The sequence below is a fragment of the Sciurus vulgaris genome (assembly GCF_902686455.1).
Source record: "Sciurus vulgaris genome assembly, chromosome: 7".
NCBI classification, from domain to species: Eukaryota; Metazoa; Chordata; class Mammalia; order Rodentia; family Sciuridae; genus Sciurus; species Sciurus vulgaris.
Window position 1 is genome coordinate 38,078,377 of NC_136467.1, and position 144,179 is coordinate 38,222,555.

At 36.6% G+C, this 144,179-nt stretch overlaps 2 protein-coding genes and 1 pseudogene across 6 annotated transcripts; all 3 read left to right on the forward strand.

The window, feature by feature from the left end:
• Nucleotides 1-11,852: 11,852 nt before the first annotated feature.
• Nucleotides 11,853-52,139, forward strand: MTCL3 (MTCL family member 3). 3 transcript variants are annotated; one of them, XM_079146250.1, is made up of 6 exons: nt 11,853-12,971; nt 13,427-13,651; nt 15,363-15,521; nt 43,391-43,462; nt 49,075-50,250; nt 51,822-52,139. In XM_079146250.1, the coding sequence occupies exons 1-6, from the start codon at nt 11,868-11,870 to the stop codon at nt 51,969-51,971; spliced, it is 2,886 nt and encodes a 961-aa protein (XP_079002376.1). In that variant the 5' UTR covers nt 11,853-11,867; the 3' UTR covers nt 51,972-52,139. The 3 variants fall into 3 exon arrangements, with proteins under 3 accessions (XP_079002376.1, XP_079002377.1, XP_079002378.1); XM_079146251.1 differs by lacking the exon at nt 51,822-52,139 and adding an exon at nt 51,647-51,782; XM_079146252.1 differs by lacking the exon at nt 51,822-52,139 and adding an exon at nt 50,985-51,650.
• KIAA0408 lies at nt 51,824-83,372 on the forward strand. Of its 2 annotated transcripts, none has more exons than XM_079146253.1 (6): nt 51,824-51,959; nt 68,480-68,730; nt 72,687-73,046; nt 73,135-73,214; nt 75,487-76,822; nt 78,947-83,372. In XM_079146253.1, the coding sequence occupies exons 2-6, from the start codon at nt 68,596-68,598 to the stop codon at nt 79,118-79,120; spliced, it is 2,085 nt and encodes a 694-aa protein (XP_079002379.1). In that variant the 5' UTR covers nt 51,824-51,959; nt 68,480-68,595; the 3' UTR covers nt 79,121-83,372. The 2 variants fall into 2 exon arrangements, with proteins under 2 accessions (XP_079002379.1, XP_079002380.1); XM_079146254.1 differs by lacking the exon at nt 51,824-51,959 and adding an exon at nt 62,681-63,222.
• Nucleotides 83,373-99,287: 15,915 nt separating this feature from the next.
• On the forward strand, nt 99,288-121,790 carry LOC306665705 (inhibitor of nuclear factor kappa-B kinase subunit alpha-like; annotated as a pseudogene). The gene is made up of 4 exons: nt 99,288-99,481; nt 101,547-101,592; nt 102,710-102,799; nt 118,224-121,790. The product of its transcript is annotated as an inhibitor of nuclear factor kappa-B kinase subunit alpha-like (transcript).
• Nucleotides 121,791-144,179: the final 22,389 nt, after the last annotated feature.

The following is a 144,179-nucleotide window of genomic DNA, read 5'->3' on the forward strand; positions in this document are numbered from 1 at the left end:
TAAAAAATCTAGTTTTGTCAAAAAGATTAAAAGAAATCCTCTCATGCATTATCAGTAATAAAATTAATTAATGGCACTTTGGAGATTGTAAGCTCATGGCCCACAAATGACAGAGGCATGAGACAGGAAGCAAATCTCAGATCAGCAAGCTTTCCTTTATTCTGTAGCAAAGTCCATCAGTCACCCATGGAAGGGTCCATTTTCTGGGTATGGAGCTGGCCCCTGAGTTACAGAAGGAGTTTGGGTTTTATAGATTCATTGGAGACTGTGGACATGCAGTTTTGACAATCGGGGCTAGTTACACAGGTTAAAGCTTTAACTTAGGAGGGTAATTGTAAAAAGGCTGAGATTCATTATTTGGGGAGATAGGAGTCCAGAACCCGAGGGACGAGTATTCAAATCTTGCCCATTGTTTTACTTTCTTTGGGATCCATTGTTTCCCAGAGTTTCAGCATCTGCTGTGCTTTTAGTTAGGACTAATTTGTGATGGGCAAAGGTCAAAGTTCAGGGCCCAGCATTCAGTATTTGCCTCCTTCCTTCAAGATGCATTGGGATTAGGAAGGGGTAAATGTTTGCATTTGGTGGAGATGCTGGGGATGAAAGTTTGCTTTATCCCCTCAGGGCCCATTGTTATTGGGAAAGGATACGCTGGGAGAGGCTTAATGTTTGGTCAATTACCCCTCCCTCCTTCCAAGCCACACAGTCCCTCCATTTTTCTTGGGGAGCTATCTTGTAGGAATATTATTTTCCATAATCTTCCAAAGCGTATAAAAGCATATCTTCACAAAATTAAAGGAGGATGTATTTCAATAAGTAATTCACTTTTAAATATTGATTTCACAGAACAGAGGTGCACAGGGTTTATGTACAAATTGGAGTTTTTTATATTATTATTTGTAATAATAAGTCATAAAAAATAAATATTTACAACTTTTTGGTATATTCAACAGTATGTGTATTAAGCAGCAATTGAAAAATAAGGCATATCTGTATGATTTATAGGGAAAAGTACCTAACTCCTATTGTTAAGTTAAAATAAAGTATGTTTTAGGAGTATCACAACATAATCACATTTTGCTTTCAAACCATGTATTTGTAATACAAATTCACAAGCAAGATCCTCAAGCACATACAATAAACTCTCAACAATGAACTCTTTTGTGTTAGCAAATGAAATGAGGGAAAGATGTGACGGTAAACTTTAAGATTTTAGTCTAAATACTTCCACATTTTAAAGTTATTTCATAATAACATATATAGTCAGCACTTACATAAATAGATGAATAAATAATATCTGGTAGATATTTCTATTCTGCAAGACTTCTTTTCAGCTATTTATATAATGATTTGCATCCCTACAAAATGTTCAGTATCGCTGATTTCTCCAAGATTTTCCACCAACAAGGAACTTTAACTTTCCCTCTAGTGCCCCTGAGACCCAGCCTCTTATTCTGAAAGTCTTAATTCAGATTGCTCCTCATCAGCAGTGTGCCTTATCTACTATATGGGCTTATGCCTATCAGGAATTCAACTTGTAGTGGCTATATCAACTCCAGCTTTTTCTCTCAATTACTACCTCGAGTCTATCTGTATAATTGTGTGTTTCCTGAGAGCATTCAATTGTGTCTCCTTTCTGACCATAGTAAAATCTTCATCAGTAGTAAGGACCCTGGGGGTTCTTGGATCTTTCATGAAGCCTGATTTTCCTCAGTAATGATTTTAGTATGAACTGTTCCCATAAGTTGCTACAACTGAATCAGATTGTTCAAAGTGCCATGCTACAGTGTCATGGTATCTTGTCATAAGTAGATAGTGGTCTTTTCTCCCACCTGCTAATTTCTACTAGGCATCCTCATGACTCTGCATATTAACCAGGACCATTTGAAGGTCATTTTGCCCCTGGTTCAGAGTCAAAGTCATTGTTTGCTTTGAGAATGAAGTACATGTCCATTGGGCATCTCAGCATCACTATCTAGTTTGATTTCTATACATTCCTCCCTAGTAATATATTGCTTAGTTTCACATTTTACTTTCACATGTGTAAGTTAGTCATATTTTGTTACTTGCTTCTTTTCCTTAGCTACATTCCTGAGAACCATCTGTTTTGTTTATAACTATAGTCCATTCATTTCCAGCATTCTACAGGAATACATTGAATGAATATATTACAATTTTACTATTCATGTACTTTTGAGGTTTTTGATGTTGCAAATGTCTCTATGAATGCATATCCTGGTAAGCATCTGAGACTTTCTATCACTGTGATTAGAAGTATCAAATTGTAGAAACTTGTGCCTTCCCAATTTCTGCATAACATCGCAGTTTCTCAAAGTGACTGCATTCATTTATACTCATACCAGTCATACAAACCTTCCTGTTGTTCCAAATCCATTGCAGCATTTAGTTTTACCAGAATTTTCTATAACATTTTAAAAGTATGATTGAAGTATAAGGAAAATGCATTTTCCTGATATTTCAATAATTTTAAAATTCTGCCTTTCACATTAATACACAAATCCATTGTCAAATCATGTTTATGATATTATAGAGTGTCCAAGTTTCTTTCATCTTTAGAGGCAACCATTTGTTTAGCACCATTTATTAAATATCTCATTATTTTCTGGTGATTTTAATGCTACTCTTGTAACGTACCAAGTCTCTTTCTCTAGTTTCTCTATCACTGAGTCAATAGCTAATTAAATTTTCTATTATAAATATCAATATTTGTTAGGGCATGTCAACTCACTTTGTAACACGATTATGCTTGGACCCAGACACTTAAGAATAAAATACTAAATTTTACAAAATAAATCTATGGTATTTTGATTGATATTATTTGAATCTACCAATCAATTAGGAAAAATTTGACATAATTAAGACAGAGTCCTATCAACATCTATTAACATCAATCTCTTAATTGACTTAGATCTTATTTAATTTTTCTGAAAGAAGTTGTTTTAGTCAGCTTTTTTGCTGCTGTGACTAAATGATCTGACCAGTACAATTATAGAGGGGGAAAGGTTTATTCAAGGGCTCTTGGTTTCAGAGGTCTTAGTCCATAGAAGGCCAGCTCCATTCCTCAGGCTTGAAGTGAGGCAGAACATCATGGCAGAAGATTGTGGCAGAGGGAAGCAGCTTGCATCATCAGGAAGCAGAGAGAAAGGCTCCACCTTTCAGATACAAATATATAACCAAGTGCCACACCCAAAATCCAATCTCCTACAGTCACACCCTACCACTCCAATTAATTCCATCAAGGAATAATTGACTAATTGGGTTAAGACTCTTACAACACAATCATTTCTCCTCTGAACCTTCCCACATTTTCTCACTTGTGAGCTTTTGGGGGACACCTCACATCCAAACCATAATAGAAGTTTATCACCTTTGCCAAAAAGATACATTTCTTGTGACTTTTATTAATAAACACACTATATATTTTGAGGCTATGATAGTATCCATCTTTTAAAATATTTTGTTTGTTTCTGGTGCAATGACATGCATTGTAATTGATGCCTTTATTACACAACAATATTTCCTAACAAGCGTCAATCATTTATAGATTCTTTAAAGTTTTTGGCAGATATGCTATCAATATAGAACATAAAGTTATGACCAATTGTGCCTCCATTCCAATCCTTTAAATTAGTTTTTCTTTCATTGTTTCCCTGTAGAAACTTTAGCACAGTATTACATAAAAGTAATGATAGTAGGTCTCCATGTCTGGGTTCTAATTTTAAATTGAATTTTTCTAATCAATCATCAAGTGTGCTACTTGCTATGGATAATTTTTGTCAATATATAATATCAACATAATTTTTATTTATTCCTAATTTCATAATTTTTAATTATCACTATTTTTAATTCAGTATTACACAAATGGGTCTTAGACCTAAAATAAATTTAAAACCAAAAGATTGGAAATCAGGAAATTAATATCATTTTCATATGATGTAATTATCTACTTAAGAAACAAATTATTCTCCAGAAAAAAATTTTTATAAAGAATAAAGGAATAAGACAAAATGTGTAAATATAAAGTAATTACATATATATAAATGCACACATTTGACCCCTTTAGATCTATTTCTCAAACCAGAGACTGGCCCAGATTGGCTTTGCCAGATGGCCCCATAGCTCTATGAATTTCATTTAACCAGCCAATGGAGAGTGCAAGCAGGAGACCAGAGGCAGGAAGGCAGCTGAAGTATTCAGTGAATATGCATGAACATTTACCTCAAACCCCTCACAGTGAGATCACCTTGAGCTGGTTGTCATTCAATAGGAAACTACTGTTCTTTTCAAGGTAGCGTGCTCCAAACATACATTTTTCTAGGTTGCAGTGACTGCTCTGTCTCCTCATCCTTTTAATGTGATGATCAATGGTGCCATTTTTTCTTACCAAGTATGGTGATAGCATTTCACTCTTATTCAACCACAGTTTACTGAAACATCCATTATGATTTTTCCTACATTTTTTTTCTATAACTGGATCAACTGAATGTTAGAATATTATCTTTGCAGTTTCCTTAATATTAAGTATATAATATGAAAGTTTGCCATATTCATATACAACTTGTACTAAAATATACAATGAAATATAGAGTAACTTAGGATATTTATTATTCCTATTGCTTTGGCATAATGAGAAATGATCTATTGTGCTCATCTTAAGGCATAATAATTATCAATGAATGCTGAGAATTGCAGGAAGATACAAGATAGGTGAGATAAAGGTTATTAAAATGCTTATATAGAAAATTTGATGATTTTGAGTTATTAAGCTAGTGATATTAGAGGAAAATTTAATGATGATTCTGAAAGCATATAGCATTTATATAATAAATATCAGACTTGTTAAAAATCTCCACTAAGATTAAGATAAGATTGAAAATGAGGCCAACCTGAAATCAGTCATTGAAAAATATAATGGCTACACATTGGGTTGAATTATGAAAACTGAATATTCATGAGCATTTGCAGTAGTAATGTAATAGAAGTTTGACTATCAAGTCTCAACTGCAAATGTAACAACAGCAGAGACATGGATAACTAAACCACACATGGCAAAGGCAATTTCTCTCATTCCAAATAATTTATCTGATAGAAAAATTAAACTAAAAGGTTTTGGTCATAATGTTAAACAGTAATGTTAAACTCTCACACGTATGCATTAACTTTGAGTTATTATAGAATAACCTTTATTTTGATGCCTAAAATTAGACTAAACCCAAAGTATAATATGGTTTTGGTAGGCTGCTTAGATCTAAAAGGATGAATCACAGTGTTTACAACCCCAAAAGTCTATGATTCATTATAATCAAAAGTAATCTAGACAACAAATGTGGTATGTGACATATGCCAGTAAAGGTCAAAGCAATGGCACATCTTCAAGCTAAATTACTCTAAAAATTAAAGGATGGATCAAGAAACATCAGCTATTTTTTTCTGTTAGGACTTTACCAGTCAATTTGTACATATTTATCAGCTTCAATATGTCCAACTCTTCCTAGAGTTATCAAGAGAAACAGGAGTATTATCTTAAGATATTTACCATTTAGATGAATGATTATAAAATAATCCAAGATGACCACATTTTTCTATCAGTGTGACATTTTTTGTGTGCTACTAGGGACTAAACACAGGAGTGTTCTGCCTCTGTGCTACTTTTCCAATCCTTTTTAAAATCTTATTTTGAAACAGGGTCTTGATAAGCCCCTTGAACTTGAGATCCTCTTGCTTCAGCCAGCAGAGTAGCTGGGTTTATTAGGCATAAAACACCATGGCCAAATGACATTAATTAACTTTATAGAAATTTGGGGATTATATAATTTGATTAATTAATGTAGTTATATTTATAAAATATTAATAGTAAGAATCATAGCTAATATTTATTGCCAGTTTATACTGCCAGACACATTGTAATCATTTACCATTGGTTATGATTACCACTTTCCATGCACATGATAAAGGACTACCTTCATCATTTTGTAATAATAACCACTCAAGTTAGATACTATTATAACATGAATTCAGTAATATGTATTGCATATATGAGTACACAAATGAATAAATAAGCTTTAAAGACTGATGCCAGAAAATTTAACTAACTGACCTAGTTTACATTATGGAAAGATTTGAAACTTAGGCTGAACTTTAAAATATGGGCAGATTTTGGACAGAAGAGGAAGAACATGTGAAATAGAAGGAATAGCAAGAGAAGAGGAAGACAAGCAGAATGAACCTGTATGTTTATGAGTATAAGAGACAAAAAAAAAAATCTAAGTAGGTCAGGGAGGTGGATAGTGAAGTAGTAGGGAGAGCATTTTAGTACAGGATGGAAATGGTGCATTTCCTTGATGTCTAGGAAGAAGAGTTTGGACTATCGGCAGAGTGACATGAGAAAAGTATCATTTAAGAAAGGTGTAAAAAAAAAAAAAAAAAAAGAAATGTGTAAACTGGCAGCATTAGCACTGTGGATTTGGCAAAAAGAATCTAGCATTTAATATAAGAAGCATTTGCAGCAGTCTAACAGAAATTTGCAACAGGCTAAACAGAATTGTAAAGTTCTGGATTTTGATAATTGTTGCAAAGGAAATAAAGAAGAAGAGATAATATAAAAGTTTTTGAAAGAGGGGCTGAAAGTTTAGCTCAGTGGCAGAGTACTTGCCTAGCACGCACAGAGCCCTGGATTTGATTCCCTGCACACCTTACCCTCCCCCACACACCACAATTATAAAAAAAAAAAAAAAATGGAAATAGATGTAAAAGAGAAAATAAAGTAATAAAGGTCAGTGTTTAATGGGAAAATATATCAAATGATGATTTCTTAAAAGAAACTTAGGTATGAAATATATTGAGTTTTCAAAAGGAAAGTAGAATAGATTTAAATAGAGACCAGTTGGAGGAAAGAGAAAAAATGTGCATGGAAAATAAAGTTATAATATTACCTTCAACTGGAGATGTTCTATGCATAGGTGAAAAGATTGACTAGGATACAAATGCAAAATCAGGCTTATACATATAGATTTGTAAATTGTGGTATTTTAAAAAGGCACTGAAGACAAATAAGAAGCAGGCTTGATAGAGGAAAGAACTAAGTTTAAGTTCACGGTAAAAGTGAACTTGAATAAATCACTTAACATCTCTGAAATTCAAGTATCTGTGTTTTAAGTGAGGAAGATGATATTTACTTCATAGGTTTTTTTGTTGTTGTTGTACAGAGTGAAAGTTACTTAAAAACTATAGTCAAATAGATTTCAAATGCTGCATTATGGTTAAAGTCATTATAACTGAAGGGCAGACATTTTAAGCTATGTATTTCCTAAGGGATTCAGAGTTGAGCCTTCTTCTCTTGATTGAAGATCCATATCTTGCTGCGCCTGCAGAGTAGATGATTCATTACTCCGCAAACAGATATTAAAAGGTCAGTTGATGATCCTGCTTCTGAAACAGCAAAAATAATGCCAATGTCTTTCTATACTCTGGAAAAATCTTTGAATAATCATCTTTGGGGTTTGCTTAAATGAAGAAGTATACTTTGAACCAGTAAATAAGGGAATAAAGTAGACAAATTTTTAGTTCAAAAGTTCATGTTCTTATGTTATATTTATATAGGTAAAGAAATATCTTACTTAAATATTGCTTTATAGTCATCCTATATTATTATAGTTTTCAACCTTAAAATTGTATACTACTAAATTATAAAGTAAAACATTTTGCTACACTGACCATTTAATTTAAGCAGGTATGATAACCCATTCTTGATTCTTATTAGACTTTTTAAAGTTACTAATTGCATTGAAATAAGTATTTATACCTCAGGAAAAAAAACTAAAACAGAGCTGCCTGAAGAGAGTAACAAGTCAGGAGAAGAACTGACTGTTTTGTGTCCCTAGACTATGTTTACAATGTCAATATTTTATTAGAAGAGATTAGAGAAATGTTTTAGGCACTTTGTATCTACTTTGGTTAAAATAAACCTGTAAATTTGATATTTCTTAAGTATATTACAACTCAAATTTGGGTACATAACAAGATTACCTAACAAATTCAAAATAACTTGTAATTACAGTTTCACTGTGCTAACCCCCTTATTTGGGTGATATGCTAGTCAATGTTTGAGCTTTTCATTATAGATGTCACAGATGTCATATTTTTCCCCTTCAAAAAATACTTGAAGAAGAATAAGAAAATTATCTCAATTTTCATCAATAAGCTTGAGCCTCCCCAGCACAATTCTTGAGTTTTCTTTGTATACCCAGTACCTTGGACAGTGCCAGGAGCACACCATCTCAACATCTATTTTAAGACAAGAAATGATTTTGTTATAATACCATATTTATCTCCTATGTCACTGGGGATATTAATCTCTGGTGCTTGAACATGTTTTTTATTTTGCTGTAGTAATTGCTTGTATGCAAACGACTCCCAAATTGTTTTTATTTTATATTTAAGGCAAAATATGCACTAGGAAAATAAAATCTTTTAGACTAAAGTTCATGTTAGCCTAAATAATTTGTTATTTCAAATATTTATAATTTACCTGCAAAACCACCATACTAATGTAATAGGAATATAATTTTGAAAAATTCCCTTTCTCAAACAGTGTTTTATTCTCATCTTCAAGTTCACAAAGCAATTTTTATAGGTAGGAGGGAGGTTCCCATGTCTTCCCCAACAAAACCATCCCCACAAAAATAAGTAATAAATAGTCAACTGGGGAGGAAAAAGAATTTTCTACTCCAATTTTTAAAGCACTGTTACTGTGTAACAGTGTGGATAAATGTAAAAGCATAAATTCTTAGTTCTTTTTTAAGCTGATATCCTATAACTTCATTCTTCCTGACTCCTGTTCCTGTGCACTACAATAAACACTGTGGATCCCAGCAATTGATCCTTGTTTTCACAGAAGAAGCTGGCATTCAACAAAGGAGACAGGCAAACGTATGCAGGGCGAACTGGTCTGCAAATGATCTCCGTAAGCCGATGCTTATTCGGCTTGTATTAAATTGGTGGTGGCTTCCCAAGAACCCTTTGTCTGGAACGGTGGGTCTGGCAACCATTATCTCTTCGCGGAAACGACATCCGAAGACTCCGCCCGCGCTGGGGGTGGGGAGGGAGAACCTCGTGGGGAGCTCGACTGAGAATTAAAGTGAGTGAACAAAGAGAACTCCCAGCAGCCGCCCGCCAGCGCCTCGCAGCTGCATCTGGAGAAACCAGTCACGCCAGGAAGGCTGTTCGAACCCGCCTCCCTGGGAAAATAACTCAAATAAATAATTGATGGAGATTGATCGGACCCGAAACAAAGCTTTGCAGAAAACCAATGCATCCGATTTTAAACGGTTTTGGAATCCTCTGCCAAGTACGGGATATAAGAGTGGAGCCACGACTTTGAGGGCAGCAGCAGATCTTCCATCTCGGGCGTGGCTCTGGCCTTTTTGTCTTCCTGTCTCCCTCCTCCAACCCCCACCCCCCACCCCCGTCCCTGTTTTCTCCTTCCTCTTGAAAGTAATCTCTCTTTCATTACTTCTACCCTGTCCTTCTTTGCAATCCCGCCCTCTCCCCTGCCCAGTCCGGTGAGGTCAGCTCATGAATACCACTGCACTTCCTGGGGAGCGTCTGGCACTGCTTGGTACCTCCAGCGTTCGCGTACTGGAGCTGCAGCTCAAACCCTGCGGTCGACAGCCGAGAAGTAACCCGCTCAGAGGGCAAGTGAGTCTTGTGGTTACCGCCATTGTTTGGAGAAATCCAGTGGGTGTGAAACTGGGAAGAGTGGGCCCAAAGTCTTGCTCAGCCAGAAGTCGCATATAATACCATGAAGATGAATTTTCCTGGTCTCTGAAAGACAGTGGAATAGACCCTGAGGTTTCCGGAATGTCAGAAGGAAAGCTCTGTTGATTTGCAGCAACTTCTTTCAAACATCGCCTCTGCTGAGAAGTGAGCAGTTCCTCTGGATTTCTAAAGGGATGGGGATGAGAGATGGGGTGGGTCATAGGGCAGAAAAAAAACTCGATATTAAAAGTGTTATTAATATAGGCCTTGTCAGGTGACTTGGGTGGCAATTTCTACAGGGGAAAACTTGAAGAAATGCAGCATCTTGTTACTTTATGGGAGTCAAGTGACAGCAGTCAGATGCCTTTGATTGTGGAGTCCAGTTATTGGAACCAGAGATTTCTTCTGTGGTAAAGCTGTCTGGGGCCAAGTGTAAGCTTATCTGATGGCCTCTCAGCTCAAGAGTGGTTCTGTTAACTAAAAATGAGTTTGCATTGGCAATATAACTTTGTTGGTGGCCCACGTTAGGCTGACCCATGCTGATTAAGTAGGCCAGATAGTCTAATAGCACTGTGGCTCCAGGAGAAGATGTAGAAAGAAAGTTGATGGAACCCTCATCCCCACCACCAGTCATCTTTGTTCACCTTTATATTCCAAAGTGAGTTGGAAGGAAACAGAAAGAGAGGTGGAAAAGCTGGCTTTCAGTAATGTTTTTTTTTTTTTATAAAATGAGTGATTAATACATGCTAAGTTGTAATACTTAAAATAGACAATAACAGGAATAATTCAAGTAAAATGACTGGAAGGTAATCTTCTCTTCTAAAAGGAGGAGTTTTATTTTGTTTTGTTTTTTAAGAAGAGCTTTATGCTTAGTAATGCCCTTTCAGTGCTTTAGAGAGAAATAATATATCCAAGGAAAAAGAACCAAACTGATTAGTGAACTAGCTGTCTCTCTAGCAAGAACCCATGAGGCTGTAGCTTGCTTGCTGTTTTCCAGATTACAGAAGGCAATGATGGATATATCTTGCAAAGATACACAATGGAAATTGATTTTACTATCATGAGGAAAATTGCAACAGCCTTCTGGGTGCTGGGTCATTCTGTCTTCAAATCTGGCTTTATAGGAGGGAGTGGGCACTTAAACTTTCTTAAAACTTAGCCTATTATATACCATCTATGACAATCCTTAGGAATGAAAATAGATTCTATTTTACAATTACACTTAAAACTAAAATGATTCACAAGAACCACAAAACTGGTAAGTGTAGGAAAATTCATCTCCTGAAACAAGAAACTGCAGACCTGCCTATCAACTTTTCCAAAAGTATTTTTTAATATAAAAATAATCCCTTTAAGGCTAAAAATCACTAAGCCTAATGCCACTTTTTTCTTGAAACAGAGGTTTTGTCATTCATTATTTATATTTTTAATCCTACTCTAAATCAAATTGGTTACATTTCTATTTCTGTAAAGACAATATTGGGACTTGGTGCTGCCTGAGAAGTGTCATTAATCCATTTCTGGCAAATTTTCTCCAGGAATCTACATCATAACCTTTTTCCTCTAATCTATACTTAGGAATACTAATTAAATGAAACCTTTTCCATTAAACCAGGGTGTTAAATACAGATTCAATGGTGAGGTAGCCAAAGTTGAAAAAGCAGAGGTTTGACAACTCTGAAGCCTCTTTCCACCGTAACCTGTCCCCATTGATTCTTTTCTCATCCCATATGTTCTCCTTTCCAAAATTTGCTACCTTGAGAGTGCAAGGTTAGGTGTTTCAAATCTGTCATTTTACTGACAGACTGAGATGGAGACAGCGCCACCTTGGGCAAAATGAGAATTGACAACTCTACATCCTATTTCTAAAGTCAATGCTTCTTCCAGTAAGTGTCTCCCAAAGCTCATAATTTTCTGGGTCTTCTCTTGTACAGCAAAACACCCTTTGCTCTGTAACAATGCAGACATGTTGTACGTTGCTCCTCCTTTGTTTCTGTCACAGCTTCGAAGGGAAGGTTGGTGGCGGTGAGGAAGATGATGAACTAGTGATGGACGATTCCAAATCTCTTCCGGTAGGGTCTTCCTAAGCGGCCATGAGTCAGCCACCGACCGGGGGCGCTGCCCCTGCCGCAACCGCAGCTTCTGCCGCCGCAGCAGCCACCGAGGCTCGTCTGCACCCGGAGGGTAGCAGTAGAAAGCAGCAGCGAGCTCAGTCACCCGCTAGACCGAGGGAAAATTCTCTCCGACAGACAGCCGGGGCCAACCGGTCCCCAGTGGGGGCCGGCACCAAACTCAATTCTGTTCGGCAGCAGCAGCTGCAGCAGCAGCAGCAACAGCAGGGTAACAAGACTACCAGCCGCGCGGCGCCTCCGGCCTGCGCCCGAGGAGGCGGAGGCGGGGCGGAGAAGGCGGCGCCGCTGGCGCCCAAAGGGGCTGCTCCCGGAGCTGTCCAGCCCGCGGCTGGTGCTGAAGCGGCCCCCTTGGCGACCCTGGCCGCTGTGGGCGGCAGGAGGCCGGGGCTGCCGGAGGAGCCATCCCGGGAGCTAGAATCCGTGCCCTCGAAACTCGGGGAACCCCCTCCTCCCAGGGAAGGAGGAGGAGGGGACGGGGAAGGAGGAGGAGCCGGCGGCGGCTCCGGGGAAAGGGAGGGGGGCGCTCCGCAGCCGCCGCCGCCCAGGGGCTGGCGAGGGAAAGGCGTACGCGCTCAGCAGAGGGGAGGCAGCGGCGGGGAGGGGGTCTCCCCTTCGCCGTCCACTTCTTCTGCGGGTAAAACCCCAGGCCCCAGCAGCAGGAACTCCGGAAGCGGCGTTGCGGGGGGCGGCAGCGGCGGCGGAGGGAGCTACTGGAAGGAAGGATGTCTGCAGTCTGAGCTCATCCAGTTCCACCTCAAGAAGGAGCGGGCGGCAGCCGCCGCCGCCGCGGCTCAGATGCACACTAAGAACGGCGGGGGCAGCAGCAGCCGCAGCTCCCCGGTCTCTGGCGCCCCTGCCATCTGTGAGCCCCTGGTCCTCCCTTCCACCTCCCCAATGGCGGCGGCGGCGGAGGGCCCCCAGCAGAGTGCAGAGAGCAGTGCTAGCGGCGGGGGCATGCAGGCGGCGGCGCCCCCTTCGTCGCAGCCGCACCCGCAGCAGCTCCAGGAGCAGGAGGAAATGCAGGAGGAGATGGAGAAGCTGCGAGAAGAGAACGAGACTCTCAAGGTGAGGAGGATGGGGGAACTGAGTGGAGGAGGGGAAGCGTGGGCCTCGTAGGATTAGGGCGTGTCCCGGCGCGGGTTGCGAGGCTACTAACCTGTTAGGGAGCCTTAAAGAGGGAGGACAGCAATAAATTAGTGGATTTCGTAGGCCCTGTCCAGATTCGAAACAGAACCTGACACAGTCTGCATTAGGTTTTTCACTTAAATTCAAATCTGGACCGTCATCTCTCTGATTATTATGGTCTGTCCCACTTCCTGGAGACAGCTAGAGTAAGAGCTAGAAAAGACCTTAAGTGGGCCCTTTTAAAAAAGTTTCTTCTTTATTCAGCTCCTTGTCACTACTGCCTCTTGAAAAGGGCAAAAAGTTAAGAATCTGAAGCTAGGATGGGGTGTGTACGGTGTATGTCAGCGGGGCTGGAGGCTAGGCTGATTTTGACCCGCGGTCTGTCGCCGCCTCAGAACGAGATCGATGAGCTGAGAACCGAGATGGACGAGATGAGGGACACTTTCTTCGAGGAGGATGCCTGTCAACTGCAGGAAATGCGCCACGAGTTGGAGAGAGCCAACAAAAACTGCCGGATCCTGCAGTACCGCCTCCGCAAAGCCGAGCGCAAAAGGCTCCGCTACGCTCAGACTGGGGAGATCGATGGGGAGCTGCTGCGCAGCCTGGAGCAGGACCTCAAGGTCTGCAACGCGGGGGCTTGATGGCAGGTGCCAGGGGCGGAGGGTGGCAACTTTGGTTGAGGGCAGTGTGCGCTGAAGGCCTTTGATTGTGAGGGACAAAAGCTTTAGGGACACGAAATGACGCTCGTTGAACACAAAATCTTAGGGTCCCAGAAGAGGAAGAACAAACAGGTGGGTCTAAAGAGTTCACTATTGTGGAAAGAACACTATTGCAGAGATCAAGCTTGTGGGGGGGCTCTACTGGTTTTAACCCTGACTTTTCCAGAACTGGTGGGAAGAGCCCTCATTCCTAGTAGGTTGAAACATGGGCGTGGCACAGCGCAGACTGTGGCCTTCATCTGGAATCCAGTGTTTGTCTTCCAAATGAAGGTTAAGGGCAATAAGGCACTGGGGAGCATCGCGATTGACACCCAGGACAGGAGCAGTTGGGAACCTAGGGGAGTTAAGATTTCTTTCTCCAAGTTCCCACACCTCACCTTCCAGTATGCCTTCCTTTCTGTCGGTATCCCTTAAGTAACTCCTGGAAAGGAAAACGTCCAAATCATATCCCATGTGGAAAAGGGAGAGTGAAGCAAATGAAATTTGTTCCTTCAGAAACTCCCAGGGGAGAAATCCTAACCTTGAAATGCATATTTTTAAGACGGTCATGGTCTTTTCTCTTGGGTTCAGTTGGACTTTAAAAGAATTGACAATGCAAACCAGATATTAAATTTATCAAGTCAAACAAATATAATTTTAATTGCATTTTCACTAAAATATGAAAATAAAATGTAATTACAGTACATTTGTTTTAAAAAAAGCTACGAGTGAAATTTTACGAAAATCACTGTTGTATTAAAATTTTTTTTCTTTTCCTAAAATTTGTCAAATGCTCAGTATGCACCAGGCACTGTGACAAGCATTATTACATTCGTTACTATTTCACAGGGTTTTAAAAAAGAAACCCTAAAAGGTAGAGTAATTAAGGTAAACATCTCACAAGTGCAGAGGCTACACCTTTAACAGAGGTTAAATGCTCAGTCCTGGAACATATCTAGGAAGTAGCTGGGCACGCTCCCCACCTCCTTACAGCCACAGTGTGTGTTCTAAGCCTCTACATCAGATTATAGCCACTTTTCTTTCAACCCCTAAAATTTTCCAAATAATTTCAAAACTTGGGATAAAAAATTCATAGTTAATAAAAAAACTAATGTCAGGGACTAAACATTTCCCTAAATTTAAGTACATGGAATTCTAGGTATAAAATCAAAGTGCAAGCCCCTCCCCCACTTGTAGAAACTCCTCTTTTTCATTCTTTTATGTAGGCAATAATGGAAGCATCACCTCATAGTTTTGTTAGAGGAGATATGTGCAATTTTTTTCTACATGTGACTAAACACAGTAGAACATTTATTACCATGGTGTAGTATAGAAGTTAGGGAACAAAGTCTAGAGCCAGATTGCCTGGCTACTTGTTAGCTGTGTGACCTTGAACATTATCACCTCAACTCTCTAAGATCCTTAATATAGGAATAAGTTTCTTTATTTATAAAATAGGAATAATAATAGTATTATTGATCTCATGGGATTAAATGGATGATATGTGTGAATGGTTTGTACATTAAGCATTTGGAATGCTGGCTGGCACATGAGAACCACTGTATAGGTATTAGCTCCTAATACTTTAATATGAATAAAATTTTATTTTATTATTATGAAAACTTTATTTTAGGTTGCCAAGGATGTATCTGTGAGACTTCACCATGAATTAGAAAATGTGGAAGAAAAGAGAACAACAACAGAAGATGAAAATGAGAAACTGAGGCAACAGCTTATAGAAGTTGAAATTGCAAAGCAAGCTTTACAGAATGAACTGGAAAAAATGAAAGAGGTCAGTATTTGCTTATTTCATGATGTATGTCTATTTTTTTGTTCTTTAGAAAAGAATTCCAAAGACCAATATGACTACTAAAGTACTTGTATTTTTAAATGATCTTAAGATAGTTTGCTGTTCTTATCCAATGTAGGAACAAGTACCTGATTTCATACCAACAAATGAGTACAAAAGAAAAAATTCTAACTTGAGCCTGGCCTCTAGCTTGACATACCATGAGTGGCAACTGATGTTTCATTCCTATGTCATCTAAATGTTTGTTAATTAAATAAATTACATAGCAAACCATATATAAAGGGTATCAAGAGTATGAAGGAATGACCCTTGTGCTAATTGAAGGTTAGAGTTTTGTGAAATTACTATTCAGTTTATAGAAATGTAAACCTCTTGAATGAACAGGGCTGTAAAGGCCATTCCGTCTGCACTAATCATTGCTTGAATTTTCTCTCTAACAAGTCCCCCTACTCCATAGTCTTTTAATACTTAGAATATCACTAGTGACTAACTCTGAATATCTTCTATACCAGCCAGTTCTATCACACCATAGTTCTGCCTAAAAGTTTCCTGAAATCATTTAATTTTAACTTGAACCTATCCATCTTAGTTCTATACTTTAGGGTAGAAGAGTCAAAGTTCTCTCTTCAGTGTTAACAATTTGAAGATTCCTACCTTATTTACCTCAAGTCTTCTCAAAGAACAAAATAAATATCACAGAAAATAATTGGAGAAGCAGAAAAGTTCAATAAATAATTAGCTCCATGATAGATATTTATTTAATTTGAACTAAAATAATATTTTCTTTGAAAACTACCTGAGTATATAAACAAGTACAACTTTGAAAACTAATATTATAGAGAATTAAAATTATTTCAGAGACTAGCAGAAGCACAAGTGACCTACTGAATAAGTTCCTCTGCTTGGTTATACACAATTCTAAAGAAAATCCTGATTATTTTTTGGACTGAGATACTGAGCCACCTGTAATTTCTTTGCTTACCTCAGAATGGTACAAAAATATATTCACCATGTAACAGTGAAAATATCAATAGTTTGGTTAAGAATATGAAAGTGTAAGGACTTTATAGGATTCTTTTTAGTGGAGTAAACTATTTTTTGTGGTCTTATTGTCTGTTTATATTATCCTGACATAGTGACTTTAAGCATCTTTTTAACATGACAAAACAGGGAAAATCATTTTGATTGATATGTGTTCCTTGGCTATTAGCTACGAGTGGTTGTGTGCTATAGTAGAAAAATATTGAGACTAAGAGCCATATCACCTATCTTCACCAGTGGGTAACTGGGTAACCTTAAAGGACCTCTAACTTCTATTTACCTCTGTTCATTTAATTATAAACTATAAAGATTGTTTTAGATGATTCTCAACATTTGCCACTGCATACTTCTATCATGAAATTTAGGACATTGCCATTTAAAGAGCCACATAGATTGTTTTTTCTAAAGTTAAGAAAACAAACATGAAATTAATATAGATATAAATATATATTATTTTCAGCAGTAATGTACAATTAAGAGTGTCATTAAAAGTTTCATTTCCAAGGATAAAAAAAATGAAGTAGCTAGCTGTATTAGTTTGATAGGGCTGCTGTAATAAAGTATCAAAAACTCAGCGACTTAAATTACAATTTACTTTCTCCCAGGAGAGAAACCCTAAATCAAAGTTTCAACAACAGAGTGGGTTCCTTTTCAGGGCTGTGAGAGAAGACTCTTTCAGGCCTGTTCCCTTTGCTTATAGATGGCCATTTTCATGTTCACATGACATTTCCCTGTAGTTATTTCCAAATTCCCCCTTATAAGAACACCAGTCATTAGATTAGGGCCACACTAATGACTTCAGTTTAACTTGATTAACTAACTTCTGTAAAAATCCTATCTTTGAATAAGGACCCAATCTGAGGTACTACAAGTTAGTGTGTTAAAGTCAGACTTTGAAGAGGAGGATGGAACAAAAAGAACACTTTTCAACACACATAAGTAGCCATTTTATAGCTTCCTGTGGACAAAGAAAAAATCCACTGTCAGTCTCATTAATTTCCATTTCCTGTTCATACATCACTTGAGTTCTCTCATATTCTTTATATAATTATAAACGTTCAAGTAAAAGCAATCATCACTTGATTACTAGAGATAAAAGAGAAACACCTTGTAATCTGGCCTCATGTGAACATTCTTCCAGTGAATATATGCAAAGTTGTATTTGAGAATAGTGTAAGAATTTTCTGATTTTCATTTTGGAAGCTTTTCTGGTTTTCTGGGAAAGGGTAAGTTGTTCAGATATCACCTGTCCATTAGAAAGATGGAGACCTTGCCCATATTAAAATAAAAATTAATAATATGACTTCCCCAAGGAAGGAAGGCTTGGAACCTGGGAATGTCCTCAGGACAGTCATTGTGAAGACACATTTCCTTGATTCTGTTCCCACACACTTCCCGGTAACTTTTCCTTCTTCAGAGCCTCAGTTCTGGGCTGGGAAAATGCTGCAGTGCCAGGCAGTGTAGGCATATATGTTAAAGTCAAAGAGACAATTACCATTCTCCTTGGAGTTGTAAAAGCTGAACTCCAATCCCTGATTAGCAAACACAACCATAAAACATAGGAAATTTAGGAGTAGTTATTCAAGACAGCAACTGTTAAAGTAACCTTTTATTAAGAAAAATAGTACTGGAAAATAGGCAGTGATGGGAAGAAGAACAGAAATAGAAAAGGAGAGAGTGGCATGTAAGGATTTGAGGAGTACCAAGTGTAATAAAGGATAAATGAAAGATATTCTGGCAGGAATGTTTCGTAATCGTTCATTTTTTGAGATGTGCCTTCATAGTGTCTAGGAAAGTATAAGAAGTTGAAAAGGCATTTTAAAATGTTTATAAATCAGAAATGTTTTAATATTTTTGTAAAGTTAACTCAGTTATCCTCTAAGAAGATAAATATTAAAACTGAGATGCACTAGTAACTTGCTTACTTTGCAGAGTAGGTATTATTAACTCTGTTTCCTTGGTTATAAAGTAAACACATATTCAAATGTTTTCGAGTATTGTCCACATGGACTTTGTGTCATTCTACCAGTGGAGAATAACAATATCAGCCAAGTTCGCCATTATGAAGAAAAGACACTGGTTATGGAGTAAAGTCATAAAATGTTTAACAGAACATTCTAAAGAGAAGCGGTCTTCTAGGTTTTAGTTCCTAATATGGAGTCACATAGATATTGAACAGCACCACTGGGATCAAATAAACCATCTGCTAGATTCTGGAACCATTTACTAAGGCTTTAACTAGATTCTAGGGTATTGACCAATTGCTCTCAGGGCTAGTGGTTGCACTAAGTCCAGTGCACCTGCTCATATCCATCTGCTTATCTCCCACCCCTGAGAACATGTAGTAGACAAATGGGAGCAAAGAGAACTGAGTAGTGGCAGGATGGAGGTAATTAGTTTAGTCTTCTGCAATGTGTTGCTGGTATGGAAGCAGCTGATATTCTGCCAACTGCAAACAAGAGGGACCTCTTAGAATGCTGTCTTAAATCTTAATAGCATTCTAATTCTGATTATAAAACACCAATTGCTACTAGCAGTATGCTTTCTTGCTGAAAAAAAAAAAAAATGCCTTTACCTTCTATGACCTGGGGAAAATTATAGCCTGTTTTTCAGCATCACAAATGATCAGAGACAGAGGTTTCTGTAAAACTTATATTGTGAAAACAGCACCTAGCTCTATGACTGCCAGAAGGGGTTTATGCACAAACAGGATGAAGTGAGGATCTGAAGGAGCCGCCATACAACACATTCTCTGTGTTGGGTGAATTTTTGCTTCATTAGGTCAAGGATCATTGCCCTTCATAATTCTGCTGCTGTGGAAGGGAAATCTAGTTTTAAAACTTTAAAATTTCCTATACTCTTTAGGAGGGAGGGCTCTTCTAATGTCACTTTCAAGGTCTGGCACTTAAAGAAGCAATGATGGCAGACTTTTGAGCAAAGAAATCAGCAGAGGACAACAGAGAAGAAACAATGAGATGGTGATGAGAACTATTTGCTAGATCTTTTTCATTTTAGAATCTGTGTACTTTGTGTTTTCTCATTCTTCACCCTTGCATAAGAGTCTTAAAAGCAAATAATTTTTTTAACTTTCTCCAGTTTTTGCTGTAGAGGGCTATTAACTGGCCAACTGCAGTAACATTGTTTATCTTGGGACTTTATTTTCTGCACACTTGGTTAATATGTCCTATCTATTACAATACACTTTCATTCTGGAACACCAAAGTAATTAGCACTATAAATTTTAACAGTCTCTCTTTTCTTTCTTCTTCTTCTTTTTTTAATACATTGAGCGTAAGTCTATATACTCAGATTCTTTTTACACTTTAATAGACAAATAAATAATTGATCATAAGTATACCTGATTTTGATAGGGCACATTAATCAAAGTTATAAAGTACAAAAAAAAGAGAAAGACTAAGTGATTAATCAATGAAGCTACTCGAGATTATTTTAATGGGGAATTTCTTTGGCATGCAAATATTTCCCCCTTATTCTAGTAGTTTATTAAAGTTTGATAATGGAACAGTAATCACTGATATTTTTTAATAAAATGACCATAAATATTTTAACTGCCTCAATTAAACCATATTATTTTAGACCTATCTTGTAAAACCAATAGGTTGTTGAATAATGTAGATAGGAATAATAGAGACTAGATTTAACATACAGTGTACCAGGTAAACATTGAAAAGTTTGTCTTCTAGAAAGTGATCATGTGTTTTGAGTGCATTTTAAAGCATTAACCTATTTAATAATTATGAACTTTGTTGAATTTTTTAAATGAAATTATATGTGCAGTTACTTGAACTCTGAACTGATTCCCAAGATTCAGTGTTGGGTAAATGGCTGATTTACCCAGACACCAAGCCTCCAGCAGAATTAAAGTACTATACAGATCAGAAACTGGTGGATTATTTTGTGAAATATTTTGAACTTTTATTATAAACTTCAAATTTCTGATTATTTACATAAAAATACAGGTCAGCGCTGTGTACCTCTACATATGTAATGAGATTCCAGTTCTTTTTCAGTCTGAAATTTTAAACTTTATACTCTTGAAACTGTAAAGCACCATACAAGTATAGTTTTTACCTGATTAGTTATCTCTTAGTACATTTCCAGTACCCATCTAAAAAAGTCTATTGATTTTGGTGTTTATAATATAATGAGCTTCATCATTCAATACATGTATATTTAAATGTGTTACATTTTCTGATGAACTGTGTTCATGGGGGCTAAGTCTCTACCTTTGTACTCTCCTTAGAGTCTAGGTTAACATGGTCCAAGGGCTCTGGGCTGAACTTTCAGTGACCTACCCTGAAAGGTTAGCGGTTTACCTGTACTAAATGTATTCATGCAGTGATGTATAGAGTTATTGAAGGATTGTTTGCATCTTTGACTTCTGTATTGACCTACCTAAAGATCTGACTTAAAATGTTTCACAATAAAAGCATAAAACTATTGAAACAAAGTTTTAAACTTAGGTCATGTAAATTCTCTGAGAAGGTAAAGGAAAATGTAATGGAAAGGTTGTACATTGTTACGAAACATCTCTGAGTTTAGTAGCAACCAAGACAGGGAAAGAAATATTGAGAGAATTTCTTTCCTCTTTCTTAGCTATGATCAGAAATGGAGGCAAAACTGAGTTTCACATTAAGCCTCTGAAGCAACTATGAAGAAAATCAATTATAGTACAGCAAAATTTTGGCAATTATAAACAGATTTTACAGGAAAAAAATGGATAAGCCATCCTAGAGTCTAGAAACTGATTTTGATGCCTTATCAGTCATTCCTTGTGACCTTGAGCAAGTAACCTGAAATTTATAAGCATCAGTTTCCTTATTTGTAAATGCAAAAACTAAGCTGAATGTTCTCAAAGGTCCTTAGAAATGTCATTTTGTACCTTGTCAGTATTCCATTTCTGTTCTCTCGGAAAGTTTCACAGTCAGGTATGAAATTCAATTCTGTTACTATTATTTAATTATGAAAATTAAATTTTATATGTTTAGTTAACATAATTTTTTGGTACTATATGTTATAGTTAACAGATATTCAATGAACAGTAATTTAATACCTGCTATAGTGTACAGTGTGGCTATATAGAAGATATAAAGATATAGATGAGAAAATATTGTATTAAATTCCTAAGTTTTCTCTCACTGAAGAGCCCTACTTAAGGGCTTTTAGCACAGAGTGTGAGGCATACAGTGACCTCTCTGAGGGTTGCTATTCAACATTCAGAGCCTGGTTTCATGCTGTAGAAATCAGAACGAAAGACTGATTGTGGGACTGAGGACAAGGGGAACCTACCCCATAATCTGGGAACTATCTGATATAGCCTTAACTTTCTACCCTAGGAAGACACAAAGACCAAGTAAACAAAGTGTTCACTGTCTTTTTCAATAAATAAACCAGTATATCAAATGATGGCACCTAGACACTCGAACTTGTGCAGAAAGTCTCCAAAGTTGGGTTCCTATGTAATTACACAGTTGTCTGGGGTGAAATCTGCCACCTCGAAGGTTGCCAGGCTCTCACCACTGAGTTTGGTGCATAAGGTAATGAGCATAAGGCCCCAGTTAAACATCCAAACATTTGTATTTTTTTTATTATTGACATTTAATTTATTGTCACTCCCTATAACTTTGATGGGTTTTGAAGTTACAAGTCTTTATGTTTCCAAAAGCCTAATAAAGTTCTGTTTGAAGTTGCTTGACTTTTGTATGTGTGACAGATTCATGCAGAAACAGCCCCTGTTAAAAAACTTTACTCTCTTTCTTAAGGGACTCTGGGGCTGTAGCTGTGGCCTAAATGCTCCATGCAGTGCCCTTAGGCTTTGGGATAGTAAAGAACAACACTGTTCTCTACCACGGCCACCCTTTGATGCCCAAGAAGGACCTTGCCCCTGGCAATGGATGGAAATAGCCTCTATCTCTGTCTCAGCCTTTTATATGAAGTTGAAAACCTATATACTTCAATCTAACTTTAATTTAGCACACATTTACTAAGCATATGTATGAATATATAAGAGACAGCAGATAATGTCACCTTGAGGGTAGTCCCTGTCTTCAAGTTAATTATTTTTTGCTGGAAAGACAGCCTTGTAGGTGTTGTTCTTTGACAACAGCTACACACATTCATTACTGTACCAAATGCTTTGATGTCCACTATCTCAACAAGTCCTTTACAAACTAAACTCTAGATCTGGTCAGTATAGCACCCTCCACATCGAGTTCAGTGCCTAGCATGTAGGCAATTAGACCCTTTTTTCTGCAGTATGATAATAACTTATTTCATACTCAATTTATATATATATATAGGTATATATATATATAGGTATATATATAGAGAGAAAAGATCTCTTTTTGATCAAAAGTATTTATGTTCAATTACATATATATACATATATAGAATATGTATATATGTATTTTATATATATGTGTGTGTATATATATATATATATATAATTTTTCCTATGCTAGACTATAAAATCCCTCAGCCTAAGGACTGGATCTATCATATTGATTGTTGTATCCACACATGCACTTAAAAAAAAAAAAAAAAAAAGAATCTGACAGAAAACTCATAAATAATAAGTAATTTTGAATAGAGATTGTATGGTTATTAAGCAAGGTGTTGTGCCTGAAAATAATAGAGAAAAGTGACTCAGAACTAGGATTTTTTCCACTGTGCTTAGTGCAATACAGACAAAATGAAAAGTGAGCAGATGGAGCCTCACCTGACTTCCAGGAGTGAAGGTCTCTTGAACCTTGCTACCTTCTAGAAACTTCTAATTCTCTACTTTGCTTCTTTCAATTCCAGTCATCCCCTAGAAGCAGCAAGTGGTCCAGGAAACAGGGTCCCATAGGGGTTCTTGGGAAGGACAATGAAAGCAGGAACTCAAGGGCAAGAGGACAGCTCTGACACCCTGGGCATCAGCTCTTAGTTTAACTTGTGTGTGCTTTGCTGACAAAATGTGAAATGCAGATCCTGTTACCTCTAAAGACTATCCAATTAAATTTGCATTAACATTTTGGATAGTTAACAATAAGCAGTTAATTTGACTGGAGAAATATAAGCAATTACTCCAGGGCTGCAGTTACTCAGTAGCCACCAGTGCGGAGGACTAGTTAGATGCCCATGACTGTACCAGATAATTTATATTTAATTATGTGGATAATAGTTTCCTTTTAGAGATGAAGACCTCAAGGCTCAGAGAGGTCAATATCACCAGTATGCAGGCTAAGTCCACAGCCAGATCAGTCTGTCTTTACTAGCCAGTGGCTTTGCTACAGACACTCGTTGCTCTTCCATAACCACTTCAGGGTTCTTCCAGACCTGTAAAAGACGTGTCTTCCTTAGGAACCTTAAGACTCTAGTAGCTCCAAGCATTGCATCACTAGGGCCTATTAAGAGATAGGCAAGCACAGGGAAAAATTTATTTTTTCTCACAGAAAGGGAATCTTTGGAGGAGAAAAAAAAGAAACATAGATTCTGCCTTCTTTTTTTACAGACATAATAGTTATGATATTTCAGATACATCACTTAATAACTTACTAGTTTAATCACCTCCTAAAGGAAAATATTTTCTCTATTCAGTCTGCTCATAAGTATAACAAGAGACAATGTGAACGTGCTTTGTAAACATTGAGGTACTGTATTAGGTGTTGTTGTTTTATTGTCACACAGCCTTAGTTTAGCTGATTAAGACTCAATTCTAGAAACAGCTTTTGAATCCATAAGAATGAATCCTTGGATCCATCTAGGACTGCAGATACTTTACACAGGCCTTTGAAATGTTTTTGCCTTCTTTTTTTATGAGTATCTGTAGCTCTCTGAAGTGCCTTTTACTAGCTTGCCTCACATAAAGTCATTCTAAATTCTTTCAGTTGTTCCTATGCTTCCTTCACTGTGCTTGTCCTGAAGTCCTTGCTGCTTCACCATCCCTTAGCTCATGTTTGCAGATGTTTTGGGGGACAGGCAGACAATCCAGCTACACTGTCTGCCACTACATGGCTTATGATCCGATGGGTCCCATTTGTCTGTCTCCTTCTCTTCTGCCCTATGAATCTTCTTCCTAAAGAGAAACACCTCAGAAGACAGATGAGGTCTCTTTTTTGATCAAAAGTATTTAAGTTCAAGATCCTTTAGGTTGCTTTGTAGCTTTTATTAACTCCACAGCTAAATCCTATGCTCTCCGAATTTAAGAACTATAATTCTGTTTAATTCCATACACACTATTATACATGAAAAACTAGTAATAAATGCTGAGGCAAAATAAAGAAGTTTTTAAGAAGATAAGCTTGCTGTCAAAGAAGCACATCATTAGTTCCCTAAATTAGAATTTACTTGGTTCCTTTGTTTTTTCAATGCTTGTGTTATTTTTGAGTAAATACAGCAGGCAAGTTTCACTGCATGTTGGGAGGTATTTTCCAAGTTGAGAATTCAATTATGTCTTGATGATTTTAGGCTCAACTGAATTTTAATAGAAAATAATTATTTATCTGCTATTTCTGTTCTAATTATGCTTTTACATTTCAAGGTCAGTTAAACTGATCTTTATCCAGATGGCAAATGACATTTTCAGATGACATTTGAAGATGTCATTTAGCTTCTCTTCTGACATTTTCCATTTTACACTTACTTATTTCACTTAATGGGACCATTTGTATTCAGTATGATTCAACTTAGAAGTGCTTAAAATTAAAAATTCAAAGTATTCTATGTTCATCTTCTGTCTACCTCAGTTATTTCCAATTTGTCCAGCCAATTTATCATAGGCAGAAGTGCTTAATAACATTAACTATGTTATTTTTTCCCTCCCTTTCTTACCATTTCATTAGCCAAGAACCTTGACTAATAGTAGAAATAATTGGGCAACCCAGTTCTTTTTTGTATTCAGGTATATAATGAGCAACTGTTATGCTGGTATGTAGTTATAGCCTTTGTGTCCTTGCACATGGAAGAATTTTAACAAGTTAATCCATCTATGTATGCTTAGGAGAATCTTGTATATGGAAAGAATTGTCTTTCAAGGAAAAAATATAACTATTGTATTCACTTATTTAAAGATACGACTAAAATTAGAATAATTATGTCTGAAATGATTCTGAATGGAGTTATCCTGTTTTCAATTGTACTCTTGTTAACTTTGAAGAAGTTTTTGGGTGGGAATACATATATGTTTTTTTCAGTTTTCCTAATTACTAAAATAAAAAATGAAAGAAGGAATTTAAAATGCTTCCTTTACTTCAGCCCCTTAGACTTTAGCCTGGTCTTTGTCAATTTAATGTAAACATATAGACTTAAGATTGTGAGTATTAAGTTATTCACTGTTATAGTAATAGTTTCAGTTTTAAAGCTAGCTTTCATGTACACATAGTCATAAACAATTCTATATATTCAAGCAATTTCAGTACTTAATTGACTTTAAACCACAACTTCTACATTTCTGAACTATGTTTAAATAATCTTTAATCAATTAGCTAATGTTCCTGACTTGGTTTTTCAGAAAAAGTTTATATTTTATAAGCTGATTTCCTTTTAACAATAGCCTTTGGTTGACTTAACACAGGAATGGCATTGTGAAATTATTGAGTCAAAAAAATTTCCTCATATATTATGTATTCTATTCTATTAACGTTGGCTGTTTTATAGTGGACAAGTATGAGATGTCTGACTTTGTAGACTAAATTATCTTCTCTCTCAATATTTCTGGATATTTATCTTTACCCTTTCTATCAGAATCCCCCAGTGGGAAAGAGAATCCACCCTACATGGTTGAAATGAATGGGAATCTCTCACAATGGTGTCTGTAGGATTAAGGGAATGAAGCAGAGCTGCTGAAACATTCAGAGACCAGAAGCACTTAGAAACCACCATCACCTCTAGAGACACAGTGCTACAGAGACCAGTGAAAACTGGAACTATGGAGTAGGGTCTACAGAGTGGGATCATTGTCCAAAGGGTAGCCTTACAGTGGTGTTGGAAAAGTGAGGAAACTGAAGAAACACTCTGACCCGTATCTCCACCTTCCATCCTTCACCCTTCCTGGAAGTGCTGCTTGTTGGCCAAAACCAATCAGGTGTCAGGTGAGGGGGAACTTGGGTAAAGCAGGATGTGGAACTCAAATTCCTGGAGCACGAGATGGGCAGAGAAGGGAAAGAAACCTTAGTAGCTAAAGGACAATAACCAGTTCAAAATATTGCCCGGCTATATCGAGGTGATGGTCTTTGTTTATAAGAAGCCCAAAGCATGTAAATCCTTTAATATGAAAATGAACATTTATTTATTCATCTCAGAAAACTTTTCTTATATTATGGACTGGATACTCACATGTGCTCTACTTTTTTCTTCTTAGCATTTCCTACTTTGTATTCCTTGTTCCTGGCTTCTCATCCTTTCTTTGACTTTTTTCATTCTTTATCTCTATGTCTTTGGACAATTTCTCAGGTTCTCAATATTTTTGAATCAGTATTCTGCCATGTCAATTCTGCTTTGTAAAGACAGTGCAAAATTTAATTCTTGCTTTGAATTTTAGTGTCCTTTGAGTTTTCTTATTCATGGCAGTTGTCTAGTTTTCAGAGCTTAATCTCTTCTTGTGACCTTGTTAGTTCATAGAGGCCATTTTTGTGGTCTTATTAAGAATACAGCATTCTCTAGAGCTGTCTTTCGTTTACCATAGTAAATAGCGTTCACAGGTAGATTTTTGTTTTTGCTGTTTTCTTTCCTTTTAGTTGATTTGAAAAAAATGAACCTAATGTATTTTAATAGCTTTATTGAGGTATAATTTACATAACATAGCTTCACTTGTTTTAAGTGTACAATTTGATGGTTTTTAAAGTATGCACAATTGTGCAACCATTATCTTACCCCAATTTTAGAACATGTCTCACTCCATATGATCCTTTGTGCCCATTTGCACTCACCTTCTGTCTCAACCCTAACCTCAATCAACCATTAGCCTGTTTTCTATATCTATAGTGTTTAATTTCCTGAACATTTCATATAATTTTAATCATACAATATTTGGCCTTATTTGCATCTGGCTTCTTTCACTTAGACCAAAGTTTTTGAGGTTCATCCTTACAGCATATATGAGCACTTCATTTCTTTTTATTTACAAATAATTTTCAATTGTATGTATCTGCCACATTTTATTAACATTCATCAGTTGATGACCATTATATATCTTCCAAGTCTGTGGTTATACTACTGTGAACACTCATATGCATATTTTTGTGTGGATGTGTTTTCATTTTTCTTGGGTGGACACCTTTAAGAAGAATTTCTGGGTCATACAGTGAATTTATTTTAACTTTTTAAAATAACTACAAACTGTTTCCAGAATGGCTGCACCATTTCACATTCCCACCAGCAATGGATGAGGGTTCCAGTTTATCCGTATTCTAGACAATACTATCTCTCTTTGTTGTAATAGCTATTCTGTTACATAATAAGTAATATCATACTGATTTTTGCATTTTCCTAATGATGTTGAACCTTTTTCATGTGCTTATTGCCCATCTGGGTATTTTATTTTGTGCAATGTTCATTCAGTTGTTTTACCCAGTTTTAGTTAGATTTTTGTCTACATGCTTTCTAGTTCTGATTTAGGTTCTTTTTATATTCTGATACATGTACATGCATATAATGTATAGTGATCAAGTCAGAATAATTAGTGTTTTCATCTAGCTATCAGTTCTGTGTTGGAAACCTTCAAATTCTTTAATTATTCTGAAATGTATTGAAGTCTAGATTATAGTAAGGCTGTAGAATATTAGGACTAATCCCCTCATCTAACTGTATTTTGGTACATGTTATTCACACTCTCTCTGTTCTTTCTCCCCATTACCTTTCCTAGTCTCTAGTAACTGCTGTTGTACTCTATCTGTGATGAATGTTTTAGTTTCCACAAATGAGTGGGAGCATGTGATGTTTGTCTTTCTGATTTCTGATAATGTCCTCCAGTTCCATGCATGCTTTCACAAGTGACAAAATTTGTGGCTGAATAATAGTCCATTGGGTATATATACCACATTTTTTTAATCCATTCATTTATGGTTGGATATCTCACTGATGAGTATCTTGGTTATTGTGGGTTGTGCTGCAGTAAACATGGATACAGGTGTCTCTTTGATGTTCATAATTTCATTTTCCTTGGATATATATTCAGCAGTGGTAGTGCTGAATCATATGGTAGTTTTATTTTTAAATTTTTTGAGGACCTTCCATAGTGTCTTACATAATAGCTGTACAAATCTAAATTCCCACCAACTGTGTTTAAGAGTTCTCCTTTCTCTTCATCCTTGCCAGCATTTTTTCATATTGTGGTTTTAATTATCTTTTCATTTTCTTATTGATGTCTTTTGAAGTGAAAGGGATTTAAGTTCAATTTGTGCACACTTTCGTTTTATTGCTTGTGCTATTGGTGTCTAAGAATTTTTTTGCTTAATTTATAGGAATATTTGCCCAATGTTTTACTGTAAGAGTTTTATGGTTTTAACTCATATATTCAGATTTAGGATCCATTTTGGGGCAAATAATATATATGGCATGAGTTAGGAGTCTAAATTTATCTTTTTGAATGTGAATCTCTGGTGGCCACAGAAACATTTGTCAAAAAGACTTCTCTTTTCCCTATTGCCTTCACCAAATGCACTTTAATATCTTTATTTTCATTTATTTTTAATTATTTTTTATTTGTACAGATTGCATTTTGATTCATTGTACACAAATGGAGTACACCTTTTTGTTTCTATGGCTGTGCATGATGTAGATTCATACCAAACGCATTTTTATCTCCTTTTCCCATTTTTCTTTCTAGTTAAAGATATCATATTTGGATGTCAAAATGTTTTCATTGATTCAATGTTGGCTCAGTAAAATTACTGTGCAGATCTCTCCTTGGTCCCTGTCATTGTATGCTTGTTATCAGTTGCTCCTCTCAGATCCAAAGATGCACAGTGACTTGCTCTGCACATCATCTTCCAGTTCCTGATGGCTGCATTCACCTAGCACTATACACTGAAGCTCTCAGGTACACTGACTTTGAGGAAGACATGAATCCTAGAACAATCAGAAGTATCTTATAGTTGCTCTTTGCCTAACTTTAGTATATGCAAAACATAAAACTCGACCTGGATGCTCCTGAGGCTTTTCTGCCTATGCATCTACCCATGAAGTTCTGGATAAGGAAAGCTGTATCTCATGATTCATTGTGGAGTTAACCATCTAGCTCCTTCCCTGCACAGTTCCAACTTGTATTGAAATTGTGTTGACCAGAAAGTTGCTGATTGTGAATGGGCTAGGATACTTCTCCAGATACATGAAGTGGTGTCTATGCAATATATATGCATGTACTGGGGAAAATAAAGATGCAGAAATGTTGGCTTCCTGGTTATTTCTTTTAATAACTCTTTTGAGTTGTGTTTTACATGTAACATATTTAATCCATTTCAACCATACAATTCAGTGATTTTGGAAGTAAATTTTTCAAGTTGTACAACTATGACCATGTCAGTTTTAGCACATTTATCACCCAAAAAAAGATTTCTCATGCTAATTATTCTTGAACTCTATTTAATATTTGGTGGGCTGCCAGGGGTCAGAGACAGTGTGGCAAGTCCGCAGCTGCCCACTGTGGTGCTCTGTCCGTGTGAACCCGTTGAGTGTCAGCTGGCCGGCAGGCAGCAGGTAGACGCTAGGTTTGCCCTGAAGTCTGGCTCTCACCTTGGGCCTGGGGCTGCCTACGACCAACGCACCCTCTGACCTCTTGTGGCTCCTTCCTGGGTGTTCAGGCGCAGGACATGCCTGCAGGGTAAGATAAGGGGGAATGAAAGCATCCCCAGCTGTCAGTCTGCCATCCTGGCCAGCCATTGGTCCACTTGTCAGCCTGTGCTCGGCAGCCATTGGCTTAATCCCTAGCCGGAAATTTAACTGCTCAGCTATTGGCCTGATGCTTATTAGCCCGGGAAATTCAACTACTTAAGAGAAACTCGCCCGCCATGCTTTGTGTGTCTCTCTCTCTCCTCTCTCTCCTCCCTCTCTCTCTCTCTCTCTCTCTCTCTCTCTCTCTCCTCTCTCTCTCTCTCTCTCTCTCTCTCTCTCTCACTCTCTCTCTCTCTCTCTCTCTCTCTCTCTCTCTCCTTTCTATATTCATAGATTTGACTTTTCTAGATATTTCACATAAATCAAAATCATACCATATGTGATCTTTTATGCCTGACTTCTTTCATGTAGCATATTTTTGAGGTTGATTTGTTATATCACTTATCCATAGTTAATTTTTTAATTGACTCATAATATTTCATTGTATGAAGATCATATTTTACTTATCCATTTGCCAGTAGATGGATATTGGGTTGTTTCCAATTTTTTACTCTTCTGAATAATGTTTCTAATAATATTCTTCTGTGACTCCTTCATAGATTATGTGTTTATTTCTCTTGGGTACATGCCTGAGAGTAGAACTGCTGGGTCATGTGACAAATTTATGTTTAACCTTTCAAAAAACAGGGATGGTCTGCATGTCCATTTTGTTCTGTTTAAGACAGTAAGGGCTATACATTAAATGAATTATGTTTCTTGTTTGAATTTCACAGATGCTGTTGTTAAAGGAAAATTTTTTCAGATTGTGACAGACTAGATAATTAACCTTAACTTCCGGTATTCCTGAGTTTTCATTTTTGTCTTTGCTTTCTAGTCTATTTTAACAATAAGTAAATGATAGCTTCATGTTTATTAACCCAGAATTCTGTCAGTTTGAGTAACAATGTGAACAGGGTTAATTTTCTTTACCATTCAAGACTTTGAGAAACAAATCTGACTCACCTGTGATTAATTTCTATATACTTCTTAGCATTAGAGAATATTTTGTTGCTATTCCAGTGATGCCTCATCCTCTTGTCTTTGTGCACATATTCCTCAGGTATATGAGTTATTATTTATGATTTCTTTATGCACTACTCTATGTGGAGCTGTTAAGTTGCTCTCATGTCTAAAGTTGTATGTTCCTAGGTGTAGATTATTTAGCATTTTATCAATAGGTTAAATGAATCACTTAATCTAGAATATGGTAGTTGCTTTTCTATAACTTAAATTATCAGAAATTTTACTGATGCCTGCTTTTTCCATAATAATTTTGAAATGAGCTGACTGGATCAAATACAATACATTTCTAATGGTTATCAAGATGCCTTTTAATAGTAAGTAAAACCAAATGATAACATTTTCAATGGACTTGTGTTATCACGTATAATACAGATCAACATTACCTTTTTGTTATGTGGAAAGAAGTTGCAGGGATTTTGATTATCCTTGTGTTTTAGAATTCACTGAGAAATTCTTAAGGTGTGCTGAAATTCTTTCCGACCTTGCATGCATACATAGGTACACATTCACATGCACATTTGCTCTGAGTGTGAACATACACAAAAGAATATACGTCACAGGTGTGATACTTGATTTTTAAAAATTGATTTGACTCTTTGTCCTTTTAAATATACTCTTAATTTTTTAATGAACCCAGTTACTTATACCTTTATTTTCCATTTTTTATAAGATGAGAAAAAGGCTGATTCTCTAGGATTAGTTGATTATCTTTGAACCAATCCATGGAGACAAAATTTTCTCAATCCACTTCAGATTTGCAGAGAAAACATTCTATAAGTAGACTCTATTCAAGACTTTTACTTACTTGGAACATAGGAAGAAGTTGTAGAGACTGTGATTGTCCTGCTTTATTATAATGTGTTCATAGATTCATTACCAGTAGTTAGCTCAGTCTTTCTTCTCACGTCTTTTATTCTCCAGTTACTCCAGTTACACCTCTAGTTAATACCTGTTCTAATCCATTAAGAATATTTAGGCATAATGCCCCTTATTAGGAATAAAAATAATCAGGCAAGGACAAAACAAAAAATCAGAATGGTATCAGCAAACTAGAGAATAAACTCAAATAAATCAGGTGAAATTTAATATGAACAAATATGTCCTATAATCTGATTTTTATTTTTTAAACACAAAATGAAAAAAGGAAAAATGTATTTTAGCTGTAAGAAAAAAGGCTTAGGAAGTTCAGTTGATCACAACTGGTTATGAAACATGTCATATGAGGAATGCTGTAAAGAACTGGGAGGTTTATATAGCCAGGAGAAGATATACTTGAGATGTGATCAGTCTCTTTCAATGTCTGCTATACTGCATATAGAAGAGAATGGAAATTTATTTTTAAATCCCTTTCATTTTTAACTTTCAGTAGACTTTCATCCATTAGGGCCATCTGTAAACAGGAATCCATTGCCTGTCTCTTGTGAAAGCACACTTCTGGTCACTTGAACACAGGTGGGACTAGGGATGTAGGAAGGATTTGTGTAAGGAATTGAATGGAAGGTTGGTTTTTTTTGTTCTTCCCATCTAGGTGACCCTAGCAATCCATGGCAGAGTTTGAAAATTTCAGTGTCACCAGGGGTCAAGTAGAATCATAAATGAGCGCAGCTGTCAGTGTTGAGCACTGGGATAAATTGAAGAGCATATGTCTCACTATTACATTTCAACCCAGGTTTGCTACACAGTAATCTGGACCCAACTTTATCAGGTCTTCCAATTTTTCAAACGAAACTGAAAATCTGAAATTTTCAAATGTAACCTATTCACATTTTAAAATTTGGCTGCTAACTCCAAAATTTTTTTAATTTAATTTTTTTGATTTTTTTAAAAAATTACTTTTTAACCTGTTTCAGGAATTACCTCCTGAAACTCATTCCTAAATCCTTTTCAGTGCATTTTTGTGAATTATTGAATACACTGACTTATAAAATTGTATTATTAAATATCTTCAATTATGTAATTATGTGAAAGATAACTTAAAAACACTAATGAAGTACCCATTCGCTAGTGTTCTACCATTTTGTAATGGCAGCTTCAAGCATATTTCTTATCAGATTTTGAACCTGACACAACAGTGGTGTTAAGATTACTGTATTCATGAGTTAGAAGTTGGTTGAGGCACAATGTACACTAGACAACTCATCCTTTCAACTTATAAATGCTGGCCACAGGGTTTTTTTCTCTGACTCATTATAGTGAAAGGTCATAAGGAACTACTGTTACTGCCCACTAATAATTTTCTAAATGCGTTTTAATTGTTTAAAAGCAATGATACTTAGAATCCACTTTATTAACAAGAGCAAATTAGTAGGGAATATAAATCTCTGCATTTGTTGATGTCAATCATAGCTTAATAAGCATTCATTTACTGTGGATGGAATAGCTGAAGCATAAATTAATTTTTAATTATTATTATTTCAAATGTCATTAACCAGTTTCCCAAATTAAAAAACAAAATAATCTCAGCTGAGAAACCTTTCAGCATTAAATCCATTTTCTTGAGTAGAGTTTTCTGAGCTTTTGCATCATACCCATCCATCCAACTGTAATATGGGCTGTGAATGTCAAAGAAGGACTTAACCATAATGTCTTTGCTTTTTTATGGCAATGTCGTCTTGCTGTGAGATCAGTTTTTTATTGGTATTTTGTCAGACCTTCTAACAATCTATACCCTGCTCTAAAAGAAGTTTCTACAGAAATGAAGTAGTTACTTGTTTTAAAAAAACTATCTCAGGGCATAGGCTATAACTCAGTGGCAGAGCGCTTGCCTAGCATGTGTGAGACACTGAGTTTGATCCCCAGCACTGCATAAAATAAATGAGTAAAATAAAGGCATTCCGTCCATCTACAACTACAAAAATTTTTTTTTTAATTTTTTTAAATCCATCTCACATCTTAGAGCTTTGAGATCCCAAAGACGCTTAAGAGAGTAAAGAGAAAGTTCTATCCAAGGACCCAGGAAATGTGTTGATCTTGTGGTTTGAACCACATAGTAGAAGAAGGCACTTATTGGGTTCAAACTTGACTTTTAAGGGAGATAGTTTCACAAAAATTTTATAAGCCTCAACTGTTAAAGTTTCCTTTCAGTTCTACCCCCTCTGGTCCTATAGCAACCGTGTCCCATTAACAAGTGAAGCCTCTACTTCTTTTTTTCTCTGTGATAGTTCACCGTCCTTAAGACTTCTTACATCTTCTGAAGTTAAGTTCAACATTTACTTTCCAAGGTTTACCTAAATTTCACTATACTAGTCATGGAGAGTGGGTTCCAGTCTAAAGACGTTTAAGCAGTATTGGTAGGTGATACACTAGGAAAAATGATTAGTTCTAAAGTAATTATTGGCACCAAAATTTGACCTTTGAAAATAAAGGACACTATGTATAAGCCATTTGGTTTTGAGGAACAACCCTGATTTCCACACAGAAAAGAATTAGAAAGTTTTCTTTCATTGGTGACCTGGAAAGTTCACTCATAAATGTTCCTCAGTAATACAAAATCATATGACGGCAGTCAGTCTGACCTCCTCTGCAGTGATCTACTTTAGAACAATGGAAAAAAGGATGGAGGAACCAAGGAAAGGGAAATTCACTGGATACTTTTATTTAAAACATTACATTAAAAGCTAAACTAATAAAGAACTTGATTCTGGTGATTTTAATTTGGCCTTGGATCAAAGATTTTAGAACAGAAAAAATAGTTTTCCAGCTTTTAAAAGTTGCTTTTATTTAGGCATTTCATTGGAAATAAGAAAAAGTAAGTTTGGCAGCCTCATAACTCAGAAGATAGGAATGGGGCCTGGGCTTATGAGACAGGAGAAAGGACACGGTGGAAGGAGGCTGATTTGTTGATTGTAGATTTGGGTCTCCATCTTCATGATATAGGCACCTACATGCCACATACACTTCTCCATCTCTGACATTTTCCTTTGCAGCCCTGCCCAGAAGGGCATTACCATCTTCAGTGACAATGAAGAGTCCGTAGCTTTTTCATTTATTCTTACCTTCTAGGGACAAATCCCAGGTTTAAATTGTCAATCAACTTCCTTATTTTCACTGTTGATTCCTGGAGTAGATGAATTAAGGATATCTTTCTTTTCCTACCATCAACCTGCTGTTCTTTTCTAAATCCTGTCCTTCTTAACTACCAATAGAAGCTTGGAAACATGATCCTTAATTTACATTTGAGAATTTTCAGGATATAGCTCTTTCTGCATTTGTCATTATGTTTCAGCTCTGACTTAGAGAGTCTCGTGAAAATTTAAGTTATTTTTCTTCCCCTACATAGGAGAATTAGAGAAATAGACAAATAAAATTTGCTGAAACTGAGGTTGGAATTGACAGATTAAAATTAGAAACTGAGATCAGGGAAGCACTGTGACGATGTACACCTTCTTTTCTCGAAAATAAAGAGTAAAAGCCGAGTTCAAACAGAAGGAAATACTTCAAAAAGGTGCTGATCCAGACCCAGTAATAAGCTTAAATGTTAGATGAACTTTATTAGCTTTTAACTCATATCACACCTATGGTACTAATTGAACACCTACTTTTATTAAAAGAAGAATCTGCAATTTAGAACTGAAAAGTGAACTTTTAAAACAACTTCTAGTGCTTAGTTCCATTGAAAAACCTTTTTTGGAATCAAAGCATTGGCAAAGGCAAAGAAAAGATACAAGGAAAATACAGTGATCTTCATTTATCCTATATTTGATAACCCCTTTCCACTTTCTTCTGAAGTTTTACTTTTTGTTCTTTTCCTAGGATTTGAAAAAGGAATATTTTTTGTAAATATGTACAAATCTCATTAACCTAGTGTCTTTTTCAATTCCAGTGGTGAAATATGTGTGGTAAAGGTATCATTTAGCTTTTGCTGTATAACAAACCATCCTAAAACAGCAATCCCTTATTTATCTCTTAATAATTATGTGGTCCATTGTTTAGAGTATTCTGACCTCAGCTGAATCCATGCGTGTATTTGTGACCAGCTGATAATCACCTAGAAGGTTGATTGGCCATTGACTCAGGCAATGGGAATAATGGGGCCACATGACTCATTTTATCAAGCAGGCTGGTCCAGACCTAATAGTTGGGGCAGTCGGTTTCTGAGAGAAAGGGTCTAAAGGTTTATAAGGAATCATGAGAGTAAACTCACAGGTAGCATGCCATCTCTCTCATGACATTTTATTGCTCAAAGCAAGTGACAAAGGCAACCCAGTTTAAAGAGGGACAGAATTCGATGGTGCCTTTTTGTGGGGTACATTACAAATGGACCTATCTGGAGTGGAAAGATAAAGCCAGTTTTTGTAAACAATTTACTATGGAAAGCCTTCATCACTAATACATAATAGACACTGATTGAAGCCAAAGGTTAGATATCTTTATATTTATAATTTCTAGATTATTTTTTTGTAACCCCCAGTGAATTACATGGCATGGAAAATAATTTATCTCATCAGAATGATCACATTTCTGGATGAAAAAGGAAAGAGAAAGAATCAAAAGAACCACTGACCTGACTCCTACCCAAACACCTCTTAAGCCATGACCAAAAGCAAAGAAGAGAGAATGTAGAACAGCTTAGAGAAGAGTCCCCGGACTTGACCTTCAGGGCAGGAAAATAGAGGCAGAGGTATACAGGGGCTTGGAAGGCCAGTGACAGGAGAGAAATCATGAGAGGGACTGATGAGTAGAAGCCACAAATGCAACAAGGCCATCAAAGAATGTGTGTACTAGGTGTCCATTACAAAATGATTTTGAGACCGAGAGTCTTAATTGGTGACATTGGCAAAAATGTAATGGTAGAAAAATCAAACAAAATAGTAAAGTAGGATGACATAGTTTTATGTCCTGTTTTAATACATTTTGGCTCAAACATTTTTGTTCTTTAGGTTTTTTGGGTTGAAAAGGTTGAATGAGACATTTATACTTTCTGAGCTTTAAATGGAAGTTTTAAAGTGAACCTTTTTGTTTTGGGGCTTTTCTGTGTTTTAGTCATTTGTCAACTTCTTGCAATGCCTCCAAAACAAATCTATGTACAAAATAAGGCTAAAGGAGTTGATATTGAATAAATACCCACTTTGTGCCACATATACCTCCAAGAGCAAAGGTGATGACAGAGATCAGTGCCAGGAACCTGCTTTTGTGGAGCCTGTATTTCAGAGCGGGGAGGAAAACATGAAACAGACACAGGTCAGATGGGGAGAAGAACTGTGGAGGAAAACAGCAGGATTAGGGAGACAAAGGACTTGCAGTGGAAGGGGATGGAGGAGGTGTGTGTTGTTTCATGTGAAGTGGTCTGACATGGTCTCCCTTTTAGGTCCCCGAAGCAACAATGCAAATGGGTCCTGAGAGTGTATGAGGGAAGAGTGTTGCAGGCAGAGGTAACTGTAGCCTACAGGCCCCAAATCTGGAGCGTGCTTGACATATTTGAGGAACTACAAGGATGACCATGACACTAGAGGAAAAAGCCAGGAGGAGAGTGAGGGCGATGAGGTTGAAGTGCTTGCTTGAAATTCAGGTGGGTTTGCTGCAGAGCAGAGTGGTGGTCCACTGCAGAGCAGAGTGGTGGTCCACTGAAGCAATCACACAGTATACTCTCTCACCCTGGGAGCTTTGGAATTGCCTGTGCCCAGCCTAGAATATGTTTTGAAAAGCCTAATCAAGCCTGTATAAAATGTTACTAGGATAAATGCAGTGTGGAATTAAGATCTGGTGCTCTAGTAAAGCACAGCTCTGACCAGCAAAGTGGAAAGCCACTGGGAGATTTTGTGGAAGAGAATGGCATGACCTGATTACCCAGGCATCAGCCTCCCTTTCACCTGCGTTCCCCACTGGCCCTCTGAGGCATGGCCTCCTATTAAGTTTGGAATCTTGTCTCACTCTTCTAGAATGAGAGTGGACAGTGTGTTCCTGAGCAGGGTCTCTAGGCACCCTCACCTGTTCTGCCTCTGCCATTCTCTCTGGGTTAAGTGTCAAGGATGTAATTGAAGGAAAGGAGGAAGATAGCAGGGACGAGAGCACCTCTTGGGCCTGCTGGAGGCAGAGTCCTGTGTCTTTGAGTTTTCTTCCAACCTTCAGTCAGATAGCCCCAGACCTTCCTCTTACTGTTACCTTGAAGTCAAAAGTATTTACAGATTGACCGTGAGAACCCGTAAGTTTGTATGTCACCTCTGCTGGCTCCTGTGTTGAAAATACAAAGACAAGTTGTACATGTGTAGAATATGTGAAATTAATGTCCCAAGCCTATGTGACCATGCTCAGAGAGTATAGAAAAGGATATGCTCAGAAATAATAAAGCCCTGTTTGCTATATTGCGGTGATCTTCCCTTGGAATAATCTACATTACACAGTGTAATGTAGCTGTCAGAGCCAGAGCTCTGAAACTGGTTTCCTGGTTCACCCACTTACTAGCTGGGTGATTTCTCCTTTGTCCTTCAGATAATGATATCTAACTTGTAAAGCCATTTTCAGATTAAATGAGTAGAGGCAGGTAAAGTACTTAGGAAAGTTCATGGCACATATTTAAGTCCTAGATATTAATGTAGCTATTATTCTTGATTTAATCACCATACAAATGGATCACTGATTTTATGCACATATACATGTCATACATGTCCATATTTGCATATATACATACCTTTTGGTAGCATTTTAGGCAGGTTCTTTGTTGTTTAATTGCTAAAAACATAAAGATGCTACCTATTAAGAAGTGGATCAGATTTCAAATGAGAAAGAAAGGCAATCTGAAAACATTTTTAGAACACAAACCATCCATTTTACATAACTGCTGTGCAAACATAATTATTGGCAAAACTCTCTCATTCCTGCCCTTCATATGTACAAAAAGAACAGCATTCTTTTTTGGACAAGCTGAGGCTGGGAATGCAAAGAATTAAGACATTGACAAGAGACGTTTTCAACAGATTTTTCTGGAGATTTGTGCTAGCCTTCCATGCCACTCCCCTTGTAGAGGTCACTAGATTGTAGCTGTTGAAGACCAGTTGGGATGACCACAGCAGAGATGACAGTTTTTTCCTTATGGGAAAGAGATTGTTCAGACTGACTATTTCTCTAACTTTCTCTAACCTTATAAATCTCACATCTCAGAAAGTCAATAAAAACTTATTGAAATAATAAAAGATGGTTAAATGTTTATTAGAAATTTGAATGTGACACTTAGAGGTCTTAATAGTCCTTCAGGCACCTTAAGATGATCTGCCTTTATTCAAGATAAACCTCTTTTTAGAGCTTCATTCAAGTTTAACAACCCACTTGAGTGGTATTAAAATAAAAGTAAAATAGAAAATGCCTCTTAGGAAAGAATGCCCTGGTTTCAGCATGCCTCCTGTATTAATTCAGAGATCTCATTTTAACATTGCCTACAGGGTCAAATCTAAATTTCTCAGCCCCCCAAACTGACATCAGTCTTTCCAGCTGCTTCTTCTACCCCATCTTTACAGTGGCTGTATCTCCGTTACTTCTCTTCAGAAGTTAGTGCTTCTTTTGGACACACTCACTCCTCATCTTTCCTGCTGATATTTTCTCAGTATTTGTCTTTTGAAATTTTATACGTCTTTCCAAGAGCATCCCTCTTGAATAATTTTCTCTGACTTCCTGGATCTGGAAGCATAGCTTCTTCCATTATTCTCTCAGTCTTTTGTTTGTTGTTCATTTATTTCTCTGAGTTAATTCTGCCTCCTCCTGTTTCAACAAATGACATCCTTTTTAGTCATCATGTATAGTTAACTCTGTAGGGAGAGAATAAGATATTTCTTGGTCACATTTGTGTACCTTCCAGTACATATTTATGCCAGAAACTCAACATGTCTGTGGAGTGGATGAAACACAAAGACCAAAGATGAAGTTTTCAGAAATTGATCATACTTTCCCTCATAATCCTCACATGTCATCCCTTTATCTCATGGTCTTCTGGACTTCTACCTGCATCTTTGGGTTTTTTGGTTTGTTGTTGTTTTTGGTACTGGAGATTGAACCAGGGCTGCTTTGCCACTGAGCTACATCCTCAATCCTTTTTATTTTGAGACACTGTCTCACTGAGTTACTCAAGGTCTTACAAATCTGCTGAGGCTGGCCTTGAATTTGTGATCCTACTACCTCAGCCTCTTGAGTGGCTGGAATTATAGGTGTGCATCACCACCTCTGGCCATCTTTGTATTCCTTAACAGTGACAGTCCTTGTTTAAAACCCATCACTTCTGCGAGATAGAATGCAGCTTTTTTTTGATGTCCTCAAAATTTGACCTTTGACACCAGCAAGTCTCATGTCATTCTACTGTGTTATACTGAATTTTCTTCGTGTGCTAGGTTTTCTTTCCCCTCTTCCTTCTCTTTCTCCTCCTCCTCCTCCTCCCCTCTCTTTTACATAAAGTGTTTTTTCTCTTTCTTTTCTCTGTGTTTGCCATTGGCTGACCATTCATTTACCAAACTTGAGATGAAGCTGTTTCTTCATTCTGGAAATCATGACGAGTTACCCACGTGTCTCCAGCCCCAGACTGGATTAAGCCTTTCTCCTTTGAAATCTAATAGATACCAGAGATCAGAAGGACTTAGGTGAAGATCTGATTCTGCTATTCTGCAAGCACTAACTTTAGACGGTGCAAACATTGGCATCAGAATCACTGACAAGGTTTAAGTCACAGATTGCTGGGATAAGCCTTTTCCAACAGCTTTGCAGGTGACATTGATGATGCTTTCTGATGATCATATTTTGAGAACCACTGCATTAGATAACTTATCTATCTTTCTTAGGTTTAGGTTCACCATCTGCAAAGGGAGGGTAAAAGGATTGTTTTAAAAATTAGTCAAGATAATGTATGTAAAGTGTTTGACATGAACTTAATGCTCAATCAGTGCCAGTTAATATCATTTTTATGTTATCATTACTTTCATCCCACAGTAGTGAGTTGCAGACTGAACAGAACATGTCAAGGAGTCTGGGAACCCCATAGAGAATGGAGATCACCTCATTTTATTATTATTGTGGAATAGGCACCTTATGAAGTATATTAATAATTACTAAATAAGCATATAATGAAATGAGCTCAATATAAAAGCCCTTAAAAATATTTAGTAAGATGACTTTAGTGCTTCTTATAAGTAGACTACCTAGAATGTTCCAGGTTCCCTATTCAGCTCAATATATTCTTAGTATTTTGGGGATTGTTTTTGCTAACTGATTCCTAAATCACTTTTAGATATGGTAAGTCAGTTCCCATAACTTCCATTTCTAAAAAAAGATTATACAAGCAACATAGAGAACTTCTTTCTGTAAAAAACTAGAAATGAATAACCATATGGACCACTTACCTCTGTGTACTTTCAACTATATACTGAATAAAAGCAATTGCAACAACATATTCCCCCGCTGTCTGTGCCTTAACATGTGTTATGGTTTCGATGTTAGATGTTCCCCAAAAACTCATGTGTGAGACAATGCAAGAAGATTTAGAGGTGAAATGATTGGGTTGTGAGAGCCCTAACCCAATCAGTAAATTGATCCCCTGAAAGGAATTAACTGAGTGATAACTAAAGGCAGGTAAGGTGTAGCTGGAGGAGGTAGGTCTTTGGGATTGTGCCTTTGGGATAGATACTTTTTCCCTGGTGAGTGAGAGACTGTTTCCCTCTTCTTCCTGGGTGCCATGTTCCCAGCTGCTTTCCTCAGCCACACTCTTCCACCATGATGTTTTGCCTCTCCTCAGGCCCCAAGAAATGGAACCAGCCATCTGAGACCTCTGAAACTGGGAGCCCCCAAATAAACTTTTCCTCCTCTAAATTTGTTCTTGTTGGACCTTTTGCTCACAGCAGCAAAAACGTTGATTAAAACAATATTCCTTCACTTAATGCTGGATATGGGTTAGAAATTGACATGTGAAGAATTAAAATTTCAGTTGTTTACAAATTCACTAACTCTCCTATTCTGAGAAGCCATTCCTGCTTTTATGGTCAGTCTCCACTTCCGTCATCCTTCTTTTTGACTTCAGAACTTCATAATTTATGTTTACTCATTAGTTCAACAAGTATTTTTCTACCATCTTCCAAGTGGTGAGCATTATTATCATGGAGGTGATGCCACACTAAGGAAAAGTGTGCTTCACAGACCCTAAAGCATGGCATTTACAGCATGTGCTGTATTGGTGTGAGAAACAGAACTGAGCATCAAGGATTATTTGTTGCTGGTCCAGGAAACAATTTGGGACTAGTTAGTATCCTAATTATGAGGTGCTTATTTGAATTTTAATTAGTATCTGATAGTAAAATGTGGGAGATTTTACATAGCAATCAAGACTCCCAGCTTTTCCTGGAAAAGTCCACATTCCTGTATCATGGAACTGTTCCCAGTCCACCTGCTCCTTGAGATGGAGCAGACCCTCTTCTTTCACTATACCATACCACTCCTTATCCCTTTACATGTTTATGTGTTTCATGCTTGTTTGCATAGATATGTTGAGAGAAGAATGTGACTCTTTAAATTCTACATAAATGCACTGAAAATTTGTCTTTACAAGCTTATTTCAACCTAACTCCAACACTGGAAATGATAACTTAATCTTTAATTTTCTTTAGTGATGTGTAGTGTTAACAAGCATTTACCTTCATTAGAACTATATAGCATATTGATTCATTGAACTAAATTTTGACTTGCATTTTTACAGTAAGCTTCCTGTATTTATCAAATTAATAAGATAATTTCCAGGTACATTCTACTGTCATATTTATCTCAGTTTAATGTAAAAATATATCTTAATCTATCTGGTTTGGGTACTTTTTCTCCTTGTATAGTTATTGATCAAATTTTTGTCTGGGTTTTGTCGTATGAGGTTAGAACATTTAAATATAAAATTGAATTAAGATTATAGTTTAACTAAAATTATAGTTTACCAAACTGAACATATTCATGCTTTGTTTCAGTTATCCTTAAAAAGAAGAGGAAGCAAAGATTTGCCAAAATCTGAAAAAAAGGCTCAACAGACTCCCACAGAGGTATGTGGAAATAAAATTTCAGCTTGCATATAAAGCAACTGTAAGTGTGTATTATAATAAGCTACATTTATAAATAAGCATAATGGCGAAATAGACTTATGCAAAACATAGTCACATTATGCATATCAATTATGTAGCTATGGACACAGGAGGCATAAAGTATTCAGTACATTTGCTCAGAAAACAGTACTAACAGCCCCATTATAATTGCTTTCACATTGTAAGCACACGGCAGCATATCATTAGTCTTTTATGTGCCACTGTATTTGAGAACTCCACACAGGATGCTAATCTCATTCTTTCATAATTAATAAGGTCAATTGAATGGCTGTTCCTATAGTAACAGGAGAGTAAAAATGCAATGCTGTAGAAAGGGATGGTAGAAGGGAGAGAGAGGAGAGAGAGGCTTATGATGTCTTTAGAGAATCTAAGAAGGAAATAATTCTATAAGCCAATGATAGGAGAAGCAAAAGAAAAGGAAATAAAGGCATAAAAATAAAATGAAAAACTTGTACTCACTATGGGCTTGGTAAGAACATTAGAAACAGTCACAGTAAAGACTAGATGTGCTTCCAAGGTGAGCAGAAGGTGGTGATGATTGTAATTAAGAAGATTTTAAAACAGAATAGGAAATATTTGGGACAGAAGTGACATTATGGTCTCCAAAAACACTTAGCTAGATATTGACTTTAAATGCATAAGTTGGGATTTGTAGTACTAAAGTATGCATTTTTTAAAAAAATTATTACAAGATTTTTTCTCATTAGATATCTTTAAAGTGGTATTTAAATATTTAATATATAAAAAAGTTGATCTGATCCATTTTTAAAGCATAACTATTACATATATTATTTTTCCTTTTTCTCTCTTCCTCTTCTATTCTCTCTCTCTTTCTCTCCCTCTCTCCCTTCTCCCCTCCCCCATCTCTTTCTTTCCATTTTCCTCCAAGTTCATTTACCACTGAACTACATCCCCCACCCTTTTTATTTTTTATTTTGAGATAGGTCCTCACTAAGTTGCTTGAGATCTTCCTGCCTCAGCCTCTTGAGTCTCTGGGATTACAGGTGTGCCCCACTAAGTCACATCCCCAGCCCTATTTTGTATTTTAGAGACAGGGTCTCACTGAGTTGCTTAGTGCATTGCTTTTGCTGAGACTGGCTTTGAACTCACCATCCTCCTGCCTCAGCCTCCCAGGCTGCTGGGATTATAGGCATGCACCACCAGCCCAGCTCATCCTCTCTTCTTGATTAATTTTTTTCTAGTACTTAAAACAAGAACATTTCTAAAGCCTCAGTATTTCTAGAATCCCAGAGAGTCTCATACCAAGGTCTTAATGCCTTTTTTTGTACCTTTCTGCCAGTTGCCTTAATAAATCCAAATCTATCACTAAACCTTCCTGCCCTGTCTTTGCCATAACTTTGCCCAACTCACTCTATATATTTTGCTGTGGATCACTACATGTGTTACCCTGGATCTTCTTCCCCACCTTATTTAGGGACTCAATGCCATATTCTTCCTGTTCTAAAATCTCATCGACTTTAATGAGCAGTTTACTTTTTTAAAACCTATGTTTGACCTGTTGCACTTACTGTGTTACAGTTTGTATATTTCCTCAGCAATATTCTCTAATGTAGGAATTCTAAACTTTGTTCCTGACTCTATACCACCACTCCATGTGCATGTGAGCACCTTTCCGCCAAAGACAGCCACAGCTTCCAGTACTTCCTGAGTGCGTCTTGGAACTTTATGAAAGTCAAGATGCCTTGCAAGCCATCAGTTTTTATTTCATGGGCATGGACTTCACCTGGGAAATTTATAAGTAGGCAGTTGTGGCATTTGCAGTCTTTACTTTCATTTCCAAAACATTTATTTTCAGAATTGTGAATTACATTTTTCAAAAACTCCCCTCCTCTCCCAGATTGATTTGGATTGCCTTGGATGGGAGATCTCAGTTTTGAAATGATTCATTTTTTATAAAATTACAAAAGGATTCTGTCACTCGTTCAAGGTCGAAGACCATTGATCCACATTCTTAGATTACTGAAAGCCTTCATTGTTGTTATTCTTGTTATGAATTGATATTCTCCTGTTTAGGGTATTTGGTAGACAGGGACCACCTATTCAGCTTTGAATCATATGTGTGTAGTGTCTGCACACTGTGCATGCTTAATACATACTTCTGAACGTTTCCATGTTCCTCTTTTTTATGTTGAACCACAGGAAATTGTCAACATGCTATTGATTTGGATGTACAGTAATCACAATTTTATATGGTCTAAGCTACTGTTATTCATATCACTTAATATTTCATTTTGTTAACTTGCTTCAACCTTTTTGATATATTCCTTACTTATTCCTCTAGAAGCAGGGTGACTTTATTTATGGAGAAATGACATTGAAAAGCAATTCAGAAAAGCAGATTTAGGGACAGGTTTCTGGGATTGAAGTCCCCCAACTGTGTAGTCTAGATAAACCACTTTTTCTTCCTATGCCACTGTTTCCTCATCTATAAAAATGGAGATTATAATAGAGAGTTGTTGAATAAACTAAATGATTTAATATATACAATTTATTATATTGTAATTTAGCTTCTAGCAGTGGCTTTTCAAGTCAGTGCCAGACTCGGCTCACATCTTATTGGCCATTCATCATTTTTACATTTCCTCCTCATGTATCATTTGTGTCTTCTTAGGAGTGAGTCTTTAACATATACAAAAATAACAACTTGTTCAGAATGTTTAATTTTTCTCGCAGAAAATAGGAGCAATATTTTCTGCTCAGTTACTTTGGACCAGGCACTTTCCACAAATCTGTTTTTTTCAACAATTATATATGGTATTTTATGCCCAGTTTCAAATACATCCAATAATAGGTTATGAGTTAAGGATTCAAGGCATCTTTGTGTACAGGGTTCTTAAACTCTTAGTATTGCAGAAGCTATTCTATTCATACTTTCTATTCTGAAAAGATTTAGTTTTAAATAAGTAAAATAATTAGCATATCCATCATACTTTTGAAGCATCTCCTTCTCTCACAGTGACTTTGTTACAGGCTTAATATCTCCAAGTCTTAAAATAATTTTTATGTTTTCATTCTTTTGGATAAGAGAACTTACATACAAAACAACCAGATATTTTTCTCTTTTATTTGCTTAGCATAGCCCAGTAAAGTGTTAGTTTGCTCCAATCTATGGCTCTTACCATGCCCATTGATGTTTTACTTGGATTCAAACTTCAGCATATGTCAACATGCCAACATTTTTTTTTGTAATAGAAGATTAAAGGATTCCCATCAGGCATGTGGCCCAACAACAGCTACCCAGTCTCATCTACTCTTGCTTTCCAATGAAACTTGGCTTGCATAAAAGTATATGGCTGTCAGTCATCTTTCTATTCAAACATTGTTTCTGATAATTGTCATTTGTGACTTTACACTCCCCCACCCAAACTTTTGATCGTTCCTTATCTGTTTCTCCCTTCTTTTTTCTTCTTTAGTCACCTCTATCACCATTGAAATAACTTCAAGCATCACCTCTGCCCACCTCAGTCTCATGTCCTACCTTCAGGTCCCAAAATGCGATGTTTGTAATCTTGAGCCCAAGGTGCCTCTTGCCAGTTGCTAGATGTTTCTACTCAGTATCTGTGCACCGCAGCATCTCAAAGACAGCATTTAAAACCTAAACCCATATTCTCCACATAAAACCTGTTCCTCTTTGTTTATTCATATCCTCTCTCACTCTCTTTCTCTCTGTTGTTGACAGTACAATCCAACAGGATACCAAGCTCAGAACTTCAGAGCTACCCTTGATTCCTCTGCTGATGTGGTTTTAAACTTGATTACGTGTCCTTGATCTCACGGTAGTCTCATAGAGTTTCTCTCCCCTTTGAAATGAATTTTCTTTTCAAAGTTCTATGTGGCATACTCCTTTTTCCTCCTCTATGCCCTGGTGAAGTTCTTTCATCACCTCTTCTCTCTGTGCATCCCTCCTTTCCCCTATGCCCCTTCTAGAAGAAAGTTTACAAACAACACATGTGGTTTCTTTAATTTTGCCCATCTTATCCTATTTTTCTTTTGTGCTTTTCAAGAGGCAGCCTGTGCAGGGCAAGGAATATATGTTTTTCAATCAGCCTGAATACAGATTATGCTCATACCCACTAACCTGTGCTCTGCTGGATTAAAGACTTCTACACAAGGTGCAGACATGGAGATTTAGTGATAGAAGGAATGTGATGTTCAGGCTCTTACATCAACAGCTCTCTACCCCTTCACACTCCCATGAACAGACCTGTGCCCTGTTCACCATCCCTTCCATCTCAGAGACTCTGGGCCATACTTACTGAGCACCTCTGAATCAAGCTCATTTTTCTCCTCACTCCCCTACTTCTTTACCAGAATGCAGCTCAAACACAGGTGACCCTGAGTGCTGGGTAAAGAAGGCGTTTTTATTCCCACTTTAAAATGAGGAGAGCCAGGGGATGATAGCTCAGTGGCAGAGAGTTTACCTAGCATGCACCAGGTCTTGGGTTTGATCTCCAACATTGCAAAAAATAATAAAATGTATAAAAATGAGGAAACCAAAGTCTACAGAAGTTACACAGCCCAGGCTACATATTTAGAAGACAATTTTGAGAAACTGACCTTGAGAAGTACATTCTATTCATAATAATGTGCTTCTGTAAAATCTCCCAGAGAAAAAGTGGATTCCCATTTCTACTTTAGTACTTTTCAATTTACTTAATGATTAGGCTTTCATAGTTGTCATAATAATGTGTGAAAGGACTTTATATAGGGTCTACTGCATTCGGCTTTCACCAGGCAGAACAAACTCTATCCATCTCAGTCTGGTGGTAGTGCATCCTATATTTTAAATGATGTAAATGGTCATCACTCTTCTCCTTGGAGGGACCCTTTAGGAGTCAGACTTTCCCCTTAATTGACTTTAAAACAATTCTTCTTTAAATAATGGTGGAGTAAAGATTGTGTTCTGGATGGCAGAGTGATCATGACCCCTAATTGCAAACAACTGAACTCAAATTTCACCTTTCTTCTTTCCCACTTGTTAACTGTTTAATCTTGAACAAGTCCCTGAACATCTTTAAACCAGGAATCTTAACACCTACCTTTAAGTTTATTTTGAATATTAAAATTGATCTTATTTGTAAAGAACTTTGCAGCATCTGAATCAAAGTAGTTGCCTGATAAGTGCCAGTGAGTAGGTGCATACTAACCATGTTCTTTAGAATGGATAGTTTTCATATTTATTATAGTTTGGGGAATTCAACCATATTTAAAAAACAAAAAGAACGTTCTTGAAATGACCACCAGACAATTGTGTACAATTACAACATATGATGATCTCTGAATAGTGATGACCAGTTCTTTTCTTTTTTTCTTTTTATATTCCTTTCCTTGTGTTTCTTGGATCTAATAGTGTCCTACTCTTTACATGGCCAAAGAATATAAATGGTTGGAGAAAACACACAGCATCTACTTCAATGTGCCATTAAATTTTACTTACAAGAAAAAGAAATTATTTTTGCAGGTGTCCTTTCTGGATTGTTTTCTTTGTTTACATAAAAATGATTTCCTGTTTCCCTCTTTCCCTAAATGAGGAGGACAATGAAGATCTGAAATGCCAGCTGCAGTTTGTTAAAGAAGAAGCTGCTTTGATGAGAAAGAAAATGGCCAAGATTGATAAAGAAAAGGACAGATTTGAACACGAGCTGCAGAAGTACAGATCGTTTTATGGAGATCTGGACAGTCCCTTACCCAAAGGAGAAGCTGGGGGACCTCCTAGCACCAGGGAGGCGGAGCTCAAGCTTAGGCTGAGGCTGGTGGAGGAAGAGGCCAACATCCTGGGCAGGAAAATCGTTGAACTGGAGGTGGAGAACAGAGGCCTGAAGGCTGAACTGGATGACCTCAGGGGCGATGACTTCAATGGGTCCTCCAACCCTCTCATGAGGGAGCAGAGTGAATCCCTTTCTGAGCTGCGGCAGCACCTGCAGCTGGTGGAGGACGAAACCGAGCTGCTGCGAAGGAACGTGGCAGACCTGGAGGAGCAGAACAAGCGCATAACCGCGGAACTCAATAAGTACAAGTACAAGTCTGGAAGCCACGACAGTGCCCGGCACCATGACAGCGCCAAGACGGAGGCCCTGCAGGAGGAGCTGAAGGCTGCTCGCCTACAGATCAACGAGCTCAGCGGCAAGGTCATGCAGCTGCAGTATGAGAACCGCGTGCTCATGTCCAACATGCAGCGCTACGATCTGGCCTCGCACTTGGGCATCCGTGGCAGCCCACGCGACAGCGACGCTGAGAGTGACGCGGGCAAAAAAGAGAGCGACGATGACTCGCGGCCACCACACCGCAAGCGGGAAGGGCCCATTGGTGGCGAGAGCGATTCCGAGGAGGTGCGGAACATCCGCTGCCTCACGCCCACCCGCTCCTTCTACCCTGCGCCTGGTCCCTGGCCCAAGAGCTTCTCCGATAGGCAGCAGATGAAGGACATCCGCTCGGAGGCCGAGCGCCTGGGCAAGACCATCGACCGGCTCATAGCCGACACAAGCACCATCATCACCGAGGCGCGCATCTATGTGACCAACGGGGACCTGTTCGGACTGATGGATGAGGAGGACGACGGCAGCCGCATCCGGGAGCACGAGCTGCTCTACCGCATCAACGCGCAGATGAAGGCCTTCCGCAAGGAGTTGCAGACTTTCATCGACCGCCTGGAAGTGCCCAAGTCTGCGGACGACCGTGGCGCCGAGGAGCCCATATCCGTGAGTCAGGTACAGTTCTGCCTATTGCGAGCCATGGCGATGGCGAGGCTGGCCCGTGGAGCTGTGGTCCCTCGTGGGTGGTCTCCGCGGCCTGAACACCAGACCTGTCTTAGGGAAGTCCCAGTTCAGAACCTAATGGGTTTGAAGGCCCATAGGGCTCCTGATTCAGGCCTGAGATTTCTGTATCCCAATCACTTAGTAACTCTTTCCCCCGTTTCACTTGAAGGGCAAATTTAACACCATCACACTCAAATTTTTTAATAAAGATTCAAAGATTTTTAATATACATTATTTAATATACATTATTTTTAATATACATTAATATTGAGCATTTTTCAATATTACTTTACTGAGCCACAAGAAGATTCTCAATAGGAATCTTCAAATGTCAATTTCAGATTTTGGAAACAAGGTTCAAATTGAGTTTAAGATTTTTTTTTTTTTAAGTTACTAAACAAAAGCAATTGATGGAGAACTTCTGATACAGGTAGAAACCAGTGGTAAAGAGAACAATCTTGTGCTTAGAGACTTACCAAAAGGGACAAATAGACACCACCTTGTACTATAAGCTGACCTTACATGATGATTTCTAGAGACAATCATTGCCAGTTCTATAATGGAGAATCCCAGGACGAATAAGGTAATATTACACCATAGCTTTAAGGCAAAACTAATTCAGAAAAATAGTAACAACTATTCCAGAACAGGGAAAACCAGTATTTTTCCTCCATCCTGATTTGTAGAGGCACACCGGATGAATTGGACTGACCTGCTTTGGCCAGGTATGGTGGCCACTGAAAGACCAATGCATTTTGTCAAAGTTAACCACATAAAAGAAAATTTATGAAACAAAAAAGGTAGTGCTGTCCCCTGTGGCAAGCCCAGTGACCTGTATCCACTGGAGAACCCATGGAAGAACAACAGCGTGCATGGCTTTTTAGACCGCAAGATATTTTATGTTTAAAAATCAGTTTATGCACATAAGCATGACATAGATTAACTGCCTGTTAGTTGCAGCTAGCTAATTTCAACCCCTTTGCTTATTTATCTTGCATGTAGCTGTGCTTTGCCTTGAAAAAAAAATGTTTTATGATGAAATTTGTTGGATTTTGAAATGTTAAAGCTTACTTTTTTTCTATTTCTTTTATCAAATACTTGGTTTTTAGTTTCCTTGTTGTAGTTTTTTTAATATTATGAGCATGTGGTTTTTTTCATTATATTTAAAAAAAGAAATAAATGAGAGAAAAAGCACTGTGTATAAGTATAGACTTTAAGATTTTGTAAATATAGGCTTATGGAAGAATTCCTTAAGTTGAATGAATACCTTAATTAGTTGATATGAATGGAAGTTTTAAAAATTATTATTAATTAACTCTTCTCTTTGTCTTTGCATTTACCTTCCCAGATGTTCCAGCCTATCATTTTACTTATTCTCATTCTTGTATTATTTTCATCACTGTCTTACACAACAATATTTAAACTTGTCTTCCTTTTTACGCTGTTTTTTGTACTGTAAATCTTTCATCATTTACCATTCATTGTAGTATTTTCAGTTTGTTTTATTTTGTTCACCCTTCAAGAAAAGAAGTAAAAGGAGTCTAGTTTCTGTAGTAACCAATGCTGTAAAAACACTGAAGACTGCTTATTTCTGTAAAAAGACACAGCTCATCTTACCTCTACCCAATTCAACAAGAAGGCCAAACATAAAAATATTTCAGGTAAGAAAGTAAATTTGACTTTTTTGGGGGTGAATCATCTTAGTTTTTGCTTCTTTCTTTTATATATTGATTTGTAATCTATATTTGTACACATAATTATTGACAATTTATAATTTCTTAGTAGTTGACTATTATAATTCAAAGCTGAACATTCATAAGTTGGTTTCTTTTCCAAAAATCATATAGTCTCTACTATAAACTATAGATTTTTAAAATACATTATTAGTTGCATCAGACTGACAAGATAATTTGACCTGCAATAAATATCTGTGAAAAATATGGTGAATAAATAAAATGCGACCCTCATGGAAATTAAGTAATGCATTGTAAGGTTGACTTGTTCTGTCTGCAGAGATGTATTTGGAAGCATGAAGGTGGATTAGGCCTTAGTTCATCAAGAGAATAAGTTTTCCCATCCTCTTGTATTTGATCAACTTCCCACCAAATCAGTTATTTCTGCATTTTCTTATTATACCTGAAGCTATGAATTACTAATTGAGCTTATTGCCTGGAGTCCTAGCCTCCATAATATATTGCCACATAGAACTGCCTTCAGAGTAGGAAATGTGGTAGAAATATGGTATGTGAAATATTTCAAGCATGAAAAAAAATATTTTCTCTAGAATTCCATTAAATCACAATTCAAGACCAGAAGCACAGTTCCAGGGGGAGTTGCTCTCTAGATATAAACTTCCTTTGGGAAACCTGAGTATCCCCCTGTCTCCTCATACCTAAAGTAGACTGGAACACACTGTGTACCCTAAGTTTCCTGTTTGGTCCATCTTGTTGGTAGCTTACCCAGTGGAAATCTGGAATGCACCAGTGCCACTTAAGATTCAGAAATCCCAGCACTAGTTGAAGTCATGTACATGTAAATACTCATGGGGTGACTAGTGGATGTGAAAATCTATGATAAAGTAAGAATCTTGGCATCCACAAAGAGAATAATATGTAGAAAAGCTTTGCTCTGCCACAGGAGTTGGGTACTGTTAATGACCATTTGAATCCCAGGAATTGAATTTGTAAAAGACTGTGATTCATTTATAGCCTCATCCTCCTAGAGATCCATTTCCCTTTCAATATTAATATTTTAAAAATTAACACCAGTTCAAATGTTCAATTTAAAATAACTCTTCTTACTTTCCAGACCAGTTACCTTGGTTTGGGGGATTTTTGTTTGTTTGTTTGTTTGCTTTGTTTCGTTTTTAGTTTTGGTTTGGTTTGGTTTTTTGGGTATGAAGAAGAAAAACTGGGATTGAGAAGTGGTTAACCAACAGTTGGATCCTGACAATACATACATCTGGCTTTCCATCCTAGAGATTCAAAGAGCTAAGAGTTTAAAAAGAAATTAAGTGAGATAAGTTCTGTTTAAGTTGACACTTAATATTCAAGTATTTACTTTTTACAGTTGCATCTCAAGGATAACAACCACCTGAATAACCAAAATTATATATATTATAAGTCTCCAGGTCTCTATCTTAAAGGAACAGAAAGTAAACATTAGGAGGTTAAAATTTTTCTGGAATGTTTATGGCATTCAGAGTCAGACACCCCTAGGCAGGTAGTGGTTCTCAGCTACCTATGGAGAATTTGGAAATGGATGAAAATGTGGCAGGTATTCCAATGACTTGGAAGTTCTCTGGAATTTAGAGGGAAGGAGTTAACACTTCAGGTTTCCTGCAATTCCATATCACAAGTAATTCTCTTGCCCTTATTGCTTATATTGACTCTATGGGTAAATGATGTGCCATGCCTTATTCACTTCAGAAGCATCTTGCCAATTCACTACTCTCTGCGGCTTTAAGAAATTGACTTTGAGATTTTATGTTCCTTTATCAAATAAACAAGAATTAAATATCTAGATAATAGTTTTTCAATCCTAGCTGTACAACAGAGTTCTTTGGATGCATTTAGAATTGGAGACCAGCCCCATGCTAATTAACAATGAATATATGGATCTAGGCATTTGTATTTTTTTAATTCCCTAGAATCACTGCTTTAGATATTTGAGTTATCTAAAATATGTATTCACATTCTATATAGCCCTAGCTAAGGTTACAGTAATGTGTTACTAAGATGGAGGATTATCAGTTGTCTGGGTTGGAGTAGATCTTAAAGATCCAGTCGTTCAGTGGAGTCTGAATCCAACAAAATCAAAGGAGACAAATAGTAAAAATATCTACAGAAAGGAGAGTCAAGATGAAGAGTGTATGAGTGCAGGGTCATGTACATTCAGAGGTATAGGCATATGTGCATCCTGAATGAAGTCCTCATGGTGCCCCATGATGATCTAATGTTCCATTATCATAAACTCCTAGGCATTCCTAAAGGACACTGAAAATATGTATGGGGGTGGTACAAATACCTCAGTAATAATTTGTGACCCGAATAAAGAAGAAGAGGTGTCTGGGCTTATGAAAAGCACCAGTCCCATCTTTGGATTTTTTTTTTTTAGTAACTATGATCATCTTGACAAGAAGAGTGTTCATCTTACTTATGAATTCCTCAGGCATTGATTTTATAGAAGAATTTCATATGAATGTCGAACTCCATCCATGCCCTGAATGTATGGAGCGCTCAGAAGATATTAGTGAGGAGAAAGTAGTCTGAAACAGAACTGGCTAGACTGCTATTCACAAATTCTGGTTTTGAAATCCCTTTGAAATGTCCTCTGATTTAAGTGAGGCAGCTTTACTGTCCTGTTGAATTCTAGAAAAGATCTTTCCAGCTCTGCCCCACCCACTACACAACCAGCTTCCCAGTTGTGCTTAAGTGTACACACATACATCCATCAGACTAAATGTGTCCAGGATCAGGACATTCAGACCTACCTGTGTGTCTCAAGGAACATGCTGGGGCCAGTGACCTTTTCTGTGGCTGTCTTCTCCCTATAGTTGTGGGCTCTTCTGTGACACCCAGTATCTAGGGTGTATCTCTCTTACACCACAGAAGTTAGACTTTGGTAGTTAACAAAGATCTATAAAAGAGAGTCCCCAGCATCTCCTTCTCCTCCCCTCTGAGCCTGTAGCTTGCCTTTTTTTTCTTGTACTAAGCAAGAACACCCAGGCTTCTTTGTGCATCAAGAAAATAGCCTCCCCCAATTATTGAGAAAAGGGATTTTTTTATTTACACATTTGAAGCTGAAATAGTTAAGCATGACACTGAAAATAAACTCAAGTAAGCAAACTTATTGTAGAAAATTCCCTTGCCTGGCACATTCTTAGGCCTAGGAAGGAGTGTCTTTGTTAATTTGGCCTAGATTTAAGAAAAAAGGAATTCAGTTGGCTATTTTTAAGCATAAAATGACTTAAAACTCACAAAACAATGGAAAATTCAGTGCTGAGTCTGGAATGTGTATTGGCCTGGGTTCCCCAATCTTCACTTTGATTTGTATGGTAGGATGAGAAATGGTTATTTAATCAGCTGCCAGCAAAGTTTGGAATATCAACTTGGTAACTTAGCCTTAAGTCTAAATATCCATGCAGTATTCATAGCTACATTCTTAACTGCTGACAGCCCAGTTTTTTCTGGTAGAGTCGTGCTTTGGATCAGATGCTTTAATTGAATGTAGAGGTTAAACAGAAAGTTGTGGTGGATTATATTAGAATGTGAGAAAATTTAACTATTTTTAATTTTAATTAGCTATTACCTATTAAACTAATGGGGTTTGGTACCATTCAAAAACAGTATGCATGAAGAGATAACTGCTTAAATCCTAGTTGTAAACCACTTAGGTTTAATGAAAACTAGTTTTGATTCTGTTTGCAATTTTTATTTGGTTTTGGTAGACTAAGTGATTGCACCTACATTCTGATGAAACTTAACGTTTCATGGATGTGTCCTGATATTCTCAGCAACATAAAAGTGAAATTTCAGGGGGAACTCCTTAAGAATGCTTTATGATCTGGACATGGTAGAAAAACCTTTGTAGTTATAGCAAAAAGTGTGGAACATCCCAAGTACTTCTAAAACCATACTTCTGTACTGCTGTATTGGAAGAGGGAGAAGTAATGGTGCTCATTTTTCATGTTGGCCATTCTGAAAGTGCAAAAATCAGTCTCTAAACCTTCTTTCCATTAACTTAATGATACATTTTGCCCACTCCTTCTCTGCTTGAAGGTATGGATGATTTTGTAGAAGCTTCAAGGAATACCTTTTGAGTAAAGTACTGCTGTAGCTCACTTGAACAAAGACTATGAGCAACAAATGTAACCCCTCTTTACAAATAAGGAGATGCCCCAGAAAACCCCACCTCCCACAGCTCACTCTTCAACCAGATTGTGTTTTCCTGAAGAACACCCACTATTTTATACAGTGGTAAAGCACTCCAAATTATTCAGAAATGTTACAATTTCTTGACTATTTGAAGAGTTTAAATATCCTGAATTCTTCAGAGACAGAGCTGGAAATTATTGATTCAAAACAATTGTGCTTTTTGTGTTTATTTTCTGTACCTGCCTGTGAATATTTAGAGCTGAGTTGCCTATATTGTCTGTGTTGACAAATGAGATGCATAAGTGATATCAAAGACTGGGAAACAACTTTCCTTTGTAAGGTATCCAACATGTTGTACCTTTAAATTCAACTAACTTAAGTCAAAAGTGCTTACCTTAAGTGCTCAAACATAAAAAGAACATAAGGGGAAGACAGACGCCCTTCTAGTTACCTGCCTGCCTCAGATGATTTAAAAAGCAAAGAGAATTTAAGAGCTTTTTAAAAAATAAAAGTAGCTTATATTTCCTAAAAGTCAGAAAATTCAGTTTAGTGTATGATTTATAATTCCCTTCCTTTCATGAAGTCTACAGGTTTTTTTTCTACATTCCTTTTCTTTCATTTCTTTATCATTAACTCCTAGACAAACAAAATAGAGTTAGACATTTTAAATAGAAAATGTGTTAGCCCAGATCCATCATTTAGAACTTCAGAGGGGGAGTCTCAAGATGAAAAATTACCAAAATTAATTTATTCCAAAGTTGGGGTGGCTCCTAGGAATCCTAACACCTTTACCTAAAATGGAATGCAGATCTACCAAGACTCCTAGTAGAACAGGCCACAGGGAAGCAACTCAAAGGAAGCAGTTGAAGGAAAATGAGTATCCCCCAGCCTTGGACTTCATGAATCTAGAGGTGTGAAAACCCTCCAAGAGAGGAAACTAATGTCTCTGATCATACTTACTTTAGAAGGAATACACTTGATCCAGAAGTAGCTGTTTGTTTGAAGTTACTGATATTTTTAGAAAGTGAAGGGATTCAAAATAGTCGCATAAGAAAAAGCAAATTTATAGGAATATTAGTATGCCAATTTATTGATGACATCAACAACAGAATATAGTGTAAGAGCCAGGTACCACCAATTTGGGGGCTATGCTAAGTACCTATGTTTGCTTCCTGCCCTTTAATATCTGTCCCATTGCTTGATACCACCATTTTACACTATGTTCTGTTCCCTTGTCCTTTATGGATTTTTGTGATGCTCATGGGCAGACTTCCCACCAAAGTATTATGATTGCAGTCTCATGTGGACTTACTGAGAGACTTTGGCCATGATTGGCCATGAAGTAATGGGTCTGGCTTACTTTGCAGAAACCCTTTGATTAGAGGAGGAATTTTAGTCTGCACTGGAGTATGACTCTGGGCCTCCCTTTCTGTACCTTGCCTCCTAATCCTTTTTTGTAGTCTTCTCACAAGTGATGCCACAGTTCTTTTCCCCTGAGCTCAAAATCTAGCACCACTCATGCTGTTCCCCCATTTGGATCTTTCTTCCCTTTCCCAACTCCATGTTCCATAAATGAAACAGATAACCTAACCAAGCTCCAGTCAAAGTTTACTTATATTTGCTCATTTCTTCCAGTCCTTTTGTGTGCTAGCCGTTCTTTTCTGTGCTGGGGTGTGACTAGTCAACAGTTCCTTCCTCTGTCACCGGCATTTTAGTAGACAATTACAGGAAATGTAATGTTATCACCCAGTAGTAATAACTGTAACATTTTCAATAGAAGATGTAGGTGGGCTAATAACTCCCTATAGATTAATTTCTATGCTTTTCAAATCACACTCACTAAATGGCTTCTCTTAAGCACTGCTGGAACTTTCTAGCAGAGAGAAGTGACTCAGGGTGGCCCTCTTGTGGTTGAGAGGCATTCCCAAGGTTCTTTTCTGGTCACTAAATAAGAGATAACCCTAGAAGAATCCCTTTATTATTTTGATTTTATTGTCATTAACGTCTCCCAAGTCATGAATCTGTAAATAATTTAATGAGAGGTTAAAAAAATAAATTTTAAAAATGTAAGCGAGGTCTGCTCTAGTTTTAAATAGCCCACATTTCTCAAATATGTTATTGTTTTGTTCAGAATTTGGACAAGTACTTAAAAAGAACAGATAGTTCAGAACTGTTTCTTTTGAATTTTTCTGTCATCTGGAAATGCCTATACATAAGCCCCATGACCGATCTTCTTGGCTAAAATATCTGTTGACATGTCACCAACCCTCAGAATAGAAGGAGCCAGCATCCCATGATTCTTGGGGAAAACATCCAGTAATGGGAAAATAGAGCATTAGCTGAAACACAATAATCTAAATATGCAACTTCCAAGGGTAATAAATACTCTGGGTGTTACCCTCATAATTTTATACCCAAAAACAGAGACTTGGAAGTATCAAAATTACACTTATTAACACACTGTTGAAACTGCCATTCTGGAACTCAAGTAACATAGACCAGATTTGAAAGAAAAAAATTGGACCTTGCCACTGTATGGTTTGGTTCAAAATGTTCACAGTGGGGGAAGTTCCAACTTGAGTATTTCTTTAAATATAAATCTCTGAGGGAGTACAGGATGCAGCTGTGGCTCAGAAGAAAACTAAACTGTTATCCCCTTGGTGGAGAGATATAGGAACCACTGGGAGAAGCTCTCCAAATTTGTAATTCTAGGTGGTAGGCTGCTCATGATGCAGTCATGTTGCAGGTCACATTTTAGGTCACCTTTAGAGTCTTATTCCTCAAATTCTCATGGTCTAACCTGGCACAGAGTTGGTGCTCACAAATATTTGTTAAGGGAAGTACCCAAGACTCTCCTTAGGAATTGAAGATTGTTTAAGATTCAAGAGTTCTGCTAAGCAACTGAAATCCTGTATCTTCAAGTGCTGTTAAGGTTTAAATAGGAGGTATCCCACAAAAACTCATGTGTGAAACAATGCAAGAAAGCTTAGAGGTGTAGTGACTGGGTTATGAGAGCTTTAACCTAATCAGTTAATTAATCCACTGATAGGGATTAACTGGGTGGTAACTGTAGGAAGGTAGGGTGTAGTTAGAGGAGGTGGGTCACTGAGGGTGTGACTTTGGGGTTTATATTTCATTGCTAGTAGGCAGGGTACCCTCTGCTTTCTGTTGCCATGTCCTGAGCTGCTTTCCTCCACCATGTCCTTCCATGTTCTGTCTTCCCTGGGTCCCAAAGCTATATGGAGTCACCTGTTTATGGACTGAGAGTGAGTCCCAAACTGAAACAGCGAAATCCAAATAAACTTTCCTCCTCTTTTGTTCTTGTTTGGTCTTTTGGTCACAGTGGAGAAAAAGCTCACTAAAACAAGTACTTTTAAAAATCACAAAAGATAGATATTATTCTAGAAGGATTAATTACTTAAAATATGTCATCTAATAGTCTCTAATCTTAAAATGAGTAAGAACTAGTTTTGTTTTTAAAAAGGAATTTTAATATATTATTTTTCTCCTCCTTAATGAAAATATAAATACCACACCATTTAACTTAAATCCTTAAATATGTTTAAGAAGAAAGGATTAAGGATAAAGGGAAAAGCAACTAAAAAACTTATGTAAGAAGTCAAAATCTACCCAGTTTCAGAACAACCAGGTTTGTAGCATAAAGAGGTTAAATAATTACTCTACAATGCTTCAGAATCGGCCTATGAACATAAAACTATAGGTTAAATATGTACTGGCATGCTTAAGGCCATGCTGCTTTGATTATCCCCAGATTTCTTTTTTCAATGACTAAGTTGAAATAATTTAGTAATCAACTTAGTAAAACACTTCTGTCTTTGTATTTGGGTGCAATATTTTATTAGCTAAGGACCCAAGTTTCTTTAAATAGTTATCAAAATAAATACTCTGTTTTATGATTCTTGTGCCATACTTGAAAGATAGAATATCATGTCTCTTGTCCGGAAATAAAAGAAAACTGAATTTAAAATTTGACAAAACCAAAATTAAACCTCTCACTCTCCTCTCATGCCAACACTCTTTACCCCTGGGTTGGATTCACTTCTCTGGAACTGCTTGGAATTCTAAACTTCAAGGCCCTCCACCAAGAATGAGAAGACCTGGATTCTATTCTTGGCATCCCTAGTGAATGGCTTTGTGACCTTGAGCAAATGACTTAACATCAGGGCCTCTTCCCTTAGCTGTAAAATGAGAAGGTTAGCTAGATGATTTCAGAGGCTTTTTCTGGCTCTAAATTCTATAAGTCTGAAATTACCTGCTAGTGACACTTATGTAGTCAGTACCCTCTTTTACCTTCTCCAAAGTGCTCATTTGTGACTTAACACTATTATTAATATAGATCTTTTTAAACCCTGTTTAGAATTTTCCTTATGGTTTCTCAATAGCAGCTGGATTTTCTACATTTATTTTTTCATTAAGCATTTTTATATACATTTCTTTGCATATCTGTTATACATTGAAATCAGACCAGTATGTCAACAGGTGTAACTGTTATCATTCTTTCCAAAACATAGAGCAGTAGTTTATGTGAATTTTATGTTTGAAGATTCAAATATTCAAATGACTAAGGAGTAACCTGGATTATGCAACAAATTCCTTTTTCCTATGGAAAAGTTTTCAGCCATTCTGACTCCTGCGTGGAAATGTCAGGCAACTTGAGATATCTGAAAATCAGTCAGTCTTTTAAATCCATTGATTTTATACATGTAACTGTAGGATCTTTTCTTAAACCAAGTTTTCTTAAACATTTTTAGGGAAATGTTTGAAAATAGTTGTTGTCTTTGTATCCAACCATGTATTTTGGTATGAAACAGCATGGAAATTTGTGTGTGTGTGTGTGTGTGTGTGTGTATACATATACATATATATTCAACAGAAAGATTTATTAAATCCTACAAAAAGTAGTAAACATGGATTGAAAGCTTTGTCACAATCTTTCACTGGTTTTTAATTTTATGTACAATTTAAGATCAACTTTCCCAATGAGAAGCTGATAAGTAGTTACTGGGATACCCAGTAAAAGTGTCATTGAAACAGGTACTTTTGAGTGACAGTCTGAAGTATGGTCCAGTATAATTTCTCCTGTAGTTTTCTGATAGGACTTAGGAAAGAGTTTTAATTTGATTTACAAAACAACACATAGAAATTAAAAGATTCGAAATGAAAGAGAATGGAGAAACAATGTCACATGATCGTTCTGTAATGATGCTTTAGAGCAGCTCCTTCTTCACCCTTCTGTCCAGAATCTTCTGTTTTCATAAGAAGGCAGGAAGACAATAGCTAACATTTATTGTGTGCCTACCACTATATGTATCCCCTAATAGTCTCATAGTCTCATAAAGTAAATGTAATGATTCATTTAAAGAATAGAGGCTCCGTGATGAAGTGATGATAGTAAAATTGAAACCTAGACCTCTGTGACAAAATTCCAGTGTCTTCAATTCGAAAAACCAGTCCCAAGCCCTTCACTTGGAGTGTTTCTGTGAACTTATTACCTCTCTAAGCCATGGTTGTACAATTAGATTAATAATATCTACATAGTGGGGCATGCCTATAATCCCAGTGGCTCAGGAGGCTGAGACCTGAGGATAGTGAGTTCAAAGTCAGCCTCAGCAAGGATGAGGTGCTAAGCAACTCAGTGAGCCCCTGTCTCTAAATAAAAAATATAAAATAGGGCTGGGGATGTGGCTCAGCAGTGTTTGAGTGCCCCTGAGTTCAATTCCCAGTTACCCCCACAAAAAAGAGGGTGAACTAAGATTAGGATTTATTTGAAGTACTCAGTGCAGAGAGCTGCCCCTCAGTGAATAATTACTATTATACTTATTATAGTTGATGTTTTTGCTATCAAGATTAGGAAACCAGGGTTTCTTGTAGTTGTCCTATGTATTAAAATCCCACGAAGAACAAGTTACTATTATTAAATGCTTTATTATCTATGAAATAGAACCTAGAAGGAGTCAAAAATAACGTCACATACCAACACACCCTAGAAATATTACCGAAGGACAGAAAGTTTCCTAGCACTTCCACAATAAGCCAATTTTATGTTTAGGGAGCTTTTCCATACACACGGGCTACCTTTTGTCCCCATTTGGTCTGCAGTGCGCCTCAACTGAAACTGGGTACATGGGTACATGGGTACTTAACTGTTGTTTTTCTTTCACTCCTGTTACGAGTATTCTTTCCCACGGACTCTAAATTCCTAAAATGTAAAGACATCATTATCATTGTAACTATAGGCAGCATACTACCAAGGAGCTATGAGGTTAGTCTTTATATATGCCCTATTTATCAAAAGAATTTTTTTAAGTTTTTACAAACTTTGAGATTATATATGCACACCCCACACACACACTCACCACACATTATTTCATGTGTTTGTGTTTGTGTGTGGGTGTGTGGGGGGGTATGTGTAATGGAATATATAATCACTACACATTCTGCCACATCTGGGCACAAACTTTATAATGGCTCTAAAGAGTACATCCTGACTTTAGCTGAGAAGGAGAAAGAAGCAAGGAGAGAGATAGTTCTTACCCATAAGAAATGAGTTTACTTTCCTAATAAAACAAATCTAAAATTGGCTGTTGTCATCGTGTGATGTTAACAACCAGTTTTTCTGGCAAGTTTGAAAATGCTGGGCTCCATTATAAAAGTTAAAAATGTCCTGGACCTGGAGTTGTTTACCCAGAGTACGAGCTGCTCTAAAGTTACAGAGCTCTGGTTGGAAGCAGTGGTTTGAAGGCCGCCTCCAAGTAACTGACGTCACAGTAGTCTCAGCTGCTGCTGTGACAGTGGGCTGAGCAGCTCTTTGACTTGTGAAAGTGCTGAAGGATTCAAAGGGACTTGTCAGTACTGCTCTGCAGAATGGTTGGACTTACCCTGCATGCTCTTTTCTTGTAAAGAATCAAGACTCACTGAGCTGAGACTTTGCTCTTTAGACAACTAGCCCTCCACTCTACTCTCTTCCAATACTAGATTGACCAGTGGCCCAGCTGCTGTAGGATTGCCCCCCCCCCAGGGCAAAAAGGTATGTTTCTTTCTGGCAAATTTGAAAGCAAGTGACTGATTATGCAAAACACAGAAAGGCTGTTGCTGACACGTTTTAAGCTATGGCTCTTGTTTAAGTGATTTCAGTGTGATTTCAACATCTGCCTGTGCTGGTGTCTGTGTCTGGGCTAAAGAACAGTGGGCGGGGTGCATAATGGATCATACTGACTCCGGGAAAGAAGCCGCTCAGCTGCTGTGGTGGATTTCCGAAGTCTGGACTGACAGTGCCATCCGCTTTCTGAGGCTGTGTTTCTCAAACACTGCTTCTCAGTTGTGCAAAAAGCACTTTGCCCACCATGGGAGTTTCATTAGCTATCCTTATTAGGGTGCAATTATTATTAGAATGAAGGTTTTTCAAATTAATTTGCAAATTAAAGTTCATGAACCTTGAGATTGCTAGTATTTGAAAGTTGCAATGAAAAAGAAATAAATGTTTTATCCAAAACAATGGTTCACATACTGCAGGATGTGTTTCTGTAATTGGAGCTGAAATCTGAGACTTTCCTAGTGGCTTAACCTATGTTAGGAGGAAATTTCACCACAGTATCTTCTGTTTGAGGTGATTTATTTCAGACATTTGTCTATCTACACCAGAAGTTTTTATTAAAGCTTTTAAGTTAAGAAAAGTAAAACTGGTGTGCCTATAACTTGGATGTTTTCTAAATGAGTAAATAACTGGAAAGATAGTAAGGAAGAAGATGATAATTAAATAAAAAAGCAAAAATGATTTGTTTGGAATTGCATGTGATTGTCTTTGACCTTGTTGGAACATGAAGAATGTGCTGAAAGAGCAATAAATGGTATTAATTTTTTTTTTTTTTTTTTTGCCATCTAACAAAATCAAATCAGGGTGGTCTCTAGATAGATGCATTTACTAATGAACAGTATGGGAAGAATTCAATCAATTAATTAGTTGAAATGATACAAGTGATTGATAACAGCCCAGGAAGAGGGCTAGAGAATTTTAGAGGCCGTGGTGCTTTTCTGATAGATATACGCTTGGGAATTCTTAATCCCTCAACGTTAATCAGATGCAAAGCATTTGAGACCAAATGACGACTTCTAGGAATTGTGAGATTGACAGTACCAGCTGTGTATAGCATTCTTGTTGAAATATGCGACCTCTTAAAACTGGAAAACTTTCAACTATATGAAAAGCAATGTTTAGAAACAGGAAATAAAAGAGCAAGAAAAACTACAATCTCCAAAGAGAAAAGCCATGGAGTAACCACTATCATGGCTCACTTTGTTTTGCTAACATCTAGTTTTCAGTGGGCAGGATGGAGGTTGAGATGGTAGCGACCAAGCTTAGTAAGAATAGAGGACCTTTCAGATGGAGAAGTGTCGTCATGACCCAACTGAGGCTACTGTGGGGTATGAAAATCATCTTGTGAGACCCCTGTGCTGGCCTCACAATTTTGCTTACTGGTGGGGCTGAAAGGTTAGCAAAACCATTTGCCTCCCATCACCACACTTACGCAACCCACTCACAAGCCCTTACAATCCTGGACTCCAGCCTGGGAGAGGGGAAGTAGGTTAAAACGGATTATGTAATGCTAGCTTAGAGTTGTTAGGGGAAGAACGTGTGCATGACTAAGTAATGCAGCTCACTCTGTCCTTTTTACATTTGCTCCAATAAATTGTTATTCTGAATGAAATTCTGGAAGGAGTGAAATGAAATGGAGAGCAAAGAGTCATGAAGAAGGGGGTGCAGCACAGAAATCCTCCCTCTTCTCCCACTAAGATGCCAAGATCTGTGGGAGGAAAAGAGTGACAACTGAAAACAAAGAGAACTTTTATATTTGCCTTAGTGGAAAGCACTAAAAATGAGTTTTTGAATCTGTTGAACCTCTTTACCCCATAACTTCTTATCACAGAACATTCTGTCCCTACAAAGTTACTGCTTTGGATTTTTAAATATTTAATTTAGAACATTAACAAATGCAGTTTTCTATAGATGTATTCATTTTTTTACTAACAATGAAAAAAATTTCCTAAATATTGAACTTGACATGTGTCTTTATAAAACTACCTGAAAAATAGTGAAGGCAAAGGAAAATCATGGAGAATCTGGGCATTTACACAAGCAAGTTAGATTTTTTCTATCAATTTTCTAATTAAATAAAGGTCAAAATAATCAGTTTCATTTCAAACAAAGAAAGAGGGATAGTTGAAGGAAAAGAGGGAAGACGAGAGGGAGGGAAGGGACAGCAGGAAGAAACCAGGAAACAGTCATTTATCAAGTGTTCTTTATGGCCAAAAGGAGCATTTGAGCACTTTTATTAAGGAGTCTCTCTTGCTCACTTAATCCTCAGAACAATTCCATGGTCTCCCACTTTACATTTAGGGGTGGAAGCAATATATTCATCCGTATAGCACTTGATGTTTATGTTTATAAGACTTAGATGCTAGAAAGACGAATTAAATCCTCCCACAAGAATTGGCACAGACTTTGCTGTATAGAAATGTTCTTGCAAAGGCTTCTTTTTGATCCATAACTGTTATGTTTCCTGGCACTATATGTTGCTCTGGCTCTGGAAAGGGGGAAGCTCTGTAGATTGGCCTTTCTCCATGTTAAGTGATGAGTCTGGCCCTTTGCAGATAAGCACAGGATTCAGGCTGCTTCAGGAGCATGACCTGGCCTCACATACAGCCCTATTACCAGGAGCAAGACTGATTTAGAATATCTTAGGGTGATCTTCTAGTATGTAAAAAAGAGGAGCCTGTGGTACTTTTTTAACCCTGATTTGGAAATTATTGAAGAAAAGTTAGGACTAGAAAGAAAAATTAGAACCATTTGCTGCAAAATTGTGGGAAAACTTTACGATGATGCATTCTGAACATTTCCAGTGTTCAAGACAATTGGGATAAAGATGAACTGTCATAGCACTTCTTTTCCAAGTTTCTTAAAATTAGTCTGCTTCCTTTTTATAACTTCTTTGGTTAATTCTTCAACTGTCCTTTAGAATTTCAAACCATTCCACCATTCCTAAGCAATACCAGTGGCAAATAACTTCTAGTCAGCAAGACGGTTTCAGTTCACAGTTAATTACATATAGTTTTAAAGCAGTCTGCCAGTCTCAAAATAAGCACTGTCTGCATTTCCTATGAATAGTTGCTAGATGAACCTAAAAGATAACTAGGTAAGGGAGATCAGTGAATGTTAAGTTAATCTAAACAAAACCCCAAATTCTGTAAATTATTTACTATGTTCATTTTGTTAGATTTCATTGACATTAAGGATAAATACTTGCTCCTACTGGCTTGTAAGTATGGAGGGTGGTAATAAAAAGATGGCATGACGGAGGGAATGGAAAATGAGGTTAGAACTAGTCGGATTGTGTGAATAAAATGAGACATGATGGCATCTTTATATCTAAACTTGAGATTATTTTCTTGGCTGAATTAATCATGATATTGTAAGTACCAAAGAAATAGATAAAATTCACCGAAGTGTCTTTAGCAAATAGTTTGGGAGAAGAATAAGAATATATCTCCCAATATTATTAGGGTGCTTTTGAACTAACATATAGAACTAACATTTTTTATCCTCATTAGTGTGTTATGATTCATTGATTATAGTCCAACATACATATATATATATATATATATAAATGCATATGTATATAGACATATATTCAAAACCATTTACCACTCAGATATGTAGATGCAGAACAATCTGACAAATAAAATTTAGCCTTTGATATTTAGCTAATATTTGGGATATGAAATGTGCATGTATTTCCTGTGAATATAAACTTGTGCCTGCTGCTTGGTTATGTAGGCTTAATTCTGCAGTGCCTGCACGCATCAAATATTGACTTTTGAGAACTTTGTCCATAATTAACATAAGTGGCTTTTGGTAAGTTATGGCATTTTGGTAATGGCTTGGGTAAATTGACAAATTAGATTTCGTGTGTGTGTGTGTGTGTGTGTGTGTGTTTTGGTGCTGGGGATTGAAGTCAGAGTTTCACACATGCTAAACACACGTTCTACCACTGAGCTATACCCCCAACCCTAGATCTCTTATAGGCTTATTTATTTAATTATTCTAAACAGATTCATGTATTTTAAACATACTTTTCTACCCATTAAAAGTGAGTTTGTTAATAAAATTATTTTCAGTTGAAATCAAAGTAAGATTTGTAAGGCAAAAAATTGAGAAAATTTGAGTTTTTTTTTTTTTTTGTTTTTTTTTTTTTTTTTTGCGGTGCTGGGGATTGAACCCAGGGCCTTGTGCTTACAAGGCAAGCACTACCAACTGAGCTATCTCCCCAGCCTGAGAATTTTTTAACATTACCTTGTATTCAGTATGTCAGATAGTGTTTATAACAATTCTGTGATTATCCCCATTTTGATGCAAATAAACTAAATATCAGACATTTTAGATGACTTATAACAAACTATATATCTGGTACTTTAAACTGTATCTTCAAACCCTAAATGTTTCTACCCTGAATTTTAAAAAAATCTAAGTATTTCAATCACTACTTAATGAACTAAAAGATTCTCTGCAAACTGAGCGAACGTTTTTCTTCAGTTCTCTTTATGCAGTATTCTAAACATATATAGCCTATTAGAAGAAATTTTGAATAAGTTTTAACATACATCTCACAGGAGGATAGTTTTAATGCTTTATGATCTTAATGAGGTAAAAGAATGATATTTTTATGATTTAAGTTGATTTTCTTCTTTATACTTCTGTCTCCCAAATCAATAACTAACTTTGGAGTCTCGGTGCAGTAAGCACATTTGGCATGGCTCAGTCTAAATACAGAATTGAATTGAGACTGTAGTTCAGCACTGGCTCAGGACTCTAAGTCACAAGTATATAATCAGATTGCATCAGAACAGAGTCATTCTGTTGTAGCAGAATCTGCCATAGTTTGTGTAGATGTGATCATAGAGCTGAATTTCATACCTAAACTCTTAGATATTCACAAAATATTGTATTTTTAGATTAGGTGGTTAGTTAAGGGACTGTTTATATCTTAGATGTGCACTTAACCATCTGTCCACTATAATTTTGAAGTCTGGTCCCCAAAAGGGAAAAAAATCTTTGGACAATAGTTATTATTTTATTGACTATGTTAGTTTCTTCTTAAGCAGATGCTGTTACTTCTTTTGAGTCCAGTTTTCCTATAGCTTGTTTACATCAATGGCCTTTGATAAAATGATAAAATGTATTTCCAGAAAGCAAATGAATTTGGAACTCTCCCTTGTTATGTTTATATTAGGCTTTATTTTAAAGGCAAGTGAGACTGCTTCAAATAAAACAACTCCCAGCTTCCAAGAAACAGTTAAGAGAAGGTGGAGACGAGCAGAAACACTTCTTCGCTGACACCCGGTTGCCATGGACCTACATAAGCAGTGGGAGAACACAGAAACTAGCTGGCATAAGGAAAAGATGGAATTACTGGACCAGTTTGACAATGAGAGAAAGGAATGGGAGAGTCAATGGAAGATCATGCAGAAGAAGATAGAAGAGGTACAAGTTGATTTGTTTTAAATGTACTATAAACTTCAAGTTCAGGATGAAAATTGAAGTTTATTTTATATTGGAAACAATTTTTATTTTCCTTATTCAAAGAGATTGCATGTCTCACTGACATTTACCATACCAAAAATAGCATAAGCTTACTTAATAGTATCTTAGGAAATATGCTTATTTTATAGTCTTGCATGAAAAGTAAGACCTTGAAATATCACTCTAAAATTTATTAACCTACCATAATCTGGCAAGAGAGGTTTGATGTCCAAAATGATATATGTATTCTACATGAGTTTTCAAATATTATGGCCTTGGAAGAAAATGCAAGAAATACATAATTAGTAGAACATATATTAGCAAAATTATAATTGAGCATTAGAATATATATCTTTCCTCGAATGATTTATAAGTAATGCCTACTAAAGGAAATTACATGTCAGATAACTCTGTATAATAAAAAGGAGTGTCATATATCAGACAGGAAATGGTAGTAGACATGAGATTTTTTTCTGGCAAGGTACGCTATATTTATTAGGAAAGGAATTATGAAAAATGACATAGCATGACTCTAACACAGTCATTTTATTTCCCATTAACCATGTCTTAGCCTGTTGGGCCTGGATATTTCCTTCAAGCATTTGCACTGGTATAGATTCCAGCTTGTTCTAACTGGAAGTTATTTATACTTATCATGCTTTATTCTGATAAAATCCACAGTATTGACTTACATGGCTTTATGCACCGGACCAAAAAAGTTATTTTAACAGATTCTTGGACCTTTATTTATAAGCAAAGTGCCTATGTGTGAATAGTGTAAAATTGTTCTTAATAACAGCTAACAATTTATAAACAAAGTGCAAACCATCAAATTAGTATGCCATAAACAAAAAACAAAAAAAAAGAAATGAAGAGAAAAGATAGTCACGAAGTATCTGACTAGAGATTAGAGGACAAATTTACTTCTTCTTCCTTTATATTTTGGAAAATTTGTTCTACATGCTCTCTTATCCTCTCTCTCTTTCCAGAGACTGATATTAGAGCAACAAGGAGATGACTAAGTCAAATAAGAGTCTAAAATGCTAATTCAATCAGAAACTGACACAGTCATGGGCCACTTGCTCCCAAAGATTTGGGAGGTCCAGTTGGTAACAATCTCAGACAGTTCTAGCATCCAAGCAAAATGATTAAGGGATACAATCAATTTTTTAAGCCATGTTGTTAAAGCAGTCTGCTGTCTGGTCAAATTTGTTATTGTTCAATAATTATTCTGACAAGAGTACAGATTCCACATATGGTAAACATTAGCTCTATCAACCAACAGGCAGTAAACATGCCAGAAGCAGAATTATATCTACCAGAGATACTCTTCTTTTCTGCATTAGGAAGACAGAAGGGCTACTACATTTTTTCCTCATCTTAGAGTAGCCACATGCTATTGGATATCTGGCTATTTGTGATATATAGCTACACAGTTGGGAATATGTTTAAATAATGTGCTTCTCAACAATACCCAGGGATACTTTTAGATACCTGAAACTAATGCTTGCTCTCCCTTACTTTATACACACACACACACACACCACCTTATAGGCTACAAAACTGGGGTAAAAAGATTAAGAAGAAGAGGAACAGCTTGATGTGATAGCACATGCCTATAATCCCAGTGGCTGGAGGTGGAGGCAGGAGGATTCCAATTTCAAAGTTAGCTTCAGCAAATTAACAAGGTCCTGAGCAACTTAGTGAGACCCCCATATCAAAATGAAAAATTAGAGCTGGGGATATAGCTCAGTTGGTAGAGCGCCTGCCTTGCATGCACAAGGCCCTGTGTTCAACCCCCAGCACCACAAAAAAAAGAAAAAAAGAAAAAAGAAAAGAAAAATTTAAAAAAAAATGACTGGGATGTGGCTCAGTGGCTAAGCCCCCTTGGGTTCAATCCCTGGTACAAAAAAAGAAAAATAGGAAAGTATTTTCACCTATCACAAAGAATCAAGACCGTTTTTTCAAACTGAAATTTAGAAATCAGGACTTGGAAATATTTCAGCATGTTCCAAGCATTATAGACAGAATTTGTTTAACATTTCACCAAGTTCTGTGTACAAAATCAGATGCAAATTATTGAATCATTCTAGAGAATTGTAAACTCCCAGGCATGTACGTATAACTTCAGAGATTTCAAGTGATTCATCAACCAATGAGAGCATTGAGCATTGGGCATTAAGATGCTCATGAATCTCTGTTCAGCTACTATCCATAATCATTGCATTTGCTGTTGGAAAGTCAAGAGACATGCATGCTTGAATTATTTGAAACTTGAATTAATTCAGAAAGAAACTCTGAATTATTTAGATACCATTTTTTTAAAAAATCTTTTTTTTTTTCACATTACAATCTTTATGGTTTGTTTTCTTTGGTAGAAAAATCAGAACACTATTGACAAGCACTGAGTGCCAGATAAGATAGAGTTGTTTATGCAAAGCAAATGGTTTTCCATTAATTACAGCAAATTATTTGTGTATTCTTTTCTCAGCTAAGTACCCAAGAGAATATATGATGTCATAAAATTACATAGATGGTCAAGTATGCAAAAACAAAAATAATTAAGATGAAGACAGAAGGAAGAATCATGTAAAATGCAGAAGTAAATCTGTCTTTCTAGTAACCAATACAAATACTACCTGTTGCATGTTTCTCAATATTCAGATGACAAAAAAACTAACCTGTTTCCTAGGAATAGTACTTTTCCCCCTGGTTTTGAAACTATAGGAATATTGCTTTCACTTATGACGACTCAAAAGGAAGGTAACATCGCCAACAGCATCCTTAGATTTAACATGGCACTTTTCAGTTTCTTCTTATTCCTTTTTTTAGTAAACGTTTCTCATTGTGACTAAAATACATGACCAGAACAACTTTGAGAAATTTATTTGGGGCTCACAGGTTCAGAGGTCTTAGTTCATATGTGGCTGACTCCATTGGTCTGGGTCCAGGGTGAGATAGCACATCTTGATGGAAGGGCCCACCAGAGGAAAGCTGGGGTCAGAAAGCAGGGTCTGGGGGTCAGGGAAAATGAACCCTTTCAGGGCATGCCCCTAGTGACACACCTAACCTAGCCACACCCCACCTTCCTACAGTTACCAGTCAGTCCATTCAAACTAGAATTGACTGATGAGGTCACAACTCTTACAATCAATCACTTTACCTCTGAACATTCCTGTATTAACACAAGAGCTTTTGGGCGACACATCATATCTAAACCATAACAGTCCTCATGGTGAACTCAATCATAAAGCCATCAGCAGCTCAGTATAGGTAATTTTTATAGGTACCAAAACAATTGAGTCACAAAGCTATTTGATGCTATGCTGCTTTATACAATAAATGCTTATAAATTTATAATCATTAGGGAAGTAAACGTACCATTTATCTTTCAGGGATCAACTCTTTGTAGTGCTTTTCTCAACTGAGTGTTGGGAAAATACTGAGCAGCAATATATCTGTAGTTGAAGTTCTTGAATAATACATGTCATGCAGATATTGATAATAGCTGTGAAATGGAGTCATTTGCTTTAATATTTTTCTGACAGTCTCTTTTGATATTTGAATAGCTTTCCTGAGATTCAAGCCTAAAGAGAAAGCTACTACTTTTCTCAATTTATGAGTGAGCTGAGTGTCTGCAGACTTAACAAAGATCTCAAGAAGTAATTTGGGATCTACATTTACACAAATAAATGATCAAAGTCTTAGAGCTTTATAGTATAACTGGGTCATTATCACATTTTCATCAAAGTTGTAGCCAATCCGTATTTTAGAGGCACCATTTGGAGAAATAAGTATCAACACCCAGAGTAGTATATTAGTAACCTGGCAAAGAGAGTTCAAAATGATCTGCTTAGTGTCAAGAATATTGACAAATGAGCTAAGGAGAATAAAGTTTCCATTTTGATTTCTTACAGCTTTGCCAGGAAGTAAAGCTTCGGAGAAAAATCAACCTGAATGAACGTTCTAAGGTCCTTGATCTCGATCATGAGAAAGCCATTCAAGAAATGTTGGAATCTTCTTCAGACAACCCCAGTTCAGGAAAATGTGAACTTACAGGGATAAATCACAGGGATGGTCCAGAGAAAGAAAATAAATCAGAGCAGTGCTTACCCTGTGAAGGAAATCAGTTGGGTAAGGAACAAAAAGCAACCAAAAAAGCAAAAGTAGGCTTTATGGATCCTGCCGCCACAGACAACCAAAAGGAATTCCAGGCCTGGCCAGGCCCCAGGACTTCTGAGGAAGAGAGGAAGAGCTGTTCTGGAGCCCTCAGCACCGTAAGTAAGATGTGGTTGGCTGTGAACTGTTTCTAAAGAAATATTTACATTTCAAAGTGCTAACCTGCTGTTACTTGTGTGTGCAAAGGCTCTTGAAGAACTTGCCAAAGTTAGTGAAGAATTATGCAGCTTTCAAGAGGAAATTCGAAAGAGGTCTAGCCACAGAAGGTAGGCTTGTACACCTGTTTACGTTGCATGATCACACACAGCATTGTTTTTAGTTAATGAACTCAAACTGCCTCCTCCTTACATTTTGTTAGTGAGAAGTTATGCACTATTAAAATTTTATTGTTGAATGGAAAATAGGCACTTCAGTTTTATATTTCTCTGTTCACTCATTCTAAAAACGAATCTTCTAACTCTCTTTGTAATTTGATTATTAGGAATACTTTATTCTCTTGGTGTTTAGATAGGGTACCCCTTCCATAATAAATTAACAAGTATCCTTTAACTTAGTTCTCTTTTTTTTAATTAAAGTATGTTTTATTTACACAGTGTTGCTTGCGCAGCTATCAGTCTTGAAGAAAATTCTTCTTATTATAATAATCAACACCTATTAATTGTAAGACTGACGGGATTCACTGCCATATTTCCATACAAGCATACATTGTACATTGATCATGTTCATCAAACCGTATTCTATCCTCACCCTTCTCCCCTCCCTCGACCTACTCCTCCCATCCTCTTCCTAGACCTCACTATTCTTCTACTTTCAGGTCATCTTGTTTGTTTGTTTCCACATATGAGAGAGAAGATGTGATATTTGTCTTTCTGTGTCTCGCGTATTTTGCTTAACATAATATCCATGCAACATTTTGCTGCAAATGACAGAATTTCATTCTTAATAGCTGAATAATACTCCATTACAAATATATACCACATCTAACATAGTTTTTTTCCCCCCATTTTGAGTATTTGGCCCATGGAAGAGTACATAACTAGGCTAATCCAGTTATATACATCTCAGTTATATACATCTTCAAACTGTGTCAGAGTTAATAATGTGATGTGGTCATTCTATATGATGTTCTATTGAAATAGTTTATGCCTGAGAGTCACTTATTTCTCTACAAGTAATATTAATATAATTGAGGAACATACAGTTTTCAGAATAACATTGTAAACATTTCTATACACATGCAACAAAAATGCTATTTCATTTCAGAAACAGTATGTAATTTCAAGAGTATGTTTTAACCAAATTGTAAAATTAATTTGGAATTCTCTGTATAGTAAACAAAGATGGATTATTTGAAGAATAATATGCTTCTCTTATAAAGCTACAACAGTATGTTTTCTTATTTTTCTTTAGCCTTTGAGATGTTCAGAGAGAATTTTTGTGCCGATTCGAAATAGATTTTTCTTAGCCAAGTATATTTCGTACATAATTTCCCTGTTGGCCCGTTTAGCTTCTCCTACCATTCTTAGTGGGTATTTGTCTGTACTTTATAGTCTGCTACTTTGTAATCTTTTATAAGTTGCATTGATATAAATGATTAAAATGTGTGGATATGATTAAGCTGTATTTGTGAATCCACATTGTTGCTACATTTAACATTTTACTTAAATATCTCAGAAAAGATTTAAATGCCACTTTTCTTTTATAAACCACATCTCATATAAGGCTCCATTATCACCTAATAGCCTTAGGAAAAAAGTTCAGTATCTTTAATATGTAATTCAAAGACTTTACAACTTGTCCTGATCTAATGTTTCTCTCTCATTTTTCATCATCCTCCCCACTTTGCTTTAAATCCATGCATACCACAGTGCTTATTGTTCCTTGAATAGCCACATTATTTTTATCATACCTCCCTTTTGCCTATATGCCCTTTACTGGGCTCATCTAAGAAATTTTTTTTAAATCTCACTTTTCTTTCAAACCCAAGTGAGACCTTCCATTTGGAATCATTCACATATCCTTTTATTCAGATTTCTATCTTACTACTTAAATGTTATTTCAAAATCAAGGGGTTGAGGTTGATGTCACATTACATAATAAATAGGAATTTCATAGGCAAAAAGAAAGTAAGGAAATAGCAGGAGAGAAACTATAGAAATGAGAAGGTCAATAGCAGAAACTCAAGAGAACATAATATAGTTTAAGTCTAGTTTGTAGTTTCAGGTAATATAAATAATGAGAGAGACATGATCAAAAAGATAGTTTGAGACACAGTACATAGAGTTGTAAGTTGCATAGATATAAATCATTAAAATGTATGAGTATGATTAAGAGCCTTGAATGTAACATTGAGAAGTGGACTTTATCATTCAATAAAGTGGACTTGAAGTTTTAATTTAGGGGAGTTATAGAATTGTGCTTGAAGAAATTTTGATTCCATTTCCTGATGCAGAAATCCATTGCATAAGCCATATTTTATTTTAAGAGCTTGTTCTAAATAAAGTCATCACTAATATACCTTGTTTTGTAATTATTCAGAATGAAGTCAGACTCTTTCCTTCAGGAAATTCCAAATGTAATCAGTGTTCCTCATGGTGACCCCTTGATCAAAAATGGCCAGTGCATTCTTCCAATCAGTTTAGAAAAAGAAAAACAGAAAAATAGACAAACTCTGAGCTGTACCAATATGCTCCAAAGCAATTCTGCGAAAAAATGTGGAATCAATACAACTGATTTGCAAAGAAATCAGACCCCACCAATTCCTCCTCCAAGAAGCACCTCTCGAAATTTTCCCAGCTCATATTCTGAACTAGCCCAAGAAAGATTGAAGGAAAGTGTAGACCACAACAGCTGGGTGGCCCAGGAGGGTCAAGGTGAAAGGATCTGCAGTCTTCATTCCCTTTTGAGGCTGCAGGAGATGCCTACGTCATATCCAGAGGAAGGGAAGACTATGGAAGATGATATGATGTTTTCCTCTTTGACACGAGGAGTCAAAATAGACAGCAAGCCTCCAGTTAATGAAGATGGACTTGGCATATGGTCAAGTGACATTGAGATAGGTGCAAAAAAGAGCCCCTCTTCTTTGTGGTTTCAGAAAACTTGCTCTACCTTCAATATGCCAAAATTTGAAAAAGGGATCCCAGATCATCCTGCTAAATCTCATTCTGATCTTTATGTAGGTAATGGCCGTAGTTCCTCCGTGACACAGAGCGGTGGTCCACCTAGAAGTTTCAGTTGTGGCTTTGAAAGGACTGCAAGGAATGAAAAGTTAGCAGCAAAGACTGATGAATTTAACAGAACTGTATTTAGAACAGACAGAAATTGCCGTGCAATACAGCAAAATCAAAGCTACTCAAAATTGTCTGAGGATCTTAAGCCCTGTGATACCTTAACTACTCCTGTTGGTAGCGTATCAGATATATCAAGTAGTGACAGTGTAACTGGTATTCTGAAAACCAGTGCCCACATGCCTGTGCCTATGGAAAATATGTCCAATAATCCTACCAAATCCACAGCAGTTCTGGTCAGACAAATTCAGGAACACATAAATCCTAGCAGTTATCGGAATATGCTCCATGAGCATGATTGGAGACCAAACAACTTGTCTGGCAGACCGAGGTCAGCTGACCCCAGGTCAAATTATGGTGTTGTGGAAAAGCTGCTGAAAACCTATAAGACATCAACAGGATCTTCACAGCAAAATTCTAAGTGTTTCCTGGATAATTGGACCAAATGTAATTCTGATGTCAGTGGTGGTGCTACATCAAACCAGCATTTAGAAATGCTTCAAATGGAGCAAGAGTTGCAGCAAAAGACAGCTTTGTGTGGGCTACAACAAGTGAAGCAAGGAGTAGATTGGAAAAAGGTAACAGAGGTAAGAAAGCAAATTACACACTTTGGTTGAACAGCATCCGTATTTAGCAGTGGCTAAGTTCAGTTCATTTGTCCATTCATGTAAATAGAATGTAGACCCATGTTTGGCATCTTCTTGACTTCTTGACTCTTTGTGAATAAATATAACTCAGCATGAATTTAACATGTAGTTTTTAAGACGAGGGAATAGTATACTATAACTTAAAAAAAATAACAACAATATAATGAGTGAACTTAAGAACATCAGGAATATCAAATATGTGCTGTTTGTTTATTTAAAATTATTCAGAATGTACATTTCTGATTTACAGAATTTTCTTTTAAGGATTATTTTTAAGTATGTGGAAAATATTTTTTAATAATTTTAACTTTTCAGTTATTAACTGTGATTCAATCATTCTCAGCATTTGATTCATGTTCTCATAAGATTTATCACGTGAATGTGAATCTGGGCAAGACACATCACATCACTTAAACCAGTGTTTCCCAAACTCCTTTATCTATAGAACTAAAAGTCATTATATGGAAATAAGGTCATTCCTATGTGTATCTATTCTTAGCATGAAAATTGCCAAAAAAAAAAAAAAAAGAATGGGTATTTAAATAAATTGTTATCCTCCTGTTGTTGTTGTTGCCCATTCACAAGAGTACAGTCTTCATTAAGGAGAAAAAGAGGTCACAGAAATTGGAATTTACAATGAAGAGTTAAACAGTAGTCCCATCTTGTGCATGTAATTTTAAACAATATAACTTACAAGAAGTTACAGGGCGACATGTTGTTATCCAACATTACAAAGACCAAAGTTTTGCCTAAAGTGAAAAGTATACAACATGGTTTTAAGTTATGTAGATTGACTTCTATTGTAAAAATTTATTTTTATGTCTTTCAAACTCTGTAAAAATATGAGTTTTCTTCCATTTTATCAGAAATCTTGCCTAACTACAAAGGGTAGAATTAATTATCTTGCTTTTGAATTTTTCTACTTTGTAGTTAAGATCATAAATACCAGGAAGATCTTATAGCTGGAGATGGGAAATGGAAACATGCACATTAGCCAGCAAAAATTCTCACTGACTAACAAGAAACACAGCATTTCCTTTTTGTGTGTATTGATTGAGGGTTTGCAAGAAGGCTACTCTACTATAGATCTTTAGGAGTGGGTTTTTTGTTTTGTTTTCCCCATGAACAAATTTGAAAAGTAAATCTCCAAGGAGAGAAAAAGACAGATTATTGTCAGACTAAAACTAAAATTTAGTAGAACTGACGCCATCTGCACTGCTTATCTCAGATGAAAGAACACAAGTTTTGCTTAAGGTTAGTTAGAATCAAGGGTATAAAATGTATAATGGAAGCTTTTTATTTAGGATCAATGCATGCTTTTCTTTCATTAAATAAAAAGAATGAAAGAAAGATGAGAAAAAGTTTTTCACTCATCAGGTGCCCAATATAGGTAGCAACACTTCATTAGCAATTAAAATAAAGTTGTATTTAAAAGTATTTTAGGGTTGGGGATGTATCTCAGTAGTAGAGTGCTTGACAAGCATGCATGAGGCCCTGTGTTTGATCTCCAGCACTAAAAAAGAAAAATAAAACTATTTTAATGATAATTTTTGAAGCTTTGTATGATAGTAACACAATGGTCATTAGTTTTTTAAAAAGTGGTCAGGTAAGTCATTTAATTTGTGTACCTCTTGCTTATGACCTCTTAAAGTGTCCAGTAACTTGACATAAATGAACAGTTTCTTTTAAATTATCTTTATTTTCAAAAAACACTAAAACATCCTAATATCCCACTAAGAAACATCTGCAGTTCCATTATATTGAAGTTATTTTACCTGAACTTTTGAATCTTTCATTTGTAGTTCTGAAATGACATCAACTCCATCATAATTAATCAGTGCGAGGAGACATGACAAGATTATAAAGTACCATATTTCATATTAAAATTGGAATTTTGATTAAAATATTCAAGGGCACAAATATTAGACAAATGCCTTCTTCAGTTTTCAGTGCTTTCCTTTGCTTGTAAATTTGCTATTACATGACTCCCATAGTTGAAATCCATAATGTATTAAGCCCGCTGTTGGTTTTGTAGTGAGATAAATGCCTTCATTTGTGTCATAGGAATCCATGGTGGTGAAAGTCTCACATGGAAAAGGATTTTCCCGACCTGCCAGACCAGCAAATCGCCGTCTCCCATCCCGATGGGCATCCAGATCTCCATCAGCACCACCTGCCTTGAGAAGAACTGCCCAGAGTGATACCATTTCTCTGAGATCTGAGGCACCCATGGTCTAAGTCTCTAGTCTGGATTGCTAGATTACGAAATTTCTAGTCCCAATTGCCAAACTTAACATTCTGAGTGTTTACAGTCAATCCTGTTCTCTTCGGTATCGTTCAAGATCACTGGGACGAGCAATTTCAATCTTAACTTTCCATCAGTCTTCAGTGTTTTTAATCTATGGAATAATTATCTCCTCGTATTTTGATTTCTTAGGTCAGAATTTTTTAATGCCATCTTCATTAATTTTCCAATATGATTAAGTTGAAACAATGTACAATATTGTATATTCTAACTTTCTTGCAAGTGCAGAAAGCAAGGTTATGTGCATGGCCACGTGTTTGTAGGTGCATGTGTTGTAATAGGAAGCATTCTGGTATGTATTTAGGTAAGAAAAACGTATGTGCTCGTGTTGACTTTGAAATTATAACGTGTATAACTATGTATTCTTCGTGTTTATTTAAAAGTTTTGAAAATATACAGTACTATTTTGTATACCTTTTAATAGGTATCACCTAAGGCATTTGAGGTTCATACATTAATTAACCACTCCCTTGGTCCACAACTACATTAAAAAATAAGAATTATAGACATATCTAGCATTGGTAGTTTTCTAAATATAGCTCATAAATGGCTTCTTAACCCATATTAGGACAAATTAATAGCATTGACTTTCTTGTTTATTTTAAATAAAGACATCACACATTTAACAGATGAGCCTTCTAAAGCAAGCATAAAATGTTCATGATGCTTTTATACATTGCTTGGTAGTCTTGTATGGCTTTAACTGTATACTTGATTCTCAGAGCCAGTGTCATAAGACTGCCTCATGAATGACAGGACTAAATAATGAATTTATTTCTTCAACCTCAGTAATAGTCCTTAAATGGGATGCACAAAGAAATTAAATCATGTTGAAGTTTACCTTTTCTTGACATTGTAGTAAGCTTTTAGTTCAGCTACTTTATCTGGATTCATACACATTTAGAGGTAAGTTATTTTTCCCCTAATCTTTTCCCTTAAAATTAATAGATAAAAGACTAATTCACTTTTTTAAAAAAGTAAGATCAGGAATAATTTTATTGAGAGCTGAATTGTAATATATTTCTTAGAATGTACTACCAAAAAAATAAAAAGCCTTAAACTAAACTTTGGCATTTATAGGAGTAAAAGGAACAGAAATGTGTATCTTGGCTACATTGTCCATACAGTGAACACATAAAAACTGTGTTGAGAACTGACAGAAATATAGGTATATTGAAGTGTTTGGCATTTTACATGGAAGATTTTAGAAGCAGCTTTTTTCTCCATTGTCTTTATTTAAAAATAATAATGTTATTAGGTAGAGATTAATTTTATTTAAGCTTTTCTTTGCCAAAAACGGCTAAGAAATACTTAATGACAAATGTATTCAAAGAGTCTTCTTCCTTTGATATTCTAACAACTTAGAGGAATTTACTTTATTATACCATGCCCTGAGGTAACATAAATAATTTGCAAATCACAATTGCCTTAAAAGGCTCAAGACTGTACCATGGTGATGGCTAGATTCATGTGTTATGACAAGAGCTGAATTAAACTTCTAGAATGTGAGCTGGATCCTTTGGTAAGTAAGGGCTACAGATTCATTCTCCTAATTCTTGTTTCCATCAGGAAATAGCTTTCCCCAAAGGAAATACATAAAAGAAAAGTAGCCTATATACCAAGTGATACCACTCTAATTATATGCTTTTTGATAAGAGGGGAGAAAAACACTAGGAAGTTGCTACCTTGGGTCATGAAATGATGGACCTATTAAGGAAATGTTGCTGTTGTCAGTGGTGCTCAAATACTGTGCACACATCTGTTCCTCTTCATCCCTGTACCCCAGGCAGTCTGGTATGATCTGTGGTCCTACCTTTACCTGCAAATTAGAATATTGAAACTCTCTTTTAAAAACGAATTCCCAGATCTCCCCCCTAATTATTACAGAGAAATTTCTAGGAGTGGAGAGTGAGAGTCTTTAATAAGACGAAACAAAGCAATGCAAGATATTTGATAACCAGGCAGATTTGGAAGCAATGGCTTTGATGATAAGTGAATGACGAGGTGTCATGGGTGGTTACTTTTCTTCCCTGGAACTTGCCTTCGCTATCTATAAATTAAAAGTTATATTGCCAGTCTTCATAATTTTAAGCCTCTTTTTCTATTATTTGACTGAACCAGTGGGACCATTTTAATGTCTTTTAGGTTGACTAAAATCATAGAATATTAGAGCTTAAAAAAGAACTAGTATCTAGTCCAACCCCAGAACTGTAAAACTGAAGAAACTAAAACATTGAGTACTCTTGTGTTTTCTTTTAAAATATTTTATAGTTTTTTATGGAAAAGTCTGTCGGGTAAATGAAAATCATCCTTGAAAAATATTTTTTGATGTATCGTGATTTTTAACTGATAATTTTTCTACTTTGGATGGGCATTTTCTCCCCAAAAACATATCCTTCATTATGCCATCATTGCTGGATTTAAAGGATTTATAAACATTCACAAAAATGTTTGATTAGGAACATATTTATAGATGTTTTCCTAATAGACTTTTGAGAGGAAATCTTACATTATTTCACAGGGGATTACTGATATTATTAGCTGATCTCAGAAAGGAATAAGAATAATGCAGAAAAGAGTGCTTGAGTTTGTGTGTGTGTGTGTGTGTGTGTGTATGTGTGCGTGTGTGTTTTATGTGTGTGTGAGTTAAGCTTGTGTTTGTGTGGTGTCTGTGAATTTCTGTGTATGTTTATGGTATGTACATATACTAGCTGCTCATCTAAGTTTTCCGTATTGCTTTAGGTCCCAAAGCCAAATATAACAATACAATGATGGTTTGTAGAATTTACTGTTTCAAAATTTATCCATAAGTTCATTTGTTTTCATATGCAGTGAACATAATATTTCATTTTGCTAATATTTCTCTAAAAGATGATTTACTTTTACATAGATGATTTAAGCAGGCTCCATATCACCCTGAGAAAATACACAGACCTGAAAAAGAGTACCTACCTCCCTAGAAAGATCCTTCAAATTATTTTTAAGCACATTTGCTGTTAAACAATCACTTGCTGTTCAAATTTCCTCCAGCCACTGGAAGCTATGAAACAAGTTTGGAAACAGCCACGGTAGCATTTATATATACTGAGAATATTTGTATTTTTCTCCTTTTCTATAATGAACTCTAGTAAAACTAAGAGTCTTATAAAGTCTAAACTCAAATGTATACAGTTCAATCTAGCTTCTCCTAGAATATTGCTAGATAGTAGAATTTAAGCCAATCTGCCTGACTTCCTGCTGCCAGCCCCAAACAACCCCTGGACAGTTCCTCGTACACTGACATTCACTGTGCCCTCTTAGCTGCTAATTAAGTATGATTAAAGTTTTCTTTGAAAAGAATATTCACCTCTGAAACTTGCATTTACATGATAAATTATTTTTCAGCAGATTCAAATTTCTAGCATAGCACCATTTTGCTTCAAAATCTGCATGTTTTTCTTAAGTAGCAAGTGCTTTTATTAGAAGTTACCACTATGTCTTATTCATCTCACCTAGAAAGCATGCTCCTTCTAAAAATGGAACATTATACTGCCAAAGAAATCAAAAAGAAAATTGGAGGAGTGGTCCTTCAGGCAAGAGTCAAAGATTGCTACTCTATCATTTTTACTCCACAGATTTTTCTTATTGCAGGAAACAATCTTTGTCTCAGTGGAAATCAAATCACAAGACTTAAAATCAGATCCGTATGCCAGTTATCCTTATGAATCCTATAGGTCAGATTGATACATGCTGGAGGAAAAAATTTTCATATGTAGCTATGCAGAAGACTAGAAATTAGGGAAGAGTCCAGGTTTAGAGGGACCTTAGAAGTCACTCAGAACAATCTCACTGAGAGGTGAGGAACCTGAGACTTGAGAATTCTGTGTGACTACCAGGCTTACAGGGATGAAATCTGAATCTTCACTTGAATATTCGTGTCCTGTTTCTGTGTATAAATGTTCTATATCCATCTTTGACTTAAAGTTTGCAAAGCACATTTGTATTCGTGACTTGCTTGCTACTTAGAACAAACTTCAAGGCAGGCTTTGTGATTTCTAATTGCAAAAGAAAAAATTAAATAGTCAATAATTAGAATAAATAATGTCTCACAATGATGTTTTGAAAAACAGGTGGCTCTTCAGACACCTGGCTTAGGCTCTTTTTCAAAAAAGAAGAAGAGAAAGAAAGAGGGAACAGGTTTTTTTTTTATTTTGTTATGGTTATGCATGATTATTTTTCCTCTCTTTGAGCATTTCTCTTGATTCCGCCTTTCAATGATGTTATTCAAAAATCTTACTCTTAATTTATATGGTTTTAACAAATTCGAGAAGTTGTGAACAAGGCTCACTTTGGAAAAATATTTTCTACTTTTGATGGCTATGCTGTTTTTGTATCAATTTTGTATGTAGGACATGATATTTATGGTAAAACCAATAATTAGCTAAGCAATCTTTAACTAGCATCAACTGAATCCTGACCTTCTCAGTCTTCAAAAGAATCACAGAAAAGTTTCACGCTGTATAACTTACATGTACTCCAGAATAAATGAGAGCATTTCACTTGAAGCATTGTCTTAGTCCATTTGTGCTAATTAACAAATTACCCGAAACTGGGAAATTTATAGAGAACAGAAATATACTTTTTGCAGTTCTGGAGGCTGGGAAGTTCAAGATCAAGGTGCTAGCAGGTTTGGTATCTAGTGAGAGTTGCTCTTTATGTCCAAGATGGTGCCACCTTGTTGTGTCCTTACATGATGGAAGGGGCGAGTGCTGGGTCCTTACATGGCATAGAAGACTAGCAATCCTGTTCATGAGGGAAGAGCTTTCACGATCTGATCACTTCCTAAAGTGCCCACCTCTTAGTACATCTTAATACATTGCATCAGACGTTAAATTTCAACATGACTTTTAGAAAGATGTATTCAAACCACAACAATCAAGCAGTTACTTCCAATTTAAGTCTCACATATTTAATTGTGCTCCACCACCAGTTTCTTTTTAAATTTATTTTTTAAAATTTATTCTTATTGTAAACAAATGGTATACATCTCGTTTCTCTGTACATGAAGTAGAGGCATACCATTTGCATAATCATACATTTACATAGGGTAATAGTTTTTGATTCATTCTGTTATTTTTTTTCTTCCCCCCACCCTCCCACCCCTCTTTTCCCTCTATACAGTCCCTTCTTCCTCCATTCTTGCCCCCCTCCCACCCCCCATCATGGGTCATCATCCGCTTATCAGCGAGATCATTCTAAATTTATTTTCTAATTAAATTATTTTCTCACACCAATTTTATAAAAATTATTAAACAAATTTCATCCAACCAGTTGGAATCTGTAGATTTTTTTTCCCTACCTAATGCTGATCAGTCTCAAAGTAGTGCCCAATTATCTAGCCTGAATCATAATTTTTGTTTTAATCTTTACTTGAAATTTTGTTTAAAATTAAAGGGTTGTCTAATTTGGTATCTGGAATTAAATATTTTTTTTTGAAAGCCAAAGAAGCATTCCCAGTATTTTTAGAAGGAAGTTACATGTAGGTGTGTAATAATCTGTTAGTCTCTGTTAACATTCAGGAGACAAATCACTGGGATAAAGATTGCCCTAGGAGAGCACTGGCTGAGAGAGGAGCTGAGACCTGGTGTGTCATCTTGCCTGAAAGGAAGTTGGCAAAGTAGCCCAGGAAGCTGGAGCAAAAGGAATTTATGAGGTGTCATGCTCAGTAAAAGTAAGCACTAAGCTTCTCTGGCATATCCAGGGCCTGGGAAATCACCACATTAAGGACTTGAGAGTGGACAGTGCTCAGGAGTCAAGTAGTCATCCTCAAGGAGATTTCTGCTTAAAGCAGCCCCAGACAGACACTTAAGTCGAGGGCCTGAGCAGAAATAATGTGTCCAGGAATGGACAAAAGGAACAGTTGAGCTCAAAAAGCCCAAAGCTATGAGCTAGTATGTAGGAAGTAAGGACCCATTTGTAGACTATGAGGAGAGAAGTCACCCCTAAGCTGAAGCAAATGGGTCAGTGCACCTTCAGGAACCAGAACTGACAGAAGGCCATCAGAGGACCAACCTCACTACGAGAGGCTGAAAAATATGCAAAGATGATGATGTGGGACTGTTCCCCTCTTTTCTCTCTGTGCTTATTATTTTCATCTGACACTGTTCCCAAAACCTAAAATTCGGCCTGATACTATGATAAATATAATAAAACTACCCATTACTTCATGTGCTAGAAAAGGGCAAAATTAGATACCCTAGAAATTAAATCACTTTTCTCCAATTAAAATTAAAATTAGGTACATAATTAAAAGGTAATACTATATTTAGAACTTAAAAAGTTACACAAAATTGTATATATTTATACACACATATATATATATACATACACACATACATATAGAGAATAAGTGATCATAAGGAATACTCATATTGCTTTGGTGAGAATAGAATATAGTTTCCAGGAAAAGAAGTGAAATATGATTATAAGTAAAGGTGAAACTTGGAACTGGGGATATGGTTCAGTGGTAGAGCACTTGCCTAACGTGTGAGATCCTGGGTCCAATCTACGTGACCAGAAAGAAAATAATAGAAGGTGAAACTTAATTACTCTGAGCCCTGTCTGAATGGAAGGGAGATGAGCTTCATGAAGTCCAGGGAAAGGGCTTTCAAGAGCAAGAATATCCTGTGTTGACCCACTGCTGTCTAATGGAAAGGACACAGATAAAAACAGAAACTCCTGGTAAGTCTCCCCCAGACGGATGTGCCCCACACGGATATCTCTGGAGGTCACCCAATTGTATCAGGTCACTTATTCCACTTACCCAAACAGCCCTCGGATTCTCCTTAACTACCTTGCTACTTAGAAAAGTTAGCATCTGCAGAAATGCTTCCTGAATGTTTCCATCAAGTCTTTTCTAATGCAGAGAAAAGAAATAACCATCCAAATGTCTGTAACAATCTCTAAGATATGGACATGGCCAAATTCTTTTTATTCGAGGGGTTTTTAACTTGAACATAAATACACAGGGATTTTTGTCTCCTTTGTTCACTGAAGCACTTAGGAAAGTGCCAGCAGATAGGTTAAATAAATTAATGGGATTTTGAAGGATTTTAACCACTTGCTACTAGGAAAAAAATAAAAAGATGTTACTCTCTGCATCCTTATTTAATCACAGCTGGGTTGAATTTACTTATTTCATAAAATTGAGCTGACCTGAGTTTACACTGTTTGGCAATTTCTTATGTCACTGTATTTTGAGAACCTAAACCCAGAGAAATGTGTCCACAAGTTGAAAAGCTTTTATCCTTGTTTTGCAAAATTTATAAGCATAATTACTAAGACTGGATGAGTAGAACATTACCAACAAGATGGTACATAAGAGTGTTTCAGATGACTGCTAGGAGAAATTTTGTTAAACATCTTTTAACTGAATGATCAAAGGACTTGTGTCATATAAACTATTGTAAGGCTGTCTCTTTCATTGCCTTACAGAAAAAAATAAAGTTGAAGGGCCTTTTGAAGGAAGGGAAATAATAAATAGATTATAATGACTTTTATCACTTTTTGAAATTTCCTTGTCAATAAAGTGAATTCTTCTCAACTCTCACACTTTAATTCTGCTGCAATCTTACGACACCCGTTAAACGTTTTTATATTTTCACTTTCATACAAAGTGTCCCTTCAAATGCCTTTGTTAAGTAAACCAACTTTAAGAAGCACTATTTATCATTAGACACAGCAATTTTTTAAATCCCTGTTTTAGCCATTGTCCTAAATTTTTAATTCTCCCTTTTTAAAGAGATAATATTAAACCAGGCTTGGTGCTACACACCTATAATTACAGCTAATCAGAAGGCTGGGGCAGGAGGATCCCAAGTTCCAGGTTGGCTTGGGAAACTTGGCGAGACCCTATCTCAGAATACAAAATAGAAAAGAACTGGGGAGGTAGTTCAAGGGTAAAGCACCCCTGAGTTCAAACTCTTGTACCACTCCCTCGAAAAACAGTAATTTCAATAATTTAAAATCTAATCAGCATTTTTTCTAAGCCAGTATCCATATATGTCAAAGAACAAGTTTCCAAGCTCATTACTCATTCCTTTAAAAATTAAATTAAAAACAATGTGTTATGGTTTAGATATTAGGTGTCCCCTAAAAGCTAATGTGTGAGACAATGCACGAAAGTTTAAAATGAAATAATTGGGTTATAAGAGTTTTAGTCTTAGTGCATTAATCCCCTGATAAGGATTAATTTGGTGGTATCTCTGGATAGGTAGGGTGTTCCTGGAGGAGGTAGGTTCCTGGGGGCATGCCTTTAGGGCTTATATTTTGTCCTTGTTGAGCAGACTTCTCTCTCTACTTCTTGGTGCAATGTCCTGAGCTGCTTTCCACCACCATACTCTCCCACCATGATACTCTACCTCATCTAGATCCCCAAGGCATGTTGGCCTTCAAAGAACTGACACCTGTGAAACTGTAGCCCCAAAATAAACTTTTACTCCTCTAAATTTGTTTTTGTCAGGTCTCTTGGTCACAGCAGCAAAAGTGCTGACCAAAACAATAAGAATTAAATATTCTTATGCTAATTTAAAATAAAAACCAGCAGACTGACACCAGAGATCGCTCCCACCCGAATGCAGATGGACCTCTTTGTGCCTGCCCGCCCCCACGCAGACTTGGCACATCCGTGCCTCACTCCCCAGCTTCTTTGGAGGCTGGTGTAGACATTTTTAATTATTCATGAGGGTGTGGCCACCATCATTGGAGGGGTGGCTCCCTTCCTGAGACACCTACAGGAGACTGGAGGCCCTTTAACAGGTACTGCACTCACATGGAGATACTGAGGACTGGATGGGTTGAGTGGTGGATGACTGTGAAGCATAGATTTCTTTTTTGTTGTTGTTGCTTTAAATCTCTCACTCTTCCCTTCATCAGGTACCTCTATTTACTCACTTACATCCCCCCCTCTTTTTCTTTGTCCACCACTAGAAATACTGTAGATAATCGAACTCATCCTGTTTATTACAATAATGGTAAAGTCTTTATAGGGGCTATATGGTTTAGGGCTGCATATTTTTTGTATTGGGTGCTGCTAATATTGATCTCCCCCTCAAAGGAGAGGTACTGGAAACCTGCAGGGTTAAAATAAGCCTGGAGGGGGGAATCTGCAGTACCTCAGATCTTCACTGCTAGAGGGGAATATAAGGAGACAATATGAAAAAACAGGGGGAGAAAGTGTCCCCAACAAACCAAGATGCTATTTTTATAGAATCCAATGACAGCATGGCAGCAGAAATGACAGAAAAAGAGTTTAGAATCTGCATAATTAAAATGATCTGTGAAGCAAAAGATGAGATAAGAGAGCAAATGCAGGCAAAATATGATCACTCCAATAAATAGTTAAAAGAGCAAATGCAGGAAGCAAAAGAACACTTCAATAAAAAGATAGAGATTCTGGAAAAAAACAAACAAATACTTGAAATGAAAGAAACAATAAACCAAATTAAAAACTCAATAGAAAGCATCACTAACAGAATAGATCTTTTGGAAAACAGAATCTCAGACAATGAATACAATATATTTAATCTTGAAAATGGAGTTGAACAAACTGACAAGATGGTCAGAAATCATGAATAGCACCTCCAAGAATTACGGGATATAATGAAAAAATCAAATTTAAGAATCATTGGGATTGAGGAAGGTACAGAGATGCAAACCAAAGGAATGAACAAACTGTTCAATGAAATAATATCAGAAAATTTCCCAAAACTGAAAAATGACATGGAAAATCAAATATAAGAGGCTTACAGAACACCAAATGCACAAAATTACAACAGATCCACATCAAGACACATTATAATGAAAATACCTCACATACAAAATAAAGATAGGATTTTAAAGGCTACGAGAGAAAACTGTCAGATTACTTATAAGGGGAAACCAATATGGATATCAGATTTCTCAGCCCAGACCCTAAAAGCAAGAAGGATCTGCAACAATATATTTCAAACTCTGAAAGAACATGGATGCCAACCAAGAATACTATATCCAGCAAAACTAACCTTCAGATTTGATGATGAAATAAAATCTTTCCATGATAAACAACAGTTAAAAAAAATTACAAATAGAAAGCCTGCACTACAGAATGTTCTCAGCAAAATATTCCATGAGGAAGAATGAAGAACAACAATCTAAGTCAGCAAAGGGAGGAACTACCCTAAAGGAATAGCCAAATAAAGGAGAAACCAAATCAAGTTAAAAACCAAAAATAAGCGAAAATGACTAGGAATACAAATCATATCACAATAACCCTGAATGTTATTGGCCTAAACTCATTAATCAAAAGACAAAGACTAGCAGATTGAATGAAAAAGAAAGATCCAACAATATACTGCCTCAAGAGACTCATCTCATAGAAAAAGACACCCACAGACTAAAGGTGAAAGGTTGAGGAAAAACATATCATGCACATGGACTATGTAAAAAAAGCAGGGGTCTCCATGCTCATATCAGATAAAGTGGACTTCAAACCTAAGTTGGTCATACTGCTCCAGGGAACCATAAACCAGCAAGACATAATGATTTTAAATATTTATACCCCAAACAATGGAGCATATTTGTACATCAAATAAACCCTACTCAATTTTAAGAATCAAATAAAACAAAACACAATAATAGTGGGTGGCTTTAACACACCGCTCTCACCACTGGATAGATCCTCTGAACAAAACCTGAGCAATGAAATTAGAAAACTAAGTAATACAATCAATGATATAGACATAACAGATATATACAGAGTATTTCAAACATCATCAAGTGAATATACTTTCTTCTTAGCAGCTCACAGATCTTTCCCCAAAACAAACCACATGCTATGCCACAAAGAAGCCATTAGTAAATACAAAAAAGTAGACATACGGGTCTTTCAAGATGGCGGCCTAGAGGGTGGCTTCATTTCATGTTGCTCCAGGACTCAGGATTCAAAAGAGGAGATATTGAGAGACTTGGGACCAACTCAAAGCAGCTGGGTGAGTCTCTTCCATTGGGGAGGCATCCCGGATGGGGCGGTAGTTCCGGAACGCAGGGAACTTTGTGAAGTAGAGCTGCCGGCGAGACACCCCTCGCCCCCGCTGGAGCAGTGAACTCAGACAACTGGGAGCATAGGAGAGGAGGCTGCTCAGCACAGCACTGGGACTCAGATCAACCACTGGGACTCTGGTGGCTGCCCAGGGGAGGAGCGGCGAGGAGAGCTGTGTGGACTCAGAACACCAGGGCCTGCCCTGAGGAGGAGGAGGAGGAGCGTGGCCGCTTGGATTTGGAGTGACTACACCAGAGCTACAGGCGGTTGCCAGAGGAGGAGCGGTGCAGCGAGCTGTTTGGACTCAGAGCAAACGCTTCTGAACACCGGGGCCTGCCCTGAGGAGTAGGAGGAGGAGGAGGAGGAGCGCGGTGGGTCGTTTGGACTCGCAGTGACTGCATTAGAGCTCCAGGCGGCTGCTCAGAGGAGGAGGTGATTGGTGAGTGGTTTGGACTTAAAGTGACCGCTCCTGAACACAGGGGGGCTGCCTGGAGGAGAAGCGAGGTGGGTCGCTTGCTCTCCAGTGGCCGCACCAGAGATCTGGGCGGCTGCCCAGAGGAGGCGTGCAGCGGGTCACGTGAATTCAGAGCCACTCAGAGCGACCGCTCCTGAACACCCGGGGGGTTACCTGGAGGAATAGGAGGAACGGGGTGGGACACGTCGACTCAGAGTGATTGCCCAGGGCTACGGGCGGTTGGCGGGAGGAGGAGGCACGCAGTGAGTTGCTTGGACTCCTAGTGACCGCACCGGAATACCGGGCGGCGGACTGGAGGAAGAGGCGAGCAGCGGGTCTCTGGTCATCTCTTGTATGATCATAAGATACCCTTCTTGCAGGTTAGAACTATTTGTTTGAGCATTATTCAGCAAGTATACGTTTTTCACCTTGTCAGTTGTTTTTTAAGCTCTTCACAGGTTTTGCTATAATCTACTGCAAGCTTTCTTTTGTAAAAAAGTTTTCAGTTAATCATTAAGCAATGTTGCCTTTCCAATTGTGCTTTTTACTCCTAGCCAATATTTTTTTTTCCTTTATTATTACAACATTTTCTGGTTGTTTGGACAGTTGTTTTTAATGTCATTCACAAAACCAGTAATGGTTTATGCAGTTATTCTCACGGTTATATCCATTGAAAGATACAAAGGACTAGATCTTTGGTTGTTAACACAATATTAAAACTCTTTTGAATATACTTCTAAGTTTATCTACTATTTTTAGATGGTATCCATTTACAGTCAATACAGTAGTAAAGAGAATGGTGTATTATATTTCTTCCTATTAATTTTTCTGGAAAAGCCTCATCTATGTAGACTGCATAATTCTAGTTCTAACAATTTTTAATCATCTTTCCTATTTTACCCACATCTAGTTTATGATCCAGACTTTCTATATTAAATCCCAGTATACATTTCATGTTTTAAATACAATTTTACAATTATTATAGTTTGAATGTAGAAATATAAAACAATAACCACACATAATACATACTTTTGAGAGGTACTTATTGGGGATTAAAAGGAATCACATGCTTGTAAAAAAAAATAAATGGTCAGAGTAATTGTTATAAATTCTTAAATTCCATTTTGGAATAAATGACTTTTGATGGGATGTAATCTAAAGTTTACAAACCAAACACTGACTCCTGCAGTAGCAAAATAATTTCTCAAAACATTGCCTAGATGAGTCTCTTAAGACCCATGAAGAAGACATCACAATTTTGAGCTCTTCTACCCTGGCAGCCAGCGCCATGAGCAGCCCAGCACACACTGTTCTTCCCCCAGAGGCAAGCCCAGATCAACTGGGTTGGACTGAAATGTGAGCACCACTTTAAGAAGTGTCAAATTTTCCAAGCAGTCATTCCATATACAAATGTCATGCTTTCTGGGCTTACATAAAACAACGGAATATCCATAACCAAGAAAATCAAAATTTTTAATTTTTCAATTGAGTTAGCATATACCAAACAAGTTTAAAACTTTTTTCTTATTAAATGGAAAAACAGACTCAGGAGATTGGAAAAATAGAAGAGGACCACAACCCTTCATTCATTCTTCATCTGATACCTTCTTATATTGCTATAATACAAACTCAAAACCAAGAAATTAAATTGGTATATTAATGTTTTGAAACCTGCATTTATTTGTATGTGTCTCACTTTTTTTCCATGTACAAGTCTGCACTCAAAATAGAGATTTGATGGTCACTGGAAAAAAACTCCCTCTGCTACCTCCTTGGAGGTGCACTTTCCCACTACACTTGTCCCTGCATCTTCACAGCAATCTGTTCAGCATCTATGTGGTTTTGTCATTCTAAGGGTATTATATTATTGGAATAAAACATTATGCAGTGTTTTGAAATTAATCATTTTTCAGTAAGCACACACCCTTGGGTCCATCCAGTTAGTTGCATACACAAATAGTTCATTACTTTTATTGATGTGTAATATTTCAGATTTGGTTCAACTATACACCCAGTTAAAGAGATTGAGTCATTTCCTGTTTTGTACTGCATCAACTGTCCTGAACATCCTTAAATATGTTTTAATATAATTTAATGTTTTCATTTCTCTGAAATAAATGTCCAAAAGTATAACTGCTAGTTCTTACAATAACAACAAATTTGTAAATTTAGTTTTGTAAATGCTGGTAGATTTTTTCCAGCATGTCTGTACCATTTTACATTCCCAACAGCAATGGATGAGAAATTTAGCTTCTCTGCACTCTCACCAATTTTTTTATTTTTGTATTTTTAATTTTAGATCTTCTATTAGGTGCATCATAATAACTCACTTTTGTTTTAATTTTTTGCCCTTAATAACTAACATCTTAAACTCTGCTCTTTTGCAACTTAGATCTCATCTTTGATAAAATGTTTTTACACTTTTGTGCATTTTCTAATTGAATTTTTTCATGATGAATTTTGAGAGTTCCATATATATTCCTGATATGTGGTTTGCAAAAATTTTATCCCAGTTGATAGCTTATCTTTCAAACATCTTAACATGATCTTTTGCAGAATAAAATTTTTAATTTTGATAAAGACAAATTTATTACAGATGATGTTTCTAGTCCAAGAACATTTTGCCTTGCCCTAGGTCTCAAAGACTTTTCCTATATTACCTGATAAATGTTTTTTATAGTTTTATATTTTACATTTAAGACTATGGTCCATTTTTAATTAATTGCTGGGAGGGTTAAAGAGGATTTAATCTAGGGGTGCTTTACCACCAAGCTATATCCCCAGCCCTTTTTTTTTTTTTTTTTTTTTTTTTTAAGAACCCCTACAACCCTATGGTCGGGGCTGTTCTCCCAATAACCATTTTTGGGGGCATTGTGTGAGACATTCAGCAGCCTGCTTAATAAAGACTCTCAAATTTGGACTTCTCAGTGGTGATCGGTCTGTTCTTGCGTTGAGTCCCATAACAGTCATTAGTGTGACCTGATAATGTTTTAGATATTTTAGTCATGTCGAGTGTACAAGTATACAACACACTACCACTGCTTGAGAAAACATCAGGGTTTTTTTTTTATTGTAAAAAAATGGGATACATGTTGTTTCTCTGTACATGGAGTCAAGGCATACCATTTGTATAATCATAAATTTACATAGGGTAATGTTGTTTGATTCATTCTGTTATTTTTTCCCTCCCCCCACTCTTCCCACCCCTCTTTTCCCTCTATACAGTCCTTCCTTCCACCATTCTTACCACCCTCCTTAACCCTAACCTAAACCTAACCCTAACCCTAACACTAACCCCTCCCAACCCCCATTATATGTCCTCATACGCTTATTGGCGAGATCATTCCTCCTTTAGTTTTTTGAGATTGGCTTATCTCACTTAGCATGATATTCTCCAATTTCATCCATTTGCCTGCAAATGCCATCATTTTATCATTCTTCATGGCAGAGTAATATTCCATTGTGTATATATATACCACAGTTTCTTTATTCATTCATCAATTGAAGGGCATCTAGGTTGGCTCCACAATCTGGCTATGGTGAATTGAGCAGCTATGAACATTGTTGTGACTGTATCTCTGTAGTACGCTGATTTTAAGTCCTTTGGTAATAGGCCAAGGAGTGGGATAGCTGGGTCAAATGGTGGTTCCATTCCAAGTTTTCTAAGGAATCTCCACACTGCTTTCCAGAGAGGCTGCACTAATTTGCAGCCCCACCAGGAATGTATGAGTGTACCTTTTTCCCCACATCCTCTCCAACACCTATTGTTGCTTGTATTATTGATAATCGAATTCTAATTAGGGTGGGATGGAATCTTAGGGTGGTTTTGATTTGCATTTCTTATTACTAAAGATGTTGAACATTTTTTCATATGCTTGTTGATTGCTTGTAGATCTTCTGTGAAGTGTCTGTTCATATCCTTAGCCCATTTGTTGTTGGGTTATTTGTATTCTTCGTGTAGGGTATTTTGAGTTCTTTATAGATTCTGGAAATTCGTGCTCTATCTGAAGTATGAGTGACAAAGATTTTTCTCCCACTCTATAGGCTCTCTCTTTGCATTGCTGATAGTTTCCTTTGCTGAGAGAAAGCATTTTAGTTTGAATCTATCCCAGTTATTGATTATCTTATTTCTTGAGCTATGGGAGTCCTGTTAAGGAAGTCTGATCATAAGCCAACAAGTTGAAGATTTGGACCTACTTTTTCTTCTATAAGATGAAGGGTCTCTGGTCTGATTCCAAGGTCCTTGATCCATTTTGAGTTGAGTTTTGTGCAGGGTGAGACTTAGGGGTTTAGTTTCATTCTGTTACATATGTATTTCCAGTTTTCCCAGCACCATTTGTTGAAGAGGCTATCTTTTCTCCATTGCATATTTTTGGCCCCTTTGTCTAGTATGAGAAAATTGCATTTATTTGGGTTTGTGTCCATGTCTTCTATTCTGTACCATTGATCTACCTTTCTATTTTGGTGCCAATACCATGCCATTTTTGTTACTATTGCTTTGTAGTATAGTTGAAGATCTGGTATTGTGATACCCCCTGCTTCACTCTTCCTGCTAAGGATTGCTTTATTTATTCTGGGTTTCTTATTCTTCCAGGTGAATTTCATGATTGCTTGCTCTATTTCTGTAAGGTATGTCATTGGGATTTTAATTGGAATTGCATTGAATCTGTATAGCACTTTTGGTAGTAGGGCCATTTTGACAATATTAGTTCCAAGAACATGGAAGATCTTTCCATCCTCTAAGGTTTTCTTTAATTTCTTTCTTTAGTGTTCTGTAGTTCTCATTGTAGAGGTCTTTCACCTCTTTTGTGAGTTTGATTCCCAAGTATTTTATTTTATTTTTTTGAAGCTATTGTGAATGGGGTAGTTTTCCTAACTTCTCTTTCTGAAGATTCATCAATTATGTATAAAAATGCATTGGACTTATGAGCATTAATCTTATATCCTGCTACTTTACTGAATTCACTTATGAGTTCTAAAAGTTTCCTGGTGGAATTTTCTGGTTCCTCTAAATATATAATCATGTCTTCAGCAAATAGGGATAGTTTGAGTTCTTCTTTTCCTATTCGTATCCCTTTAATTTCCGTGGTCTGTCTAATTGCTCTGGCTAGAGTTTCAAGAACAATGTTGAATAGAAGTGGTGAAAGAAGGCATCCCTGACTTGTTCCAGTTTTTAGGGGGAATGCTTTCAGTTTTTCACCGTTTAGAATGATATTAGCCATGGGCTTAGCATAGATAGTCTTTACAATGTTAAGGAATGTTCCCACTATCCCTATTTTTTCTAGTGTTTTGAGCATGAAGGGGTGCTGTATTTTATCAAATGCTTTTTCTGCATCTATTGAAATAATCATGTGATTCTTGACTTTAAGTCTATTGATATGGTGAATTACATTTATTGATTTCCGGATGTTGAACCAACCTTGCATCTCTAGGATAAAACCCACTTGATCGTGGTGCACCATCTTTTTAATACATTTTTGTATGTGATTTGCTACGATTTTGTTGAGAATTTTTCCATCAATGTTCATTAAGGATATTGGTCTGAAATTTTCTTTCCTCGATGTGTCTCTGTCTGGTTTAGGTATCAGGGTGATATTGGTTTCATAGAATGAGTTTGGGAGGGTTCCCTCCTCTTCTATTTTATGAAATACTTTGAGAAGTATTGGAATGAACTCTTCTTTAAAGGTTTTGTAGAACTCGGCTGAGAACCCATCTGGTCCCGGACTTTTCTTTGTTGGTAGGCTTTTGATGACTTCTATTTCATTACTTGTAATTGATCCATTTAAATTGTGTATGCCCTCTTCCTTCAGTTTAGGTAATTCATATGTCTCTAGAAACCTGTTGATATCTTAGAGATTTTCTATTTTGTTGGAGTATAGATTTTCAAAATAGCTTCTAATTATGTTTTGTATTTCATTCGTGTCTGTTGTGATATTTCCTTATTCATTCCAAATTTTAGTGGTTTGGGTTTTCTCTCTTCTTCTCTTTGTTAGTGTGACTAAGAGTTTATCAATTTTGTTTATTTTTTCAAAGAACCAACTATTTATTTTGTCAATTTTTTCAATTGTTTCTTTTGTTTCAGTTTCGTTGATTTCAGCTCTGAGTTTAACTATTTCCTGTCTTCTACTACTTTTGGTGTTGCTCTGTTCTTTTTCTAGGGCTTTGAGCCGTAGTGTTAGGTAATTTATTTGTTGATTTTTTCTTCTTTTATTGAATGTGCTCCATGAAATAAATTTTCCTCTAAGAACTGCTTTCATAGTGTCCCAGAGATTTTGATATGTTGTTTCTTTGTTCTCATTTACCTCTAAATTTTTAAAAATTTCCTTCCTGATATCTTCTGTTATCCATTCTTCATATAATAGTGTATTTTTTAATCTACAAGTGTTGGAGTAGTTTCTGTTTTTTACTCTGTCATTTATTTCTAATTTCAATCCATTATGATCTGATAGAATACAAGGTAGTATCTCTATCTTCTTGTATTTGCTAACAGTAGCTTTGTGGCATAATATATGGTCTATTTAGAGAAGGATCCATGTGCTGCTCAGAAGAAAGTGTATTTGCTCTTTGTTGGATAGTGTATTCTATAAATGTCTGTTAAGTCTAAATTACTGATCGTGTTTTTGAGATCTATGGTTTCTTTGTTCAATTTTTGTTTGGAGGATCTGTCCAGTGGTCAGAGAGGTGTGTTAAAATCACCTAGTATTATTGTGTTGTGGTCTATTTGATTTCTGGCATTGAGAAGGATTTGTTTGATTTATATGGATATGAGCCACTGCTTGGGGCATAGATATTTATGATTGTTATGCCTTGCTGATTTATGTTTCCGTTAAGCAGTATGAAATGACCTTCTTTATCCTTTCTGACTAACTTTGACTTGAAGTCCACATTATATGATATAAGGACAGATACTCCAGCTTTTTTGCTGTGTCCATGTGCATGGTATATTTTTCTGCATCCTTTCACCTATAGTCTATGGGTATCTCTTTCTATGAGATGAGTCTGTTGCAGGCAGCAAATTTTTGGATCTTTCTTTTTAATCCAATCTACCAGTCTACATCTTTTGATTGATGAGTTCAGGCCATTAACATTCAGGGTTATTATTGAGATATGATTTGTATTCCTAGTCATTTGGCTCTTTTTTTTTTTTTTTTTTGACACAACTTGATTTCTCCTTTATTTGGTTGTTCCTTTAGGGTAGTTCCTTCCTTTGCTGATTTACATGGTTGTTTTTCATCTCTTCATCATGGAATATTTTGCTGAGAATATTCTGTAATGCTGGCTTTCTTTTTATAAATTCTCTTAGCTTTTGTTTATCACGGAAGGATTTTATTTCATCGTCAAATCTGAAGGTAAGTTTTGGTGGGTATAAGATTCTTGGTTGGCATCCATTTTCTTTCAGAGCTTGAAAAATGTTGTTCCAGGCCCTTCTAGCTTTTAGGGTCTGGATTGAAAAATCTGCTGATATCCATATTGATTTTCCCCTGAATGTAATTTAATTCTTTTCTCTCACAGCCTTTAAAATTCTGTCTTTATTTTGTATGTTAGGTATTTTCATTATAATGTGCCTTGGTGTGGGTCTATTGTAATTTTGTGTATTTGGAGTCCTATAAGCCTCTTGTACTTGATTTTCTACTTCATTCTTCAGGTTTGGGAAATTTTCTGATATTATTTCATTGAATAGATTGTTCATTCCTTTGGTCTGTTTCTCTAAGCCTTCCTCAAATCCAATAATTCTTAAATTTGGCCTTTTCATGATATCCCATAGATCTTGGAGATTCTGTTCATGATTTCTTACCATCTTTTCTGTTTGTCAACTTTGTTTTCAAGATTACATATTTTGTCTTCAATATCCGAGGTTCTGTCTTCCAGGTGTTCTAACCTATTGGTTATGCTTTCTATGGAGTTTTTAATTTGGCTTATTGTTTCCTTCATTTCAAGGATTTCTGGGTTTTTTTTTCAATATCTCTAACTCTTTATTGAAATGATCTTTTGCTTCCCGTATTTGCTCTTTTAACTGTCGATTGGTGCTATCATTCAATGCCTGCATTTGCTCTTTCATCTCCTCATTTGCTTCCTGATCATTTTGATTCTGTACATTCTGAACTCCCTTTCTGACATTTCTTCTGCCATGCTGTCATTGGATATTATTGCTATACCATCTAGGTTGTTTGGGACATTTTCTTTCTTTGTTTTCTCATATTGTTCAGGTATCTCCCTCTCTAGTAGTGAAACTCTGGGATATTGCAGATTTCCTCTATTGACTAATATTGTCCCTGTAGATTTCCAATAACTCACCTCTTAGCCTTCAGTAGCCTGGAGTCTTGGAGGAACTTGATAATGCATTGCTCCACTAGGAAGCTGGCCTCTAGGGGTGGTGGCCTTCAGGTGGGATTATTTCCTGGTGGCTCTGAGTTGGTCCCGAGTCTCTCAATACCTCCTCTTCTTGGCTCCTGGGTCTTGTCAAAGGTCTTCTAACCTCCTGTAGGTGTCTCAGGAAGGGAGTTGCCCTTCCAATGATGAAGGCCACACCCTCAGGAGTAATTAAAAATGCCTGCACCAGCCTATAAAGAAGCCTCTGGCTAACTCCGTGATGGCGACAAACCTCAGCCTGGTGGTCGGGTGGGGTTGTTCAGTGGTGGCATCTGTATTTGACCTGGTGTCTGGGCGTGTTAGCTACCTGCTGCCCCACTCCGCAAGGCAGGTAGGTTCGGTGCCCACCTGCTACCTCCGTGATGCAAGCAGCCTGATTCGCCTATCAGCTCACTCCACAACTTCGACCGACCAGTGATGGCACAGACCTGGTGCAGGGGTCAGGTGGGGTTGCTCAGTTATGATGTCTGTCCTTGGTCTGCTGGCTGGGCGGGTTATCTGCCCAAGCTTACCTCTGCGTTGTAGGCAGCCTGACTCAGCCGCCTGCTCGCTCCGCCCCTTTTTACTTTTTATTTTAAGATGGAATGTATCTAAGTTGCTCAGGGTCTCACTGAGTTGTTGAGGATGGCTCAGAATTTGTGATCTTCCTGCCTCAGTCTCCAGAGTTGCTGGGATTACAAGAATGTGCCATTGCTCTGCTCCCAGACTAATTGTGTGTGTGTGTGTGTGTGTGTGTATACACACAATTTAGGGTGAGGTTTATTTATTTATTTGATTTGCTTTTTTTTCCTATTCTCATTTCTATTTTTCCCATTTCTTATCCTCTTGTGGGTTGTTTAGATACATTTTAGAATTCTACCTGGGTTAAATATATCTTTTTATAGTTTTTAATATTTTCTCTAAGTACTACTATGTTCCTACACTGCATATCACAGTGTGTCAGTATCAGTGTTAACATTGCACCAAGTTGAATGAAGTATAAAAAAAACTTAGATTTGTTTTGATCCATTTATTCATCTCACTTTTAAATATAAATGTTAAATATTTCCTGAATGTTTTAGGCACCACATCAGATAATGTTATTATTTTAGTTTCAACTTCAAATAGTTTAAAAACTCAAAAGAATCAGTCTATTACTTCTACCTCGGTTTTTATGTACTGCCCCTTTGAACTCCTTCTGGACATCTCAGCCTCCTATTAGTGTTTCCTTTGTTTAGAAAACATCTTTTAGCCAGTTTTAAGGGCAGTTCTTCTGGCAAGAAAGTCTTAGTTTTCCTTCCTCTGAAAACCTTGCTTCTTCTTCCTCCCCAAACACATTTTCACTGAGATGGACACTTAAATAAAGTACTGTCACTTCCTTCTGGTGTCCATGGTCTCAAGTAAAAAAACAAAAAACAGAAAACAAACAAACATAAAAGACAGAAAAAAAGAAAAATTCACTTTCACCATTTTCCTCTATAGATAATGGAGTGTGTCACTACAGCATCTTCCAGAACTTTCTGCTTTCTCTTAAACTCTGAATTTCGATTATGATGTATATTGGCACTGAATTCTTTGTGTTTACCCTGTTTTGAGTTTCACTTAGTTTTGTGAAACAGTCAGTCTATATCTTGCATCAATTTGAGAAATTTTTGAGCCATTATCTCTTTAAATGATCATTAGTAACTACTCCTTATTTTTTGGGACCCCAGTGATATCAAATGAAATGTTGGGTCTTTTGTTTTTACCTCAAAGATGACATTGGTTACATTTCAGTAATGAACTGTCACTTCTTCATGGTTCGGGGGGCATATGGGTGTGCATTCAGTGTGCTAGTTTTTTGTTGAAGATATTTGTGTATAAATTCATGGGAGATATTGGTCAGTTCTTTTCTTTTTGTGCTTTCTGTATGGTTTTGGCTTTAGCATTCTCCTGATCTCATAATTGAAAAGTGTTTTCTCCTCACCCGTTTTCTCAGAGAGATTATATGGAATGGGATCAGCATTAATTTTTCTTTAAATATTTGGTAGAATTCGCCAGTGAAATCACCCAAACCTGGAGATAATCTTGTTTTAAGATGTTAAGCTAGGGATTCAATGTCTCTTGGAGTTGTTGGGTCAAATGATCACCTAATACATATTGGGTAAATTTGTTATTTTATGCTTTTCAGGGGATTAGGTTCATTTAATCTAAATTGTTAAATTTGTGCATGCAATACTGTTTGTAATGTTCCTTTAATATCCTTTTAGTAATTGAAGAATCTGTAGGAATATTGCCTATTTTAATTTTTACATTGCTAATTTGTGTCTTCTTTCCTTTTTTATACTTGTCAGTTTTGCTAGAGGTGTATCACATATTGGTTATTTCAATAAAGATTGGGTTGTGTTTCTATCAAGTTTCTATTTTCATTGCTGTTGGTATCTGCTCTGATCTTCATTGTTTTCTTTCTTCTTTGTGTTTTGGGTCTGTTTTCCTAATTTTTTTTTTCCTGTTACTTTAGGCAGGAATTTAAGAGAATTAATCTGAGAATTGGGTCCTTTCCTAAGGTAAGTATTTCATGTTTAAAATCTCCCTCTTAACACTGTTAACTGCATTTCACAAAATTCTGCATGTTGTATATTCATTTTGGTTTAGCTCTCTTTAAATGATTTTCTCTGAGACATTGATTACTTAGGAGTTATTTGATTTCCAAAGGGTTGTAGATTTTCCTCTTATATTGATTTTTTTCTTTGATTCCATTATAATCAGAGAGCATAATCCTCCAATATGGTGTCAATTGCTTTAAATTCATTTGGAGTTGTCTTGTGAGTCAGGATATTATCTTTTTCTGAATTAATTGGCCTGGTTAAAACATCCAGTACAGAGTTGAATAGGCATGACAAGAGTCAATTCCCTATCTTATTCCTAATTTTAGGGGGAAGAATTCAGTCTTTCCCCATTAAGAGTGATGTTACCTCCAGGTTTTTCATGAACCTCCTTTATCAGTTTGAAAAAAGTTTTCATTTATTCCTAGTTAGTTGAGTATGTTTATCATGAAACGGGATTGGATTTTGCCAAATGCCGCTTTTTTTTTTTTCTCTGCATCCATCAGATACTCAACCAGACTACTTGTGATAAATACCACCTGAGCATGTGTTTTAGTTAACTTTTTAGTTGCTGTGACTAGAAGACCTGACGAAAACAACTTTAGAGGTGGTAGCTTATTTTGGGCTCACAATTTCAGAGGACTCTCAGTCCATATACAGCCAGCTCCATTCCTCAGGGCTCAAGATGAGGCTGAACATCATGGGTGAAGAGTATGGCAGAGGGAAGCAGCTTACATGATGAACAGGAAACAGAGACAGATTTCATTCACCAGATACAAAATATATATCCCAAAGGCATGCCCCCAGTGCCCACATCTTCCAGCCACACCCTCCCCACCTTCAGTTATCACTCAGTTAATCCCATGGGGGATTAACTTCACTGACTGGGTTAAGGTTCTCATAACCCAATCATTTTCTTCTAAACCTTCTTGTATTGTCTCACACATGAGCTTATGGGGCACACCTCACATCCAAACCATAACAACATGTAATCTTTTTATATATTGCTAACTTCCATCTGCTAGCATTTTGTTGAGAATTTCTGGACTTACATTTCTTTTTTGTGCTGCTTTTTTAGTATGAAGCAGAACAAGATGTGAAGCACACCACCCTCCTAATTTTTGAAGAGTCTGTGAAGGATTGGTATCAACTTTTCTTTAAATCTTCGGTAGAATTACCTAGTAAAATCATATTTTAAATGAACAAAGATTATCTTTACAAAAACAAATCTTTAGTAAAATTTATATTCCAAAAAGCTAGGTTGAGTTAATAATTCGGCATGCCACTTTGGTTTCCATTGCAGAAGCAAGAAAGCAATTCATCATTCTTTCCACAAAAGAAACAACCATGGGTTGAACACATAGGCCTTGTTTTCTAGGGAGCATAATTTTTGAAGTTCCTCTTCTTCTGGCAGCAAGGACATACATTCTATTCGTAGTGCAGGATTTCTTGTAGCATCTTACCGGTACTTTGTCAAGAGAACTGTCCAGTCAGAGGAACAGAAACAACACTAGAATTTTAAATAGGAAATAACGGGAAATTGGTGACAAAGGTGCTGGAATATCTAGAACAAAATGATGATAGGGTTGAGGGAGTAAGGAGGAAGCATAGAGCTGTGAGAACGAGAGCTTCGAAACTGCTAGCATTCCTGACTTGGAGAACACCCCTGGTGCTACACGCCTGATACTTCACTGATGCTTCGCCCTTGGCTATTCTGGAACACTGAGCAAGGAACGTCACTCATGGAAGAGTTCTGCAGCATCTGGACTATGGAGTCCAGACCTACCTGACCTCCAGCCTCACAGCTACCACGAGGAGCCAGAAGCTCTCTATTCCTTTAACTTTCTGAACTTTTGCCAGGATCAACAGAGCCTAGGAAATATAATTTGCAGTCTACCAGTCCTGGTCACACACAGCAAGTAATTCAGAAGCAAAGGAGGGGAAATCCAAAAAGTTTCTGTGGAACTTATTCTAAAATTAAACGTTTGATTCAAAATACCTTCAACAGGAAGAGTGATAATGATGCTATCTGTTGGTGATGTTCTATTTATTTCAATGTTTTTGATGAAAAAAAATCATCCCCTAAATATAGCAGAATCATTTGCTTATAGCTTTTAGTTAAATCAACAAAGAAGATTTATAGCTTGACTTGGCAGAGGGCACTACACAGAAATGCAGAACTGCTAGAGAAGAGAGTAAAGAGGTTTGGTCGTTTTGTGTACTCAGGATAGCAACCTGTTTGTGTGACAGAAAAGAGCAAGGAATAAGACTCTCATTATAAAAGTACTCAATTCATTCCAAAGGTGTGTGGAGGATAGTTTTAGAAACCATCAAGGATTACTTTTTTTTTCCCCCCCGCGGTGCTGGAGATTGAACCCAGGGCCTTGTGCTTGCAAGGCAAGCACTCTACCAACTGAGCCATATCCCCAGCCCTTAAATATTTCTTTTTCTTTAAAGTTCTGTCTCAAACCAGATGCAGTGGCACACACCTGTAATCCCAGTGACTCAGGAGGCTGAGATAGGGATCACAAGTTCAAGGTTAGCCTCAGCAACTCAGCTAGGCCCTCAACAACTTAGTGGAAACCTGTCTCAAAATAAAAATAAAAAGGCTGGAATGTATCTCAGTGTTTCAGCTCCTGTGTTCAATCCCTAGCACAAAAAAAAAAAAAAAAAAGAAAGAAAAAAGAAAAGAAAGAAAAAAAAAATTCTACTGTCTGAAACCTTATAAACAGCAAAAGGGGTGGGTTTCAGAATGACCTGCAAGAGATTACAGGGAAGTGCTTTGATTCTCTGAATTCAGTCTGAAATTTGGGTAAAAATTCCCTTTGGTCCCTTAAACACATAGTGAAAAGGCAAATCTGCAATAGCACCATTAACTTCTCCAAATTCAGAGAGTATGTCTCATACACAGACACACACAAGCCAAAATATTAACAACCAGAGGTGGAAGTGGGTGTCCTTGAGAAACATTGGCAGTGGAAACAACAAGGCACACACCATTGACCTGTGTTATCTTGCAGCGACATGCCAGGGCAGGGAGGACAGGACTTGTCATGGAAAGAGAGGACCTTACTTCATATTGCCACTCTACACATGAAACAATACTGAAAGATACAGAAAGAGGGTGGCGAGGGACTGCTTTATTTTGACAATGCAACAAGGGAGGCTTCCTTTGATGGTGCCAAAAAGGACATTAAAAACCTAGCCTCCTCTTCAACAGATGAATGGATACACAATGGAGTATTACTCAGTCATAAAGAAGAATGAAATTATGGCATTTGTCAGTAAATGGATGGAACTGAGTGAAATAAACCAATCTCAAAAAAACCACAGGCCAGAGGGAGGAGGGAATGAAAGATGGCGGAATGAGACAGACATCATTACCCTATGTTCATGTATGATTACACAAATGGTATGGATCTACATCGTGTACAACCTTAGAAACAAAAGATGCACCCCATTTGTGTACAATGAATCAAAATGCAGTCTGTAAAAATAAAATAAATAAATAAAACCAAAGGCCAAATGTTCTCTCTGATGTGCAGATGCTAACACACAATAAGGGGTGAGGTGATAGGGAAGAGTAGAAGTTCAGTGGATTAGACAAAGGGTAATGAAGGGAAGGGTGCGGGATGTGAATAGGAAAGACAGTAGAATGAATGAGACATCACTTTTCTCTGTTCATGTATGAATACACAACCAGTGTAACTCCACATCATGCACAACCACAAGAATGGGATCCGAATTAGAATCAGCTATACTCCATGTATGTATAATATGACAAAATACATTCTACTGTCATGTGTATCTAAAAAGGAAAAATTAAAAAACAAAACAACAACAAAACCCTAGCCTTGTGGCCAAGGGGACCCCCAGAGCTGTATCAGCTTATTTTTTTGTTAAACGGACTAAAGATCAGTATAGAACTAAACTTACAAAAGGGGGAGGAAATGAGCTACCAAAGCCAGCCAACTCAAACAGTCTTCATTATATTTCTCAACTATAATAGCCAAGGGAAGAAGAAAGAAAACTTAGAATTTTAAAGGAATTACTAGCAAATAGATGCTTGTTCTTTTGACTATAGGAGAAAATGCTGTGTATTGTGGAATGCCAAAAAGCAATAGGATCACTTTGGTACACAAAAATATTTTTGTATTTTTCCTCAAAATATTTTTGAAAACATAAATGGGAAAAAGAGAAAAGAAATTTCAAAATATATGAAAAAAATGATTTATTTTGTTTAGCCTTTCAAATAATGTTTATCCTTCAGTGTCCTAATTGGAAAATTAACTAAATTTTCCCCAAAAGAATAAAGAAATAATCTTTTTATCTTATAAATAAATTTATTTCTATTCACTTAAATTATGCAGGCATTATTGACTAGTTTTGTTGTATTTAACCTATTAACTTATTTTCCATAATATTCTGTAGATGTTGAATTATTCATCCTACTCAGGATTAACAAATTACCATACTTCAGGAAAATTGTTCTGATAAGGATGTTTATAATGACCACATATCTAATATTACTAGATTTAATATTTATCTAATATTACTAGAAATACAGATGCTCAGGAAAAGTTGAACTTCAGATCAATAACAAAAAGTTTCAGTATGTACCAAATGTTGCATTCATCTACTACCTACCTATCTGCTTACTTATCTTTTTTGTTAATAATTGATTCACAACTACTTTATTGATTTATTACCAATAAAGCCATAGGCCATTTCTATCCCAGAGGCTTTTGACTTTGGCATAGTCTGTTCTGCTTTCTTCTCAGAGCTGCAAGCTTTAAGGTTTAAAATACAGTTGTCATGGAACAAACATATACTAAAAATGAACAAGAAAAAGGAGGAGGAAAAAATCATCTTTAATCCAAAACTAAGTTTTAATCTGGCATCCAAGGTGCTTTAACACTGCATTCCCAGCCCTTTTTATTTTTAATTTTGAAACATGGCCTTGCTAAATTGCTTAGGACCTCACTAAATTGTGGAGGCTGGTCTCAAACTTGAGAGCCTCCATCCTCAGCCTTCTAAGTCTCTGGGATTAGAGGTGTGAGGCATTCTGTATTTTATCTGGCAACCCCAAATACATCCAGTTGTGCTTAGGACAGTCCTGGCTAGTTCATGACTTCTCAGTATTTGCTAATCCAACCTTTCACTCTCAGAGTGTCCTAGTTTGAATGTTAGATTGTGTGGTCAATCTGTGCATGCCCAATATAGAGCACAGCTCAAAGCTATCAAAGAAACAGAGAATAAAGGAAATAAATAATTACAGGAATATTTTAAAATATTTTTAGATGTTTATAGACCTTTATTTTACTCATTTAACTTTATGTGGTGCTGAGAATCCAACCCAGTGCCTCACAAATGCTAGGCAAGAGCTCTATCACTGAGCCACAACCCCAGCCCCAGGAATATGTTTAAATCAGAAAACAAAGCAGAGGAAAGGCTAACCAGAACAAATGAGAAAATAGTTGCTTTGAATGGAGAAAAGATAGCCTCTTCAACAAATGGTGCTGGGAAAATTGGAAATCCATATGCAACAGAATGAAACTAAACCCCTATCTCTCACCTGCACAAAAATCAACTCAAAATGGATCATGGACCTTGGAATCAGTCCAGAGACCCTTCATCTTATAGAAGAAAAAGTAGGTCCAAATCTTCAACTTGTTGGCTTAGGATCAGACTTCCTCAACAGGACTCCCATAGCACAAGAAATAAAAGCAAGAATCAATAACTGGGATAGATTCAAACTAAAAGCTTTCTCTCAGCAAAGGAAACTATCAGCAATGTGAAGAAAGAGCCTACAGAGTGGGAGAAAATCTTTGCCAATCATACTTCAGATAGAGCACTAATTTCCAGAATCTATAAAGAACTCAAAAAACTCTACACCAAGAATACAAATAACCCAACAACAAATGGGCTAAGGATATGAACAGACACTTCACAGAAGATCTATAAGCAATCAACAGATATATGAAAAAATCTTCAACATCTCTAGTAATAAGAGAAATGCAAATCAAAACCACCCTAAGATTCCATCTCGCCCCAATTAGAACGGCGATTATCAAGAATACAAGCAACAATAGGTGTTGGAGAGGACGTGGGGAAAAAGGTACACTCATACACTGCTATTGGGGCCACAAATTAGTGCAGCCTCTCTGGAAAGCAGTGTGGAGATTCCTTAGAAAACTTGGAATGGACCCACCATTTGACCCAGCTATCCCACTCCTTGGCCTATACCCAAAGAACTTAAAATCAGCATACTACAGAGATGCAGCCACATCAATGTTCATAGCTGCTCAATTCACCATAGCCAGATTGTGGAACCAACTTAGATGCCCTTCAATTGATGAATGGATAAAGAAACTGTGGTATATATATATATATATATATATATATATATATATATATATATAATGGAATATTACTCAGCCATAAAGAATATAAAATGATGGCATTTGCAGGCAAATGGATGAAATTGGAGAATATCATGCTAAGTGAGATAAGCCAATCTCAAAAATCCAAAGGATGAATGATCTCCCTGATCAGTGGATGATGACACATAGTGGGGGGTGGGAAGGAGGTAAGAATGGAGGAAAGAGGAACTGTATAGAGGGAAAAGAAGGGTGGGAGGTGGAGGGGGGAAGGGAAAAAATAACGGAATGAATCAAACACTATTATCCTATGTAAAAGTATGACTATACAAATGGTATGCTTTTACTTCATGTACAAACAGAGAAACAGTATGTATCCCATTTGTGTACAATAAAAATATTTTTTTTAAAAAAAGCATCCCAGGCTCAAAAAAAAAAAAAAAAAAAAAAAAAAAAAAAAGAAAGAAAAAGAAAAGAAAATAGTTGCTTTGAATATCAGAGAAGGTTTAAGTTCAATGTTTAAGTTCAATTCCATGGAAGACTAGTGGAGCTTCTCATTGCAGCAAGATGGTGCTGATGTACTTCTCAGGTTTAAAATTCTACCATATGCAGCTCAGAAGAAAATGGAACAGTGTCCAGGTAAAAAGAATTTGGAGTGGAAGGGAGCATATTGCTTTGAGTGAACTAACCCAATAAAATGACTATGAACTGATTATAAACAAAAATAAAGACATCATCAGTTAGGAAACTAGACACTAATGTAAAAAATACATTACAAAAAATAATGTAAAAAGTGTATTTTCTATTTAAACATATTAAAGCTTCTTATATAATTTTGAAAATATTGAATTATAATCCAAAACAAAATCTTCTCCCAACTAAAAAATTCTGTCCAAAATGGTAGTAGAGAGAAAGTGATTTTTATCATTGAACCAGAACGTGATGCACGTTACAGATCAGCCACTGAAGGACTGCAGACAAAATTCCCTCACCTCCTCAGGAGAGCCAAGCAGACACAAGCATTGCATGTATTTTCAGAGTAAACAACTGCTCCTCAGGAAAAACAGCAGGATACCAGTATTTAACACATCGTTCATCCTAACTTTACCCAGGTAATTGAGTAACCATCTGTGTTGGCAAATTGACCTTGCCCAGAGAGAAAACAAACTCCTATTGTTTTGACAGAAGGTAGTTTTGCAACTTGGAGCCAAGTGACAGCTGAAGGCCAGCTCCTGACCTCACATAAGAACTGAAGATCCATGCTGCCCTTCCCTTCATCTGCACATTTGAAAGCCATGCTTCCCAGGTTCCTGAGACCCTCAGGACTGAGGAAAGGCCTATTGAGATTTATACATGCTTCAAAGAGAGGAGAAGTACTTAGAATTACAAACTTTCTAAAGGAAATATCCTGAGACAAAGGAGAAGAGGAAAATTTCTTCCCCTATTTTCAATAGGAATAATTAAGTCTCTTATTTTAAAATTTTATTTGTGTTTACAAAAATCTATAGAAAATTTGGGAGAATTCAGTGCTACTTACACTTAGATATAATCCCATTAGCATTCTGGTATGTTTTCTTGTATCTTACATACGGGAATTTTTTTTTTGTTTCTTTTTTTTTTTTTTTTTTTTTAACAGCTTCTACAACATAACATGACTTTATATATTTGATTTTTTTTCTCTTAACATTATCTATCCTATGTCATTATAAACATCACTTTTAGTGGCATTATTTTAATGGTATTATATTTTGTTTTATAAAATAGATATCTAGGTAAATAGTGTATTTACTATTTTTCCTTTGGCAAGATTATCAAGACTAGTATTTCTGCATGAACAATTTAAAGTTCTTGATAAATGTTGAATTACTAAAACCTTAGATTTATAAATAACACAAAATATTTTATCCAATAACTCCTTTTTCATCAAGGAATTTTATAGTTCTTATGATTTTTAAAGTAACTTTAAAAATTCCTTCTTTTTATTCCAATGAGAAAACTTAAAACATTGAAAACCATTGAGAAGTGTAAAAAAGAATATTCCTGTTGTTTTCCCCCTTTTTAAGGAGAGCCTTCCCTGGAAGAACAATGAGCCATCATTAATAACCCCATAGTCACTATCAAAGAGGAGAAATAACTGGCTGAGTCTCAAGTTGCCTTCAACCATACTTTATAGATTTAACAAACTCTTGTAATAACTTTATACCCATATAGAGAAACAGAATGTTCAACTTCATGTGAATATCTGAAAAATGGCTTTTTAAATAATAGAGAGAATAAGAAAGAGAATTTTCACTGTTACTCCCTTGAGCTTGAGATGGCCCTCAAGCCATCTTTCTTATTCTCTCTAGGCAAAATCTTTAGCATTTCTTTAGTGGTAGTAAAGTCTTTAACCACTGCAACTTAGTCCTAGTTTCACTCCAATCTTTTAAGTCCACGTTTTTTCAAATCTTTCTCCTCTGCTTTCTGCTCCTGATTATCACAATAAATTTGGCTAAAAGTTTCCAGCAATATTCATGCCACTGCCTAAATGCTCTGCTGTCTGGAAATTTTCTCTGCCAGAATAAGAAGTCCATTGCTTTTAAAATCAGCCTCACAGAAAGTCTTAGGACACAGGCAAGATGAAGATAACTTCTCAGTCAGAACATAACACAAATGGCCTCTAGATCAATTACTGATAGTGTCCCCCTTTTCCTCTAAGCCCTCTTGAGCCCTGTCTTCACTGTCCATGGTCCTTTTGACATTCTGATCTTCTGAGTTCCCACCAGAATCAGTCATTAAGCTCTGCTTACAACAATCCAAAGAATTTCCAGTTTGCATGACTAAGAATCTCAAAATTCCTCCAAAAAACTCCAAAAACTTCTGAACCACATGGTCAGGTTAATTACAGCCACAACTCCATTTCTGGTACCAATTTCTGTTTTAGTCGGCTTTTTCACTGCTGTGACTAAAGGGCCCGAACAGATCAATCGTAGAGGAGGAAATGTTTATTTTGGGGCTCACTCTATATACAGAGGCTCCATTCCTCAGGGCTCCAGGTGAGGCTGAACATCATGGTAGAAAAGCTGCTAACATGGTGATCAGAAGAGAGAGAGAAAAAGACAGAGAGAGAAAGACAGACTCATTCTCCAGAAACAAAATACATAACCCACAGCCACACCCCCATGAACCACTTTCTCTAGCCACACCCCTCCTGCCTCCAGTTACCATTCAGTTAATTCCATCAGGGATTAACCCGCTGATAGGTGAAGTCTATAAAAGTGTACTTTTTTCCCCACACCCTCGCCAATACCTATTATTGCTTGTACTCTTGATAATAGCCATTCTAATTGGAGTGAGATGATATCTTAGGGTGATTTTGATTTGCATTTCTCTAATTACTAGAGATGCTGAACACTTTTTCATATATTTGTTGATCAAATATATTTGTATAGTCTTCTGTGAAGTGTCTGCCCAGTTCCTTAACCCATATATTGATTGGGTTCTTTGTATTTTTGGTGTAAAATTTTTTATTCTTTAAAAGTTTTGGAGATTAGTGCTCTATCTGAAGTACATTTGGAAAGGATTTCTCTCACTATGTAGGCTCTCTTTTCACATTACTGATTGTTTCCTTTGCTGAGAAAAAGTTTTTTGGTTTTAATCCATCATCCCATTTATTGATTCTTGCTTTGAGTTCTTGCACTCTAGGAGTCTTGTTAAGGAAGTCTGGTCCTAAACCAACATGATGAAGATTTTGCCTACTTTTTTTCTATTTGATGCAGGGTCTCTGATCTAATTCCTAGATCCTTGATCTATTTTGAGTTGAGTTTTGTACAGGGTGAGAGGTAGGGGTTTAATTTCATTTTACTGCATATGGATTTCCAGTTTTCTCAGCACCATTTGTTGAACAGGCTATCTTTTCTCCATTGCATGTTTTTAGCACCTTTGTCTAGTATGAGGTAACTATATGTAGGTGTTTGTCTCTGTATCTTCTATTCTCTACCATTGGTCTACCTGTCTATCTTTGTGCCAGCACCATGCCATTTTTGTTACTATTGCTCTGTAGTATAGTTTAAGGTCTGATAACTGTGATACCTCCTGCTTTGCTCTTCTTGCTAAGGATTGCTTTGTTTATTCTAGGTCTCTTGTTCTTCCAAATGAATTTTGTAATTGCTTTCTCCATTTCTCTGAGTTATGTCATTGGAATTTTACTTAGGAATGCACTGAATCTGTATGGCGCTTTTGGTAGTATGACCATTTTGACAATATTAATTATGGATTCAAGAACATGGGACATCTTTCCATCTTCTAAGGTTTTCTTTAATTTCTTTTAGTGTTCTGTAGTTTTCATTGTAAAGATCTTTCACCTCCTTTGTTAGATTGATTCCCAAGTTTTTTTTTTTTTTTTTTTTTGAGGCTCTTGTGAATGGGGTTGTATTTCTAATTTCTCTTCCAGAGAATTCATCTCTTATATATAGAAACACATTTGATTTATGAGTATTTTTATATCCTGCTACTTTTCTGAATTCATTTGTTAGTTCTAGAAATTTTCTGTTGGAGTTTTTTGGATTCTCTAAATATAGAATCATGTTGTGGGCAAATAGTGATTGAGTTTTTCTTTTCCTATTTGTAACCCTTTAATTTATTTGGTCTGTCTAATTACTCTGGCTAGTGTTTCAAGGATGATTTTGAATAGAAGTGGTAAAAGAGGGCATCCCTGTCTTGTTCCAGTTTGTAGAGGGAATGTTTTCAGTTTTTCTCCATTTCGAATGATGTTGGTCATGGGCTTAGCATACATAACCTTTACAATGTTGAGGTATGTTCCTATTATTCTTATTTTTTCTAGTATTTTGAGCATGAAGGGGTGTTGCATTTTATCAAATGCTTTTTGGGGAAATTAGTTCATTTTAAAACAATAAGTTTACTCATAGATCTGGAGGCTGGAAAGTCTAATATCGAGGTGGCAGATTCTGGCAAAGACCTGCGTGCTACATTGTTCTAGCAAGAAGGTGGAAGGTGGAAAGGCAAAAGAGGGTGAAAGCAAGGGAGAGAGGAGATGGAGGGGGTCAAACTCACCTTTTTATCAAGAACATATTGCCGAGACAACTATCCCACTCCTGTAATGAGAGTCCTCATAACTTAATGATCCTTTAAGGTCCCCTCTCTCAATACATGGGCTTTAAAGAACATATTCGAGCCATAGCATCCTGGGTTGTGATTATAATTTCTATGGTACCACTTAACTCCCATTATTAAAAGACAGGGATCACTGTAGCAACTCAACCTGCATTTATTGAGCTCCTGTGTACAATATCGTCCTTTGCCTTCAAGAATTAAAACTGGTTATAGAGAAAAACTATATATGCTTTAAATCATTTTTGAAGTTAGCAGGTCAGTAACCATATAACAATTTGAAATATCATAAATGCATATAGATAGTGTATAATTTATGATGGTTTGATTTGCAATTTTTGATGTTCTGATGATGCCAAAGTATACTTATTCAAGAAGGTACTTTCCACTTCCAGGATAATATTCATAAGGTATTCAAAGTTAATTGTAAAACAGATTTGGGGTTAGATTAATTCTTCCAATTGTAGGCTAATATGAGTGTGTTCTGAGCATGTTCAAGGAGACTAAACTAGGCTAAGCTATTTGGTAGGTTAAGTGGATTGATTAAATGCATTTTGGGTTCATGATATTTTTAATTTACAATGGGTTTATCGGCATGTAACCTCATTATAAGTCAAAGGGCATCCACACACATAAGATATGAACAGAGTGGAAATGACATACTAGACAAAATGAATAATAATATTTCTGATCACAGATTATGGCTTATAGCCAGCAGATAGAGATTTTGCAAGATTCTGGGTTTTGCTGTGTTCCATTCTATGACCTAGAAGAAACAGATCATCTCTCATTAGTCTGAATAAAATTCTGGTGATACTACAAACCCTTGGGAAAAGAAAGCGTAGCATTCAATACAGAAAGCAAAAATACTCACATGTATGAATTTCCTTTAGCTTTAATGAAATGATAAGATTAATATCTTCTTTTTAATAAACCAAAATATTCAAAGAGGTGCTATGTGCCCATTCATCAGGGAAAAAAATACTTCATTCATTTCATTTTAAAAAAATATTTATTGAGCTCTTTTATTGTGCCAGGCACTGTTCTGGGTCTTAGTAGATACAATATTGAGCAAAACAGATCAAATCCTTTCCCTCACAAGCTTACATTCTAGTGGAAGAAGAAATTGAAGACAAATACATAGAACTGGGCATGGTGGCACACATCAGTAATCCCAGCAACTCAGAGACTGAGGTTGGATGATCGCAAGTTCAAGTTAGCCTGTGCGACATTGAGAGACTCTGTGTATTAGTCAGGGTTCTCTAGAGAAACAGAATCAACAGGAAGTATGATTATAAAAAGGGCCTTTATTAGATTGACTTACATGACCAGAAGCTGGATAGTCCACAATAGCAGTCTGTAGCCTGGAGAATTAGAAAAACCAGTAACTGTGCAGTCCAAGAGGCAGAAGCTCCAGACCAAGAGGGATCAACAGTGCTACCCTAGTTCAAGACCAAGGCTTCTGGAAACTACCTGGAGAATCACTGGCAAAGTCCACTTTTGGAAGAGTGAAGAAGCGAGAGTCCAATATCCTCAGATGACCAAAGCAGCAATCAAGAACCCATTCAAGAAGAGCCAAGCTTGCATCTGCATCTGCTTCCCTGTTCTTCCAACTTTTGTTCCATCCAAGCCACCATCCTACTGGGCGTTGTGGCCCACGCTTAGGGAGGTCTCCACTTCAGTTCCTATCCCACATTCTAATCATTCTTAGACACCCACAAGCCTCTTAATCATTGGCCTCTCTTGATCCAATCAAGTTGACAATTCAAATTACCCATTACACTCTGTCTCAAATAAGTCAATGAAGATGGATAGATACATACAGAGAGGGTTGATTAAAGTTGGGCTGGGGTGCAGCTTAGTGGCAGAGCACAATCTTAATTATGCACAAGGAAACAAGTACATACATAAAAGGTAAAGGGTCAGAAAAAGAAAGGGAAAGAGGATAGGATATGCTGGCATGGGATTTAATTTAAATAGAGTGAGTAGTGAGGCCTCATTGAGAAGAAGTATTTGAATAAGGATCAGAAGAGGGTGAGGGAGTAGCTTTTATAGGAATCTGGAAAAAGCGTTCTAGGCAGAGGGAATAACAAGTGCAAATGTCCCAAGGCAGCAGTGAGCATAGTGTGCTGGAAGCATTGTGCAGATGCCAGTGTGGCTAGAGAAGAGTTGAGTAAAAGGCAATGAAATAGAGAGCCTAGAAGGGCAACAGAAGGCCAGTTTGCACAGGGACTTCTGTAGTTTTAGGACTTAGGCTTTCACTCTGAACAAAACAGAGAGCTTTGGCAGGGCTACAACCTTATACACGTTCTATAGAGATCTTTCTGACCGCTGTGTTGAGAATTAAAAACAAAAATCTACACTTAAAATTCTTCATCCTTGCTTGAGCATGTGGCTGAAAAGCATTGATAAAATTTGGAACTGACACATCCATCCTCTGTCACCTTGTCACCTTCTGAGCAGTGGTACACAGAGGGGCCAGCTGGTCAGGATTCGGTGCTTCCGTTCCACACTGGAGAATGACAGGAAGGGGTGGGCAGCAAAAGCTTATCATTGGCAGGTGCAGATTGAACTATTTCTCTCTCCTCCTACTCCTACTAAGGTGAAACTTAGCTTCATCTGAAGAGCAAATAAATAGCATTTTCACTAATAAAAAATGAGGTTTCCTCCTTTCAATTACTTTCCCTAGGTATTGTAGTACATAGTCATCAAAATAAAATGCAAAATTCCAAACCTGACATCTAAGGCTGCCTCAGCACAGCCTCGTTCTTTCCCAAATTCTTTTATTTTTTGTTGCAAAACGATCATGGACTTCAGCCAAACCGAACTGCTATTTTCTACTCTTATGCTCATGCTGTTTGCTCCACCTAAAAGGCTTTCCTAACTCCCATTTCTCTGGGTCTAAAATGATACAAAAGAAGCCATAAAATAAAGGTAAAAGAGCGAGAACTTAGAACCAGAGGCCCTGGGCTACTGATTGTTAAACTTCAGTCACATCCTTAAAACTTTCTCATTCTGTTTTCTTGTAAGCAATTACCTACTTCATGGAGTTTGTTGTATGTCAAATTGATAATATGTGCAAAAGTGCTTATAGAGAATAAAAGATATAATATGAATTTATTTAGTCAATAATATCTACTTCATTAAATGGGAAGAAGGTTGAGGAGGATCATGGAGGAAAATGTGGGGCTTGGGACAAGTGGACCAAAAGAGACTCATAATGTCCTATGTCAAATATCTTCACAGCAACCAAATTATAAAACATATGTAAAACTATGGTTTGTATATAATTGAAAGTCTGTGAAATACCAAATCTGACTGAATTCAATGACTATTACTTATATTTGGGTGTTCAATTTATAGGTGATAAGATGAGTAATAAAATAAAGGTAAAAATAACATGTTTCATTACATAAAATTCATTTTCCATTCCTTCCTTTTTCATGTCTTTTGTGATATGCCATAAGTATACAAGTATACACAGATTTTTGAAGACTCACTACCAAAAATGTCAAAAGGAATATAAGATTTTATTAACAACTTTTGTATTGATTACTTACTAATATGATAATATTCGGATATGATAGATTAAGTAAAATATATTGTTAACATTTTAAATGTATGTAGTACACATTGACTTTCAAATATTTTAGATAAAGCTAGGCAGTGAGAATTGTAAAGCAAACCTTGAGGTGTCACCTCTCCTCATTCTACTTCTGAGGCAGGGAATGTGATAGAACCACAGAAGGAACAGTTGTGTCAGAACATTGAAGATCGCCATTGGCTAGTGTGTGCTTAATTTCTCCTACTATGGAGAGTCACTGTGAGGTTGATTGTAGATTGTGGCAGGATAAGAATTGGGAGTATTATAAATTCAATTGGCTCTATGAATAGGAAAGTATGTAGCGCCTGGAACAGGTGTGTGATCTCCAGGACCCCAGAGAAAAATCTCTCCTTCTCACCGAACTTTGAAATACTGGACACAATTTCTAAACTAGTCATAGAAGGTAAGAGTCAAAATTCAAACCACCACCCATAAAATTGTATTCATGTTTTATATACATTGATGAGAATATTTGTAAAATAAGGGACATTGGAACTCCCAGGAACAATTGAAAACAAGTTGTAAATGACCCTAAGTCTATCAGCTAGACCTTCTATCTTTAGTATGACTTAAGCATGAAGTATTGTCTGGTAGTTCAACTAAAGTAGCAAAATAAGAAAAGTTTAGCTTAAAACTTCTTACATCTTATTATTTAATGTGTGGAAAAGAAAACTCTGGCTATGTGGACACAGGGTTAGTGCTGGGATTGGTTTGGTCCCCGGACAGGTTCAAGTATTGGGTCTATGTGGGTCTTTACCTTGGAGCAGCTGGGGGAGCATGGGTGAGTGAGGGTCAAAGCCTGCTGCTCTGCTCAGTCTTGGAGCGCAGCAAGGTAGCACTGAGTGCAGAGAAGGAAAAACAGGAACCTGAGGGGAAAAGACAGAAAACTAGTTCTCAGTCTATTTGGTCTACCCTTCCTCCCCTTCCACAGTCTGTCTGCCTGTCTCTCTCTCTCTCTCTCTCTCTCTCTCTCTCTCTCTCTCACACACACACACACACACACACACACACACACACACACACACACACACGCAGTGCTGTTTCATCCACAGGGATAAGCAGGTGAAGACCACCAATGTCTGTAAGAAAGTGGTAATGCAACAACTGAACGAAAAGCGCAAATCCTCCGACTGGCTAGTCGACTAGGAACATTGAAAGCAGAGGCAGAGATGGTCAGGGACAAGTCACAGGCCAGCTCAGAGGCCATGAGGCCAAAAGATGTACCAGACATAGGGAAAAAAAAAAAAAAAAAAAAAAAAAGGACTCTTTAGGAGACTTGTTGTCTGGACTGGTGGGTCGGAGGGACAATGAATAATATAACTGTTCTTCCAACAGGGAGGACAACTTTCCTGAGGTATTGAATTTTGTGCGTAGCTCTAGGCAGGGAGAGAAATGAGAGAAAAATGATCAGTCAGGAGTTTTAAGAATCTCATCCCAACTAGGGTTCAATGTAACAAAACTTTAAAATTGGTCTCTGGGTTCAAATAGATGTTACTTAGGAAAAACAGGGGGAACTGGCCTTGGGTCAGCGCTGGAGCCTGAGGCCGCTTGCTCTTGGGCTCCGTGGAGCGACCCTGGGGCTGCGGCTGGGCACTGGCGGACCCTGGGAGAAGCGGAGTGGCTTGGCACCCGCGGCTTCGGAAATGTTTGTCTGTACCAGCATAGGGAACTTGATCCCCAAATGGCAATTAACTCCTGTCGCCTCGAGCTAAGTACCAAAAGCAGAGAATGGTGGTGGCACGAAATCCAGGTCATGAAGAAGTTGAATCATGCCAGTGTTGTGAAGGCCTGTGACGGAGGCCTTTCCTGAGGAACTGAATATTTTAATAAATGATGTGCCTCTTCTAGCAATGGAACACTGTTCTGGAGGAGATATTCGGAAGCCGCTCAACAAATCGGAAAATTGTTGCAGACTTAAAGAAAGGCAAACACTTTCTTTACTGAGTGATATAGGGTCTGGGATTTCATATTTGCGTGAAAACAAAATTATACATCGAGATCCTGAAAATATAGTTCTTCGGGGTGTTGGTGGAAAGATAATGTATAAGTAATTGCTCTAGGATATGCCAAAGATGTTGATCAAGGAAGTCTCTGTCCATCTTTGTGGGAACGCTGCAGTAACTGGTCCTAGAGCTCTTTGAAAATAAACCTTACACAGCCACCATTGATTATTGGAGCTTTGGGACCATGGTATTTGAAGGTATTACTGGATATAGGCCTTTTTTGCATTATCTGCAGCTATTTACCTAACATGTGAAGAGATGACAGGAGAAGTTTGCTTTAGTTGCCATTTACCCCAACCAAATAGCCTTGTAGTTTAATAGTGGAACCATGGAAAACTGGTACAGTTGAAGTTGAATTGGGACCCACAGCAGAGAGGGGGACCTGTTGATCTTACTTTGAAGCAACCAAGATGCTTTATATTAATGGATCACATTCTGAATTTGGAGATAGTACACATCCTAAATATGACTTCTGCAAAGATCATTTATTTTCTGTTACCACCTGATGAAAGTATTCATTCACTACAGTATCGTATTCAGCATGAAACTGGGATAAATACTCGTTCTCAAGAAACTTCTTTCAGAGACAGCAATTTCTCTGGATCCTCGGAAACCAGCCTCTCAATGTGTTCTAGATGGAGTTAGAGGCTGTGATAGCTATATGGTTTATTTGTTTGATGAAAGTAAAACTGTATATGAAGGGTCATTTGCTTCCAGAAGTTTATCAGATTGTGTAAATTATATTATACAAAACAGTAAAATACAACTTCCAATTATACAGCTATGTAAAGTATGGACTGAAGCAGTGCACTCTGTGTCTGGGCTAAAAGAAGACTATAGCAGGCTCTTCCAGGGACAAAGAGTGGCAATGTTTAGTCTTCTTAGATATAATGCTAACTTGACAAAAATGAAGAACACTTTTGATCTCAGCATCACAGCAACTGAAAGCTAAATTGGAGTTTTTTTCACAAAAGCATTCAGCTTGACTTGGAGAGATATAGTGACCAGATGACTTATGGGATATCTTCAGAAAAAATGCTAAAAGCAAAAAAAGAAATGGAAGAAAAGGCCATTCCCTATGCTGAGGTTGGTGACATTGGATACCTTGAGGATCAGATTATGTCTTTGCACACTGAAATCATGGAGCTACAGAAAAATCCATATGGAAGACTTCGGGGAGACTTGATGGAATCTCTGGAACAACGTGCAATTGATCTATATAAGCCATTAAAGCACAGACCTGCAGATCACTCCTACAGTGATAGCACAGGGATGGAGAAGCATCATTGTGCATACTGTGCAGAGGCAAGACAATGTTCTCAAGGAGCTGTTTGGTCATCTGAGCAAGTTGTTGGTCAGTAAGCAGAAGATTATTGATCTACTCCCAAAGTGGAAGTGGCCCTCAGTAACATCAAAGAAGCTGACAATACTTGTCATGTTTATACTGGAAAAAAGGGAGAAAGAAAATATGGCATCTCCTTTAAAATTGTCTGTACACAGAGTTCTGCCCACTCCCTGGTTGGATCCAGTCTAGAAGGTGCAATAACCCTCAGGCATCAGCATGGCTGCCGACTTTAGCAGAACTTGAACAATCTCTGTTGCGCGTGGTATCTCCTCAAAATGGGGGAGATTTTGACACAAATGATAGAAGAAATTTGAACTGCTTTGGCCATTTAAGCACTATTATTTGTGAAGCAAATGAGGAACAGGGCAGTAGTATGATGAATCTTGATTGGAGTTGGCTAACAGAATGATTTGCCATTTGTTCACTGTCCTCAAAGCTATGGAGTTGTTGCTGTACATTGGAAATTGGTTTTTCCTCCATGAAACCATTCTTCACACACCAAACAGTGGGAAGCAAGGACTGTGATAGGAAACTACCAAGATTTTACAAGCATGCTATACTGATTTTTGAATAAAGTTAAGTTCCAAATGGGATGTTGTTTTTAAAAAGTCACTGGACACATTTAAATATGTTTTAATAATATAGTTACTTTGGAGCATCATTGGAGCTTCTTCAAACCTGGTAAAACATTACTTATTTAACTGGCAATAATACTTCTAAAGTTTTAATTTTTAGGTGTAAGACCATAGAAAAGAAAACCTCACTTAACATGCATTTTAAGTAAAAGTGTTCACCTATGTTTCTGTGGAAGAAACTGCTCACAAGTAAAATTGTACTTCTTGAAGAATAAGCCCTACCTCCTTGTGTTGCACTCATTAAGTGCTCTTCCAGGCATAAGGAGTTGGCTCAATTCCATCTTTAATTTTACTACACATTTGTGTGTTCCCTTCTTACAGAAGGGATTGTTCATCTGTGCCTTTCATACCAGTTGAATCATAAAACATGTTGTGTGCTATATGTATATGTATTTAAGATGTACATTTAATAATATCAAAGAGATACCTGTTAATTTATAATGTATTTGAAAACTTATGCTTTTTCATTTGTAAAAATGGGTTGTTTAAACAATCTTGTCATATAGGTTTATAAAAGTCTACATTCCCTTATCTGTAATTGTAATTTCAAAATCCAAAAAGTTCTGAAAAACGGAATTTTTGTAAGTTTGGTGACAAAATTTGCTTACAAATCTAATCTGAACTGATACTGAATCTATTTATCCCATTAAGTGTGAATATTCATGTATTTTGCTGCATATATATTATAGGGCAGGGGCAATTGTGCCAAGACTCTGAGGGTTAATGTAATATGTTCTATGCACTGAATTCCTTTCTAAAATCTAAATATTTCATAATTCTGAAACATTGGGTCCCCAAGGGTTTCAGATAAAGGATTGTGGATCTCTATCTTCTGCTAAGTAATTTAGAATGTATTATTTGCTTTAAAAAAAAGTGTGAAATGCTTTTGTATTCTAGTTTTTCACTTTGTGTATTAAATGATTTTTAAATTTAAAAAAAAAAGAAAAAAAATAGGTCAATCCTCCTCCCCAAAATAGTTTACACCCTTAAATTCATGTTACATTGTCTACAACAGTCAGAATAACCTATTTATTACTCCTTTTTCTTCAGGGCTAATATGCAGAAATATGTTAGTATTTGCCTCTATTTTATTGTTTGTTGTACAAATATTGACTTTTCTTCTGACTATATCACAATGAAAATTCAAACAACACTTTTTAAACTTAGACTCATCTGTTTTACCATATAATATAAAATAATCTGACTAAACATTTCTAAAGGCAATAGTTGCATTAGCTAGTAACCTTTAAATATGAAGAACATTTATTTTGGTTTTGTTTTTTGACTCAAGTCCAACAGAGAAATTTGGAAACCTGTGCTAAAAGAATTTACAAGATCATGTTCGGCAAAAATGACTTGATCAATCTGGCTCTGAGATTCAGAATACAGACCATTCTGCACATCACCAGAAGGAAACTAGGTTCAGGAGCACCTGCCAATCATTTTCAGCAAAATCTTTGAATCTAAGGTTTCCACAAGGCTGAAACCTAACTTTACAATTGTAAAAGGCAATTCTGAATTTAAAGAAAATATGTCACTGATTGTTATTACATAAAAATAAATTTTTAAAAAGATGTAAATAATTATACCATTTTCTAAATTTTAGAACTTTTTCTATGATATTCACAATTAATATTAGGAGAAGGGGACATAATTGCAAACTAGTCATTTCATTTGCCTGGAAAACCAGTAGCCAATCCATGAGTTTATCTTTGCCAATCAGAACTTCTGATCAAGAGAGAGAAGAGCCGTACCACTCTGCAGATTAGTGGGCTGAGCCCAGGTGTGATGAAATTGACCGAGGCCTCACTGGCTTATCCTCTGGTTTTGTGGAGTCCTCTCTTTTCCCAGTTGCTCCATGGGCATCTCATTCCTCCATTTTCCCATGAGCTCTGCTTCACACCCACTTCTCATTGTCAACATTTTCTTTAAGTAATTGGGGTAAAGAAATAGAAGTCCATCTGGTTAAAACCAGATTTATTTTTCTCCCCACACTCCCGCTGAGTCACCCTGTTCCCTCCTCTTCTTTTCTGTGCACTAGACGTTATAGCTTCCTGTTTCCTGTAAAGATATTCCCTCAATCAAATACTCCCTCCCTGTTTCTATGTCCTAAATCATTCTCCCTTATGATCTCTTTAAACAAATAGATGTCCCCAATGACATGCTCCCTAAGCCCCACACTATCTTTCTTTTCTCTTTCCATGGTTTGTGATTCCTGTGGAGTTACTTCACAGCCATTCTTTGATTTACCCCAATCCTGACAAGGCACCAACATGAAGCCTATAAAATTTTCCTTCCCCAAGTCATTTCAATGATCCTCCCTTGATGGAAATAATTTGGAAGTTATGAAATCATACCCAACCTCTCTGTGTGGCATCAAAAGATGCCGAATTTACGTTTGGGAAGATGCCCTTCTCTTGGTCTATAGGACACACAGTTCTGTTATCTTTCCACACCAGTACTCCCACTCAGATGCACTTTCTCTTCAGATCTTCCCCTTAATGAGGTACCCCATAGATTTTAGTTATTTTTTCACACTTTTTTTGATACTTGTTCCCCAAGAAATCTCATTTGTGTTATTGCTTTAACATCTTTTCATTTTTGATGACCCCCTACATAGATCCACTCGACATCTTACTCTGAAGATATTTCTACACATTCCAGAGGCATGTGAGGGAACACTAGATCCTTCAACTCAGCAAACATCCAATTTAAGGGTGAAGGGTCTGGAGCAGGGGGAAGGAACATGGTAGACTTCCCATGAGAAGGGACAGAGTGAAAGAGAATTTTCAACCATTTACCTGAGGAAAACAAAACTCTCTCTTAGGTTGCTAATCTTCTCTAGGAAAAAGAGGTAGAAGAGGTTGTAATCAGCTGGAAAATCTCTTTTTGGCAAATTGCACCATGAGGATATCTAGTGGGATTCATTCCATGAACGGTCCCTATAGTGAGCACACATTAGATAACTGTTGTGAGACAGTTCATTTGTTAATTAACCAGATTTCACCATTCCTTTGTATATACAAAGGTACACACACTTAAAAATATTATGTTTTGTGTGATAAAATACACACAAGTTTATCTGTCATAGTAAATAATTTTAAAAACACTCATTGGAGCAAGGAAGTGTCTCAATATTTAGACTTTTATGTCTCACATTCATCTAATATTGAGTGCCCTCAAAAATGTTTATAACCCAGTGGGAAGATGCATGTTAAATCTCTAATCACACAGATTATCATTTTAATTATATCCTATTAAGTGCTATGAAAGAAAAATATAGGGTGTTGAAAGTATATAACAGGAGACCTTGCTTAATCTACGGCATCAAATCTTATTCTCCTGAGAAAGTCATTTTATTGAGAATGATTAAGAGTGACTTGAGCAAACCGAAGGTGAAAGAATCCTCCAGGCAAAGGATGATAAAACCCAAGATCTAAGGTTACCATTTTATAATCCACAAGGGCTGAAAGTGAAGTAGATCAGTGTGTATAGAGGTGATCAGGGAGAAGGGCTACTAAACAAGGCATGCACAGGGGATACTGGGGCCAAATCTTGGAGGATATGGCTAAGATTGTTGGTCAGACTGCACTTTGATCTCCTTGTGTTGTTGTGTTGTAGCTTGTCTTTAAAATCAGAACCTATTAATCTATTCCAAACTTATCTTTATATTATAATGTAACTAACTAAGATCTTTTTTTGTGGGGGAGGAATGATTACCAGACTATTTCATTTTGAGGAGAAAGCTATCATTGGATCATGTAATGAAATATTAGCTTAATAAAATAACATTTGGCACTGCAAAATTGTTTCAAAATCATTGATGAAGCAAGGTTGTGACAGAATGCAATGTAGCTTGTATCATCAGAATTGGTAAGTATATTAGCCTATGAGCAGCAGAACTTGGGAAGACAATATAGATTTTACAGTTGCTCCTTCATTTCATCTACCTTAATCATACAAATTGCAACTCGAGTCTTGTTAACATGTCCCTAACACATAATAATCTGATTTGAAATTTCTGTTGCAGATCACCTAGTGTTGACTTTTTTTTAATTGACAAAGTAAGTAAACATATACACAAGTACATGCTTTTCATAAGGAAAACATTTTAGTTCTTTTTTAGCTGCACATTAAGTGATAGGGAACATATTACAATGCCAAAATAAGTCTTTGAAGGGAAAAAATCAATATTTAACTGGTTCCCAAAAACTGATAGGATGCAATGGCTAATTCCAAAGTTGGGGAAAGAAGATAACAAGGTGAGTCTGGAATCATTTGTCTTATAAGAAATTTAATTAGTTCTCACAGAAAGAAAGGAAAAAACTGTGGAGTATGAATAGATGGCACAGGAACCAGCCTGAAGTATCTCCGATTATAACAACCTGAGGAAACCTGATTATCCAAATATATAAAGGTACAAGTATTTGGATGTGGAATGACCCCCACAAAGAACAATGTATTAAAAGCTTGTCCCCAAAGTGGCAATATTGGAAGATGGTGGAACTTCAGGAGATAGGGCCTGGTGGGAGGTCCTTAGGTCACTGAGGGAATGCTCTCAAAGCTGATTGTGAGACCCTGGTCTCTTCCTCCTCACTCTTTGCTTCCTGGTTCATGATGTAAGCAGTTTGTTCTACCACATGCTCCCTGCCACTGTCATTTGGCACCATCGCCCGAGGCCCAAAGCAATAGGTCTATCAGAAATTACCAAAAAGTGATTGCAACATCCCAATCTGTGACAGAATAAACCTTTTCTCTTTATAAGTTAAATATCTCAAGTATTTCATTATAGTAACTTGAAGCTAACCAATACATAAGGACAAGAATACCATTGAATAAAACTGGAATCCATGTCCACATGGAGATAGAAAAAGAGGAAAAGGCATTTCCTTAGAATGATGACTAATGAAGGTGCAAAAGATGATGGAGTTGTAAAACCATAATTTTGCTTCCATCATCAATATTGACATTGATTTCAGCAAGGGTAACCAATAGAGGCTAAATATGAAAGCAGGCTGATAAATAAAAATAAAAAGAATTGATATTTGCATGGCTTCAAAGTGCCTCTTTATAACTTACTATTTAGTTATTAGGGAGAAATTAGTATATACATAGTAGAGAAACCAGACACAATATTGGTGATCAAAACTGAGATCACTGAGGAGGTTCAGGTGGACCTTATGCCTCAAAACTTTATACCCTGAGAAAGACACAGTATCACTTTTGTAGCAGTCTGGCCAGAATGTCATTATCTGAATCTAACTATGAGGAAATATCAGATAATTAAAAATTCAGGAATATCTTATGGAAATATTTGCATGTATCCTTCAAAATGTCAATGCTATTGACTGAAGAAACATCTCTGACAATAGAATGCTACAGAGACACAACAACTTCTTGCAATATATGATCTTACATTGATCTTGCACTAGAAGGAAAAGTTATAGGAAAATTGTCAAAATTATAGACAGATTTGATAACACTATTATATCAATGTTCAATCTCCAAAATTTAGGTAATGCATATTAAAGTATATTCACTTAAAAGTTTCAGAATAAATAAATCATACTACATGTATGTGTGTGTGTGTGAGAGAGACAGAGAAGAGAGAGAGAAAGAGCAAATATGATAAAATGTTAAGTGGTGAATCTGGATAAAAGGTATATATGAGAGTTCTTTGGATTTTTCTTGAAAATTTTCTGTAAATTTGAAACTATCAAAGTAAAATGTTTACAAAAAAGAGTACATAATAAATAAATTATAGTATTCTATTCCAATAGTTTATAACAGTTTATTTTATATATATACATATATATAAACATATAGACAATTGCACCAAAATAGAAAAAAATACAATTACTGTATTGATGCAAAATAAACATTTTTTAAAATAATGACTTTATTTTCCCGTATTCATGAATTGTTTTTTTAAACATTAGTCTCTTTCAACTTTGTTCAGGCCCCATTTGTCTGCATCTATTCTAATTTCAATTATTTTAATAACTAATATTGCAAAGTATATGCTATAACCATTTCAATTAATTTACAAAATGAATAATACTGAAAAACTGAACCATGATTCTAATTAAGGGCCCTGGTTTAATAAATTAAGTGCAGGGGGCTGGTGTTATAGCTCAGTTGGTAGAGTGCTTGCCTTGCATGCACAAGGCCCTGGGTTCAATCCCCAGCACCACCAAAAAATTAAAAAATTAAATTAATTAATTAATTAAGTGCAGCAGAATTGTAGGAGTTCAGCTCAGGTTTCCAGCATTGTCTTTCAATAAGGTAAAATAAAGCCATTTTTAAGTTAATATCTGCCACTATACTTACTTATTCTTTTATTTAACCTCCTGGACTTTCTACTGCCTCCTAATGGCAATGCTCTGGGGACCAAACTTTTAATACATGGGCCTTTGGGGGACATTTGAGAGCCAAGCTGCAGCAAAAAATATTTACTAAGAGCCTTTTTTGTACTAGATGTTATGAAATTTAATAAAACAATTAAAGAAATAGGTTAAAAATAACAAAGATAAAAAGTATATACAAATAAACCAAGTATACAAATATACAATATACAAATATTCTAAGATATATACAAACTAGGACAGTATATTTCTGTAACAAGTAAAATGTCAATCCATAACTTGGCATTAATCAGAGTATGTAGCATTTTAATTCATAGTGAGAAGATGGGAGACATCTGTGGGTGGGAAAATAGCATGATAGAGTAGAGACTGAAGGAGGAGATGGTCTCCCTGAGAAACAGGAATAAGATCCATTGTAAACTGACAAAAAAAAAAACAAAAAAAAAAAAAACAGTTCAGGCAACAACAGTTCTGCAACCACAAAACCAGAAGTGAGTCTTGGAGGGATGAGCTGTGTTCCTTAGACTTCAGGATGACAGTTTGGAAAGGTCACAAAGGATATTTCGCTTAAATAACTTTTAAAGGAAATGGCCATTACTTTTTCTATTTGTGACTTGCTGTCTTTTAAAAATTGCTTGATCCACATGGACCAAACAGTTGTTGATCAGTTTTAAGACAGATGGCATGGATGTGTTTGTCCTGAGAAAGAAGGGTTTTTTTCAGTTATGATATTTTCTTTACTGAAATTAAATTTTCTTTACTGAAATAAATCTCAAGGGAAATCTTTCTAAAATATAAATGAAGACTGCAGTAAAGGACAAACTAACCAAAAAACTACCTCGTGCTTCATTGTATTGATTATTGAACTGAACTCTGAAAGCAAAAGGTTCCAGTCACACATGGCTTATGTGTCCATATGTGACATTGTCATGAAGTAGAGAGGCCATAAAGTCAAAATTATCCTTACTTGCATTAGTCAGTGTTCTGTCATTGTAATAAATATCTGAGAAATCAGATTTAAGGAGGAAAGAATTAGTTTGGTTCAGAGTTGTGGAGGTTTAGTCGTGGTCACTTGACCCCATTGCTTCTGTACCTATGTAGAGGCAATACGTCATGGTGGAGAGTGCATGGTGGAGCAAGTTGCTCACCTCACAGTGACTGTGGATTGAAAAAAGAGAAAAACACCATCTTCCCATCGTCTTCTTCAAGGCCATGTCCCCAGTGACCTACGACTTCCTACTAGGCCTCGCCTCTTCAAGGAAGCAACACCTCCCAAAAGTGCCATCGGATGAGGACCAACCCTTTAACAGGTGGGCCTGTAGGGGACATTTCAAATCCAGGAGGAGTTTGTGACTGTTTATGTGACTTTCCTTCAGGGAAAACTGGAAAGCTGCCTGCCACTCAAAACAACTTCCCATCTGATTTTCTTGTAGAGAAAAAAAAATCCTTTTATTCTCTCTCAAAAGAGGACTTTTGAAAGAAAGTAAGATAAGGAGTGGGTTTAAATTTACTTCAAGATATAAATGAATGAGACTGATTCAGTCATGCCAGTAAAATACTGAGATGACTTGATCACAACTCTGCTCATGGAACAATTTGTATAATATATCTCAGGGTGGAATAGGATTAAATATTAAATATTCTGGACTGACTTACTTATTAAAATAATTTACTTAAATACATTAGGAAATACAGCTTCAGTTTTTCCCACGACCTATAATAATTTATGTATTGAATAAAATATAAATTGCAACCTCAGTATCTTCAAATTTTAAAAAATAACAATTTAAACTTCTAGAACATAGTCTCTGTCCTCTAATAAGTACCATTTCTTAGATATCAAGGACTTCATGTTATTATAGGAAGACAGAATATAATCTGAAAAAGGAACCTAAAATGGATTACTTTTAGATTCTAGGTATATAATTTTAAAAAGGCAGTGGTATAATTGGCACCTAATGCCATGCAGTTTTCAGAAAGATTGCACATAGCACTTCAAATAACCTTTTCCAAGCAAAAGAAATAAGAAGAAAATTAAACAGAAGTTGCAGAAGGAGACATGACAAGTGAATATAGCAATAACACATGAATATCCAACAACTGGGCAACTCTCTAAATTATCCATTATAACTTAAATTTGTGCATATTTTATAAGCAATGTCTGCAGTTTACTTAAGTATTACATTGAAAACATGAGATTATGTTGTTATAATCAATACACTCAGAAAAGAAATTAACGAAATGACACAATCAAGATCATGTATAGCTAGTGGAGTATAAAACTAGTCTAATCTTTCCAGAAAACAAGTTGGAAACAAATGTCAAAATCTTTTAAAACTTACTCATAAACTACACAAGTTAGTACCGATTTGTTAAAGATTGTATAATGTTTTTCACACTACTATTCAAGAGCTAGAATTAACTCTGCAACAAGGGAATGGTTAAATAATCCATTATTAATAATATTTTTGCATTAGGAAATATCATGGATCCCATAACAATGTTTTGAAAATGTTTTGATATTATCTGTAAAGGTTTATAAGTAATGTTAAGGTTTTAAATAATGAAAAATTTTATATAAAGATAACCATAAAATTTATAAAAAGAAAATAAATCAAAAGGTGGGATTTTAGTTCTTGATGCTTTGCATTGACAATGGCTGCTATATTTATTGATGGATTGATTTTAATCCTGCTCAATTATTCCGTGCAAAGCAAATCTATTTCAATCTCTTTATTTTCCAAAAGTAAAGCTACTATCTTTCATCCACCCCAACAAAATGTCATTAATTTCTTCAGGTTAAACACCCTTGTTCCAGCAACCATTTTCTATACGTCACTATTTATTTAGCAACCTTCTATATACAATGATTTCTACAGCTCCATATGTTTTACAATGTTAAGTTAAACTAGCCTTCAGAGTATTTGATGATCTGGGTTACCTAGAGATTTGCATTTTAAAGGCAGTACAGGAAACAGAAAATAAGACCTATGGGATAATTCTAGGTAGACAGTTAATACTGAGTCCTCCTCTCCCACATTGCATAAGTGGTGCTTCTTGAAGAGTTATTAGTAAACTGACATATGAGGCAAAACCTACCAGAAAACATTGAAATATAAGCAAGAAAAAATATCTTGAGAACTTATAAATACAGGTATAAGTTAGTTTAAGGAATTTAATTTAAACCATTGAAGTTGACTGGGAAATGCCATGCTAAAATGCACATTTGTAATATCCCCAAGTTCAACAGTTGAGCAGATGAACTCAGGCCAAACTCAGTTATATCTTAGAATTACAAAATCACAAAGTTTTGAAGAGTTTTAAATGTTTGAAAAATCAGAGAGGAATAAAAACTAAGTAATTAACCACATAATTATGCTTCCAAATATGGGCAGATTTGAAAAGCAAATGAACTTTACAAGTTGTGGAGAGCAAAGTATAATTTTTTAATTTAAACACCTGATGAAATTTAAATAGCATACTACAAACAGCTTACAAGGAAAATAGATGATCTGGAAGGCAGATCTTAACTAATTTTCTAAAAAGTAGCACACAGAAATAAAGAGCAAACATCAGAGAAACAAATTAAGAAATATGAATGAAAGAACCAGAAAATATCTGTATATACATATATAAATGCACCTACTGTGCATGTGTATGTGCATGTGTATGTGTGTGTGTGTGTGTGTGTGTGTGTGTGTGTGTTTATAGAACAAATCAAACAGAAAAGAGAGAAGACAATATTTGAATGTAAAATGGTGGAAACATTGTTATAATTGATAAAAGATGAATTCTCTTAATCAGAATAAAAGAAAATTCCATGTCACTATAGTGGAAAAAATGCTTTCTGGGCTTACATAAAACAACGGAATATCCATAACCAAGAAAATCAAAATTTTTAATTTTTCAATTGAGTTAGCATATACCAAACAAGTTTAAAACTTTTTTCTTATTAAATGGAAAAACAGACTCAGGAGATTGGAAAAATAGAAGAGGACCACAACCCTTCATTCATTCTTCATCTGACCTTCTTATATTGCTATAATACAAACTCAAAACCAAGAAATTAAATTGGTATATTAATGTTTTGAAACCTGCATTTATTTGTATGTGTCTCACTTTTTTTCCATGTACAAGTCTGCACTCAAAATAGAGATTTGATGGTCACTGGAAAAAAACTCCCTCTGCTACCTCCTTGGAGGTGCACTTTCCCACTACACTTGTCCCTGCATCTTCACAGCAATCTGTTCAGCATCTATGTGGTTTTGTCATTCTAAGGGTATTATATTATTGGAATAAAACATTATGCAGTGTTTTGAAATTAATCATTTTTCAGTAAGCACACACCCTTGGGTCCATCCAGTTAGTTGCATACACAAATAGTTCATTACTTTTATTGATGTGTAATATTTCAGATTTGGTTCAACTATACACCCAGTTAAAGAGATTGAGTCATTTCCTGTTTTGTACTGCATCAACTGTCCTGAACATCCTTAAATATGTTTTAATATAATTTAATGTTTCATTTCTCTGAAATAAATGTCCAAAAGTAAACTGCTAGTTCTTACAATAACAACAAATTTGTAAATTTAGTTTTGTAAATGCTGGTAGATTTTTTCCAGCATGTCTGTACCATTTTACATTCCCAACAGCAATGGATGAGAAATTTAGCTTCTCTGCACTCTCACCAATTTTTTTATTTTTGTATTTTTAATTTTAGATCTTCTATTAGGTGCATCATAATAACTCACTTTTGTTTTAATTTTTTGCCCTTAATAACTAACATCTTAAACTCTGCTCTTTTGCAACTTAGATCTCATCTTTGATAAAATGTTTTTACACTTTTGTGCATTTTCTAATTGAATTTTTTCATGATGAATTTTGAGAGTTCCATATATATTCCTGATATGTGGTTTGCAAAAATTTTATCCCAGTTGATAGCTTATCTTTCAAACATCTTAACATGATCTTTTGCAGAATAAAATTTTTAATTTTGATAAAGACAAATTTATTACAGATGATGTTTCTAGTCCAAGAACATTTTGCCTTGCCCTAGGTCTCAAAGACTTTTCCTATATTACCTGATAAATGTTTTTTATAGTTTTATATTTTACATTTAAGACTATGGTCCATTTTAATTAATTGCTGGGAGGGTTAAAGAGGATTTAATCTAGGGGTGCTTTACCACCAAGCTATATCCCCAGCCCTTTTTTTTTTTTTTTTTTTTTTTAAGAACCCCTACAACCCTATGGTCGGGGCTGTTCTCCCAATAACCATTTTTGGGGGCATTGTGTGAGACATTCAGCAGCCTGCTTAATAAAGACTCTCAAATTTGGACTTCTCAGTGGTGATCGGTCTGTTCTTGCGTTGAGTCCCATAACAGTCATTAGTGTGACCTGATAATGTTTTAGATATTTTAGTCATGTCGAGTGTACAAGTATACAACACACTACCACTGCTTGAGAAAACATCAGGGTTTTTTTTTTATTGTAAAAAAATGGGATACATGTTGTTCTCTGTACATGGAGTCAAGGCATACCATTTGTATAATCAAATTTACATAGGGTAATGTTGTTTGATTCATTCTGTTATTTTTTCCCTCCCCCCACTCTTCCCACCCCTCTTTTCCCTCTATACAGTCCTTCCTTCCACCATTCTTACCACCCTCCTTAACCCTAACCTAAACCTAACCCTAACCCTAACACTAACCCCTCCCAACCCCCATTATATGTCCTCATACGCTTATTGGCGAGATCATTCCTCCTTTAGTTTTTGAGATTGGCTTATCTCACTTAGCATGATATCTCCAATTTCATCCATTTGCCTGCAAATGCCATCATTTTATCATTCTTCATGGCAGAGTAATATTCCATTGTGTATATATATACCACAGTTTCTTTATTCATTCATCAATTGAAGGGCATCTAGGTTGGCTCCACAATCTGGCTATGGTGAATTGAGCAGCTATGAACATTGTTGTGACTGTATCTCTGTAGTACGCTGATTTTAAGTCCTTTGGTAATAGGCCAAGGAGTGGGATAGCTGGGTCAAATGGTGGTTCCATTCCAAGTTTTCTAAGGAATCTCCACACTGCTTTCCAGAGAGGCTGCACTAATTTGCAGCCCCACCAGGAATGTATGAGTGTACCTTTTTCCCCACATCCTCTCCAACACCTATTGTTGCTTGTATTATTGATAATCGAATTCTAATTAGGGTGGGATGGAATCTTAGGGTGGTTTTGATTTGCATTTCTTATTACTAAAGATGTTGAACATTTTTCATATGCTTGTTGATTGCTTGTAGATCTTCTGTGAAGTGTCTGTTCATATCCTTAGCCCATTTGTTGTTGGGTTATTTGTATTCTTCGTGTAGGGTATTTTGAGTTCTTTATAGATTCTGGAAATTCGTGCTCTATCTGAAGTATGAGTGACAAAGATTTTTCTCCCACTCTATAGGCTCTCTCTTTGCATTGCTGATAGTTTCCTTTGCTGAGAGAAAGCATTTTAGTTTGAATCTATCCCAGTTATTGATTATCTTATTTCTTGAGCTATGGGAGTCCTGTTAAGGAAGTCTGATCATAAGCCAACAAGTTGAAGATTTGGACCTACTTTTTCTTCTATAAGATGAAGGGTCTCTGGTCTGATTCCAAGGTCCTTGATCCATTTTGAGTTGAGTTTTGTGCAGGGTGAGACTTAGGGGTTTAGTTTCATTCTGTTACATATGTATTTCCAGTTTTCCCAGCACCATTTGTTGAAGAGGCTATCTTTTCTCCATTGCATATTTTTGGCCCCTTTGTCTAGTATGAGAAAATTGCATTTATTTGGGTTTGTGTCCATGTCTTCTATTCTGTACCATTGATCTACCTTTCTATTTTGGTGCCAATACCATGCCATTTTGTTACTATTGCTTTGTAGTATAGTTGAAGATCTGGTATTGTGATACCCCCTGCTTCACTCTTCCTGCTAAGGATTGCTTTATTTATTCTGGGTTTCTTATTCTTCCAGGTGAATTTCATGATTGCTTGCTCTATTTCTGTAAGGTATGTCATTGGGATTTTAATTGGAATTGCATTGAATCTGTATAGCACTTTTGGTAGTAGGGCCATTTTGACAATATTAGTTCCAAGAACATGGAAGATCTTTCCATCCTCTAAGGTTTTCTTTAATTTCTTTCTTTAGTGTTCTGTAGTTCTCATTGTAGAGGTCTTTCACCTCTTTTGTGAGTTGATTCCCAAGTATTTTATTTTATTTTTTTGAAGCTATTGTGAATGGGGTAGTTTTCCTAACTTCTCTTTCTGAAGATTCATCAATTATGTATAAAAATGCATTGGACTTATGAGCATTAATCTTATATCCTGCTACTTTACTGAATTCACTTATGAGTTCTAAAAGTTTCCTGGTGGAATTTTCTGGTTCCTCTAAATATATAATCATGTCTTCAGCAAATAGGGATAGTTTGAGTTCTTCTTTTCCTATTCGTATCCCTTTAATTTCCGTGGTCTGTCTAATTGCTCTGGCTAGAGTTTCAAGAACAATGTTGAATAGAAGTGGTGAAAGAAGGCATCCTGACTTGTTCCAGTTTTTAGGGGGAATGCTTTCAGTTTTTCACCGTTTAGAATGATATTAGCCATGGGCTTAGCATAGATAGTCTTTACAATGTTAAGGAATGTTCCCACTATCCCTATTTTTTCTAGTGTTTTGAGCATGAAGGGGTGCTGTATTTTATCAAATGCTTTTTCTGCATCTATTGAAATAATCATGTGATTCTTGACTTTAAGTCTATTGATATGGTGAATTACATTTATTGATTTCCGGATGTTGAACCAACCTTGCATCTCTAGGATAAAACCCACTTGATCGTGGTGCACCATCTTTTTAATACATTTTTGTATGTGATTTGCTACGATTTTGTTGAGAATTTTTCCATCAATGTTCATTAAGGATATTGGTCTGAAATTTTCTTTCCTCGATGTGTCTCTGTCTGGTTTAGGTATCAGGGTGATATTGGTTTCATAGAATGAGTTTGGGAGGGTTCCCTCCTCTTCTATTTTATGAAATACTTTGAGAAGTATTGGAATGAACTCTTCTTTAAAGGTTTTGTAGAACTCGGCTGAGAACCCATCTGGTCCCGGACTTTTCTTTGTTGGTAGGCTTTTGATGACTTCTTCATTACTTGTAATTGATCCATTTAAATTGTGTATGCCCTCTTCCTTCAGTTTAGGTAATTCATATGTCTCTAGAAACCTGTTGATATCTTAGAGATTTTCTATTTTGTTGGAGTATAGATTTTCAAAATAGCTTCTAATTATGTTTTGTATTTCATTCGTGTCTGTTGTGATATTTCCTTATTCATTCCAAATTTTAGTGGTTTGGGTTTTCTCTTCTTCTCTTTGTTAGTGTGACTAAGAGTTTATCAATTTGTTTATTTTTTCAAAGAACCAACTATTTATTTTGTCAATTTTTTCAATTGTTTCTTTTGTTTCAGTTTCGTTGATTTCAGCTCTGAGTTTAACTATTTCCTGTCTTCTACTACTTTTGGTGTTGCTCTGTTCTTTTTCTAGGGCTTTGAGCCGTAGTGTTAGGTAATTTATTTGTTGATTTTTCTTCTTTTATTGAATGTGCTCCATGAAATAAATTTTCCTCTAAGAACTGCTTTCATAGTGTCCCAGAGATTTTGATATGTTGTTTCTTTGTTCTCATTTACCTCTAAATTTTTAAAAATTTCCTTCCTGATATCTTCTGTTATCCATTCTTCATATATAGTGTATTTTTTAATCTACAAGTGTTGGAGTAGTTTCTGTTTTTTACTCTGTCATTTATTTCTAATTTCAATCCATTATGATCTGATAGAATACAAGGTAGTATCTCTATCTTCTTGTATTTGCTAACAGTAGCTTTGTGGCATAATATATGGTCTATTTAGAGAAGGATCCATGTGCTGCTCAGAAGAAAGTGTATTTGCTCTTTGTTGGATAGTGTATTCTATAAATGTCTGTTAAGTCTAAATTACTGATCGTGTTTTTGAGATCTATGGTTTCTTTGTTCAATTTTTGTTTGGAGGATCTGTCCAGTGGTCAGAGAGGTGTGTTAAAATCACCTAGTATTATTGTGTTGTGGTCTATTTGATTTCTGGCATTGAGAAGGATTTGTTTGATTTATATGGATATGAGCCACTGCTTGGGGCATAGATATTTATGATTGTTATGCCTTGCTGATTTATGTTTCCGTTAAGCAGTATGAAATGACCTTCTTTATCCTTTCTGACTAACTTTGACTTGAAGTCCACATTATATGATATAAGGACAGATACTCCAGCTTTTTTGCTGTGTCCATGTGCATGGTATATTTTTCTGCATCCTTTCACCTATAGTCTATGGGTATCTCTTTCTATGAGATGAGTCTGTTGCAGGCAGCAAATTTTTGGATCTTTCTTTTTAATCCAATCTACCAGTCTACATCTTTTGATTGATGAGTTCAGGCCATTAACATTCAGGGTTATTATTGAGATATGATTTGTATTCCTAGTCATTTGGCTCTTTTTTTTTTTTTTTTTGACACAACTTGATTTCTCCTTTATTTGGTTGTTCCTTTAGGGTAGTTCCTTCCTTTGCTGATTTACATGGTTGTTTTTCATCTCTTCATCATGGAATATTTTGCTGAGAATATTCTGTAATGCTGGCTTTCTTTTTATAAATTCTCTTAGCTTTTGTTTATCACGGAAGGATTTTATTTCATCGTCAAATCTGAAGGTAAGTTTTGGTGGGTATAAGATTCTTGGTTGGCATCCATTTTCTTTCAGAGCTTGAAAAATGTTGTTCCAGGCCCTTCTAGCTTTTAGGGTCTGGATTGAAAAATCTGCTGATATCCATATTGATTTTCCCCTGAATGTAATTTAATTCTTTTCTCTCACAGCCTTTAAAATTCTGTCTTTATTTTGTATGTTAGGTATTTTCATTATAATGTGCCTTGGTGTGGGTCTATTGTAATTTTGTGTATTTGGAGTCCTATAAGCCTCTTGTACTTGATTTTCTACTTCATTCTTCAGGTTTGGGAAATTTTCTGATATTATTTCATTGAATAGATTGTTCATTCCTTTGGTCTGTTTCTCTAAGCCTTCCTCAAATCCAATAATTCTTAAATTTGGCCTTTTCATGATATCCCATAGATCTTGGAGATTCTGTTCATGATTTCTTACCATCTTTTCTGTTTGTCAACTTTGTTTCAAGATTACATATTTTGTCTTCAATATCCGAGGTTCTGTCTTCCAGGTGTTCTAACCTATTGGTTATGCTTTCTATGGAGTTTTTAATTTGGCTTATTGTTTCCTTCATTTCAAGGATTTCTGGTTTTTTTTTCAATATCTCTAACTCTTTATTGAAATGATCTTTTGCTTCCCGTATTTGCTCTTTTAACTGTCGATTGGTGCTCATTCAATGCCTGCATTTGCTCTTTCATCTCCTCATTTGCTTCCTGATCATTTTGATTCTGTACATTCTGAACTCCCTTTCTGACATTTCTTCTGCCATGCTGTCATTGGATATTATTGCTATACCATCTAGGTTGTTTGGGACATTTTCTTTCTTTGTTTTCTCATATTGTTCAGGTATCTCCCTCTCTAGTAGTGAAACTCTGGGATATTGCAGATTTCCTCTATTGACTAATTTGTCCCTGTAGATTTCCAATAACTCACCTCTTAGCCTTCAGTAGCCTGGAGTCTTGGAGGAACTTGATAATGCATTGCTCCACTAGGAAGCTGGCCTCTAGGGGTGGTGGCCTTCAGGTGGGATTATTTCCTGGTGGCTCTGAGTTGGTCCCGAGTCTCTCAATACCTCCTCTTCTTGGCTCCTGGGTCTTGTCAAAGGTCTTCTAACCTCCTGTAGGTGTCTCAGGAAGGGAGTTGCCCTTCCAATGATGAAGGCCACACCCTCAGGAGTAATTAAAAATGCCTGCACCAGCCTATAAAGAAGCCTCTGGCTAACTCCGTGATGGCGACAAACCTCAGCCTGGTGGTCGGGTGGGGTTGTTCAGTGGTGGCATCTGTATTTGACCTGGTGTCTGGGCGTGTTAGCTACCTGCTGCCCCACTCCGCAAGGCAGGTAGGTTCGGTGCCCACCTGCTACCTCCGTGATGCAAGCAGCCTGATTCGCCTATCAGCTCACTCCACAACTTCGACCGACCAGTGATGGCACAGACCTGGTGCAGGGGTCAGGTGGGGTTGCTCAGTTATGATGTCTGTCCTTGGTCTGCTGGCTGGGGGGTTATCTGCCCAAGCTTACCTCTGCGTTGTAGGCAGCCTGACTCAGCCGCCTGCTCGCTCCGCCCTTTTTACTTTTTATTTTAAGATGGAATGTATCTAAGTTGCTCAGGGTCTCACTGAGTTGTTGAGGATGGCTCAGAATTTGTGATCTTCCTGCCTCAGTCTCCAGAGTTGCTGGGATTACAAGAATGTGCCATTGCTCTGCTCCCAGACTAATTGTGTGTGTGTGTGTGTGTGTGTATACACACAATTTAGGGTGAGGTTTTTTATTTATTTGATTTGCTTTTTTTTCCTATTCTCATTTCTATTTTTCCCATTTCTTATCCTCTTGTGGGTTGTTTAGATACATTTTAGAATTCTACCTGGGTTAAATATATCTTTTTATAGTTTTTAATATTTTCTCTAAGTACTACTATGTTCCTACACTGCATATCACAGTGTGTCAGTATCAGTGTTAACATTGCACCAAGTTGAATGAAGTATAAAAAAAACTTAGATTTGTTTTGATCCATTTATTCATCTCACTTTTAAATATAAATGTTAAATATTTCCTGAATGTTTTAGGCACCACATCAGATAATGTTATTATTTTAGTTTCAACTTCAAATAGTTTAAAAACTCAAAAGAATCAGTCTATTACTTCTACCTCGGTTTTTATGTACTGCCCCTTTGAACTCCTTCTGGACATCTCAGCCTCCTATTAGTGTTTCCTTTGTTTAGAAAACATCTTTTAGCCAGTTTTAAGGGCAGTTCTTCTGGCAAGAAAGTCTTAGTTTTCCTTCCTCTGAAAACCTTGCTTCTTCTTCCTCCCCAAACACATTTTCACTGAGATGGACACTTAAATAAAGTACTGTCACTTCCTTCTGGTGTCCATGGTCTCAAGTAAAAAAACAAAAAACAGAAAACAAACAAACATAAAAGACAGAAAAAAAGAAAAATTCACTTTCACCATTTTCCTCTATAGATAATGGAGTGTGTCACTACAGCATCTTCCAGAACTTTCTGCTTTCTCTTAAACTCTGAATTTCGATTATGATGTATATTGGCACTGAATTCTTTGTGTTTACCCTGTTTTGAGTTTCACTTAGTTTTGTGAAACAGTCAGTCTATATCTTGCATCAATTTGAGAAATTTTTGAGCCATTATCTCTTTAAATGATCATTAGTAACTACTCCTTATTTTTTGGGACCCCAGTGATATCAAATGAAATGTTGGGTCTTTTGTTTTTACCTCAAAGATGACATTGGTTACATTTCAGTAATGAACTGTCACTTCTTCATGGTTCGGGGGGCATATGGGTGTGCATTCAGTGTGCTAGTTTTTTGTTGAAGATATTTGTGTATAAATTCATGGGAGATATTGGTCAGTTCTTTTCTTTTTGTGCTTTCTGTATGGTTTTGGCTTTAGCATTCTCCTGATCTCATAATTGAAAAGTGTTTTCTCCTCACCCGTTTTCTCAGAGAGATTATATGGAATGGGATCAGCATTAATTTTTCTTTAAATATTTGGTAGAATTCGCCAGTGAAATCACCCAAACCTGGAGATAATCTTGTTTTAAGATGTTAAGCTAGGGATTCAATGTCTCTTGGAGTTGTTGGGTCAAATGATCACCTAATACATATTGGGTAAATTTGTTATTTTATGCTTTTCAGGGGATTAGGTTCATTTAATCTAAATTGTTAAATTTGTGCATGCAATACTGTTTGTAATGTTCCTTTAATATCCTTTTAGTAATTGAAGAATCTGTAGGAATATTGCCTATTTTAATTTTTACATTGCTAATTTGTGTCTTCTTTCCTTTTTTATACTTGTCAGTTTTGCTAGAGGTGTATCACATATTGGTTATTTCAATAAAGATTGGGTTGTGTTTCTATCAAGTTTCTATTTTCATTGCTGTTGGTATCTGCTCTGATCTTCATTGTTTTCTTCTTTGTGTTTGGGTCTGTTTTCCTAATTTTTTTTTTCCTGTTACTTTAGGCAGGAATTTAAGAGAATTAATCTGAGAATTGGGTCCTTTCCTAAGGTAAGTATTTCATGTTTAAAATCTCCCTCTTAACACTGTTAACTGCATTTCACAAAATTCTGCATGTTGTATATTCATTTTGGTTTAGCTCTCTTTAAATGATTTTCTCTGAGACATTGATTACTTAGGAGTTATTTGATTTCCAAAGGGTTGTAGATTTTCCTCTTATATTGATTTTTTCTTTGATTCCATTATAATCAGAGAGCATAATCCTCCAATATGGTGTCAATTGCTTTAAATTCATTTGGAGTTGTCTTGTGAGTCAGGATATTATCTTTTTCTGAATTAATTGGCCTGGTTAAAACATCCAGTACAGAGTTGAATAGGCATGACAAGAGTCAATTCCCTATCTTATTCCTAATTTTAGGGGGAAGAATTCAGTCTTTCCCCATTAAGAGTGATGTTACCTCCAGGTTTTTCATGAACCTCCTTTATCAGTTTGAAAAAAGTTTTCATTTATTCCTAGTTAGTTGAGTATGTTTATCATGAAACGGGATTGGATTTTGCCAAATGCCGCTTTTTTTTTTTCTCTGCATCCATCAGATACTCAACCAGACTACTTGTGATAAATACCACCTGAGCATGTGTTTTAGTTAACTTTTTAGTTGCTGTGACTAGAAGACCTGACGAAAACAACTTTAGAGGTGGTAGCTTATTTGGGCTCACAATTTCAGAGGACTCTCAGTCCATATACAGCCAGCTCCATTCCTCAGGGCTCAAGATGAGGCTGAACATCATGGGTGAAGAGTATGGCAGAGGGAAGCAGCTTACATGATGAACAGGAAACAAGAGACAGATTTCATTCACCAGATACAAAATATATACCAAAGGCATGCCCCCAGTGCCCACATCTTCCAGCCACACCCTCCCCACCTTCAGTTATCACTCAGTTAACCCATGGGGGATTAACTTCACTGACTGGGTTAAGGTTCTCATAACCCAATCATTTTCTTCTAAACCTTCTTGTATTGTCTCACACATGAGCTTATGGGGCACACCTCACATCCAAACCATAACAACATGTAATCTTTTTATATATTGCTAACTTCCATCTGCTAGCATTTTGTTGAGAATTTCTGGACTTACATTTCTTTTTTGTGCTGCTTTTTTAGTATGAAGCAGAACAAGATGTGAAGCACACCACCCTCCTAATTTTTGAAGAGTCTGTGAAGGATTGGTATCAACTTTTCTTTAAATCTTCGGTAGAATTACCTAGTAAAATCATATTTTAAATGAACAAAGATTATCTTTACAAAAACAAATCTTTAGTAAAATTTATATTCCAAAAAGCTAGGTTGAGTTAATAATTCGGCATGCCACTTTGGTTTCCATTGCAGAAGCAAGAAAGCAATTCATCATTCTTTCCACAAAAGAAACAACCATGGGTTGAACACATAGGCCTTGTTTTCTAGGGAGAATTTTTGAAGTTCCTCTTCTTCTGGCGTCAAGGACATACATTCTATTCGTAGTGCAGGATTTCTTGTAGCATCTTACCGGTACTTTGTCAAGAGAACTGTCCAGTCAGAGGAACAGAAACAACACTAGAATTTTAAATAGGAAATAACGGGAAATTGGTGACAAAGGTGCTGGAATATCTAGAACAAAATGATGATAGGGTTGAGGGAGTAAGGAGGAAGCATAGAGCTGTGAGAACGAGAGCTTCGAAACTGCTAGCATTCCTGACTTGGAGAACACCCTGGTGCTACACGCCTGATACTTCACTGATGCTTCGCCCTTGGCTATTCTGGAACACTGAGCAAGGAACGTCACTCATGGAAGAGTTCTGCAGCATCTGGACTATGGAGTCCAGACCTACCTGACCTCCAGCCTCACAGCTACCACGAGGAGCCAGAAGCTCTCTATTCCTTTAACTTTCTGAACTTTTGCCAGGATCAACAGAGCCTAGGAAATATAATTTGCAGTCTACCAGTCCTGGTCACACACAGCAAGTAATTCAGAAGCAAAGGAGGGGAAATCCAAAAAGTTTCTGTGGAACTTATTCTAAAATTAAACGTTTGATTCAAAATACCTTCAACAGGAAGAGTGATAATGATGCTATCTGTTGGTGATGTTCTATTTATTTCAATGTTTTTGATGAAAAAAAATCATCCCCTAAATATAGCAGAATCATTTGCTTATAGCTTTTAGTTAAATCAACAAAGAAGATTTATAGCTTGACTTGGCAGAGGGCACTACACAGAAATGCAGAACTGCTAGAGAAGAGAGTAAAGAGGTTTGGTCGTTTTGTGTACTCAGGATAGCAACCTGTTTGTGTGACAGAAAAGAGCAAGGAATAAGACTCTCATTATAAAAGTACTCAATTCATTCCAAAGGTGTGTGGAGGATAGTTTTAGAAACCATCAAGGATTACTTTTTTTTTCCCCCCGCGGTGCTGGAGATTGAACCCAGGGCCTTGTGCTTGCAAGGCAAGCACTCTACCAACTGAGCCATATCCCCAGCCCTTAAATATTTCTTTTTCTTTAAAGTTCTGTCTCAAACCAGATGCAGTGGCACACACCTGTAATCCCAGTGACTCAGGAGGCTGAGATAGGGATCACAAGTTCAAGGTTAGCCTCAGCAACTCAGCTAGGCCCTCAACAACTTAGTGGAAACCTGTCTCAAAATAAAAAATAAAAAGGCTGGAATGTATCTCAGTGTTTCAGCTCCTGTGTTCAATCCCTAGCACAAAAAAAAAAAAAAAAAGAAAGAAAAAAGAAAAGAAAGAAAAAAAAATTCTACTGTCTGAAACCTTATAAACAGCAAAAGGGGTGGGTTTCAGAATGACCTGCAAGAGATTACAGGGAAGTGCTTTGATTCTCTGAATTCAGTCTGAAATTTGGGTAAAAATTCCCTTTGGTCCCTTAAACACATAGTGAAAAGGCAAATCTGCAATAGCACCATTAACTTCTCCAAATTCAGAGAGTATGTCTCATACACAGACACACACAAGCCAAAATATTAACAACCAGAGGTGGAAGTGGGTGTCCTTGAGAAACATTGGCAGTGGAAACAACAAGGCACACACCATTGACCTGTGTTATCTTGCAGCGACATGCCAGGGCAGGGAGGACAGGACTTGTCATGGAAAGAGAGGACCTTACTTCATATTGCCACTCTACACATGAAACAATACTGAAAGATACAGAAAGAGGGTGGCGAGGGACTGCTTTATTTTGACAATGCAACAAGGGAGGCTTCCTTTGATGGTGCCAAAAAGGACATTAAAAACCTAGCCTCCTCTTCAACAGATGAATGGATACACAATGGAGTATTACTCAGTCATAAAGAAGAATGAAATTATGGCATTTGTCAGTAAATGGATGGAACTGAGTGAAATAAACCAATCTCAAAAAAACCACAGGCCAGAGGGAGGAGGGAATGAAAGATGGCGGAATGAGACAGACATCATTACCCTATGTTCATGTATGATTACACAAATGGTATGGATCTACATCGTGTACAACCTTAGAAACAAAAAGATGCACCCCATTTGTGTACAATGAATCAAAATGCAGTCTGTAAAAATAAAAATAAATAAATAAAACCAAAGGCCAAATGTTCTCTCTGATGTGCAGATGCTAACACACAATAAGGGGTGAGGTGATAGGGAAGAGTAGAAGTTCAGTGGATTAGACAAAGGGTAATGAAGGGAAGGGTGCGGGATGTGAATAGGAAAGACAGTAGAATGAATGAGACATCACTTTTCTCTGTTCATGTATGAATACACAACCAGTGTAACTCCACATCATGCACAACCACAAGAATGGGATCCGAATTAGAATCAGCTATACTCCATGTATGTATAATATGACAAAATACATTCTACTG

What these genes read in the sequence shown, in the direction of transcription:
- MTCL3 (XM_079146250.1), top strand. Translation starts at nt 11,868, where the DNA reads ATGAGTCAGCCACCGACCGGGGGCGCTGCCCCTGCCGCAACCGCAGCT. An exon ending in AAGAGAACGAGACTCTCAAG is followed by an intron (nt 12,972 to 13,426) that starts GTGAGGAGGATG and finishes TCGCCGCCTCAG; the next exon opens with AACGAGATCGATGAGCTGAG. An exon ending in AGCCCATATCCGTGAGTCAG is followed by an intron (nt 50,251 to 51,821) that starts GTACAGTTCTGC and finishes TCACCCTTCAAG; the next exon opens with AAAAGAAGTAAAAGGAGTCT.
- KIAA0408 (XM_079146253.1), top strand. Translation starts at nt 68,596, where the DNA reads ATGGACCTACATAAGCAGTGGGAGAACACAGAAACTAGCTGGCATAAG. An exon ending in GTTCTGGAGCCCTCAGCACC is followed by an intron (nt 73,047 to 73,134) that starts GTAAGTAAGATG and finishes GTGTGTGCAAAG; the next exon opens with GCTCTTGAAGAACTTGCCAA. An exon ending in ATTGGAAAAAGGTAACAGAG is followed by an intron (nt 76,823 to 78,946) that starts GTAAGAAAGCAA and finishes TTTGTGTCATAG; the next exon opens with GAATCCATGGTGGTGAAAGT.